Genomic DNA, 124,146 nt, shown 5'->3' with positions numbered 1-124,146 from the left:
TGAATTGATGCACATCATGAAATAGTGTTGGAGATATGATTGAAATAGTTGCTTGCTCGTTTTAAATTATTGTTGTTGGCTTGCTGCTGAGAAAAAGTATTTGAAATTGCTCTCTTGAAATGCTTGTTGTTAACATTCCAAGGGTGACATAAGATTTGCTACTAGAGAGATACAAAGATTTTATATCATTGAGCTTGGAAAGAGAAGTCGGAATTGGTATCTCTAATGGTTGCCACTGAGATTGAATGCAGTATGCAAATCAATTGGCATCCTTGGAATGTCAACTAAGCTCAAGTGATTTTGCCCAGCTTGAGGTTCTAAGAAGAATGCATTTGTGCACTTGTGTTGGAGATATGGCTGAAATTGTTCCATGTTCATATTAATAAGATTTTTGCATGTTCACGTTAGAAATATTGCTGCTGGGGTAAATTTATAAGATTAATGTTTGATAGGCATAATATATCCCAATGATGAAAGAGTATGTAATCTGTGAGAAACAATTGAAATATTTGTGCTTCCTCTTTTTTTGGAGTTGAAGAACAAGTTTTAGTTGTTTGTGCGGAACTCAAGCATTTCTGAGGGATTTCTTTGGAAATTATGTCATCTTCGTGTTTTTTTGCATATGTTGCCATCTTTATTTTGAGATATGTTTGACCCTGCCCCAAGAGTTAAATGCTTTCGAGCCGATTGTTACAAAGTAACAACTGTGTCAAGGCTGCCACAAGGGTATTTGACCCAAGAATTAGAGATAGAAATTTATTAAACCAATGAACTCAGAAAGAGTATTCAAAATTTCTGTTACTCAGAAAGTTATTACATGGGGGTATTTGACCCCTGCCATAATGTTACCATCGTAGTTCGAGATATGTTTGACCCTGCCCCAACATTTCAATGCTTTCGAGCTAATTTTTACAGAGTAACAACTGTGTCAAGGCTGCTACAAGGGTATTTGACCCAAGAATTATTAGAGGGAGAGAAACTTATTAAACCAATGAACTCAGACGAGTATTCAGAATTGCTATTTGAAAGTAGTTGCCACTGACATTGCAAGGATAGCATACAAATTTAGTATTTGAGACATACAGTGATCTTTTATTGGCATCCTTGGGAGGTCAATACTCAAGTGTTTTTGCTCAGCTTGAGGTTTTATCAAAGTGCATTGAGCCTGGAGTGTTGCAGAAACTGTTGAGATTATTGCCAGCTTGTGTGTGATATCCTGATGATGATAGATTTAGTAATCCTGGTGAGGGGTTTGGGTTAGTCTGGCCATAAAGCTCTCATGTTTTTTTTAAAGGCAAAGCTCTCATGTTTTAAGGTGAAATAGTTGGATATATGTTGATTAGTTTTGATATCCATTGATCTGCTATTTAGGCTGGAGTGTTGGCTCGGGAAGTCTCTTTTTGAGTATCATGTGGTGTTTTAAATCTAGTTACTTGGTTAAGATTCCTGGCTCTTAATAGTGTGTCGGTTATTAGATTTCATGTAGTTCACTTGTGAACTTTGAGTTGATGACTTCTTAGTCACACTAATGAACTGCTTATTGGTTATATGGTTTGTGTATTGCGTTGTTAGCCGTTCATCAAGCAGGAATTAGTGACTTTGTACTTCAAATTATATTCTGTTTTTCATCATGCATGTTTCTGGCCTTATTTTGTGATCAATTAGGGTTGCTATATCTTGTTATTTTCTCACTGTTATTTTAGAGTTCCTTAATCTATATTGTGAAGGCTACCTGTGAGCTTTGTTTCTTAGTTCTTAATACCTTCGGCTCTAGCTTTATCTTGCTGTGTAGAATTTTTGTAGTGTTATTGTATCGTATAAGTAGAATTCAGGGGCAAACAATTTGTGGCTGACTGGATGCTTTTGTTAGATAATCCTATGTTTTCAGCTTGGTAGATTGTGTAGGATTTTGCATTGATAGTGTTATTGTACAAGTAGAATTTTGAGACAAATGATGCAAATATGTTGTGGAGTTCAGGGGTAGACTATTTTTGTTGTCGATTGGGTAATCCAGTTAGGCTTTTGTTAGATATTCATGTGATTTCATCTTGGTTGATTGTGTAGGATGATTTTGGTAGTGTTTTGGTATTAGTGAGATTTAGACGGATGGTGGACTCCCTGGTTTATTGTTTGATGATTTAATATCAAAATTGAAAGCCTGTGTTCAGATAAGTGCTCATATGTCACAGGGGAAAGAATTATTACTCTGGTTTGGCATAACCATTTAGGCCATCCCCTGATCAAACCTTAAACAATCTTTTCTAAGACCTACAGTGGAGCTCCCTTGTCAGTTTTCTTTGCACATGCTGCTTGCGGCCTGTGGTTTTAACTTTTAGCAAGTGGTATTGCTACGAGTTATTGAGAATATTGGAGTGCAGACATTTGCAATGGCATATTGCTCAAATTGTATCATAGGTTAGAGGGTTGTGCCCTGCAGCTGCTTCAATTTTAGTGCTATTTGGTCAATCTGCTTGAAGTGTTGATTAGTACAGTAGGTCTAAATTTAAGATCTGTCTAAAGTTCTTGAGCAGAAGTTACTAGGCATTTGCAACGGGCATATTGCTTAAATAGTATCATTCTAGGTTAGAGGGTTGCCCCTTGCTGCGGCTTCAAATTTACTGCTATTTGTTTTATTTGCTTGAAGTGTTGTATTACAGTAGGTTTGAAATTAAGATGTGTATGATGTTCTTGAGCAGTAGCTAATAACCATTATAACTAGCTTCAGCCTGCACACTTTTATTCGCAAACCACTTCATTAGTTAACCTGTTGCTGCGGGTTGCTCTTTGCGCTTTATAGTAACAAACTATGTCACCATTGGCACATTTAGGTTGGTCGTTTTCTGTTCTTCTACCAAGTTTTGAGTGATATCAGTTGGTTAGTTGGATCAACTTGCACAAAGATATGAAACAGGTACACAGACAACCATTACATACACTACTGGTGTTTATTATACAATAGAAGTAATGCAACAGATGTGCATTGTATGTACAAAAATAGGCATTATATCATAAAGTCCCACAATACAAGGACCTCTGAAATCTGGAGTCTTTCCATTTTGACACCAGCAATGTGTATAAATTGCTGTGTTCAAAAAGATGATCAACAAAACTAATCATGTTTGGAGAAACATTGAAGTTGCTGGGTTACTGGGCAAGCTCTTTTGCCCTAGAGTCAAATGGACTTTGACTTGTAAGAGATCAAGTACGAGTACGTTGAAGAGGACCTCCAAAACTAAAGTTCCCTGCTCTTGAAGTACAATCCTGTGGACAAAAATGGACACACGTATATGAATGGTAATCGTACTTGATCCTCAACTTCAAATGGTGGCAAGTTCTTCAACTTGATCCTCCAGTCAAAATCTTGTGAAATCCTTTTTGCTCCAGTAGTTTATCTTGAGGTGGCAGCTATTCTTTAGTAAATGGAACCTCAAGGACTCTTCTGAACCATGCATCGAGGTGAGGTATCATCTCGGTATCAATTAGATTTACGTCTGCAATCTCCTCAACCCATTCAAGCGCATACTCCCATCCACCAAGCTGCTATGTCTACAAAGCCTATGTTTCCACCCCCCAAAGAATTGCTTTTCCCCAAGTCCACTTTCCAGAATCTTGAGATTCTCTAGACGAATGTTATAATAGTCCATAACGTAAAGTTGTGATGGTATTGCAATTTAGCTTGTGCTATTTTCTCGTCAGCAGAACTGGACGAGAAGCGTTCCTAAGCTCTTTCATAGGGTTAACCAAAAAAAAAAAGCTCTTTCATAGGGATCTTCCAACAGGATTGGATTTTTCTTCCAGGTCTATGCACAAGAACTGGTATTGTCAGGGAAGATCAAAGTCCCAAAATGCAGTCATCATAACTTATATTTCATCATCCATCTCAATTTCGTCCTTCTCCATCATCTTAAGGATGTGAGAAGCCGACCTTAATAGCAGAATTGTGCATTCTCAGCAATGATTTGTATAGTGGTAAACTTGCAAAACCCAAGTCATGAATAATTCTTATACACTAGTTTGCATCCTCAAACTTGCGAAATCATTAAAATGCAAGAAGCAAGATATTGATCGACAAAGCGTGATTTTTAATTAATAAGCAAACATACTTTGGGTCCTGGGCCCAGTGCGGGTGTCACGACCCCAAAATTTCGAGTATGAAACTCGAATTTCGAAGTCATAAAAAACACTAAAACAATCTCAATGAATCGAAATCATTAAAATGCCACAGCGGATCATTGCTGAGTTCAAAATACAACTCAGTCAAACCGATTATTACAAACTAAATTATAATTCGACATTATAACAAATGGAAATGTATAATCTTCACAAAATTTCACAAGAAAATCACACAAAATCCTCACCAAAAGCTGGAAATAAATAACTTCAAGTCCTCTGAGCGGTCCGTCAATTCCCGCTAATCCACACATTCGGAGTTATCCACTACACCATCGAATTGGTGCACCGGGATTGTAAACACAAACCCGGTAAGCTTTACAGCTCGTATGAGTAAAAACAACAATAAAACTCGCATATCAATATATACGGAAATCCACAAAAAACATCAAATATAAATGCACTCATGAGTCAATGGACAGCCCATCTAGTTGTCCAAAAATATGAAAATAAAAGTGCTCATGAGAAATTGGGCAACCCCTCTGTTTACCCAAATCCATTTATAATACTGGTACAAATGAACGTAGGTACACCTCCGCTACCCCTCAGCCGACATTGGGCAACCTCCTGCTACCTAACATCCAAAAATATGAGTACTCATGAGCCGATAACTCATATGTTACCTCACATGGAGCTCTAACTGTATCGTAAATTTCGCCCGGCTAAAGGCTAGGTTCCGACATACCAAACACGTCCGAAGACAAAACACGTACGAAGACATCAATCACGTCCGAAGACAAAACTCGTCCGAAGACAAAACACGTCCGCAGACAAAATCACGTCCGAAGACAATTCACGTCTGAAGACAAATCATGTCCGAAGATTCACGTCCGTAGACAAAATCACGTCCGAAGACAAATCAGGTCAGAAGACAATTCACGTCTGAAGACAATTCACGTCCGAAGACAAATCACGTCCTAAGACAATTCACATCCGAAGACAAATCACGTCCGAAGACAAAACGTTTTAACAAAACTCAATATTAAAACCACGTACAATAATCATCTCATTATATTGTACATATCGCATCAACATGCTCAATATATAAATCTCATTTCCAAAATGAACTCATTCGCAACAATCTCGACAGTATATAATATAGCAAACAGTATATATATACCTATTTACCATTTATACATATATACAATTCACTATATCATATACATGTCATATTCATTCTTAAATTCTAACAAAATCTTGAATCTCCACAAGGGTAGATTCGTATATGTGAGATTTTACTCACCTTAGAATTTCGAGCGTAATTTCACGATTCCGAAAGTATATCATTTTCTTGATTTAGCGATCACCTTTAAAAGATAAGAAAATAATTTAGAATTGTTGCGTAAACCTTAAATGCCGAAACAGTAATAATATGTTATTGTTCAGCAATTTCTGGTTTTATGAAATTACTATTCACGGAGTTACTATTCACGTATTTCTGTTCAAATACACATCAATTATGTATTTCTGTACGTATACATAGTGTTCACATACTTCTGTACGTATGAATACTATTCCAATGTAAATACTGTCTCAGTAAATAATAATTATTGAATTACCCTTCTAAAATTACTTTTTACATTTACTGAAAGTAATTTATAATTACCGAGTCTAAGGCCGGCGCGTAGCACGCCACCGCCACCCCAAAACCCCGCCACCCCTCCTTTCTTCCTCCTCCACTCTTACACGGCCCAAGGCCGCCTCCACACCGCCTCACGCACTCACACGCGCCGCCTAAGGCGGCGGTGATCCACCCTCCTTCTCTTCCTCCGATCTTCACAAAAATCAACTCAAATCAACAAATTTCAATCACACACAAACATCAATCACTTCAAATCTTACCTAGATCGTACAATGGAGTCGTTGGAACCTCGTCGGAGATGGATGGATCGTCGGCGATACTCGATCCCTCGAGGAGGGCTTGTCACGGCTCGAGTTGCGTCGTAATCGCTCACCTACGGGGTCAGAAGGGTGGAGAGGGGTGAGAGTCGAGTGCTTGCGTCGGCGGAGGCAACTCGCGCAAGCCTCGGATCGTAGCGCGGCTTCACGACGGCGAGGGGGGCTGCGTCGTGCTAGGGGTTTCGACCGGAGAGCCTTGCGATGCTTCTGGGCTGTGTTTTTGAAAGTTTTATTGCTATGTTTTGTTGTTTCAAAAAATTTATTGTTTTAAAAAATATAGCAATAAAACTTTCAAAAATAATAAAAGTTACAAATATCAGTACCTTTTACTCATAAATTGCCCTTCTTACTTGAACCTTCTTTAGTGCCTCCCTCCTCTCAATCTTTTTTCTTTTTTTAGCCCTAGAATGATACTTCCTCATTGGAGCCATATAACACAGTGCAAAATATAACAAAATTGTTGTCATAATCTAATAAAATCATAGAAAACAGATAATAATGTTCAATTTGTATCATGAGCATGACCTCGCCACCATGTTTTTCATTCCAAGAACTAGGAAGCCCATACAATATAAATTTCTTGACGGCCAGAAAGCACAATATGGTATACAAAAGAAGAGATGCAAGATGAATACATGGAAAGGCTACCATAACTAACGACTACACTCTGTAAACAAAGCAGCCAATTAAAACTAAGTTTCATCAAGCCAAGCACGCAATAATCTCCTGCAAATTCGTTTTCCTTACAATCTATTCAATCATTTAGAGTTCTAGACATTTCTACATCCTATATGAATCAAAGATTGGCGAATTCTTTTCCATTCACCAGAAGATTGTTTCGGAAAAAACCACATGAGCCAGAAATCCAAACACTGATGGAATCTATCAATCTAATATCTAAGTTCAGATCTGTATCGAAAAGCACACATACATCTTCAACTTTACCAAACACCACAGATTCTCAATCTTTCTTCCTACTTTCTCCAAACAAAAGCATATACAAAATTGAAAAGAATTGAAAGGGGAGACCAGTAACGTACCAGAGAGAGATTGGCCGAAGGGCCGGCGGTGCTGAGAATCTTCGAGGAGTCCCGGAGCTGTGACGACAATTTTTTTACAGAGGAGAGAATCAGAGAAAGAGAGAAAGAGAGAAAGTCAGAAAACTGAAAATGATAGAAGAACGTGACCTCCTTCTTTCATGACCCAGTTTTTTTTTTACTATGTGTATATGATTAATTTTGGGGGCCCAAAATTAGTATTTTAGTGGCTTTAGCCCAAGTCGGCCCTAAAGAGCACCCTTTAGCAGGTCAGAGTGTCAAACCTCGGGCTAGCAGAGGATCATCGGAACTTACAGTCAAGTAACTTTATGGGAAGCACAAATCGGTAAAAACCCTTAACTATGTAATATGTAATTCATAATCTTGTAATCCACTACAAACAAGTTATTCAACTATGAATCTGATATAAATCAAAATCTATTGTGTAGGCAATGTAGAAGCATGAAGACTCCAAAATTGCATCAGAGTTGTCAAGCTGTGATTAATCACTGACGAGATCATCAGGTACTAATATAGTAAGATAGATATAGCTCTGTACCACCGTACAAGTGTTTTTGATGTGGCTGAGAGGTTGGCATTTAGCTTGCATGGCATTTTCAAATAGTGTATAATTACTTATTCTAGACGTTCTGGGGCTTTCTTTGTCAATTTATCGCCTTTTAATATTATTTCAATTAATGTTTTAAAAATCTCACCTCAAAATTAGTTTGAGGCTTAAAAAGTTTAAGGCTACTTACATAACGCCTCTGTTTTTCAGTCTGGACACTGAGGCTTAAAAAACTTACGCATTTTACGCCTTATACTACGTTTTTCACGCATTTTACGCATTTTACTACGCCTTAGAAAATAATTTTTTAAGTATATTTTTATATTTATTTATATAATGTGTTTAATTTGATGAAAACTATCTAAAACGTTTGGATTATGAATTTCATTATATCTAAATGCAATAAATTGGTAAGTTCTTATGTATATTTGTTATTTTTGTATGTGTATAATATACACATTTAACTACTAAGTTTTTATAAGGCTCAAGACTCTCAAGAAAACGTCTTGGGGTACGTCTTCGTTTTTTAAAATATTGGTTTCAATGGAGAGCGACTACAGGATGTGAATTAAGTTGCAATTGCTAAAGAAGGCATCTATATTATCTTGTTAGTTCATCAGTTTGAAGAGCAATTTGTCATATAATGTAGGTTATGATTTCCTAGATTTTCCATGATTTAAGTAATTTACTTTAGATTATCCTTAATTCGTGTAAATAAATCTCCACACTCGATCAGGATAATTTGTGGCCTATTCTGTAATTTATTTCTCGGCAGATATCATCCAAAGTTATGCTTACCCCTCAAGTTGCAGTGGCTGATTTCCTAAAGACATGATGACTATCATGTACTCCTTACGGTATGCAATATGTGTATATATCTCTTATACACATACCTTATGTATCTGTATACAACAATCATACTCTTTATGATCAGGCCAGGCCGGGTGGAGAAAGGAATTGAAGTGCTGTCTAGTTTATTAGTTCTGAAGTAAGTGCTATGGCGATTTCTATGTCTTTGCATTTACTAAACGTAGATTTAATTGCATCTTGGATCTTAGTTGACTGATTTTGTGCCTACATTCTGGTATCCATATGACTGACCATTATAGGCCTATAAGAGTTATTCCTGGATGCATGCTCATTGGGAGGGCAGGATGTGCAACCGCCGTAATAACCCGATTTTTCGGGACAATTTATTAGATTATTTCTAAAGTTATAAAGTTGTGAAAATTACAAATCGTGTTTGTTCCGCTTTGTGACGTCGGAAATCGAAAATGGAAAGGTTATCAGAACGTTTATTTAGAAAAAACGTTACGTTCCGCGACGTGAGAATCGATTGTGAAAACTTCCTTCACGAAAGTTGTAGAGCCCGTCGATACGAGTTCATAGACGCGTCACGCGTTCGAATCAGACGTCGTACGTAAAAGTTATTAACGATGGAAGTACTTTCCGATTTTGGAAACGGGTATATATAGAAAATTATTTGAGTTTCTGGAAACCCTAATCCCGCCCCTCCCTCTATCATTTTCCCTCTTTCTCTCTCTTCTCTCTTGCCTCTCCCCGATTTCCCCTCCCTCTCTCTCTAGCATCACCGGCTATTTCGAATAGCCGACCGGCCCACTGTGGACCACACCGCACAGCCCAGAAGCACCGCAAGGCTCTCCGGTCCAAACCCCTAGCACGACACATCCCCCCTCGCCGTCGTGAAGCCGCGCTACGTTCCGAGGCTTGCCCGAGTTGCCTCCCTCCGCCGACGCAAGCACTCGACTCCCACCCCTCTCCACCCTTCTGACGCCGCAGGTGAGCGATTACGACGCGACTCGAGCCGTGACAAGCCCTCCTCGAGGGATCGAGTATCGCCGACGATCCATCCCTCTCCGACGAGGTTCCAACGACCCCATTGTACGATCTAGGTAAGATTTGAAGTGATTGATGTTTGTGTGTGATTGAAATTTGTTGGATTTGAGTTTATTTTTGTGGAGATTGGAGGAAGAGAAGGAGGGTGGATCACCGCCCGCGTGTGAGTGCGTGAGGCGGTGTGGAGGCGGCCTTGGGCCGTGTAAGAGTGGAGGAGGAAGAAAGGAGGGGTGGCGGGGTTTTGGGGTGACGGTGGCGTGCTACGCGCCGGCCTTAGACTCGGCGCATGGGTCCCACGCGCGGCCTGCCGGAAGTGGCGCGTGTACCCCACGCGCCGCCACGTACGGCGGCGCGTTAACAGTGATTTCAAACAGTAATTGTCAAAATTTATTTTTATGACGGTGAATGTAAAAAGGTGTTTTACATACGGTAAATATAAATTTATTTTACGTACTGTAAATGTAAAAAATAATTTCGAAAGGGTAATTCAGTAATTATTATTTACTGAGACAGTATTTACATTGGAATAGTATTCATATGTACATAAATATGTGAACAGTATGTATACGTACAAAAATACGTAATTGATGTGTATTTGAACAGAAATACGTGAATAGTAACTTCGTGAATAGTAATTTCATAAAACCAGAAATTGCTGAACAATAACATATTATTACTGTTTCGGCATTTAAGGTTTACGCAACGATTCTAAATTATTTTCTTATCTTTTCAAGGTGATCGCTAAATCAAGAAAAGGATATACTTTCGGAATCGTGGAATTACACTCGAAATTCTAAGGTGAGTAAAATCTCACATATACGAATCTACACTTGTGGAGATTCAAGATTTTGCTGGAATTTAATAATGAATATGACATGTATATGATATAGTGAATTGTATATATGTATAAATGGTAAATATGTATATATATACAGTTTGCTATATTATATACTGTCGAGATTGTTGCGAATGAGTTCATTTTGGAAATGAGATATATATTTTGAGCATGTTGATGCGATTTGTACAATATAATGATATGATTATTGTACGTGGTTTTAACATTGAGTTTTGTTAAAACGTTTTGTCTTTGGACGTGATTTGTCTTCGGACATGAATTGTCTTCAGACGTGAATTGTCTTCAGACGTGATTTGTCTTCTGACGTGATTTGTCTTCGGACGTGATTTTGTCTACGGACGTGAATTGTCTTCGGACGTGATTTGTCTTCGGACGTGATTTGTCTTCGGACGTGATTTTGTCTGCGGATGTGTTTTGTCTTCGGACGAGTTTTATCTTCGGACGTGATTGATGTCTTCGGACGTGTTTATGTCTTCGGACGTGTTTGGTATGTCGGAACCTAGCCTTTGGCCGGGCGAAAGTTACGATACAGTTAGAGCTCTAGTATGTCTGCCAGAGTACTTCATGTGAGGTAACATATGAGTTATCGGCTCATGAGTACTCATATTTTTGGATGTTGGGTAGCAGGAGGTTGCCCAATGTCGGCTGAGGGGTAGCGGAGGTGTACCTACGTTCATTTGTACCAGTATTATAAATGGATTTGGGTAAACAGAGGGGTTGCCCAATTTCTCATGAGCACTTTTATTTTCATATTTTTGGACAACTAGATGGGCTGTCCATTGACTCATGAGTGCATTTATATTTGATGTTTTTTGTGGATTTCCGTATATATTGATATGCGAGTTTTATTGTTGTTTTTACTCATACGAGCTGTAAAGCTTACCGGGTTTGTGTTTACAATCCCGGTGCACCAATTCGATGGTGTAGTGGATAACTCCGAATGTGTGGATTAGCGGGAATTGACGGACCGCTCAGAGGACTTGAAGTTATTTATTTCCAGCTTTTGGTGAGGATTTTGTGTGATGTTCTTGTGAAATTTTGTGAGGATTATACATTTCCATTTGTTATAATGTCGAATTATAATTTGGTTTGTAATAATCGGTTTGACTGAGTTGTATTTTGAACTCAGCAATGATCCGCTGTGGCATTTTAATGATTTCGATTCATTGAGATTGTTTTAGTGTTTTTCATGACTTCGAAATTCGAGTTTCATACTCGAAATTTTGGGGTCGTGACACCCGCACTGGGCCCAGGACCCAAAGTATGTTTGCTTATTAATTAAAAATCACGCTTTGTCGATCAATATCTTGCTTCTTGCATTTTAATGATTTCGCAAGTTTGAGGATGCAAACTAGTGTATAAGAATTATTCATGACTTGGGTTTTGCAAGTTTACCACTATACAAATCATTGCTGAGAATGCACAATTCTGCTATTAAGGTCGGCTTCTCACATCCTTAAGATGATGGAGAAGGACGAAATTGAGATGGATGATGAAATATAAGTTATGATGACTGCATTTTGGGACTTTGATCTTCCCTGACAATACCAGTTCTTGTGCATAGACCTGGAAGAAAAATCCAATCCTGTTGGAAGATCCCTATGAAAGAGCTTTTTTTTTTTGGTTAACCCTATGAAAGAGCTTAGGAACGCTTCTCGTCCAGTTCTGCTGACGAGAAAATAGCACAAGCTAAATTGCAATACCATCACAACTTTACGTTATGGACTATTATAACATTCGTCTAGAGAATCTCAAGATTCTGGAAAGTGGACTTGGGGAAAAGCAATTCTTTGGGGGGTGGAAACATAGGCTTTGTAGACATAGCAGCTTGGTGGATGGGAGTATGCGCTTGAATGGGTTGAGGAGATTGCAGACGTAAATCTAATTGATACCGAGATGATACCTCACCTCGATGCATGGTTCAGAAGAGTCCTTGAGGTTCCATTTACTAAAGAATAGCTGCCACCTCAAGATAAACTACTGGAGCAAAAAGGATTTCACAAGATTTTGACTGGAGGATCAAGTTGAAGAACTTGCCACCATTTGAAGTTGAGGATCAAGTACGATTACCATTCATATACGTGTGTCCATTTTTGTCCACAGGATTGTACTTCAAGAGCAGGGAACTTTAGTTTTGGAGGTCCTCTTCAACGTACTCGTACTTGATCTCTTACAAGTCAAAGTCCATTTGACTCTAGGGCAAAAGAGCTTGCCCAGTAACCCAGCAACTTCAATGTTTCTCCAAACATGATTAGTTTTGTTGATCATCTTTTTGAACACAGCAATTTATACACATTGCTGGTGTCAAAATGGAAAGACTCCAGATTTCAGAGGTCCTTGTATTGTGGGACTTTATGATATAATGCCTATTTTTGTACATACAATGCACATCTGTTGCATTACTTCTATTGTATAATAAACACCAGTAGTGTATGTAATGGTTGTCTGTGTACCTGTTTCATATCTTTGTGCAAGTTGATCCAACTAACCAACTGATATCACTCAAAACTTGGTAGAAGAACAGAAAACGACCAACCTAAATGTGCCAATGGTGACATAGTTTGTTACTATAAAGCGCAAAGAGCAACCCGCAGCAACAGGTTAACTAATGAAGTGGTTTGCGAATAAAAGTGTGCAGGCTGAAGCTAGTTATAATGGTTATTAGCTACTGCTCAAGAACATCATACACATCTTAATTTCAAACCTACTGTAATACAACACTTCAAGCAAATAAAACAAATAGCAGTAAATTTGAAGCCGCAGCAAGGGGCAACCCTCTAACCTAGAATGATACTATTTAAGCAATATGCCCGTTGCAAATGCCTAGTAACTTCTGCTCAAGAACTTTAGACAGATCTTAAATTTAGACCTACTGTACTAATCAACACTTCAAGCAGATTGACCAAATAGCACTAAAATTGAAGCAGCTGCAGGGCACAACCCTCTAACCTATGATACAATTTGAGCAATATGCCATTGCAAATGTCTGCACTCCAATATTCTCAATAACTCGTAGCAATACCACTTGCTAAAAGTTAAAACCACAGGCCGCAAGCAGCATGTGCAAAGAAAACTGACAAGGGAGCTCCACTGTAGGTCTTAGAAAAGATTGTTTAAGGTTTGATCAGGGGATGGCCTAAATGGTTATGCCAAACCAGAGTAATAATTCTTTCCCCTGTGACATATGAGCACTTATCTGAACACAGGCTTTCAATTTTGATATTAAATCATCAAACAATAAACCAGGGAGTCCACCATCCGTCTAAATCTCACTAATACCAAAACACTACCAAAATCATCCTACACAATCAACCAAGATGAAATCACATGAATATCTAACAAAAGCCTAACTGGATTACCCAATCGACAACAAAAATAGTCTACCCCTGAACTCCACAACATATTTGCATCATTTGTCTCAAAATTCTACTTGTACAATAACACTATCAATGCAAAATCCTACACAATCTACCAAGCTGAAAACATAGGATTATCTAACAAAAGCATCCAGTCAGCCACAAATTGTTTGCCCCTGAATTCTACTTATACGATACAATAACACTACAAAAATTCTACACAGCAAGATAAAGCTAGAGCCGAAGGTATTAAGAACTCAGAAACAAAGCTCACAGGTAGCCTTCACAATATAGATTAAGGAACTCTAAAATAACAGTGAGAAAATAACAAGATATAGCAACCCTAATTGATCACAAAATAAGGCCAGAAACATGCATGATGAAAAACAGAATATAATTTGAAGTACAAAGTCACTAATTCCTGCTTGATGAACGGCTAACAACGCAATACACAAACCATATAACCAATAAGCAGTTCATTAGTGTGACTAAGAAGTTATCAACTCAAAGTTCACAAGTGAACTACATGAAATCTAATAACCGACACACTATTAAGAGCCAGGAATCTTAACCAAGTAACCAGATTTAAAACACCACATGATACTCAAAAAGAGACTTCCCGAGCCAACACTCCAGCCTAAATAGCAGATCAATGGATATCAAAACTAATCAACATATATCCAACTATTTCACCTTAAAACATGAGAGCTTTGCCTTTAAAAAAAACATGAGAGCTTTATGGCCAGACTAACCCAAACCCCTCACCAGGATTACTAAATCTATCATCATCAGGATATCACACACAAGCTGGCAATAATCTCAACAGTTTCTGCAACACTCCAGGCTCAATGCACTTTGATAAAACCTCAAGCTGAGCAAAAACACTTGAGTATTGACCTCCCAAGGATGCCAATAAAAGATCACTGTATGTCTCAAATACTAAATTTGTATGCTATCCTTGCAATGTCAGTGGCAACTACTTTCAAATAGCAATTCTGAATACTCGTCTGAGTTCATTGGTTTAATAAGTTTCTCTCCCTCTAATAATTCTTGGGTCAAATACCCTTGTAGCAGCCTTGACACAGTTGTTACTCTGTAAAAATTAGCTCGAAAGCATTGAAATGTTGGGGCAGGGTCAAACATATCTCGAACTACGATGGTAACATTATGGCAGGGGTCAAATACCCCCATGTAATAACTTTCTGAGTAACAGAAATTTTGAATACTCTTTCTGAGTTCATTGGTTTAATAAATTTCTATCTCTAATTCTTGGGTCAAATACCCTTGTGGCAGCCTTGACACAGTTGTTACTTTGTAACAATCGGCTCGAAAGCATTTAACTCTTGGGGCAGGGTCAAACATATCTCAAAATAAAGATGGCAACATATGCAAAAAAACACGAAGATGACATAATTTCCAAAGAAATCCCTCAGAAATGCTTGAGTTCCGCACAAACAACTAAAACTTGTTCTTCAACTCCAAAAAAAGAGGAAGCACAAATATTTCAATTGTTTCTCACAGATTACATACTCTTTCATCATTGGGATATATTATGCCTATCAAACATTAATCTTATAAATTTACCCCAGCAGCAATATTTCTAACGTGAACATGCAAAAATCTTATTAATATGAACATGGAACAATTTCAGCCATATCTCCAACACAAGTGCACAAATGCATTCTTCTTAGAACCTCAAGCTGGGCAAAATCACTTGAGCTTAGTTGACATTCCAAGGATGCCAATTGATTTGCATACTGCATTCAATCTCAGTGGCAACCATTAGAGATACCAATTCCGACTTCTCTTTCCAAGCTCAATGATATAAAATCTTTGTATCTCTCTAGTAGCAAATCTTATGTCACCCTTGGAATGTTAACAACAAGCATTTCAAGAGAGCAATTTCAAATACTTTTTCTCAGCAGCAAGCCAACAACAATAATTTAAAACGAGCAAGCAACTATTTCAATCATATCTCCAACACTATTTCATGATGTGCATCAATTCATTCTTTCTTAAAACCTCAAGCTGGGCAAAATCACTTGAGTTTAGTTGACATTCCAAGGATGGCATAGATTTGTGTATACTGCATTCAATCTCAGGGGACCAACTCCGACTTATCTTTCCGAGCACAATGAATAAAATCTTTATTCTCTAACAAAAAAATCTATAATGTCTGCAACAACCTTTTACTGGGACAATACTCTTTCTGAGTTCTGTAATACCCTTATTCTTTTGGGTCAGATACCCTTAATTTAAGGGATCAAAAGGCAACCAGCCTTGACATAATTGTCACTGAATATCAGTTCCTTGGGTAACAGGGTCAAACATATCCGAAATCAAGATATCAACAATCAAAATCCCTCAGAAACTAATGCCCAATTTCGACACAAATAGAATGGAAATTGATACTTCAACCCCCAACAAAATTAGAAGGAGCACCAATTCCTTTCAATTGTGCCTCTCCGATTACTAAACCTTTCATCATTGGGATTATATATCATGCCAAAACCAACATCGACCACATAAACTTTCCATGTATCAAGCAAAGACAAATCAAAGCCAACAAGCAACAGAGTGAACCCTAAAAACCATTGAGTGAGGCAATTCTTACTTTTCCGCAATTGAAACTGCGACCTCCGATTTGGTTCGTCACCCAACGCGAATTCAAAGTTACCGATTCGAATTACCACATCTGAAATAGAATCAAGCAAAAAAAAAAAAAAGCAGCGTCAAAACCCTGGATTGCTTACTGGGTTGAATTGATAAAGAAAAACCAACGGAAATGGAAAGAGAAGAGAAAGGAGGAAGCTTCAGAGTCTTACCATGCGGTGGTGAACCAGAGCCAAATCGAGCTCCGGTATTCAATTGAGAATTTCAGGAGTTTGGGTCTCTCTCTCTCAAACTATCAAGTAAACTCAGAGAGAGGAAACCCAAATTTGAAATTCGAAATTGAATGAGAGAGAGAGAGAGAGAGAGCCAGATATATATTTTACATACAAAACCATGTCGGCATATAACGGGCTGTTTTCAAAAGTTGATGTAAATGGCTTTTTCTTTTTCCTTTTTTGAGTATTTCTAATAATTTAGGAAAAAAGAAATTTAGTCAACTTTGAATTAGTTGACAAAATCATTGAGTTTTAACAAATATTTGAGATCATAGATAATAATGTACCAAATTATTAGGGGAACGACAAAAATTTGATTTTGAATGGTGCTCGATTTGTGATTGTGAAGTTAATAGTAAGTTTTTTTTTCTACGCTCTTTTATGTTTAATACTTCAATAACATATGAAAATAAAAACCAACGAGTCTCTGAAAATTTATTGACCAACCCGATTGTACTCAGAATGGTGTTGCCATGTTGCGCTGTTATTGATGATTACTAGCTCCTTCAAATGTTCTTTCTGGTCAATGTTAACCAAGAACTTAACTTGCATTCTATTTTTAACTATTTCCCTAACACACATGATTACTATCTTCATGATACCGAAAAACAAAACAATCTTGTAATTGTTTAAGTTCCTTTTTCTTTTTCTTTTTCTTTTTTTGTGAAATGAATCATGTGATTTTCCTAATGTGAATGTATGGATATAATCTCATATGTTGAGCATTTATCATGTGCCATGTATTTATTTTCAGCCTGTAAATTCACGTCACTTCCAGTCTCTTAAAAGCTATTCCTCAACCGAGCAAACCTCTATATCAAGACACCATACATGTAACTGGTCAAGATAAACGGTAAACTAAAAATCATGGGGCTTAATTGTGCCCACTGATCTATATCAGGAGAAACTGTTTTCTGCTGAGAAGCCCGAATGCGTCCCAAGAATAAATGCCCCACATTTCTCATAGTCCCTTTCTCATATGATTTAAACCGAAATGTGCATAGTAAGTGGCCGGGGAAGAATGATAAATACTTTGCACAAGACAACAATAATACCTCATCAATCACATGTACGGTTTTCCAAATTCATACTTTGTGTCTACCAATATCAAACCCATACGCCAAAGCCACACGCTGCACCATTACAGAAATGATAAGATTATATTCAGATAAGAAGCTGATAGATCAATATATGTTTCAGCTACAATAGTTGCCTATAAGTGTGTATCATAAATCGGCCAATATTATGGAATCGACTTGATCGTATATGACTTGTAACAAAATTACACCATAAAGCCTAAAACGTTTAGTCCATGTGTCTAGAGATAAACGAAGCAATGTATTAAAGACAACAGTGCATGTAATTTTTAAGGTCCTATATCAAATCATATGTATTACTTATGAGGAAAAACAAACAGAAGAAAATTTATGGAAAAGACTATAGAAAGTTAGAAACTAATCAAAAGATGTGTTGTTCATGCTTCATCTTCTTCTCCTCATCTAGCCTTTATTCTATTCCATGTGTTTGCTAGATAGCAAGACTATGATTTCATTCAGATATTGATGTTTTTAAAGAGGTAGTCCCATTATGTTTTCCGGTAACTACATTTTCAGAAGCCTAACTTAAGATCTCAAGAAAAAGCAAATTACATGTCCATACTCGAACAAGCTCAATGCTTTCTGACTTACTTCATCATAATCAGCTTCACTTATCAGTCTGCGTTCAATAATCTGCAAAAAAAAAAATTTCCCCACATAGATTTTAGTAATTTGAATGAATGGAAGAGGACATACATAAAAGATGTCAAAGTGGATAGAAAATCCAAAACGTAATGCTAACTTTTCATCTCCAGCATGACCTTCTCTCCCCTTTTCACTTGGCTTAACATCTTCACTAACAAGCTTGTCAGCCTAATAGCCTAGCCTAACATGTGTCTCTCTTTTCCTTCCTCTCCCTTTTAAAGTGACAAAAGAATATCAAAAAAGAGACCAACCTCATCTGGAGTAACAGGAACGTCATGACCAGCAGCCTTAGTTGTTGGTGTGAGTATATTTGCAGGAAATTTTTGGCTTTTTACCAAGCCTGTAACATCAATACAATTTCAGACAAAACCTTTAGAAGTAGAAAGATCACAAGACAATAATGACAAAGCGCACCGTCTGGAAGTACATTGCCACAATAATTTCGGATGCCATTTCCATAGACCGTCCATGATGATGTATCAGTACTTCCGGTCACAAAACCTCGGACTACAAATTAGAAGCAAAATTGTTATAAGAACTGGAGAGTAATGAATGTGTGAAGACCGCAAATACCCTCATCTTCAAATAAGCCAAAATCTCTGACATGAATATCATAGGCTATGCGAGATGTGGATTCAATAACAATCAATATCCACTGAAAATTATGTAATAATTACTGTGGGATTTTCATGGCTATCTGTGTATCTTCATGATGTTTGCAGCCTAAACTAGAACTCTAATAATCTATTTACAGTTGTTTTCTGTCAAAACTAGCACTTGTATTCTTATCTGATCTTGTAATCTTTGCAATGCAGTAGGAATATAGCATGTTTAAGCTGTTTTAGTTTACAACAACAAAAAATTTAATATTACACGCCGCAAATAAGTACAAAACAAAAAAAAATTATAATGGAAGCCCCCAATTGCAAACTTTAATACCAAGTATGAAAGATACTTTCCTTTTTACAGAAATCAAAACCAGTCTGGTATTAAAATAGCAAGCAGAGGTGTTCCAGGAGATTATAATTGCTTTCAGGGATACCAACGATTCAACTACTTAATTTGTTAATACAGGACATGCATCAGAAATTCAGAATATCTATTGATAAAAGTATTTACATCTTGAAACAATGCAACGAGTATGGATCATCTTCTAACACATACTATTGTTTTTTACTAAAAGCTGGCTGTCAAGATAATAATAACATACCCCTAAACTCCACTGGAAAAACAGAACATTTCTTCGCAATTGTTACATTTGCATTTGGGACCGAAACAACTGCATTTGATGTTATATGTGGAGTTTTGTCAAACCACCATAAACTAGTTTCATTACAGACCTAAAAAGATAGAACAAAAGAAAGGCAAACATCGTTACAAATTAAATAACACCAATAGTAGTGAGCATATTAATAAAGCTATCTGATGACCGTCTTTGTTCTTTTCATAACAAATTAAACTAAATCAACTGAAGAGAACTCAAATCTATTCATTTCTTTGGAATTGTAACTGAGAACTGACCTGGCCTTTGAAGGGACTGGAAGAAAGAATTCTATGGAATGCACTCGGCCGATAAGTGGTGACCATAACAAGAGATTATACCCCACTGTCATAAACATCCCTAACCTGGAAAGCATAGAGTTTAGACTTTAGAGTCTTTCTCTAATTTTACTTAATTGCATTAAATGTTCTGATATTCAGAACAACCAAAGACTGCAGTGTGATCAAGGAAAGCAACATCTGAACCTGAATTGCTTCAAGTCTTTCTCTAAGTAAAGAGAATTACAAACCCAAAAGTGGAAACCTTAGCTCAAACTAGATAAAAATCATAAAATCCAAGTTGTACATTGAGCCTAATAAGCCACGAAACCCAAAGATAAAGCTTTTGAATTTCGATACATACCTTGCCTCTGGCTTTAATATGGAATTGAGCCCAGGAACTGTCAGATGGAGATTGGTTTCAGAGGGACAGTTGGACAAGGAAGTCCCAATGGCACCAAGCACCACTTGTTTGCGATGACAGTTGAGCAGAGCACCCAGGGGCGGCGGCGGTTGGGCCGCCACGGCTGAGACAGAGAAATTGGGAAGGTTTTGGGTTTGGGTTTTTGGGTTTTGAATTCAAGGAAGAGAAAGAGAATGAGTTGTTGGGAACTTGGGGGTGCCGAGGGTTTTGGGAGGGTTTAAGGTTTGGGCTGTAGTGATGACGAGCCATTTTGTTTTCGAGTTTCACTGTGGCGCCTAAACAACAAAAACTATCACTTGCGAGTTGCGACTCATTGAATATAGTATAGAATTATGGTAATTAGAATTTTTATTGTATTGTAGGAAAATATTTAACTGGTCTATACATTTTATTGATAATCTCTTCTATACAGTGTCAGAATTATAATAGAAATAAATGATAATTACAAAAATAATTAAGACTATATAATTACATATTAACCCGTTACGTCTGTTAATTGTAAATGTCATTAACTCGTTCCGTCATTTACTTTAACGAAACACAATAATAGTGTATTTCCTTCAACACTCCCCTTTGTGCCGAGTTGAAGATAAAATAGTGCATAAAGTGTTCTCTCATTAAAAACCTTGCCAAATAACAAAAAAATTCAGTGGGAGAAAATAAAACTTTGATCAAATGGGAAAATAGCACAATGCACCTATTACATTTGAGAATAATATATATGTACCAGACTTCCCTGATGTCTGCACCTCCCCCTGATGTTTACATTAAGAGTTTTTTTCACCAACAGTCTCTCAACTCTTGTGTACCTACCAATGTGATACATCAACTCTTAATCGTACCAATATGATACCCAGACTCTAGTATTGCTATCATTGAAGTACTTCCGTCAGTTTTTTTCAACTTCTCCGTCATCTTGGTGACGTGGCAAGTACGTGAGGCCCACAAAGAGGGTTAAAAGACAAAATTAACCCCATCTGAGAGAAGCAATGTTTTTCCCGCCCTTTACCTTGAGAAAGACACCCAACAATTCCAATTTTGGCGCCAATTTTCCCTCCCTACTCCTTAATTTGTGTCTCTTATCTAAACTAAAGAACTACCGCCAACCAGTCGACCACAATCTGATAAAACCTAGATCAATCTCATTATCTATTTTTACCCTAGCACTTGTTAAACTAACAAAATAAATATATAATTTTATATGGAACATCTCATTTCCACAATCTCATAAGAATATAGAAACACATAACTTAACGAAATTCAACTACATGTTTAAGTACCATTAGTTCTTACAAGCAAAAATCATGGCAGATCAACATAAAAGGTGGCAACTAATGGTACTTAACACATGTATTTGAATTTCGTTAAGTTATGTGTTTCTATATTCTTATGAGATTGTGGAAATGAGATGTTCCATATAAATTTCTATATTTATTATGTTAGTTTAACAAGTGCTAGGGTAAAAATAGAAAATGAGATTGATCTAGGTTTTATCAGATTGTGGTCGACTAGTTGGCGGTAGTTCTTTAGTTTAGATAAGAGACACAAATTAAGGAGTAGGAAGGGAAAATTGGCGCCAAAATTGGAATTGTTGGGTGTCTTTCTCAAGGTAAAGGGCGGGAAAAACATTGCTCCTCTCAGATGGGGTTAATTTTGTCTTTTAGCCCTCTTTGTGGGCCTCACGTACTTGCCACGTCACCAAGATGACGGAGAAGTTGAAAAAAACTGACGGAAGTACTTCAATGATAGCAATACTAGAGTCTGGGTATCACATTGGTACGATTAAGAGTTGAGGTATCACATTGGTAGGTACACCAGAGTTGAGGGATTGTTGGTGAAAAAAACTCTTACATTAATCATGGGAGTTTTGATAACTTTTGCATATTTACTTTTATGCATATCTGGCAACGCATGTATAGTATTCATTCTCATCATGTAATTTTCTCTTTTCTGTATAGACTAAATAACTCTAAATTTTTAGGTATTGTTGTTGCGTGGGCGCATAGCTATACAATGAATGAGAGGCCGAGTCTTGCATATTGTGTTAAATGCAATAATGCGTCTTTGAACTTATATAGGGAAGTCTCATTTCCCAACACTTATTTGTCATCATCTATTTAAACAAAAACGGATCTATCTTTAAAGATTTCGACTGATCATGAGAATTTATAGAAACCTCACTTTTAACCTTTAGAGTGTATGAAGCCGATTGATGGTTAATCATCAATATTACAGTCCTCGAGATCCATTTTGAGACTGTGTTTTCCCAAAGATCATTTTCATTCTCGAGTAAGGATTTGCAATATATAACGGCATCTTTTTAGTTCATTACAAATTTGCACAAATCCATATTGAATACGCAATTGCATAAATCATTCGATCCATATTCAAAATCAAGTATTTACTTCGTGAATGTTTCAATTCCTTTTGTAACTTAGCTTCGTGGTCTATAGCCATTTCTTGGTGAATGAAGTCTGTTCTAAGACTTTCATATATATATATATATATATATATATCTCTTATTTTTAATCCTCATAGAGATATCTTATTACCACATTCACAAGTTGTTTTTTTTTTCTGTTTTTCATAAACTATCAAATTGATAAGGTAGTGGAGTGCAATGACATCCATTACAAGAATATCTCATTGTGGTCCATTACAAAGAAATATCTCCTTGTAGTTGATTCCAATGCATTAGTGAGAGACCTTGTGCCATAAGGTAAGTCTAAACTCTTATTTCTCATACGCATCCTAATAAATATATATGATAGGGTTTATACTTGCGGTGCCGGCTTCACCTATCCAAATACCTATCTCTTTGTTAGTGAACCTTAGTTCATGCTAGATCGCTTATTTCCATTAGGCCAAAATCACTACGTTGGTTCTCAACGAAGTACGGTCCGATATCAAGACTCAATATCCTACATCCTCATGTGGTTTGTATTTGTAGAGATCTCTATATTTTCAAGGATTCGTTCTAACATCTTAGGCGTTCCCTAGTGATAACCAAAATCCAGAAACTCATGAGGCGGATTTGAGATTATATATGGATCTATGGATCCGATTGTGACAAACTCGTCTTCTTCATTCAATCGAGTATTTATCGAACCTAAGGTGGCTTCCCCCTCTTCCTTGGAGATCCACAACTTGTGACACCATTTATGCCACTTTATGACGTCATCGTGTGCCCAATTCTTCTTGGGTGGCGTCATGTCCTCTTCTTGGGACATTTAACCTTGCAAGCGTATTTGCAGTTAATATCTGTGATTTCGTCACTTTGTGCAATAGTAGGGATCAAGATGAGACACAGTGGGGACACACCACAACAATTCATGTCGTTCCCCTTAAACATTCTTTATTTTTATCTCCCCTTAAACGACGGGAAGATGTCTCATCAAAGTGACATTCTGCATATTTGGTGGAAAAAAAGATCGCCTGTCAAGGTTGCGATATGCCGGACTATCTGGATGCTCTTCTCCAATAAGAACACTTATTCACATTAATTAGCTTCACCATTATGCGATGTGGCATCGCAATTTGACACATAGGTTAATCTGGTTTGGCTCAAAGATTGTAGATCTGTGTCAATTTTTGCGAGCTCATGGACTGTAGATCGTACTGATAACGTGTTGTATGAAAATATAGAATTGGTCTACTCATTTCATTGATAATCCCTTTTATATAGGGGTCTAAATTACAATAGATATAAATGGTAATTACAATGATAATTAAGGCTTCGTAATTGTTGATTAACCTGTTACGCCCGTTGATTGTAAACGTTATTAACTCGTTCCGTCATTTACTTTAACGAATGCACACTAATGACGTTTTTCCTTCAATATATTGGATTTTATTTGTTGGGGAAGAGAAAAAGAAGCGATAAACTCAAGAAATTTACCATGATCGGATTAAAATGATATAAAAATGATAAATTTTGTTGTTGTCTTAGTTTTGCCTCATCACCATATAAGTATATATCATCACATAGTCAGATGGCCTCATAATGTTCAGAGATTTGGAACGGCGGTGGTGAATATATTTTCTATATAAGCTGGAGAGCAGATGATGAATATTGGTGTCATATCCTTTAATTTCTGTGATATTGTTTATCTAATAAATCTTCCAAGTTTAGGTAGACAAAATGAAAGGTAGGTCATGTATCGCCAAACCGTTATACGTACGTACACATCTATATAATATATATATATATAAGCAATGGAGGGATTTGTGCTCCTTTATCGCAACCATATGTGCGGTCGTCTTGGTTCAGCAACGGCAACCTCTACCTCCCTCTTAGAATGAGCAAAATTCAGGTGGCCTCATTGGCACTGGCATCAGTGTGGATCCCAGATCTCGCATACAACCTAATAGTTTGAGCGAATCTTTTCGTCGACCACCACTCCTCTCTGTTATTTCAGTCCGAGAGAATTCTCTTGACCGTGCTACATGTTGGGTTTGGCATGCAGCGGCTTGTTAGTGGCTTGATGGACTAGGGGTCGAAGGTTGTTCAGATTTGTGATGTGTACATCGTCGAGTGCACGGGTGTGGCGGCGATGGTGGCTTGGTGATCGGAGACGGCCCTGTTTCTCGAGATCAAAAGTTGCAACTAGTGGAAGGTGGAGGCAGTGGCCCCAAGCACACAGGTCTTAGGTGTGGACTCTCGGCTTAGGCTGCTGGGCTTGTTAGCTTGGTTGTAGGGCCTTCCATGAAATTTCCTCTCAAGTTTGGGCCTCGGGGAAACAAGTCTTCCTTCTTAGGTGTTGGCTAGACTGGGGCTTTATGGCCCGAAGGGAATTTTAATTTGAATCCAGAAGAGCATGTCTTCATCTGTCTTCATCTACTTGATTAGATATTTTAACAATTTTCTAAGTTGGCGAGTCATGCTTATGTTAAAGAGCCGAATATAAACTGTTTGAGAATGTGAATGTACTTTTGATTGTTAAGTACCTAGATGCAGTTAGGTATTTATTTGTTGAGGGAATAATTCTTTCTGTCGATCCTTAGGGGTCTTTTAGGCCTAGTTTGGTACGGCTTCACTTCTAAAAAAATCAACTTCTAGGTCGACTTTTAAAATTCATTGTGTTTGGTAATTTTATAAAAATCAGCTTTTTTGTTTTCAGAATTTATAGGTCATCACAGCAATTTTTAGAAGCAACCCGAAAGTTATTTTTAGAAGTTGTTTTTACTTAAAACTCAATAAATATTAATATTTTTATATAAATTCTCAAATAACACTCTTATCTATAATCATTCTCAATATATAAAAACAAAATCATGTCGTTTTTTGTCTTTAACCATATCTACAGTAGTTATTACCAAACAATTTATTTACCAACAACACTTATAAAAATAATATTTACCAAACACAAACCTGTTTTAATTCACATCTGATTTTTTTCACAGTACAATAGAAGCAATTTTTTTAAAGCTGCAGCACTACCAAATTAGTACTTGTTCCTTATATTGTTCGTTGAGCATTAATATATTATGACTTCTTAATTCAAAAAAAAAAGTATCGACAAACCGTTGAAAAATTACTATAACCTTGCCGTGAAAAATTGCAAGCGTGAATCATCAATCCAACATAACCGCTTCTTCCGCCTCCCTATTATATGCGACTCGATCGATCATAAGCCTTAAACCATAGTCAGTCCATATGATAGTTTCTGAGAAAAATTCACTGACAGTTCCTGAACTCTTATGACGTTGTTAGTATGACCCCTGACTTTTAAAAATTGATCAAAATAATCCCTAAACTCATGTTTTGCTATCAACTAAATTCATCCAACCAAATTTAATCACTGTTATGTTAATTTTATAACATCGATAATGCGTGAGCCCCCCCCCCCTCCCACACAAGGGGCAAATGATGTTTTAACCCTCAGTCTCGATCAAAATCAACTTCCCGCCAAATTTGGAGTTGACCAAACAAGTTTAGGATTGAAAAAATGAGAATCCGGTTATGAGAAATATTTAAGTGGAAATAAGTTTATACCTTTATTTTCAGTAAAATGTTTCATTTACCCATTTTTATAGGCCCCTGCATGATCCACGTTATGAAATAAACAGAACGGTAACGAAATTTAGTTGGATGGATCTAGTTGATAGCAAAACAAGAGTTGATGAATCATTTTGATCAATTTTAAAAATCAGAGATCAAACTGACCATATCACAAGAGTTCAGTGGTTGTTTGTGAGTTTTTCTCGATAGTTTCCTCATCATCAACATAAACCATAGCCAACATCGAAGACCTCCCCACAGAGATCCTCCTGCACGTGCCATGCAAAACCCTAACCCGCTCCAAATGCATCTCCAAGCATTGGCTCTCTCATCTCCGGTCCCAAGTTCTGCAATAAATCCTGTATATCTGCAGTGACGAGGAATACGGTAAGGATATCAATACTCGATACGTTGTTTATGCAATAAAATTGCGCGACTTGTTTGTCTTTCCCGATCTCTCTGGTAAGCCGATGACCTTATATCCTTCCAAATCTAAATTCAAGTTCGAAAGCGAAGTGCTACGACAAGTTGCTTTTGTAGGCGGCGATGACGAGTTAGCACTTCCCGCCAACATGGGAATTGGTTGTCTGGGGCTCTCGAATTGTACTGGCCGGCGGCTCGTTCTGTCCCTTTTTTTACATAAAGATAATAAAATCTCTGCTTTCCTACGCATTGGACACTACTGATCCATTGGCCAGGTTCGATTCATCTGTGCTTCCGGCAATGGAAGGAGATGAGGTGAATGATCCTTACGTGCAGGAGATCGATGGTAAACTATATGTTGTCTCTGTGGAAGAATTTGTGGTACTTGACCCTGTTGGAAAATGGTTGGAAAAACTATAAAAAACCAAATTTTAATTGATTAATTAAATTAAGTTAAACTTATAATTAATCAAAGATGAACATAGATTTGAGTTCTCCATAATGAGGGCTACAAGATCATATGTTTGTTTGTGTAATTTGGTTTGTAAATAAGAAATTGTCACTCAAAGATGGCTACTTAGAATGAGGGAAATGTATTTGTCCCACATTGGAAAAGAGAATTGTTGAAAAGACTTTATATAGAATCCATTGTGTATGGATTGTAAAGTGTGTAAGCCCCCTTATACCCTCTCGCGCACGCGCAGGGGGGGTGCAAATCCTAGGTCGCAAGGGAAACTCGCGTATGCCCGTGCGACCTGCGGACACGAATGCAACACCGAATTGAGGGTCGGAACGCGGATTCTTTTTGCATTTCCGAAAATTCGGTTCTGACTTTTCAAATTCTCTTGACTATTCAAATTCTTCTTTTGTAACAACTGAGTTATTGTGTGTTATGGAGAATTATAACAGAATTGAAATCAATGTTTGTAACATATGTAACTCATATATGTTATGATCTTTTGATTTCTATAACAGTCATCTTATTAATTGCTGATTGCAAATTCTCACAGTATAAATAGCCACCATCCTTTCATTGTAAAATCATCTCATTCGAAACACAATCCTCTCCCACTCTCAAAATTCTTAGTTTTTCTCTGGTGATAGAAAGAGGTACCTTTCGAGTTCATTGAAGGTTCTAGTTAGTAGTGCAACTTCCTAGAATCGTTTAGTTGTTATATCCTGGGAGACAAGTGCCAAACATCCTTGCACCGGTAGAGGAGGCGTAAACGTCTTAAGGACAGTGTGGTATTACACACGTCTCGACTAGTTCTTCCATCATTAATCGTTCGGTATTTTGGTCGAATTTCTTTTCGTGTTCTTCGTTTCTGATTTATAATTATTTATAATTCAATTTATTAAATTATATATGCAATATATCACTGTTGTTATAACAGACCCCGTACCAAGGTGTGGATTCCTCTTGTTCCTCTTCCAGTTCTCAAGGGGTATCCTTATTTGACTATCCAATGTTTCGTTTTGGGCACCAAGATCTTCGGCTTCTTCGCCACTCAAAGATGATATGAGGACTGATTGCCTTACGGTCTACAATGACGTGGCCGACCCTGGTCATCATGGATGGACTCTAATTGATCCATTGTTTCCTGCATGTGAATCCTGGGAAGCCTCTAGTTGTGGACTGTGAGGATGACTTCGAGAAGCTATTGTTTTCTTTTAATATGGATTGCATACTAGTGTACCACATTAAGCTGTCCCTTGAATATGTGCCTACTAGCTGTGAGTATGTAGCTGCCATACACTTGCCCAAGTTGCCTGTTTTCTCTAATAATAAGTTGGTTCTATCATCACACTGTGCTGCGGATCTTGGGGGTGGAATAGTTTGCTTCTCCTTCATGTATCTGAGGGACTCTCGTCACTCACCTCTTCTTGTCTGGACCTTCCAATATTCCTATTCTTCCAAATCTGGTCTCAGTCCTCCTGGCGTTTGTGGCAGTATTGTTAGTGATCCCAAGTCTTGTGTCTTGTCGCTCCATTGCTGGGTCATTCTCTGCCAAACTCCTGGGTTATCGCGTGTTCGAATACGACCTCACTGAGAAAAGTTCCTATCGAGACAATGACCACCTCCGTGATTGCTTTGTGCAGTAACTCCAATACTTGGTAAGCATTCCGGCCATATTTCATGTCTTTAACTACTAGTTTTGTTGTAAGTTATAATTAATCACACACATACTGGTTTCTGTGCTTGGTTTGTAAGTATGTAAAGGTGAATGTTGTCAATTTAGGAATTGTTTTTAGTTCATATTGTCCATGGTCTTATGCTTGGGTTAGTAATGGACACTGATTAAGCATAGCTACATCAACTGTACTATGGCGTGGCGTCCTGTTCATTATTTCATTTTACTTGTCTAATAGCTGTTTGGAAAGTTTGTTTTGTTAAAAACTTAAAATTGAGGGTTTTGACATGCCACATTAAGCTTGTTGATGGAACAAAGGCTGTCCGCGGTTTTTCTTGTTAGATTTATGGGCATATATAGAACAGGTTGTTGTGGGGTGTGCTTTCTTCTGTCGTTTATGAGGTTCTGATTGAATAAAACAAACTTGCTTTCTATTTTCAATTGAATCATATTAGATAAAAGAATGCATCTACTCAACTGCTCTGAATAAATCTGCAGCTCTTTACTTTGTTCAGACGATTACGATCAATAATGGCTGTTATTTCTTTGGAATACTGGGAATATGTACTAACGGATAATAACGTACAAATGGTACAATTAATATAAGAGTTCATTTTAATTATCTTCTAGCTGTTCTCATAGATAGTCATCTGCTCATTTGACATTAGTGTTTGCGTCCCTATTTTAAACTTGGTTTATGCTTGATAATTTGATTTATACTGGAGATGTCTAAAGACATGGAACTTGAGTGGAGTAGGAAGGCAGGGTGGTCACCCCCAAACTTGTGTTGTGTGAGTCTGTTTGGAACTATGGATACTGGTATATATATTCAGATATTGGTGGTTCTGCCTTATTTTGATTAGATATTAAAAAGCTCAGTAGGGGAAAGGTAATTCCATGTGTAAGTCTGAACCGGTTTCAACTGAAATTTGTGTTGCTAACAACGCAATCAGCCAATTCATATCTTGGAACTTAAGCATCTGTAGCACGGCCTGAGTGGTTCGATGTAAACTTAAATATTTCGAACTGACATTTCTCTTGATCGATCACAGCCCAATTGATACATTTTGAACTTAGCATCATATGTTGGTAACAGGGAAACTAAAGTTAGAGATAATTTTATAAATTTATATTTATGTTGCACCTTTTTATTGCAAACATATGATTAATTACATGCATTGATGCATATGATAACTCTGTAGACACATAAAATTTAATGAAATAAATCATATTTATTAAATGATTAAATTGACCAAGAGCCCGACAAAATTGTACACGTGGCCTAAAAGTCAACAAAGTTAGTGCGGATCCGAATAAAACTCGTGTCAACACATAAATGGATGATCGTAATTGAAGTTACGTGATTCTGACTTAAATCGGAAATTGAATGTCATTGACGATTCGAAATGGTAATCAGACATTTGATTAAATTAATAAATTCCTTAACGGCTATAATTAAATCAATTATTTTATGTTTAATTTAGTTATGAGAATAACTAATTTTAAATTAATCGGAAAATACATATTGATTTAATTATACAATTAAAGAAATTTATTATTTTAGTGTCATTAAAATATTCTATAAAATAGGAGTCTTGACACTATAAATACCCCTTCCAATATGAAGAGAAAAAACTTGAGAAGAAGAGAGAAAATCACTTGAGCAATATCACTCTCGAGAAATCCCGAAGTCTCTCAAGTCCACGAAGAATCATCAAGCTACCAAATCGCTCGTTCTTCATTAAGTCCAAATCCGAACTCAAGTCCACGAAGAACCGTCAAGCTACCAAATCGCTCGTTCTTCATCAAGTCCAAATCCGAACTCAAGTCCACGAAGAACCGTCAAGCTACCAAATCGCTCGTTCTTCATCAAGTCCAAATCCGAACTCAAGTCCACGAAGAACCGTCAAGCTACCAAATCACTCATTCTTCATCAAGTTCAAATCCGAACTCAAGTCCACGAAGAATCATCAAGCTACCAAATCGCTCGTTCTTCATCAAATCTAAATCCAAATCAAACTCAAATTCTCAAGATCAAGTGCATGTCACCCTTGAGCCAAGTTACATACAGAGATAGAATCAGAGGAGTTCAGAAAGATTGTAACCACGCGCTTGATTATCAATAAATTATATTTTATTTGTACATGTGTCTGCATTCTTACTTGTTTTCAGATTCTCGTTCTACAAACTCATGTCTTGTCACGACCCCAAAATTTCAAGTATGAAACTCAAATATCGAAGTCATGAAAACTCTAAAACAATCTCAATAAATCGAAATCATTTTAATGTTACAGCGGATCATTACTGAGTTCATAGAACAACTCAGCCAAAATGATTATTACAAACCAAATTTATAATTCAACATTATATCAAATGGAAATGTAAAAATCCTCACACAAATCCTCACATAAATCCACACAAATCCTCACCACAAGATAGGATAAAACCAACTTCGAGTCCTCAGAGTGGTCCGTCGATTTCTGCTAATCCACACCTGCGGAATTATCCCCTAAATCATCAAATAGGTGCACCGGGATTGTAAACACAAACTCGGTAAGCTTTGCAGCTCGTATGAGTAAAACAACAAATACATCTCGCATAAAAATATATACGAAAATCCACAAAATATTAATTATAAATGCACTCATGACTCATTAGACGACTCATCTGGTTGTCTAATAATGTGAAATATATATGCTAATAAGAAGTTGGGCAACCCCTCTGTTTACCCAAATGCATTTATAATGCGGGTACTCATGAGCGCTGGTACACTTCTGTTACCCCTCATGTAGTACGCCGCCGACATTGGACAACCACATGTTACCAAATATCAAAAATATATGGGTACTCATGAGCCGATAACCCTTCTGTTACCTCTTATGCAGTACCTCGGCAGACAGACTAGAGCTCTAACTGTATCGTAACTTTCGCCCGGCCAAGGCTAGGTTTCGACATGCCAATACGTCCGAAGACATAACACGTCCGAAGACATAAATGTTTTAACAAACTCGATGTTAAAATCACGTACCAACAATCATCTCATGATATTGTACAAATCGAATCAACATGCTCAATACATAAATCTCAACACCAAAATGAACTTATTCGCAATGAAATCACGACAGTATATAATATAGCAAACAATATATATGTACCTATTTACAATTTATACACATACACATTCCACTATATCGTATACATGTCATATTTCATTCTTTAAAATTCAGCATAAATCATGTATCTCCACAAGAGTAGATTCGTAAATGTGAGATTTTACTCACCTTATAATCCTGAGCGAAATTTCCACGATTCCAAATGTGAATCCTTTACTTGAAGTATCAATCACCTTGAAAAGATAAGAAGTGGATTTAGAATCGTTACGTAAAACCATAAATGCCGAAACAGTGATAATATTTAACAGTCCAGCAAATTTCTGGTTTTTACGAAATTATTGTTCACAAGTTACTATTCACGTATTACTGTACAAATATACATTAAATACATATTCATGTACGAGTACATACTATTTACGTATTTCTGTACGTCCAAGTACTATTCAATTGTACATACTGTCTCAGTAAATAATAATTACCGAATTACCCTTCTGAAATTACTTTTACAATTACTGTATGTAATTTATATTTACAATTACCGTACGTAAAAGAAATTTACATTGACGGTACATAAATTACTTTTTACATTCACCGTACGTAAAATAAATTTTTACAAATTTTCTGTTTCGAAAACACTATTCACGGGCCGCCGCACGTGCCGGCGCGTGGCACTCACGCGCCCTCACTGTGGCAGCGCGTGGGGCCCACGCGCCGACTCTAAGACCGCCGCCCTAAAACCTCTCATTTTTCCTTATTCTTCCTCCCCGGCCCAAAGCCGCCCAATGCACCCCTCACGTCCCTTCACGCGCCACCCTAAGCGGCGGTACCTCCCTCCTCTCCTCCTCCTCCTCCAGTCTTCCCCAAAATTCAACCACAAACAATCGCAATAATCACACAAAGTTAATCCTCACCTCGATCGGACCTTAGGACCGTCGGATCTTCGCCGGAGACACTTGATAGGCCGGCGGAGCTCGATTTCTCAGGGAGGCGTGTCGCGTCTCAAACATTCGCGTGTGGCATCGGAGGGCGGAGAGGGTGAGAACCGCGAGCTTGCGTCGGCGGAGGAGCTGCTCGGACAGCGGAGGGATCGCGCGAGCCTCGGGTTATGGCGCGGTGTCACGACGGCGAGGGGGATTGCGTCGAGTTCGGGGTTTGGAGCGGAGAGCCGTGCGATGCTTCTGGACTAAGCGGTGTGGCCCACGGTGGGCTGGTCGGCGAGATCGCCGGTGAAGTTTCTGAGGGAGGGAGGGAGGGAGAATCAGGGAGAGAGCGAGAGAGAAAAGAGAGAAAGGGGGAAAGGGAGGCGGGGTGAGGGGTTTCTGAAAATGGAAACCCTAATCCCTCAATTTTCCCTTTTATACTCTTTTCCAAATCGGAAACTAACTTCCGTCGTTAATAACTTTCACGTACGACGTCCGATTAGACTGTGTGACGTGTCCACGAACTCGTATCGACGAGCTCTACAACTTTCGCGAAGGAAGTTTTCACAAACGAGCGATGGAGCAAAAGTCGATTCTCACGTCGTTGACACGTAACATTTTTTTTTTCTAAATAGAAGTTCTGATAACGTTTCCGTTTTCGATTTCCGACGTCGCAAAGCGAAACAAACACGTTTAATGAATTTCACAAATTTTATAAATTTTAAAACAATCCAATAATTGTTCCGAAAAATCGAGTTATTACATGTCTGTTTTATCTTTGAATTTATAGTACAACCTAATCTGAAAGATGCTGGATTCATCTTGATCACCACATGTATTTTATGCAGGGCTTGTCTGAAAAAGTGATACACTATAGCAAGAAGTGTTTGCCCAAACTAGCTACCTAGATAATATCTCATTTGAATTAAGATATGAATGTCCACTTGCTAGCTATTTCCAGATTTGAGGGTGTATTCATTCAGGATCATGTTGGATTTTCTTGTATTTCAAAATTCCTTTGAAATTTGATTGTATTCAGTCACGATTTTGAAAACTCCTTACAAATCTGATGGTATTGAAATTGGCAATGAATTTGAAGGATTTTAAGAGATGATTGATTTTGTAGGATTCTAGGGTGGTTTGAATACATACAAAACCCCTTCTGAAATCTAACCTCCATATGTGAGATTTTGATGTATTCTTTTTCTCTCTCCTTTTGGCTCACCTTGTTCCACCACAATAACTCTATCCTCTTCAAGTCATCAATCATAGGGTACCAAAATGTGCTTCCTTCCACTACTATCCTCTCAAAAGACAAAATTTATGGTCAAAAGCTTGCTATTTATTTGTCTTGCTTATTAGTTCAACTGATGATGCATATATCAATTTTCTTTTAACTATCTTTCTATAGGGTTCTTTACTATTGATTTACCGATCGGGTCTTATTTAGTTTGTGGATATGGCTCCCAAGAATTTTGAGGACACTTACATTTCAAATGTACATGAGAAAATCGGTTGAAATCCAAACAAATCTAGTCAATATAATGCGACAGAATCTGTTGAAGTCTATATAGAATTATAATAAATATGTGAAATTGGCCAAAACTACAAGAATTCATGGAATATAAGAAATCAACCAGAATTAATTAAAAAATCTAGATTGAATACACCATCTTTAAATTAAAGTCACAAGTTTCATTTAGTATATATATGTTTTCCAGTATTGGTTTTCTTATCCTATTGGGGCAGTAACTTTTTAAAGCACTGAATAGAAGGAAGAGTGGATGTGACCCAAACTGAGCTGATACAAATTCAACCAAGTGAACATTGATCAGAAGACTACCAACAGCTAGTTATTATCATTATAAATTTAAAATCAGCGATAATGTCAAACTCAGTAATTTGTTTCCTTTCTGAAACATGTCAAAAACGATACAAATTTGACCAGATAATTATTCTCCTCGAAGCACCAAAGAAGGATATGCAATAGAAGGAAGACCGAATCGTGATTCGATGAAGATGAGAGCAGTTGAATTTTGTATCATATGTATGTTTCTAACTTTGTGACCAAGTAATTAAGGTCGATAATTATAATCGATCGTTTCGCGATCACATCATCACCTCTACGGCTCTACGTCGTTATGACGATATATATATATATATATATATATATATATAACCAATTATAAGAGCCTACATCATAACTTCAATAACATCCGCTCTAAATCTCCATAAACTCCATGATAATGTACAGCCTCATTCTTGCTCCAAAACATCATGTGTCTAACTTTCACCAACTTGTTATTGTGGATTTAGGAATGATAAATATAAATCCTTGAATTAGAATCAACCAAATCACGATCAGCATCTGAATACTATAATAAGAAGTTTATAACATAAATATTATTAATTTGTCTCTGTCTTGATTGACTGCTGAATATTATTATAGCTCCCTAGTTAACTGCTAATTATTTATTATATCATCATTTATATAGTATATGAAAAGTACCAAACTAAGAATCCCAGATGGAATATTGATGCTGCAGAACATTGTCATGATCATCAAAGAAACCCATAGACGACGACAAGTCCTCAAAAAACAAAGCCTCATCACTATCAGACATGTACACGTACTGCATCCACATCTTAGGCGAGTCCAATGGCGACTCATTTATCGCCTGAATTTGACTCGGCGACAATCCCACTGTCACCGGTGCCGCGCCACCACTCGAACCACCAGCCACTTCCGTCGAAACCGAACCCATTGGCAGTGTCTTTAACCTCATTGCCGCCTCTTGAGCCGCCAACTGCACGTCCGAGGGACTCGAACTCGCTGGCCTTGGAAGACTATCAACCATTTCAGGAAAGTTAAGCAACACCCCTGGTCCTCTGAGGTGTAATGCCGCCGCATCATAGGCCGCGGCTGCCATTTCTGGGGCCTCGTAGCTTCCTAGCCATATCCGGGTTTTCTTTCCCGGCTCCCGGATTTCGGACACCCATTTTCCCCATTTTCGCTTGCGTACGCCTCTGTACTTGGCTGCAGGCTCATGTGCTTCCTTCATATCTGCCGGAAGAGTTTGATTAGTTTGTTGGGTCATGTACGAGAAAGAAGAGAGGAGGTATATTCTGTGGGAAACGAGAGGGTTTCTGTAAGAATTCGTGAAGTGTGCGAGTGGGATTATATGTGATTCTTTCTGTGTGCATCGGTGATTATAAAAGCATTATTGTGGGAGGAAACTACAGTGAGCTTCTATGTAGTTACTCATATAAGTGGGAAGATGCTGGCAATTTGAACGTGTGCATACAATTATTTTGGAAAGACAAAATTCACATCTTGCCACGTGGTTATGTTATGTATCTATAGTGATTATCATTGTGCTACGTGCGGAGAAGCTACGGATGATAATTAGTCATCTTGCAAAGCTATTACAAGAAAATAGCTAGTAATTAAGAAAATGTAAGATCATGAACCATCCATTTGTTATCTTTATGGCTCGGTAATCATCAGACATTGGATACATTATTTACAATTATTCACATCTTGCCACTAAATCAAGTTGTCCTCTACATGTAATTTTAATTTTACCATCTTATCCTTGTGAAGCTTTATAAGACAATCAATTTTGTAATTAAAATTCAAGCAATATATGTAGGCATGTAGCCATTTACAATTTTGCATATACACAAGGGTCACAACTCACAAGTACACGGGGGCAGTACTCAAAGGCCAACAGTGGCCATGACACCCCCTCAAACTTTGATTTTATATGTATCTCATCCTTTAAAATGGGTTCAATTTTGTTCCACTTGTTTTAATTGCACGTAATGACACCCCTAGTATATAAATAAAAATAGAAAATTAAACAGAATATGTACAAGAATTGTAAAACTTTACCGCTAAATTTACATACAATAACAGATCTAACCTAAACTTTATAACAGTAAGAACGAAGCCATGGTAATCCGCGCGAGTCTATTATACTCCATGATTTCATTGATTTTGAATTCAAGGTGGGAATCGAAGAATAAATTAATATATTAGTTCCTATATATATATATATATATATCCATGTATATAAACATATAGGCACCCAGGGTACGTACACACGTGGATGCGTGATTACTTACAATATTTGTCATTTGGGGTCGACCTAGATAGGTCAACTGGTCAAACCGACTTCACTGTTTTAAGACAGTCAAAATAGTTTCCAAAAGTGAAACAGCTGTGTCAAGCTAGCTTTTTCCTTTTTGATGAAAAAGCCAGGCTTCCATTTTTGGTCACCAAACAACGTTGAAATTAACGTTTCCTTTGCCATTATTATATAATTGCTGAACCGCCCAGGGTACTAGGTCCCCCATGATCGTACGGTACTCTGCGTGTTGTAAATGTTAAGATACTCTCTCTCACTGACAGAGTTTTTTATCTGGTTTTTCACTCTTTTGGGTCGACATGTACTTACTAGTTACTGCTACGCAGTTTAACTCAAGAATACAAGAAGGAATAGTTCCCACTTCCCAGTGGGGTAAAATGGGAGTGGTGGAATCAGATCTATTTGTCGGGTGCTCGGTACATTACTAATACTAACTAATCTAGTAACTCTCAAGTTTGAAGTTTGAGACTTTTGAATGTTGAATTTTCTAGAGACACAATTACGTACATAGGATGTAAACTAGTCTAGATCGAATAGACAGAATTATGTAGAGTAAGTTGACATTAAGTTAAACTATTATATATTTCTATAAGTCGACAGATCATCTCGAACTTAATCAATCTACTCATTGGCATATTAATACATGACTCTTCACCACATCATTACGAAAAATGTTGGGTTTATATATTTTAAGTGCTTAATTGATTGTGATAATCAGTGAGCACCGCATCATTTATTAGTTAATTAATGGTCGTAATCTCACGAACTGAAAGATTTGAGTTGATGTTTTACGTTTTGCAAGAAAAACCCAAAGGTCATCACACGTCTAATTAGACAATAATCTGATCAGAATTCTACCTATCTACATATGTAGACTTATGGAATGCCTTTATGAATAAAGTTTAACATTTGGTCTTCATTAATCCTTACGGATAGATCGACGATTGCATGACTGCTGGGTGTAAGATCAGCCTCATTGACATTATTTGGTACTTAGAAATAGTTGAACTGGAAGCATATATGATTCGCCTATGCCACTTTGACATAGTCCGCATTATCATACAGGCCTCGTTGCGGCTTGTTTGGTTCGCAATATAGACAGATACACCATTGTTGTCACCATCCTTATCGGAGAACTGGAGAAGAAGACACGTACTGGTTAGCTTGAAGCAGTTCGAATTAGCAACAGAATTAAGGATTGCAACTTTGCAACTTTGCAACCATGTTCTGATATGAATAAAAACCTAGTAGCTCTATACTTGGTGTTTTTTGATTGTGGGGGCCATCACCTTGCTTTATCTTATCAAGTCAATTCCATGGAGATCTGGGATTCCATTCTTCGAATGTGGTGCATGCTGGTTCCTATCAGTAGTTACTTTGATGCCAGCAGAAATTCCGGATAATAATAATCTAGTGTAAGTGGGCTCTTGTTGCATGTTTGTATATAAATATGTTGTGCTTGTGATGCTTTAGTGTTCAATTAGTGGCGGCAGACTTATTAACTGACGAAGAATTAATATTCTTGAATTCAGAAAATATCAGCTTATGGATCAAATGAATTAGTTTCCAAGGACTTTAATCAGCTATGTTATGTTTACTTGAATTTGTGTAGGATAAGAACTGAATCTAATTGTAAAGTAACTAGTCAATAAGATTTTGACTTGCTATGATAAATAGACAACTTAACTGTATTAACTATTGTGAGTCTGATAACATACTATTAGAAGCATTTTGGGTTGGCCATAACAATTATGTCTGTGTTTGTGAAATATCATGTCTGCAGAGTTTGGAGTGGTGTTATGATTATTATGGTCGGAGCAGCTGGTGGGTTTCTGGATCAGCATACTGAAGGAAACAAGTATTGTCTCACTTTATGTAATAGTGACACAAAGAAACCCAAGTTCCCCATGCTCTTTCAATTGCAGGTGATTCACTTGTTTCCGCTTTCTGTTTGTAACTTGATGTTTGATGTGATGGGTCAGTCATTTCTTAATTGGAGGAAGAAATTCATGTGTGATTACTACATGAGATCATGAGCTTTGATGACTCATTAACTTACACAAGCCTAATTTGTTATTCATATAGCATAGGGATAGGGGTGCAGCTTAGTTTGAAAATGAAGAAACAAACATATAAACATAAGTGGGAATGTGACAGCAATATTTGAAGATGAAGGAAAGTGACAGTAATTTTCGAAGATGGCGGAAGTATGCATTAATAAACATGCAAACATTGAACCATGAAATGAGGAAGACATTTGACTTTGCTTTCAATTGCATGTTACTTGCATGAGTTGCATAACATGGTGCATGAAGCCATTTACCTATATAAAGGCATGAAGATTGTAGCAAATATATCACAACAAGGCAAAGATACAAACATTAGAGTGTTTGTGTAATAGTATGATCCTCAATTAGATAACTTGAGAGAAAGAGTGTCTCAATTAGTGAGAAAAAAATTCTTCTTGAGAGAGAGATGTGTGTTATCACTTTAGTTAGTCTAGAGTGGGTTGTTTCTTGTAATCTCATTATTTAGTATAGTGGAAGAAAATACTACTGAAGCCCCGATGAGGTAGGCGTATTTCCGAACCTCGTTAAATATCGTGTCTTCTGTTTTGTTGTTATTTCCGCTAATCACACTAGTGTTTGTGTAGTAGTGTGATCCTCACTTAGATAGCTTAAGAAAAAGAGTGTCTCAATTAATGAGAAGGAAATTCCTCTTGAGAGAGAGATGTGTGTTACCACTTTAGTTAGTTTAGAGTGAGTTGTTTCTTGTAATCCCATTATTTAGTATAGTGGAAGAAAGTATGCCCCGAGGAGGTAGGCTTATTTTTTGAACCTCGTTAAATATCGTGTCTTCTGTTTTGTTGCTATTTTCGCTAATCACACTAGGGGTGGGAAAAGTCAGATAATGGGATAATCATTTATCCATCGGCCTTGTATTAGGCAGCCACTACTTTCCCAACAAGTGGTATCAGAGCCCGTGCTCATCGTTTGTGGCATCTGGTGGTGATCAAGATGGCAGAATCGTCGTTATCATCGGCAACAATGGTTAAGTTGACATCGTCAAATTACTCCATTTAGAAGCCCAGAATAGAGGATATCCTTTATAGCAAGGATATGTACGAGCCTCTTCAAAATGATGGAGAGAAGCCAGTAGGCATGACCGATGTGGAATGGAGCATTCTGAACAGAAAAGTTGTTGCAGGAATTCGTTAATGGATTGATGAAAGTGTTTTTCATCATGTGACGCAAGAAACTAATGCCTACTCAATGTGGGCAAAACTTGAGTCCATGTATGAGCGAAAGACTGCACAAAACAAAGGCTCGTTCATTCGGCGGTTGGTGAACACGAAGTACAGTGATGGTCGTAGTGTTTCGGAACACTTACGCAAATTCCAAAGCATAGTGAATCAATTGACGAATATGAAGATGGCGCTTAATGATGAGTTGCAAGTTCCCCATGCTCTTTCAATTACATGTAGTTCACTTGTTTCAGCTTTCTGTTTGTAACTTGATGTTTGATGCGACTCCACAAATCTAAAGATTTCTTTTTCTGTCTATTTTTCTTTCGGATATTTGTGAATTAGGCCCTTTTGGTTGGATTATCTTTCGTGATGGTGTCAATTTCAACCTCTCACAGAACACAGAACCAAGAACTGCATGTCTGGCACCAGATTAACGCCTGCCGCAGAGTTTTAGTCGATCTTTAAATTGAATCCAGTACCAGAAAGTCGACGTCGAAACCCACAAAAACATTAGCAATAACATTCATACGAAGACCGATGGACTAAGGGAGGAGAGTACGTACATACGGACGTACCGATGAACCAACCCAACCCTCTCTAGATTCTAGGCATTGTATCCAAGAATGTCCTGCTACATTATTTAGGGTAGATATACCCATGCACCTCTGAACCTCCTGCCTCCTTAAATTATTTTAGCCTCGCTATAAGCCTCCATTCATCATAATTAAGGGAGTGACGATTATGCCTTGTTATAAGTTATAACACACTAATAGTTGCAAAGATATATATAAGATCGTTCGAGGACGTGTGTGCCTCTTTTTATTTATAGATATATATATATATATATATATATATATATATTTACTTATATAGTGTATTTTATAGTACAATAACATCTTGTATATATGCTGTTGGGTCAATTTGTAAAGAGGTAACTTGACAATCTAATTTCCTCTTTTGACTCATTTTGAGTTCAAGGACTTGGTCCAAAGCTTCAAAAATGCTTTGTAGTGTTTTCTCCAAAATTATCCGCAATATAATTAGCATGTTACAATGACTTGGTCCTTGTGATATGTAATATCCTGCAAAATTTTAGGACGTTGTCTTAGGTTAATACTATAATAATCTTCCTCATTATTTATGGAAAATTAAAGTGATATATATGCTTTAAAAAGTGGGTTAGCTTAAACCGACACATGAGAAAGATAAGAATGGACGAAGATAAGAAGAAAGAGAAAAAAGAAGAATGAGAGGACGAGGAGGAAGTGGTGGAAAGGGGTAGATATAGATCAATTAAGGCAATCTCCAACCCATGGGCTATTGTGCCACAATTTGAGAATTGTGGCACACTTCATCTCTAACCGATGTGGTAGTGTGCTAGAAATAGCCCGAAAGGGCTACAATAAGCTCTTTTAGGTTATTTTTGGCACACCTTTGTGACATACTAGCCCTCGTGAGTCCCGCCTTAAAAACTATTTTTATTGTTATTTTAGTGAATAATTTCATAAATACATAACAACATTATTTATTGAATATATATATATATATTTCATTATTTGAAAAAGAAAACTGTATTTTTATTTGTTGAAATAATATACTGCAACATTAAACTCATGATCAAACATGTATTGCATTTTCAGTGTAATAACTCCTTAAATATACAACAACACTACCGTTAATAAACTAATAATTTTTAATGAACCAACAAACAATAATCACTTATTATAACTAATAATTTTAACTAAATTACAAATAAAAGCGACAAATAGTAATCATTTAGATTAGAATGAATAATTTCCAACTTTACTTTCGAAAATAAGTATAATTAAAAATACATGCAAATGATTATTATTCTGATGTATCGACTTATACGCCGAATAATCATGAGAACTAGTATTTTTTAACCATTAAATATCATTTATGAAACTTCGATTAGTTAAGTTTTCATGTTATTAAATTTATCATTTATAAAATTAAAGTTGTAATTAAGAGATAAAATATAAATTAAAATATACATTACACATAAAAAAATATTAAATGGCTACATTGTAGCACTTTTGGGTTAAAGACGGTTGATGCAAATCTATGAATAATACTGATTTAGTGTGCCACAATGTAGCCCATAGTCTACAAATAGCCCTATGGGTTAGAAATGGCCTAAGAGTTCTGATTTTTTCCACCCCTGGAGCGCATCCTCGACTCTACTCCTAGTTTTCTCTTTTACATATCATTCATGTTACTAAGCTCAACAAATGTTTTCTTTGATATATTTGTATCTGAATGATTCATCAATACCAGAAAAAGTAACTTAGACGACAACAATGAAAAATGTTCGTTATCTAAGAAAAGGTAAGACGACAAAACATGTTTTGTCGCCTAAGTAGAATAACTCATCATTTTAGTGAAACTTAGACGACGATAACTCGTTTTGTCATCTGAGTTGGTGACTAAGCCGACAAATTAATTTTTTTTTGTTGAAACACAACACTTAGATGACGCACTTAGGATTCGTCATCTTAGTTGTACTTAGGTGACGAGTCGGTCTTTTTGGATAATGAATTTGTTTGTCGTCTAAGTAAAAGTACGACTTGATAATATCACATAAAACTTTTATTTTATCACATGTCAGCAATACCATTTTATGTGGAAAATATTGTGTTAATAACATCACCCATTTTTAAATTTGAAAGAAATAAGTAATTATGATTGACATTGATGAATTTTAATTCATTCCTTCAACATTCATGGATAATCTTAACCTGCATCGAACATTAAGGACAATCAAGACTAAAATATAAGATTCCATTCCAAGGTTCACCATAGAGGCTCTATTTTAGAAATATATATATATATATATATATATATATATATATATATATATACCTTACTTAGATTTAGCATACAAAAATCTTAATTATGGACATATATATTTATATGAGTACGTACAGTAAATGGTAAAGAATTGAATTCACCCCATTTTATTATAATTATATATGTTGTGTATATATATATATATATTTTCATTATGGTATATTCATAGTATGATTCGTTTCATTAAAGTAGAATAAAATAAAAAGAAGTCACATAAGTAAAATACCCATCCAATTAAAGAACATGGCGTGGATCACTACGCACACCGTCAGATGTGCCTAAATCTAATAATTCATATTCATCCCACATCACCAAATCACTTTATTAACTCGTCTCCTCCTCCTTCATCTTTATGTGCCTCTCTTTTGAATCTTCTCCCTTCAGATCTCAACTCATCTTTTATGCCTTCCCCTTTCTATGCAACTCTCTTCTTCCTTCAGATCTTAAATCGTATCATGATTTTCTTCCTCTTTCTCTCCGACTCTCTCTCTAACTCTCTCTCCTTTCAGAACCCAAAACCCGACCAAAGTACTAATCTGAATTCCATGAGAAGAAGCTTCTGCCACCGCCATAGTCAACACACTTCCACCACCATTCCTCATCGTTGTTGTTGTTGTATTCTCCAGAGAATCGAGATCTGAAACTATGCAGCTTTCGATTCGGAGGACTTCCGATTTGGTTTGGTCTAGTTAATCTTTATACTCAAGGTTTCGCTCAATTTGGTTGTCGATAGCTATGGTATTTTTTGGTGAGCTCCATGAATTTGGTTGTGGTAGATTTGGAGTTCTTAGTTAAAAAAAAAGACGGAGGAGGCATTTAATGGCCGGTATTTGGCAGTGGTGGTTTGGACGGCGTGACACTATGGTGTCAAAATGGAGAACCACCATACCGTGGTGTGGTTGTTTGGGATCAGATTGAGAAAAAAATAAAAAGAACATTATTGATATTAAACCAATAAGAATGAAAACGGAATAAATGAAAATGGAATAAAAATGAAAATTATGTAATAATGAATTAAATTTATTCATTAATTTTAATTATTTTATTTTATTGTTGCTCTATATACACATAAGTGACGAAATATATTGTCGTCTAAATGGCTAACTTTTGTCTTGTAAGTTTCCAAGTGACGAACACATTTTCGTCGCCTAATTTGTACTAAGGTGACAAAAATGTAAATTTCGTCGTCTATGTACTTGGGTCACATCACTTAGTTGACGGAACTTAGATGACGAACATTTCGTCGTCTAATGTCTTAAGATGACGAAAATAAGATCTTCAATGACGAAATGCCGTTGTCGTCTAAGTCATTTATTCTGGTAGTGCATTAGTCGGGGTTGGGATGTACTTTTGATTATCATGTGTCCATGCAATTGTTGATGGGGTGACTCGCAAAGGTTTTGTTTTTCAATTACCCGTGTATAATAGAGACCCAGGTATCAACCTATATTTTTGAGTTAAATTTTGTAATTGTTCTTCCTTAATTTGGGTTGGGGTATTACATGATATGTGTCAGCATGGACTTCATACGGCTTTCATGATGAACTTAATACATATGAAAGGGCTTGCAAGGCGGCATGTGGCGTGGGAGCTAGAAGCATGAGTCACAAAAGATGAGATGCACAATGTTGTGAATGGTTGCTAAGGTTTAATCTAGCGCTGGCATGGGAGGATAGAAAGATGGAATTTGAGGTGTAGGGTTGAGCGTAAGGCTGTCTAGAGCTTGAAAACAGTTTTGGGTTGGAATACTTGGCTTGTTGCTTGAAGTTTGCTTGTGGGATCTGGGATGTTTTGCTTGAAGTTGGATTATGAAGTTGTGTTTTGCTGCTAGGAGGAAATTGTTCCTAGATTACAGCAACCATAAGCCTCAATTTATAGGCTAGAGAATGGATGGCTAAGAAACATGTTCATGGGTTGAAGCCAATGGACTTTGAAAGAATAGTAAAGTGGTGAAGCTAAATACCCTGAACAATACATTACCCAAATGAATTAAAAGATGTCTTGTACTGTTACGATGGGGAGTGAAATTAGAGAAGCAAACTCCTAGGGAATAACTGTTGTGATGGGTTGAAATGATAAAGTAGATGTCATAATAGGTGATCTCACTGAAAAGAGTCACAATGGCTTTTAGTAACTTGTACAACAATACTAAGAACAAATAAAAGAAGGGCCGGATGAGATTATGTGTTTAGCCTATAAACCAAGAATTGCCGCAAGAGATCGGAAAAGCTAACAACTTTGGGTAAGGCATGTTATTGTGTTCAAGCTTATGGATATAGTTTATCTCATCTTTGCATGCCATGTATTTTGATTCCGATAAATGGTATTTTTCGGTCAAGATTTAGGTTATTGAGCTCGACTTTTGGTCCCAAGTCCAAAACCGTCAATAATCAAAAATCCCTAAATGGGCCTCATGTACTTCCGCACCTTCCACACCAACCCGATTTTGTAATCCCTAAGAGTGTGAGTGTGGCTTGGGTCCACAACATGACATGCCGATTTGAGAAAATATGTAATATTTTGTCTTTCAGGATATAGTTTTTGCATGTGTATATTATTATTGTGTTTGGAGTATGCATAAAGCATATTCTTGATTTTGGCGGTATCAAACATGCACGGATGCATCACTCCACCGCCAAACGGACATGAATGTTGATGTTTTTACAAAATTAAAGGGTACGGATTAGGACAACTAACTAAGAACTTTAAAGTTGCAGTTTCAATAATGAAGTAAATTTGTCGACCAAATCTCTTATTAACATTCCATTGACATTTGTCCTTTTTTTCTAACTATGGTTTTTCTATGGTGTTTATCTAATCATAGTTGATCAAGTAAAAATAAAAAGTTTTACCATTAAAAATATAATAAATTACAAAATTAAAAATAAAATTATTTACGGAAGTGGAAAAAAGAAGCTTTTTTTTCGGTTTCTTTCATTATTACAAGCGCTATTTCAATTTATATATTAATTCATGTATAAATACCAATTAATTGTATGATATTTTGATGTTCGTAAGTTGCTGCAGTAGTCACGTAGTGTTCTACATTGGCATCGTACGTAGCCATGTAGATATTGAGCTCAAAAACAGAGAAATGTCGAAAAATAATTGTGGAGTTGTAATAATGCCCATACAATTCAATAAAATTTATTTTCAAATGCCCATTCATAGCAATTAAGATACATCAATATTCATGTTTCAGTGTTTCACTGTCGTGTTGAAAAAACTTTAGTGTTGTTTCAGGATGAAATATTTTTGTATTATTGAATGATATGGGGGCCTATATATAGGCATTACAAAACCATAATCCCGTAGGATTCGGAGTCCTAATCTATTACGGAGATGTTAATCTATCTCCTAACAGGAAACCTATTATGCTAAGACACACACAAGGGTAGAATAGTAATTCTCCCTGAACACTCCCCCTTGTGTCGCATGCCTAGGTTGCATGGTGCACACATCGTTGCCTCGGTAAAAACCTTGTCAAGCAAGATAAAAACCTCTTGGGTAAAAACAAAAGCTTGATCCAAGGGAAAAAGAGCACAACGCACCGTCTACATTTGATAGCATCATGTGAGGTAGACTTCCCCTGAAGTCTGCGAAACAACTCCCCCTGATTAGTGTCATAATCATGGAGTACAAAGAACAACGTATACAACATTCATTACATGCTTCTCAAACGTAGTCTTGGGCTAATGATTAACCATTAATCTAGCCACACATCCTTAGATCATTCATGATATACTTAGTCAAACTTAGATCTTAGGAAACAAGATTGCATAACAACTCAAAACAAGAGTTTGCAATGAAAATCAGATTCTCGGGTAGAATGACATTCACTTACTTAAACGGCCATAACTTCTTCGTCAAAATAGGTATCAGCGAACCGTAAAATGTTCCGGAAAGTAGAAACCTTTGGCTTTCCAATGACATAAAGTTCACAACCTAATCCGATCGGAGCAGTTGACAGTGATCTGTCGAAGTTGACTGACTTGAAAATTTCCGGACACAACTGTCCTACTTTGCCAAAACGGCCATAACTCACTCAATATGATAGCTATGAACAAATGGTTAGTGTCCCTGGAAAGTAGACACATAGACCTTTCCAACGGTACTAATTTTGTCATATTTCATTGATCGAGCTGTCCTATAGTCCTCGTTGAAATTGTCCTACGAAACTGGACAGATTCTTATTTGTCACATTCAATTTGTCTTTCGCAAAAAGAATGGGGGAATTGACCAATGAAGGACTGATTTTGGTCCGAGACGGAATCATACGCATCCTCTACGCTTTCAGTGTCGACTGCTACACCAAGGCGTACGTTGATGCTGCTGGCGGCGTTGGGGTGGATAGGATTTGTGTTGGTTCACTAAGTGTAGAACTAAACCCATGTCAAGGGAGCAATGCATGTCGAATGACAATGCATGGGCGCATAGTTAATCACATCATAACGAAAGCAATAGTGTCCCAACAATACTTACATATATGAATCTATAGCTCATTGAATCTCTTCATCATCTTTACTTAGACGGAATAGAGAATCAAGAATTAGCTTTCATATGAACACATATGGGTATGAGTTCTTGCAACTGATTGTACTACGTTCTCTTGAACGTCGCAATCTGATTACATAAGCTCTCCGTAGTCTGGAGGCATTTAATATCCCTCGGTGCCATCGCCGGCTTCCTTCCCACTGTCAGGGATGGTGCCAACGGTGCTAGGACCAGGTCATATGAACTTCTACCATATTCTGAGAGTTCCAACCTTACCGGCACATCACAGCATTTATGTGCGATCTCGTCACTTTCGCAATATCGGTAAAGTCATTGAGCATCAAATCTTTGACTTTCTCGAGGTAGATAATGCGTTGCACATTTACTCACTTTGAGTAGTGCGGGATCTTAATGAGACATAGTGCCACACCACGTCAATTCCTGGCGTTAAAACCGGAATGAGAGCATTCCATATCTCCCCCTAACAACGGGAAGTTGGTCTCATCAAAGTGACCGTCTGCTAATATCGCAGGATAGAGATCAACGGTTGTAGATTGAAAATAGCAGACAAGTGTTGGTGATTCATAAATCATAACCAACCAGAATACTTAATCGTTTCAAGTAGACCCATTGAGATAACTACAATAGAGGGACATAAACAACTTTAACCAAATAGGCGTTTATTGAAAAGAACGTTGGGATCGTATCCAGTAACCATCTGGTACGCACTAAACACTTGGCAAGTTGTGGGTCTGAAACGAATAAGTGTCGCTGCATGCAATATCATTACATATCCCCATGCAAAAATCGGCAGGTTAGTACCTATAACCAAGTCCGAGCTCTGCTAGATCGTACAGTGAATGAACATGAGGAATAATATATGCAACGACGATCCCAGTAGATATGAAAAATGAAATCATCAAAGTCGTGGAGGTGAACTCTCCAACGGTATCCAATCGAATAGATTTGAGAGGATAGGAAGGGTGGTGAGACCTTAGTATGATGATCATAGCTAAAAACTTAGCAAATGCAACATTCCTTGTGGAAAGCAATGCGACGTGTGACCAACGCGTCGATGCTCTTAACTTATACCATAAAAATACCGAAAAATATCCGCAATCGGTTAGATAGGGTCCACTAATGTCACCTTAAATACTTTGTAAGAATAGAATGTTCTCGGTTGGAGCCTTAGAAAATAAGGACTTCCTTAAAATCTAGTAAAAGAACAAGCTTTGCAAAAAGAGCGATGGGCATCAGAGATTGCCATCGAGGCATTAGAAAACACTGGAGGCATCACAAGCTCGGAAGGATGGGATGCCGCCACCGATGGCCTAAATGCCATTGAGCCGTCGAGAGGGGCAGGCTTGGCCTCACCGTGCATGGCACGAATAGGCACAGCCTCACCATATGGAGCACGGGTGAGGTGGTCCTCCAATTGCTTCGTGAACATGAAAATTAGATGATCATGTGAATTGCAAAAAACTCGAATCATCATATCTTGTTCAAAATGACCAAAAAATGATCATGTCAAAACCGGGAAGACAACAAAACTGAACCCATGATTCAAAGAATCTTGAGTTACATAAAGTTACTGTTGCAAGCAAGTAAAGCTATGTCTGCAGGCTAACAAAGCTACTGTCTAAGCTTGAAAAAGCTACTGTCAATGAAATCTGACATATTTATTCATCTCCATTCTGAACACAAATATCAAGATGAAAATGTATCATTGGCATGTATGGCCTTTAAAACTTAGCAAGGCACGAAGATATAGAACACAATCTCCGCACGAGATCCGTAAAACAACTACCTGCGCCGTAGGACAGTGTGAGTGGTTATGCAATTAGCAAGACACTCGATTTCACGGCGGGACATTCTCAAAATGAAGATTAAGAGAGTCAACGACGCGGTGAACTTCTCTACATAATACGCCGTAAGATATTGTAAGAGATGGGATTGAAACAAATGACAATCCCATCGAATGTATCACATGGCAATAGAATTACATTCTTCAACTTAAGAGTTGGAAAAACATGCTATTAGAGCAGTTGAATACCAAACAATTAAGGTGGAAAACCTTCCATTTGGTGCGGGTGGTCACCAATAATAATAAATCGTTTGAGCTATGAAATGACTTGGAGAAAACCGGAAAACCATGTCAAAATAACTCAAAACCGGGTGAGATTTAGGTGCCACAAACTTTAGGTCCGACAGGGAACACCGTCAGGAACCGGATGGCGGTGCCGGAAACGCCGGAAAATGGCCGGAAGGCAACGAATACGCCGGAAAACGTTCCGGAAACGCCGGAATAGTAACCGGGAAAAACGACGTTAATTTTGACGTTTCGAGGTCCGTTTTCCAAATTTTAAGATCCAAAATCACAATGTAGTGATATTGGGGTCCCATCTAACCCAAAAGTGGCCAATTTAAAAACCACGTAAGTTGCAAACATTGACCATGCATGCTAAGCCAAGGCAAATAAAATTCTCACGAGTCCATCTTGTAAACAAAAAATACGAGAAATTTTATAGAATATGCCAATATTTAATACAACACAAACAAGCTTCCAATTCCAATAGATGACTTAAGCTAAAATCAAGCAAGAAACATGGCAATGCCAACGTCATACTTGAAAAATAGTAAGCAGAAGACATAGTCAAAATAGATTGACTAATCAAAAATCCGTAGCAACAAAATCTTGCATATCGGATCGGGCGGAGCCTTAGCCTGAGGCTAAAATATGTGCTTACTTGAGAATGGAAGAATGTTACGTTTTCATCTCCAAAATTCCCTCAAGAAATAGATACATGTGCCAAAAATGGCGTGCATTTCTTGGATGTAGAATATGCATCAAGGTCAACTCTGATAATAAAAAGTCATAGACGTTCATTAAATCACTTGAAGTGTGTCCCATAAAATTCATTATTTTTAGGATCTTTTGTCAGCAAATAGTGATGCATCAGAGTAATGAATCAACTCAAATAAATGAGTACGTAGACCTTGGAATTATCATTTATAGACATGAGTTTAAGAAAACTCAAACATTCAAATAACAGTCGCGATGACGACGCATCCATGAGAAACGAGGGTTGTATTGGTTTCGAATAATCAAAAATATTCAAGTATGTAACCGGAATTAGAAGGGTTGTGATGTATATGGTCACAAAATAATCGATGCATATCGGTGATTCTCATGGTCGCACCCAAAACAGCGGTGTACTCAGACAACCACACGAAATCGATTTCTACCCTTTAAATAATAACGTGACTCCCCCAAGACCGTCACACGAAAACATCGACCAAAAGGGAAACCCATCCCTCTATAGTCTCATCGGCGTTATAAGAAAGGCCGGAATTAAGACAAGAAGAAGGCTAATAGCGCCCGATATAATATATCTATACGTTCAAAAGCGGGAACGTTTATGAAAAAATTTACCTTTGAAGTTTTGTAGTATACGGGAGTAGCTTCTCTTGAGTGAAGTCCTTGCTTGTGAATTTCTCGTTTCTTACGTGAATATGCGGGAGGAGCAATTTTGAATGCTTTGATGAGGGGACTTGCGGGGACTTGTGGGGTAAAAAGATGTTTTTGCGGAGCGAATACGGAGAGGACCCTGCGGGGCTGCGTGCAGGGGCTGTCGGGCTGGCTGGGGCTGCGTGCAGGGCTGCGTGCGGGGCTGTGTGCATGCGTGCAGGGGCTACGTTGCGGGGGCTGCAGGGGCAGCAATGCGTGGGCTGCATGGCAGGGCTACGGGCGTGCGTGCAGGGGCAGCGTGTGGGGCTGCAGGGGTCACAAGCAGGGGCTGCATGGGCTGCGTGCAGGGGCTGCGCGCGGAGCTTTAGGCGCTATAATGGTAGGAGCAGGAGGTGCGCCGGCGAGGAGATGCCGGTGGCCGGCGGAGGAGAAGAGAAAAAAAAATCTAGGGCTCTAAAAGTTCAGGATTTTAGGGCAAAGTGTTGTTAACATGTTTCAATGATATGGGGGCCTATATATAGGCATTACAAAACCAATTAATTGTATGATATTTTGATGTTCGTAAGTTGCTGCAGTAGTCACGTAATGTTCTACATTGGCATCGTACGTAGCCATGTAGATATTGAGCTCAAAAACAGAGAAATGTTGAAAAATAATTGTTGAGTTGTAATAATGCCCATACAATTCAATAAAATTTATTTTCAAATGCCCATTCATAGCAATTAAGATACATCAATATTCATGTTTCAGTGTTTCACTGTCGTGTTGAAAAAACTTTAGTGTTGTTTCAGGATGAAATATTTTTGTATTATTGAATGATATGGGGGCCTATATATAGGCATTACAAAACCACAATCCCGTAGGATTCGGAGTCCTTATCTATTACGGAGATGTTAATCTATCTCCTAACAGGAAACCTATTAGGCTAAGACACACACAATGGTAGAATAGTAATTCTCCCGGAACAAGTGTTTCTTGTTTTTCGGGATTTTATATATATTTATAGGGGAGGTGCAGGTATATTAGTCAGACCCTAGCCTATTATCATTATAAGCAAAGATTCTATGAATTTTGTTTTCTGATTGTTGACAAAGTTATTTAAAAACAGAATAAATTACACGTACATACAGTAGAAATTTCTAACATACCCAAATCGATTAGAATAAATTAGAAGGTATAGATGCATTATGTATACAACGTACATCATTTTGTAGGAAAATGGAGACAAATAGAGAGATATAAACAACGTATACAAATGTAGTGAATGAGGAATCAATCTCAATTTTATTGATAGATTTGTGCCCTTATATAAGGGAGTTTACAATGGTCATAGAGTCCTATACAACTTTTAATTCTATCTAATGTAATTTCCTGACAAAGTTTCATGTGACTAATTCAAAGTTGTTAAATGAGTTATATTTGATTAAGCACATTAGATAATATTATCCTTAAACACTCCCCTTCGTGCAGTCCAAACATGGTGCTTTTCTAGTTGCCTCATCAAAAACCTTGCCGAGTAATAAAAACCTTATGAGACAAAAATAATCTAAGGAGAAGGGAAAAAGAGTACATCACACCTTTCAAATTTGAAAGTGACATGTATATGCTAAACTATCGTTAGTGTATATGACTCCCCCTGATTCTTACAATCATGGAAAGTACTCTTATAACTTAAGTATATATACCTTTCACATGCTTTTCAAATGTAGCATGAGGCAAAGATTTAATAAATAAACCTGCCTCAAATTTCCTCATGTCAAAGTTAATCAGTAAAATCTTAAGAAAAACTTGTTACTAATAAAAGAATTAGGGGTGAAAAATACTTAGTATACCTACAAGATATCGTAGAGTTTCCCATGGTTAAAACATAACTAATTTAGGAATGACTTTCATGTGGATCAGATAAATTAGTGAAGCCTACCAAAATATTACAATGAGTTTTGATTTAAAAAAATGACAACACTATAAGGGTTCAATATCATTATGTCTCAATACTTAATTTGTAGAGATCTCTATATTCTTAGGAATATGTTCTAATATGTGAGGCGTCCCTCAATGATAAGCATAATCCATAAATATCATAAATTCATAATGAGATGAATTTGAGTATCAATGATCGATTGAGGTGGCAACACCATTCTGAATTTCGTATAGTGGTGCATATCCTCTTGAGTACACTTCAATTATTGTAGGCATGCTTACAACATGTATATTGATCTCTTCGCTTTATCAATATAAAAAAAAACACAGAAGACATCAAATTTTACATTCTGAAGATTGAGTAGTATCTAAGCACTTCACTGTCATATTTTGTAATTTGAGGATCAAGATGAGACATATTTAGTGGGGACAGACTAGGATATTTCATCTTATTGTTGAACATTTTTTGTTCTTATGTCCGCCTAACGATGGAAAAATTGTTTGCCAAGTATTTTATATAACAGACTACATATATCGATGGAGACTTATGTCCAACATAAATACATAATCATCCATAAGGTTTCATCACATATTGCGGTGTGGCGGTGCAACATTTAACATATTAAATATGTCCGCAAGCTAATTGAATCAATTTATCAAATTCTTTTGGATTCATTGTTAGAGCATAGTGAAAACACTTGTTGTTCTTAAGATAGGATGGTCTCGATAATTACTTGTTTGCATCCGAGCTATGAGGTAATGCAACCTTATGCTCATTATCACTTTATGAAATCTGTTGGTACTTCAAACATAAGTGTACACATAATTATTATACACTTTGTCAATACACTACTACAATAACTCAATCACACAACACATATCAGAAAATAAAATGAAGTTTGCCGCTTGTCTCATGACTAGATTCTTTTTATACAACTAAACTTATCACTATGTGTTGTGTTATCAATGACTTTTCATTTTCAAATTTCATCACACAACACATTTGATGTTTGTGTGTTGTATAAAAATCCCCATCAAACTTTCGCAAAATGCAAAACTGTAGAGACAACAAAATCAAACTACTAGTTGCATAACTGGTACTTTTACAACACACAATATATGTTTTGTTGTTTCAGGGTAACTCATTTTATGTAACATGTTCCAATATGTTCTGGAGGAATGTCAATTGAACTTACTAAAAAGTTTGCACAACAAAAAATAAATATTGTCTTGTAAGAATAATCATTTATACAACTAATACAATTTTTTATGTTGTGTGCTTAGGTTTCAAAACTTTTAGGGATGCCAAGTGCATTGATTGTACAACAGAAAATGAATTTTGTCTTGTATGAATAATCATTTATACAATTTTTGTATTGCGTGCTTATGTTTCAAAACTTTGAACATTTTCTAAGGGATGTCAAGTACATTTGATTGTACAACAGATTATGAATATTGTATTGTAGGAATAATCATTTATACAACTAAAACAACTTTTGTGTTGTGTGCTTAATTACAAAACTTTCAACATGTTCAAATGGATGCCAAGTGCATTTGCTTATACAACAGAAATAAATATTGTCTTGTATGAATAACATTTATACAACTAATACTTTTTTCCCTGTTGTGAGATTATGGTTCGATATGAGCTGGCGAATACCACTTGCAATGGTTGAATGACACTACAACAGATATAGTTTTTTAGTTGTAGGATTTTAGTTTAATGTTTAGAGTTTAGGGTTTAGTTTTTAGAGTTTAGGGACTAGGGTTTAAGGTTTCAAATAAAATTTAATTATATATTTTGATAAAAAAATAATATTTTCATATTATAATAAATAATTTTAAAATAAAAATAATTTTAAATTAATTGAATACAAGTCAATATTATGCCACGTAGGCCATGTTTAACTATTAAATAATATTCAAATAACGAAAATTCTTCGAAAATCATAGAAAATAGCTTAAGTGTTCGAAAATGTCGTCAAAAAAAGTTACGCCCACACGGTAGTACGCTCTACGCACCCGTGTAAAAATTTCCATAGATTTATTTTCGCATAACGCAGCTACCCTTAGGGATGTATAAATATATCTATGATAAGTAGTTTATAACTTTATATATAAGAGTTGACCGGATCGATCAAGAACTAATCGTTGTCGAAAATAAATGAAATTTGTACCTTAACTATATTTAACTATGACGATCACATCCTACGGTCGATTTTTGAAAATATGGTCTACTCGATATAGTTGATTTAGAATACACACGTTCATATATAACGTAGTAAGAATGTTATACCACATTAGTACATACGTCGGGCTTCAAATGATCAATAATCACAAATTGATGAAATTCGATCAATCATTAGATAGTATATGTATGTCATCAACAAAATACTTGTATGGTACCAAATCGACAAGTTTTCGGCAATGTTTAGATCTTGATTCACAAGATTAACCTTAAACACAACCGATGTATACTTATTACACGAAAATTGTTTTTAACTACCCATCTTCGATTTTCTCGATCTTCAAAGAAATTGGACCGTACGTAAGATGTGATCACTATAATAAAATATACCTTTACATATTACATGATTCGCTCACCTATTTACGACAAGATGCGCAATTCACCTTAAACGTATAGTATAAAAAAATATTCACACAACAAAAAAAATACTTGTTTTGTTGTGTGATGGGATGTTAGAATCACTTTTACTCAAGGCCTATCTAGGCGGGAATATTAACGCTTCACTTTAGCATTTCAAAGTTCATTTTGACATGTTAATATATGAATTCATACAACAATAGAGTATAAAACTCTTATGTGAATGAGAAGTCAAACATGTCAATTCCCCTTGGAGGGAAATAATTTGCCCCTAAACTTAAGACACATTGGGGAAAAGTCCTTATATCTCCTTTAGCTGTGTCTCTTCTCTCTTTTTTTCTTCTTTTTTTTCCTCTTTTTTCTTTTCTTTTCTTCTTCTTCGACACTTAGACAGAACATAGAGCGTAGCTCCTGTCAGCGCGACCTCACCAGAACGCAGCTCCGCCATCCCTAGCCTTCTGGCCGGCGCACCACCACCAATATATCTCCCTCTCTTTCCTCTATTGAACCCAGCATGTCCATCCAACACAGATCATGAAAATTGGTGAGATCGAAGGAAGAACCCAACGAACCCAAAATCTGTAATTCCGATCGATTATTCGATCTCTAGCGACGTCCCGACCTGCATTTGGTTAATCCTTGTTTCCCTCTTGATTCTCTACATCCCATAACCCTTAAATTTTCATTTTTGATCCGATTCTAACAAATCCCTCTTTCTGGGTTTGAGTTCATCGATGGACATCACTGTGTTCTTTTCTGGCGACGTTTACGACTACTCATGGTAAGTCAAGCCTCTGTACTTTGATTTCTCATTCCAAATCACTATATACTTCCAATATTCTGATTTGGAACTAATTTGGGTTTAATCCCAATTTTCTGCAAATCTCTTTCTTTCTGGATGCCACCATGTTTTCTAGCAAAGTCAGAGCTTCCTATGCTCGACTCCAACCTTTACAGGTGAGATGGTCATCTCTCGACATTTTTAATTACTCTATTATCTCAGTTTCATGAATTTGAGCTGAATTGGATTTGAGAAATTAGGGTTTCAAATTTTTCCAGCAGTTTGATGATTGTGTTAGATTGTCTACATTAGTTTTTTTGTTGCCATTGAATTGTTTGTCGAATGCTATAATGAATTTTCAAATTTTTGGAATCTTTGGGGTTTTTGCAAGGTGAGAATAGACCCAATGCCTAGTATGTGTGTGATGATTGTGGGAAAACTAGTAAAATATGATGTGGGCTTGTGATGGTTTCTTTCTTTTTTTTTAGTTTTTATTTTTCATCTTCTGAATTTTTTATATTACATAAAGTTTACTACTCTAGGCAATTCTGATTGAAGAGAGACATTTTTAGGTCATAGCTAACCCATAAAGTTTTGGTCATATTAATTGAGTACTCATAGAATGGTGATGGTGTTAAATTAGTGTGATTAATTTGAGAACCTTTTTAACAGCATAAAGTAAGGAACATAGCTTTAGGTTGAAAATTCAAATATTTAGGTTAGTTTTTCAATTTACCTTCTCTAGTGTGTCCATATTATAAAGAAATCAATATTGGGAAAATAATAGAGTTGCCCATATCACTATGATGTAGGAAATAGACCAGTAGAGAAAGGATGTTTGCGCTCGTTGCAACAGGTGTTGCTGCTGAAATTTCTTCAGGTAACCAAAATTTCTTTTCACGAGTTGTTTCCACTTATTTCATTGATTGTTTTTTGTTTCATTGTTTCTTTCTAGTCAAACTACACAGAATATGCAGGGAGTTAAATGTGCAACTAATCTTTGCTCACTCTTATGGCCTCACTGGGCTTGTCCGGATCAGTTTGAAGGTAAGATATTTCTATAATATTTTAAAAAGATAATGGGCAATGTGAAGGATGAGATGATAAATTGCATTAATGGACATATTCATGATCGATTATTTCACAATATGTTTAATTTTGTTGAAGATAAACTACTTACATAATGCAGTGATAGTCATAATTCGTAAGTCTCTCTTTCTTAATCTGAATAGTGGTATCACTGATGTGATATGGTTCTCCTGGAATAGTAATATACTATGTTTGAGTCCAAGCATGAAGATTTCATTTCTGGATAACCTTTGGTTGAATAATCCATGGCTTAAGCTAAGAGGGTACGAAGTTTTATTTTTCATATTCTTATCTAAGACATTTTCAATGTCGGACGAATTTTTTAGATTTTGATAAATTGCATCTTGTCGTCCTTAATTGATTTCTGAATTATTGTTGTTCTTAATAGAGATCTTTGATAGCCGTATTTATTAAAAGTAAAACAACACCTTATCTTTACAGTAGTTATAAGCAGTACATTTGTCTTTCTTAGAGTTTGTTTTGGTCCTTCTAAACTTCTTGGTTTACATTTTAATTTGATGTGCATACTTTCCTTCTAAAATTTATGAATTCTATTTAGTAAACATTGATTTTGATAAAGATTAACCTCAACATCCATAGTTACCAGTTTTTTAAAGGAGTTGTGGCCAAGTAAATTGTAGGCTATAGTTCTGTGTATGATCTCTTGAAACATGAGTGAGTTGGTTAAGTACTAATTACACTAGTTTTATGCATGTAAAATAGTTGGTGATTATATCTTGTCATATGCGTAGAAAACATTGGGTGCTCACTTTTGTCTTTGAAATGCTTTGTCCAAGTTTTTCTATCCAAGTGAATTCATGCTTACACTATCTTGAATTACTTTTCAGTGGGAGCACAGGGGCCAACATGCTTACACCAAAGCTGATATCGATGAGATTAGGGAGTTGGCTGATCATATCCTCACCAAGTGCATATAGGAGCATTATGTGATCCGTTTTTTGCAAGAGGCAAATGGTAGAACTATTTCATTCAATAGTTAGGAATCTGGACAACATTGCTCTTAGCTATATGAATGATTCCTCTATTTATATTTCAAGTACATTATCTAAGTATGGATGTTGAAGTTATTTTAAATAGCTGCTGTGACATTTGGAATCATGTTTCAAATACATTATCTATCTAAGTAAGGATGTTGGAGTACCTAAATGTTGTTGTGACATTTGTGATCTTTTGTTGTGAAGTTTATGATTATCTGCAGCTATTACATTTGTTTTTGCCATGATGATACCATATGAACAATGAAAATGAATTGATTCACACAACTAGTTCATGTTGTTTTAAACTTGATTGGTTGTATGATGTAAATTCAAACAACTACTTAAAGTATGTTTAAACTTGATTGGTTGTGTTATGTAAACTCACACAACTAGTTGAAGTAGGTTCAAACTTTGGTTAGTTGTGTAATGAAATGATCACACAACTAGTTGAAGTCAATCCAAATTAATTGGTTGTGTAATGAAATCCCTCAACTAAATAAAAATGGTTCAGACTAAGATTGGTTGTGCAATGCCAAGTAAATTATAAACAATATTTGTTGTATGAATGGTAAAAATCACATAAACTAATTAGTTGTCTGATAAGGAGCACACAACAAATATTGTGATTTCTATTTGTTATCTGAAAACCACTTGCCGAGGGTCCTGTTAAGGGTGTTGTCAAGGGTGTTGTTGAGAGTGTTGTCAAGGGTGCTGCCGAGCAGCTGCCGAAGATTCTGCCGAGAGTTACACAACTAAAGTTAATCTCTTGTTTGAATGTTTCAATCAAACAACACCGCCATACACAACAGTTTTCTCCTACTTCACACAACTGTGATGCACTCTTGTATGATGAGATTATTGTAGTAGTGATAATTTTACCAACATTTACATCATTGTTTTGTCGAACCAAATAAAGGTCAGTTCGAAAACATAGGCACAAATGCATTCACATAATATCCTTGGAAAAAATAAAATGCTCTAATCCAAAGTTGTAATATTCATATGATTCTCGCCAGATTTGAGGGCTGCAATTTTTAGATTAGAGTCATTGCCATATATTCTTTGAAATCTATGAGATGCTCCTCATGCTTTATCATATCTTTAAATACTCTATTTTGTGCACCTAATTTGACACTTGCCTTGCGATCTCATGTTAATGAGATGGTTCTTAATGTTAGTCACCCATTGGTGATTTTTAATACTATTGGAGTCCAATTTAGTCAATTCTTTTTTTTTGCATGTCTAACATCATGAGAAACATGCATGAAGAAGAATAATTTCTCAATTCCAAAGACTGTTACGACAAATAATATTTCCCATAAATTTGGATTAGACCTAAACTAAATTATATAAAGGTCGTTTGAAATTATTTCTTCGTAGTCATATTGTGTACTTGCTCGTGAAAGTTCTTTATCATAGCAAGTATATTTCTTCAATGCTTGATCATGAAGTTACTTTATCATTGTTAATGCATGCGGAATCCATCCAATGACACTGAAAATGTCCTTCTGGAAATGATTTTGACTGTAAAATGCAATGTCAAGTAAGAACCATGTGCTTGTAGTTCCAACCAAGTGGAGTCGTGGCGGCTCATGAATTCCTTAGAGAACAAACAATTGCACTAACTATCATAACAATTCTCCGTAGGTAGTCTGCTTGGGGGACAGTTGAACCAATTGGACTCGAATACCAATGCCACAATCAATCATTGCAAATATGCCTCCTGCTAAAATGTCGAGACCCTGCATGGCAAAGACTTCGTAAGCATGAGAGTCATGACATACACCTTCTTTCGCCCCATTTTAATTTGTCACCGAGCAAGCAAAATGAAAAGACTTGGCCTGACAAGGTGCCACAAAATGCAACACCATTGACAGCAGCATACACATTCGGAGCGACGATCCAGGCTTGGCATTTTGTTTTTGCACAGTCAATTGCATTAAGATGCTTCAATTGTTGCTTGGCCATCTCTACCGTTCTCTGCTCCTGGATATGAAATCTCAACCTTAATCGAGAGATATGAGGAAAGATATGTGAGAAGAGATCATTGTATGAGGGTTTACTTTGTCTTATCAAACTCAACGCTAAAACTTCGTGTTGATAACGTGTTGTAGGAAATAGAGAAAATTATAGAGATATAAACAATGTATACAAGTGTAGTGAATGATGAATCATTTCAATTTTATTAATAGATTTGTGCTCTTATATAAAGGAGTTTACAGTGGTCATAGAGTTCTATACAACTTTTAATTTTATCTAATGTACTTTTGAGACCAAGTCTCATAGTGACTAATTCAAAGTTAGTATGTGAATTATGTTTGGATAAATACATCATATAATGTTATCTGATCCTTAAACACATCATACCAAAGTTGGTAGAATTATTTTCATTATATGTTTACATTCACTTTCCATTGTATTTTGGTGTCAAAAGTTAAAACTATAAGGAAGTTCAAATTAATCCAGAAGCCTCACAACAACGTACCACATGCCAATAGGCTCAAGAACTCTATAAGCTTTGCCGATCTTTCTCGATCATTTTATCATTTGTCAATCGATCTCTCCGGTGTCATGGCCACATGAGAAACATGTACTCACCCAAATTCCTACTCAACTTAATTGTTTCATCGTCGTTCACTACGTACCTCGATCAGGTTCGTAATAGTTGTGTCAATTGCAAGCATACATGATATAACTTGTCAAAATACAGCAGAAAATACATAAATAGATAGAGGTATTGTATAAATTGAATTCCATTACACATGAATCACACCACACTCTTCAACAGCTAACTGATTGAAAAAATCAGTAGCCATGTATATATGTGATCGAGTTTGTGGCTCTTACGCGAATCAAATCAATTACACGCACTACAACAAACGCTTGTGGAATCCAAATCACCAAATGTTATAAAACGGACCCGCCAAAAGTATCTCTTAATATTCTGAACACAAATGTCCTACTCTGAACAAATAGAGCCCCTATAGTGCAGCAGTGCTATACCACTAGATGGCGTTCCTTTGTCTGTGTATATATATTAGTTTCCAAAGAATGATATCATTGTAGAAGCTTAATCTTGTTCCTAATCTTAATAGAAATTTTTTATTCTACGGAATAGTCTGATGAATATTGTGACCATAGATTGTCAAGTTCGATCAGATCAAACGAGATTCACAGTATAAAAAAGCACCGATTGACAGAAACATATATAGGTCAAACTTGGTCACACCTAGTTATAAAATTCAAAGTACGTAACTGTCTGATATGATGTTTTTTTTTTTTGAAAAAACCCGATATGATGATAAAATATAGTACGTGATTATGTCATTTGTGTTATATATGCAAAGGCCTTACCTAAGGATCCCACAGAGAATCTTGTAGCGTATTACCCCATTGGTTAATGTTAATCCCCTCATCGTCGTAGTCATTAGAGAACATCATGGATTCCTCAAACATGTGAGTTTCAGACATTTGCATCCACATCTTGGGCGAGTCCAAGGGCGACTCATTAATCGCCTGAATTTGACTCGGCGACAGCCTCACCGTCACCGGAGCTACCCCGTTCGAGCTAGAGCTCCCAATCTCACAATGATCTGTTGCCATCCCCGAGTTTTCAGTGTCACCATCGTTGCTCCTCAGCTTTAGGGCCGCTTCATGAGCAGCCATGCGTATGTCGTCAGGGCTCGAGCTAGAAGGGTGTGGCAGGTAGTTGACAAGTTCGGGGAAGTTGAGCCTGGCCTCACGTCCTCGAAAATGAAATGCGGCCACGTCGTATGCTGCGGCAGCCATCTCAGGTGTCTCAAAGCTCCCTAACCAAATTCGGGTTTTCTTCCCGGGCTCGCGAATCTCGGACACCCATTTGCCCCATTTCCGCTTGCGGACGCCTCTGTAGGCAGAAGTTGCAGCACCGTACACAGTGCTGGTGGTGGAATTGGGGTCTCCCATGCAACACAGACTCGAGCTAGTTGAAATGTTTGGTAAAGTTGGTGTTGTTTGATATATCGAAGCAGATGATTCGATGGAAGATAAGGTAATCCAGATCAGGTATTTATAGAGGTGAGAATCTGTGGGGGTAATATGACTGAACCTGGGAGAAGAAGAGAGGAAGCGAGCTTCCACGTAGTTGCATAATTCTGTATGTGCATGCTTTTAAATTATATAACTATCTTCTCATTGTTTTGGAAGATCACACTAATTTTATAAAAAATAACTAATTAAAATTAAAATCTGGGCGAATGAAAGTTCATGCAATGATGAATCAGAACATTGACAAATTAGTGATGGATTATTATAAAATCTGGGTGAGGGAATGATGATGCAGAGAACCGAAGAAAGATTAATGGATCAAGAGAGGGACTCTTTAGGGTTCCTGTAGAACGCGGTTTGAAACCAGGTGGCATGAAAATTGGACCCACCGATCGTGTTCTAAAACAGAGCTTAAAATTTTGTGTGTAGGTTTGGTAAGAGATAAAAAGATATACATAGATGTGATGTAATGCTAAGACACTGAGAGGTACTGAAATTGGTTTAATATGATATATATATATATATATATATACTTGAAAACTATATAGATCGATGATAAACAAAGAAGAAAGACAAGGAACAAAACATACCCAAGTTCAAAAGCAGCTTGACCGATCGATATGCAGTATCTCTTGAAACTACTTAATTTTGACGACATCAGACATCATAATAGTTTCTAAATGATCGAGCTATTCAAAAAGAGAATTTTCATTGTTTTAATTGGCTGGTCTAAGCTGGGATCATCTACAGTACTTTAATGTATACCATGTCCTTATACTATAAAATTACAATTTATCTAAACTTAATTTAAAACATTAACAACAAAATTAATGACAGATATTCCGATCAATCTAGCCTGACGTGAGATGATCCCTAGATTGGTATCTGCCTTGAAGTACCTGAATGAGAAAGCAATAACCAACCGATCAGGTGGCCAAAATTTGACTGTGCATACAGTCATACCATTGATCTATATATTTAAATTGATTGGCCATACTCATGGCCGGCCCTTGGGGTAGCGCATTGGGCCATGGTAAAAATGTTTTTTACTTATTTATTAGTAATTAAATTTAATATATTTTAAAAAGTAAAATCATCTTCTTAGGCATTTATAATTTTATTATTTTAAAAAAAATCTCGCTATTTTCATTCTTTCATTATCTTTTAAATTCTCAATTTTCTTATTCATCATCAAGAAAACTCACTGCATGAATTAAGGAGTTTGATTTCAAAGAAATTTATTAAGGGCCTTTTTTTTTTTGCGGCACGGGCCTCAAATCATACTCAAAGAATTAAAAATCAAATAATCATTAGATACTAATTGATACCATACCCTACTAAGTAACATTGGAAAATTGTAAAATGTTGTTTTTTCGTATACACACACGTGTTCATATATTTATACGCGGAACACAATGAAATCTACATCATCCTACATATGTTTAAGCTGGCTAATTAATCAGGAAACTATATACAGTATCATGGTGGTATTTTCATACACCTTCATGTAACATTTGTTCCTGCTGATCAATGTAAAAAGTGAAAAACTATTAGTCAAATCATATATTTTAACTTCCTGATGATTTTTTTTTTTTTTTTGCATTGAGAGAGCTCGTCTTCCAGTTCTAGCTAGACTTCTAGTGAGTTCAATCATGTGGTATCGAATTCCCCTATGAGTAATAATGATTCTCAAAGTTAAAAAAACGATACATAATTTGATAGATTTTAACCATAATCAAGCTGGAATACTATAAGTATATTTGAGGAAGAAGTGGATACACGTACGATGCATGGTCATGTTGTGTGGCTCGATACATACCACAATAGGAAATGAGTTCATGAGTTACATAAATCAGGATGGAGTATAAGAAACGTACGGGTTGGATTATTGCTGGAATACTAATACCGACACGTTTTGGAATAAAATCGGGTTAGTAAACATGAACAATAGTTGAGTCTCCACAACACAATACGTACTACGTACGTACATACATAACGTACATACCAAGGCTGTAGTTGAGGAGTAGAGTGTAGTGGAAAGATATAGGTTTAAGCCCGAGCATTATTTGACTTGAGAGATTTCCCTCTTTTAATTTTCTGGTTTTGGTTAAGGTTTTCACCTATTGGCTGATTTGCAACTTTGTAGAGAGAGCGGGTCCAGTTAGCTAGTGACCCAGCTAGCTATTGTGGTGTTAGTGATCGACGCTCAGAAGCACTTCAAAAATGCACAAATAGGAAGTGTAAGTTTTATTGGGTAACAACTCGATGGCATATTGGCGTATATAATCACTTTCAGGAACGGTTTCTTTAGTGTAATTAAAACAGCTGGATCTTGCTAAGCTGCAATTATCGATTGAAAGCTAAGGTGGTGCTACGTATGCTTCAATTCAAACCCAACTCAATTGTTCTTCTTCACAATTGACACAACCACATATATCCAACTTCTAATATCAAGGGTGTCATCGAGTAGTGCTTTGTTTTCCTTAGCTACCTGCAAAGATACAGTCTCAGCGTTCGTTTGAACCCTAAGAACAAAGGACTTCATCCATCTTCTTTTATTTCTTTTACCACTCACTTTCTTAATTTGATATTCATGTAAAACTCACTATGAGTTTCGATAGTGCAATGACTGAATGACATGTAAAACTCACCATGAGCCATGCCAGATTAAAATCGAATTATGTGATTTGGGTACTTTCAATTCGAGATTTACTTTAGAGAAAATTAATTTGTTCTTCTAGCTAGAATTTTGGATTTTACTTAATCTTCTAGTTATAAATAAGATATCCTTGCTTGTGGTGGTTATATTAATAATGTTTAGTTTGATGAGACTTCTGACATAGTACAAAATGTACTTTACGAGAATATGTGTGGTATTACGGGGCTTTGACTCTATGTCCTCTCTGGTTGCATAATGTTCTTATTATTAATAACAATTGCGACACCTAATTTCCATCAAGTGATCTACCTTTAAAAAATATATTGTCTTAATTCATCCTCGAGAAAACAATTTTTTTCATTTCGCTTTTAAATTTTAGGAGAATTTTACTTGGGTAGAAAGGTGGAGTGCATCAAAACGTTAAGTTCTTTTACCGTTGGGTCCTTACATCATCTTCACTCTCTTTACTTGATACCGTGCTCGTATAGTTCCCCGACCCCATCAAGAGACTGCTACCAACCTTGTAACATATTCTACCCCATTTTCAGTAAGCAATGTGCAAATGCATAATTTTGGCCAAAGCTTCAGATCATCATCTCCAGTGGCGGAACCAAGATTTGATCTTAGGAGGTTATTTAATACCGAATCATCGATCACAAGTTCAAAAATAAAAAGACACTAATATCATACTAATTTAACATTATTATTCAATAGCTTCAAAAGAATCCAAAAATCAATTTAAGATAAAACATAAATGTTTCATATCTTATAAATAAAATCGAATTCGAAACTCAAAAGATATGAATAAAATGCAACATAGAGTTGAACTCATGAACCCCTTTTTATTAGCATAACACATTTGCCAATTGAACAAACACAATTTACTGGTTATATCAATCACTCATAAATTAATAATAAAATTTGACATTAAGAATGAGTCGGGCTACGAGCCGGCCGTATAATATACCATATGGACATGGTTTTGAGTCGGCCCAAGACTTGAAAAAGGTCCCGGTACCCTACTTATTCTAAAACGGGCCGAGTAAAGCCCGTCCATTAGTGTGGGTCGGGCCGGCCCGCAACTCAATTTTTTTGGATTATGTTTGGGTATATCTGTCGGGCTTAAATTACAGACCTAATCTAAATTGATTGGTATTATTTTAAAGTATATATTTGATGATATAGTCACGTGAGAATAAATGAGATTTGACTCATTTATAACTTCTAAGATAGTTGATGTAATATTAATTAAGAAATACTTTATATATTTACTCTACTTTATAAATAACCTATACAAGATATAGGATTGGGAAAAGTTGGAGTGTGTCCAGGACCGGGAGGGCCTAAATGTTGCTCCGCCCCTGCTCATTTCACTCAAGTATATATGATGAGTACCTAACAACTCGATCGATCGAACTCAACCGCAGTAACGCACTAGTAAGTTAACCGACACGGATTATCAATCGTAACCAGTGCCATTACAAACTACAATTAATAATCTAGAGTTCTAAATATGCTTTAGGTTTCAACATCACTCAATCTCTTAAAATGGATCTATTACATGATCATAATTTTCATTCACTGAATGAAGAGCAAGAACCTTTGTCTTGGCTCCCACACCGACAACTTTGGCCCAAAGCTTCAAATGAGTGTGTACAAACTTTAATTAGTTGGTGTATACTAAACAAGATTAAGCATTACTATATATTTTCTGGGTTCACAAGCTGCATCCGTCCTGTTTGATTGGAAAAGGGGAAGGGATCGAATAGACCAATATTGCCATGGGTTTAAAAAGTCTGAATTATATTAAGAATGATGAAATTAAAGTGATTGAGAATTTAAGATGCATGGACATGGATAATGCTGAGAGGAAAACAGCTGCAACACACAAAGTTTAGCATATATAAACTACATTGCTTTGTTTTTGACTCAAATTCAATGACTTCAGCGGCAAATGATGGATTAGTAGGTGTTTATTTGTTTATCATTGAAGATTTGGAATGTATAAAATTGTTGGATTTTGTGGGGCTTAATGGATTGAAATGGCGGTGGTCGTGTCGGATGCTACTGGTCTTTTGACTGTTGCAAACCCCGCGAATAAAACTGATGGATACATCAGCTTTGCACCGGAAACATCTAATGAGAACCACATTTTCAAGTCATATATGTCCAAATATTGTGTTCATACTTGATACATAAAAATGAGTATGTTGACCAAAACGGGTAGTGATGAGATCAAAGTCATTGCTGCGATCAGTTTCTATAAAAACTTATTGAGTAATGACAGGTAGCCCATAATTTCAGAAACCATCTAGAATTCATATTTTATGTGGCTCTTGACGTGGCAAAACAAGTTTTGATAATTAATTATTTTTTATTAATTGATTTAATTATAGTCTTTCTTAATTATGAAAATATTTTTTTTACTTTTTAATTAATATTTTAAGAGATATTTTATTCATACTTCTTAAATTGGTACATACACCTCTTTAGTGAGTGAACCTTCAATTTACTTTTACAATATAGTGAAATGCTATTTAAACCTCCCCATTTTTTTTTCAAAATGCCCATAGTCCAATTAAATCAATAAAATGTTATTCATACCTCCAATATTGTTGATTGGACCTCCTTTAATTTTGAACATTTGACAATGATATTTTTTATTTAATAACTTTTGTCGAGATTCAAAGTCTGTTTGTTTAAATTACAGTACATCATCAAATATATTTATCTCCAAGTTCTTTGATCTCAACATTAATCATGGAAAATGCGGTAGAACAAAAAATAAACTCATTGTAATTAGAAGCTAAAAACCACAAAAATTTTCAACCGAATGCACGAGTATTATATTTCAAAAAATCAATTAGTCACTGCCTACAAATTATATAACATTTTAGAATGACATAAAATATTACTTAATCATCAATTGTGAATGATTTTGGATATATAGTTTTTGGACAAATTTCATTACAAAATCTTCAATTTCTTCCATGTTGTATCGCACATATGTATGTTGGGAATACAAATTTCTCGTCCTTAAGACTTATGTTGTGAAACCAATGACTCATTTTATTTAATTTATATTTGAACTCTTATGTCTGTTTTGGTCATTTTATATGCGTTGACTTTTTTCATTGTTGATTTGAAAAAAGGAGGAGGTGTATGTATCACTTTAGAATGTATGAATAGAAACTCTCATCTTTTAAATCCATTTTTTTTCTTTATCTATCCAATGAAGATAGAAAAGAATTGCTCCTAGCCAATAGCTCAATAAGGAAGCATTCTCACATTCGTGTTCTCTTCTATATTTGTATAGAAATGGTCTTCAATTGATCGATCATCACGTCTTGTATTTGAAGTTGTTTCCTCACAAGAACCTCCTCATACAGTTAATCTGGTTAGATTATTTTTTTTGCCATCGTAAATTCGTAATTATAGAGTTCCAATTAAGAAGGTGGATCTTGATTTGTGTATAGGATGATTATATATGGTTTTCTTCTTTGATCCTGCTACTTTTCTATAATTTTGTTTTTCTCTACAATTGATCTTTTGCGCAATAAGTTTTCTGCTAAAGTTGTGTAAATTTTCACCTTCCGGTCCCTCTTTAGAACTTGGCGACTCCTCTTCAATCCCTTGTATTATTCACATTCCTTGTTACAAATAATTTTTTTTTCTGGGTCTAAATAACCAGGATTCAGAGATGAAGGATATGATCAATTAAAGAGAAAGGTGAAAGGGTTGAGGAGAGATTGACGTGAGAGGAGGAAAGAATTTTTTTTTTAACTCTGATTAGATTAGGTAAAAGAAAAAATTTGGGTTTTAAAAAAATCATAATTAAGAAAAATAGAATTAATAAAGGAATAAGAAAATTGTGATTTGATGACATAGCTTTGTCATGTCAGGTGCCACATAAGGTGGGTTCTAGTTGGTCTCCCAAATTGTGGGTTATTTAGCATTACTAAAACTTATTATAGGAGATTTCTTTTCTAAGTTAAACTCAAATATAATTTTTTTTCAATCTATACCCAAATTAATTATTGTAACCTTGTTGCTCGGCTTTATTTCTATAATTAACATTTAGAATCATATTTGCACATCATAAATTGTTATTTGTACCTCCATTGTTGTTTGAATGCATGAACGCGGTGGGATAGCAATCGATTGTCGTGAGAACAAAGTACAGAACCCTAGCCACTCTAGTCTTCTCCCTAAGAGTGATCGTCGTCCTCCTCTGATCTTTTTTTCTCTCGTCTGGTGGTAGCCATCACCGACATGATTTTTGCCTTTGCTGGGGATGGTTTGCTGCCGGACGGGTTGCCTTTGCCCTTCCGTTTGTTTTGGTGAGGCTCATGTTAGATTTCGGGTTTCGATCTACCTAGTTTCCTCCTCGGTGATGTGGTTCATATGCTTTGCGGTGATCGGTTTTATGGCGGGAGGCGTGGCGGTGTTGCTGTGTCTTGGAGTCTCTTGACAATATGTGCGTGATTCAACCATTGGGCTAGATTTTTCGGGTGTATCTAAGTCTCCTCTATGTGGTAGCCTACTAGTGGTGGTGGATGGTGGTTAGTGGTGTTTTCGCAGGGTGTCGGGTCGCTGATCCGAGGGGCTACTGGTTTGGTTTGGTCCGAATTTGGCTGTGGGCTCTCTCTTGCATTGAGCTTTATGGGTTTTGTTGCTTTGTTATGTCAGATTCATTCTTATTTTAATTTGAAAATTAAAATTATCTTTTTAATTTTGTTTATTTAGTTTTAGTTTAATTTCTTGTAGTGTGTCGTTTTTCTTTTGACTTGTATTAGGTCTTTTGGCTTCCCATATTTGATCATGACTACAGAAGCCGTCGTGCTTCATTGCTAAAATAGGGTGCTTACTACATGTCTCCTTGGTTTTTTTGGGGTTCTTTTATGTCTTCCGTGATGTAATTGTGGCTCAAGCCATAAATACTTGTCTACCAAAATGTGATAGCGGTTAGATATGTAGAGTATTTGGCTTCCTCAGCTCTTATTCAATGAAATTATTTCCATCCTCAAAGAGAAAAAAAAAAAACGCATGAACGCTGGCTTGAGTCATCGAAACATTGTAGCACCTTGTCCTAGGGATTGGAAATGGCCTTAACTCCCTATTAAACGCACCTGGGTTTGTTTGCACTTAGAGCAGAAGATGTCTGCGTTGTCATCAGTCTACATCTTAAAATCTCATATGTTTTTGTATGCACCACGTGCAGCTCCGGGATGTTATTTTAGCCGTCTATTTGCTTTAATCACCGTGCATCTATACTAAGTCGTTAATTTTAACCATTCAAAGTGAGTAGTATATACACATCACGCAACGGAAACTCTCACATAAATTCTAGTCATTTCCTTTTACAATGTTGGTCGCATCTCCGGTCTACATTTTGCTACACACAGTTATACACCCGTTAACCTGAACACGTGTGATGTACTAAGATGAGTTCGAACTAGAGGTGAAAAATGGGCCGGGCCGGGCCGATCCATTTTAAGCGGGCTAAAATCGTGCCCGTGTCGTGCTCGGGTTGACCTATTTATTTATCATATCAGGCTCGGACCGGCCCATTTATTTAAATATTAAGCCCGGTCGGGCCCACGCCCCAAGCCCATGTTGGGTCTGTGCCGGGCTAAGAAGAGGGCCGACCCGGCCTATTAGCAATATATGACACAATTAAAATAAAAAATATTATGTATTTAGAATATTTTTTTATATAACTATTTAGAATAGTAAAATAAATAAAATACTACAACATATTTCATAATCTTATTTCTAAAACATTACGTATGTCAAAACAATGACTTTTTTCACTATTTTGATAATATTTGTGAAATATTATAGTTAAAATAATGAAATAATCAAGAGATTTTAATTTAGAAAGTTTAATATTCAAGTCTAAAAATAATAATTGTTTAAATATTTATATAAATAATATAAAATTATGTGTTTAACCGGCCGGCCTAAGAATTTATCGTGCCTAGACCGTGCCGGGCTAAAAACGGACTCAGACTGTGCCGGGCCTATGTACCAAAATATCTTGGCCCGGTCCGACTCATTACAATAACGGGCTTGGACCGAGACCAATTTTTAACAGGCCGGGCTTGGGCTTTTGGGCCCATTTGCCACTTTTAGTTCGAACGAACAAAATAAACCCCATCCATACGACACTCGTTACCGTCCACGATGCTGACGATGATAAAGCCCGCCGTATTCTCATCACCTCTCCTCAACCTCACCAAATCTCCACCCTCTCAATTCCCCACTTCCACCGCCGCAGCTGCCGCGACACCATCCACATGGAACTCGCAGCCCCTTCAGTTTCGGGTGTCCTCGTCACCCAATTCGACGGCCGAGGTTGCACCGTCATCCCCGCCGAATATCGAGGGCGAAGAACTGGAATCTGGAGCGGACATTGTGCGGAAGTTCTACGACGGAATCAACCGCCAGGATTTGGCTTCAGTTGAGGAGCTTATTGCTGAGAAATGCGTGTACGAGGACCTTGTGTTTCCTCGGCCTTTCGTTGGTCGTAAGGTAAACCTTATCTCTTATCTGACCCTTAATTACTATGTGCCTTCAGTACTTGTAGTTCAGTCAGTAGAATTATGTGTGATTAGAGTCCGTTGGCCCCCGCGGTAAGATTGAAAATTTCTTTTAATTATTGTGTAATTATGTGTGATTATAGTCAAAATGTTATAATTATAGTATAATTGTGTATAGTTATGACATAATTGTATATAATTATGGTAAAATTGTTTTATATATATGGTATAATAACTATAATTATGCATTAACTAACATTTAATTCAAAATTTAATATATATTGGCCTCTTCGGATACTTGTTTCAAGATCCGCCACTTAATCTCAAAGCTGATAGAAACTACTCAACAACATTGTACAAAGAAAGTTTGGAAATGATCGAGTGTTGTTGAAATATTTGTTGGTTGATGTGCTGTAGATGTTTCTTGTTTTCCAAGGTACTCATAGGCCTCAAATTGGCCACCAAATCCCTAGTTCTAGGTCCAGTTTACTAGTATAACTGCCATAGAGTTTAAATGGCTGTATGCTGAATAACAGAATTAGTGGTCTTCTGGCATAAACATTTTCGTGCAGGATCCCGACTCAAGGACCAAGTGACATGTCGCTTTAGGTGTTTAGTAACAACTAATTTGAAGCCAAAATAAAGTCCCTAGTTTCTGCATTCCAGTGTTTCCAGTATATAGATGGATTCATCAACATTGAGTTGAACATTCTCACATAGAGTTAAAACCCCAAGATATATACAGCTGGACTTTAAGATTCCTAATTCCCTTTGGCCTCATTGCCTCCATCCATTATGATGTGGCCTCTATTGATTTTTAGGAAGACATAAACTATTTGCACATAGAGGCCTAAAATGCCAATTCCATAGGTACCAACACAAAAGAGAGCAATATGAATTCCATCAGCATCTATAGAATAGGCCTGAAGATTAGTCGAAAGCCAGACTTCACAGTCCAAGTTACGAATAAGAGTTGCCATATTCCCCCCTTGGGCTATCCTTCATATAAATGGTTTCATTTTAGGGGAAACCGTGAGTTTCAAATACAGTTCCAAGGAAAATAAGGCCATTCTTCACCTGTAAAGAAAGAGTCTTAGCATAACTTACCCTGGATTCACTGTTACATGGTTTGACCCATGTTTGCTCAGGTTCTTGAAGGATAACCTAGTGGAGTGCAAAATGATTTTTCTGCACAATGTCAGCATGCAACTTCATGAAAGCCCATCACTTATTTCTGGAAAATCTGCTACTTGCAGTCAAAGGAAACACCATCACGTAGATCCACCTAAGGCAGCTGAACCAAAGAAATTATTGAAACTAGCTTACAAGCCATTCTGAATCTTTTAAGTCATAATCTGTTTTAGAGTGTAGCACACATTCACAATGCTGTAATTCCTTTCGGAGTTATTAGACACACCCCTCTAGGCTTCATATTATTGCTGTGAATAGATTCAATTGAAAAATTCTAGTAGCAAAGACTAAAGTTATCATGATGAAGCCTACAGCTACAGCTCAGTTTGACTAAAAAATGTTTGGTTTATATTAGCTCAGGCCAACAGCTTTGATAGCCAAATGCCTTAGATTTAGGTTTACATACAATTTTTTTGACAAAGATGTTTTTTGTCCTCCTATCAATTCTGTAAATTCCCCCAGAAATGTCTAGAGGACGCGTGCTTAGTGGTTTGCATTGATTGCACTGGACAGATGTAGTGACTGATTGGATTAAGGTCAGTCTACTAGCCACAGAGGGACCTTACTTTTCCTGGAGCCGCAAGAGTATTACTTAACACACCTGTTAACAATCCTAACTAATTGAAATGTAGCATAAGAAAAGAGGATCAGATCATTGGCAAAAACTGGTGAGAGCTACCAGGACAGCTTGAGACAGTTCAATTAGTTTCCTCAACCTTCCTTGTAATTCCATTGTAATAATATAGGATGCTTAGATATATGGTGATTGAAGATCACTTTGCCTTATACCTCTCTAAGGGGTAAACGCCACAATTAGCTCTCTTTAATGTGAACTTGATCGGTGAGTTTGGATGTGTTGGACAAAGCTGGGGTAGAGTAATGTTTTTCATCTAAATATCTTGCGACACGTTGAATAGGTTTCCTGGTCACTAATCCCTTCATGTCCTGGTTGCTGGTCTGGTGCAATTTTATAGGCACAAACCCTCATTTTGCATTGTCTGCCAGGTGTTTTCTTGATCGTTAGTGTAAAAGTTTGGGTTTAAACCTGTCTTTGTCAATTTAGCTTCTCAAACAGGACATGGGATGGTAGATAACACTTTAAACATTTTTTGCTGTGCCTTCTTCTCATGGAAATTTTTTGGCTTCAATTGATGTGCAGGATATACTCCAGTTTTTTAGAAAGTTTAATGATTCAGTCGGCAAAGACCTCCAGTTTGTTATTGATGATATCTCCACGAAGGATTCTACAGCAGTTGGGGCCACATGGCATTTAGGCATGTGGATGGAAGTTACATTACTTTGTACATCTAGGATCTGTTGGATAGTTCTTAACTGGAGTAATTAATATTTTCAGAATGGAATGAGAAGCCTTTCCCCTTTAGCAAAGGATGTAGCTTTTATCGGTTGGAGGTCATAAATGGCAAGAGACAAATAATGTAAGTTTTTTTTTTAATAACTTGCATATATCCACTATATGTTCCACCACCTCACATGGATGCACACCGTACATGCGTTCAAGGCAATCAACCCCGCCAAGAATGCCTTTAACTGTATCTGTCTCCAAGAGCGCTGGGTTTGTATAAAAGCTTCTACTGATAGAGTGATAGGTATTCTAAGCCTAAGGTTCATGATGCAAAATCCATATCGGATTCGCATCCACACACTTCCAATCTTCGTTGAATTCTGGAACTAGGGGTTTAATTTCAAATTTTGTGTCCATGATGCTTTTGTTACTTTCCAAGTCATTCTTCAGTTATCTGCACTTTGTTATGAATCAAGTCTTTGGATAGAGTTATGTTGTGAAACTAAGTTTGTATTTGAATAACAGCTATGGTCGAGATAGTGTTGAACCTGCGATCAAGCCCGGGGACTCTGTGCTGGTAAGTTGGTCTCAGCATACACACTTTAGACACTGTTATCATCAATTTTTTAACACTGACATAAGGTGACTCCAAAAATAAAAAGAAGATATAGCCATAACAAGTTATATTTGAACACTTGCTCACCATTTGATAATAGAAAGATTAGTGAAAAACACAGCAGATATAGCCACAAGTATATGATTATATATCTTTCATTCACTTGTATGCGTGTTCCCTCTTAACATCATACTACTCTATCATGATAATGGCCGGCATTGCATAAATGTTCAACAATTAGCATGGTCGTCCAATTTTCTCAAACTTCATTACATCTCTATTCAGTCTCCTTTGCAGCCTAATTGGGCACAAACATCATAGTATCAGACATGAATTTGAATTTGTTCAATTGAAATTCCACATATTACTCTTTCACTTCTCTTAAATTTGTATGTGATGTACAGGTAGCCATCAGAGGCGTGGCTTGGCTTCTTCGACAATTCCCTCAGCTGGTCGACCGTTTTTAAGTAGTTGTATAGGGTGCAGTTACTCATTTACACTGAAATTGTGAACTTGTATAAAAGAAGTAAATTGTGTATATGCTTTACAGTGATATTGTACATGTATTTTCTCACCTTTACATACGATATATCAATATAAACAAGGTTTCTAACATTTGGGTTTCCTTCAATGCCAAAAAAATATGCTCATGAGATATGAACTAAATGATCATTATTAGTGATTCACACTGCTAATTAGTTGCGTCACTTCGCATGAGAGTAGATACATGGAAACACTAATATGAAAGCAAAAACCAAAAACCCGGCGGGTGCTGTGGTTAACTAACAGAGATCCACATGGCGCGACCTCATTGGTTGAAGGCGCGCCCACCACTTTCTTAAATTCATCCCAAAATTTCAAAAAGCTTTCTTCATTTCTCTTTCGGTGTCTCCGCCTCGCTTCACATTTCATCGCCCTCGAAACGCCGTCGTTCTCCCCAATGGCGGCGATTTCGAATCTCACCGGATGCGGTCACGCCGCGAGCGGCAGCGCCGTCAACTTCGGAGAGAGGCGGCGGTTCTTCAAGCTCGGTTCGCATACCGGACTCAATTCTCGGATCTCTTTCTACAATAAGGTACATTTACTCTCTACCTTCCCCATTTCAATTCTCGATTCCACCTCCAATTCATGTAGTTTGACTCTCATTTTTGTTACCGTGAGAAAATTACTTAGTGATTAAATTGTCTGTAACAAAAATGCTGGCGAATTGGTGCTGGCTTGTAGTTGATAGGGTTTGTGGACTTATCGATTTCGTCGTAGCGAATATGTGGTGGTGTTAAGTCCTGATTTCTGGCTTGAATTGCTTTATTATTGAAAACGATGATTGAGTTTTGTATGTGAAAGTGGATCATGCTTTTAATAATTTTGGAACATTGATTTGGAATTTCTATGTTACTGAAGTTTGCAGGCTTGAATTTCGTGTGTAAAGAGACCGGTTGGTAATACTGGATATGAGTTGTTATGTCTGTTATTCGGACATTTAGTTACTCTTAAACTTAGATTATAAAGGTGGTTTGGAATTGTTGTTGGATAACTAACTGATTCTCCATTCTGAACATTGCACTCGGTCTGTAGACTAATCGTGAATTCGGGGCCTTGAGACTAGTATGATTTTTAGATAGTTGGCTTTCAACATTGTCTTTGTTTTCTAATCAAGATGTTTTTTTTTATATCATTGCTAAGGTTATATGTCAGGGTAGTTAAGTAATCAACTTCATTACAATTCTGATTCCGGTCTCTACACTCTGTTAAAAGTTAACTAGGAATTAATTAGATAACACGTAGACACAGGAATGGCATACTCTTTCTCGCCCTGAGTCCTTTTTAATTCAGATTTAGTAAATGCTCTTAGTTTTGCACTAAGTGGACACTAGTTTGTGAACTATGATCACTCATACTTTTAGTGCATATTACCTTTTTTTGATGAAATTTGTTTCCTAAACAAAAATTTTTTTGTAGTCATTCAAAGACTTCGATAGGTTTGGGGCTATATTTTGATCTAATGTTCACAATCTTCCTCCTTTTCTCTCTCTCAGTTAGCTGTTGGCCACTTGCGCAAGGCTGACAAAAAATTTGTTATTCGTATGGCATTAGTCAATGACAGAATTGTACAGAGTGGAAGTTTGGCCAATGCTTCTGAAATTCTGGTAAATAAAGGTTCTTTTTGCAAAACTTTACTTGAAAGATAAACCATGAATTAGTCCTTTTGGGAATGGACATTATGTTAAGCTGAACCTTCAGATTCTTAGAAGCTCAATTAACTTTAACCAAATTAATGCTTTTTTATATTTTGGCAGGCATTTGATCTTGTTCAAGGGGCACTGGTAAGTTTTCTGCATTTTGTAATCTTTGACAAGATGTTCGTCGATTTTATCATTGTATACTGTGATTCTTCGAATGGTTGAATTGTTATGATGTTGTGTTCTTTTTTATTTTATTTTTTCCTAATTCAGCTGGCATTATCCTACTGAGTTGTCCAGCTTTCAGGTAAAATGGAGTTCTGATACGGATAAGTCATTGCCCGAGCCACCAACGGCTGTTTTCCTGCATGGAATTCTTGGTAGCAGGAAAAATTGGGGTATGTGAGTGCTAGTCTTCTTTAAATATTAATGATTTATTTTCAGTTTGATTTTGCATTTTTTTTTATTTTTTAGCTTGGAAGTAAATAAGGGGAGTGGTAGTGCTCGTTCGCTTATCCTTCAATCGCAATTGGAAGTGGACAAATTGGGTTGTTCTTTTTATTTAATTTTTATCAGATCCTCACTTTGTCATATAGTGAACTTTTCTCTCTCATCTGATAAAAGAAAAACAAATGACACAGGAACAAATCAAGGGCCTCAATTGATTCCTTAAAAAAAAAGGACCTCAATTGATATTCTTTACTCAAACCTTCCTATCAGATCTTCTGTTTTCTTCATGCTGATAAGCTCTAGGTTTAAACTACATGCATCTCAGACATTGAACGAATAATATAAAAACCAAAGTTGATAACAGTTATTTAGCAGAAATATTGTTTCAAGTTTATTAGTTGTAACGTGTGAGAATCATAGCAACACTTCCACTTGCATCTGGAAGACTGGAACCATAAGATTTTTGACAATATGAGCTGCTTTCCTAGGATTTTTAATATTTATTTATTTATTTATTGTTGAATGAAAAACATACGATGAGGAGATTTTGTTTTCTAGCCTCTTATTCTGTCCATTTCCTCATCTATATGTCGGGTTTCAAGTTCAGTCAGTAGAATATCACCAGAGGATCTGTTTTGCATGTTTTCTGTTGATTGTAGACTTTGGAGTATCTCTGAAATCTGAGCATCCGCCTGTTCCAATTGTAGAGTTCTTTTCATGAAAACCCTTGTTTTTTGTACAATTTAGAGGGGGACTTGCTGGAACTGTCACCGAATGAAGTTCTTGCAGAAAATGTACTCTCTGAATTGATCACAAAAATGGTCCTTTGCAAAAGGACGTACAACTCTTGTTCACGAAATAAGTAGCATTATTAATTGTTGTTTAATAACGAATTTGAGAGAAGGCTGCTTGCTTTAGAGTTTCACAGGCCCAAAGTGTTACTTATTGTATTTTAAAAGGATAGTTTTATGATCGATTTCCTTTCGGTATTATCTTTGTAATACCCATTATAGAAGCACTCCATGGTACCATTCTTTAGTATCACAGAAGCTATCGAATCTTTACTTTCCCTGATAATTGGTTTTATTATCGTTCCAAGTTAACAAAGTCCTTTTTGTAGTCTGATGCACTTACAGGTGCTTTCTCATGCATTTGTTTTCGATTAGTCTGAATATGTGTGATTTTCAATGAGATTCGTTGTACAGAAGTAGTCCATTAGTCATTTGTAATGTCTAATGCAGGAACATTCACTAGGAGATTGGCCCAGGAATTTCCAACGTGGCAGGTATCATCCTCTGCGTTTTTATCACTTATTATCACTGGAGCATGTTGTTATCTGGTAAAGCTAAAAAAAAGTTCTAAATTTGTATAGGATCTCCTTTGACAATAGTCCTTCTCTCAGTTTTCTGTCTATTTTTGTTCGGTACTTTGAATTATTATATAATCTAAGTGTTGCTAATGGTGAATCTATCCCACAGTTAAATTTCCATTTCATCCCTAAGCATAGTTTTGTTTCTTCTATTAGTAAAGCATGTCCTTGGTGAATCTATATAGATTGAATGTAACATTATAGTACTTGGCATTGGTGAGAATCTGAACTTGTTTTGCTTATGTATGGTGGTACAGTTCCTATTGGTGGACCTGCGTTGTCATGGTGATTCAGCCTCAATTAAGAAAACAGGCCCCAACACTGTTTCTTCCACTGCTCTTGATGTCTTAAAACTAGTATGTACTTCTGAGTTCTATCCTTTTTTTCCTCTCGTTCTTTAGAAGAAAACAAAATTAAAGGGATAGCTTATAAGGAATCAGCTAGAACAATTTCACAGGCAATAATTTCAACATGGCTTGACAATGTTCATTGTATCTGCAGCGTTTGAACTCTCCATTTTTGCGTTTATGTACCTGTCTAAAAGTTTTCCTGTCATGCGAAGATGTTATATGTTAATATTGTTTCTTCTTCCTGCAAGGTTCGTCAGCTCAGAATAACACCTCGGGTTTTAGTTGGTCACAGTTTTGGGGGGAAAGGTATATGCGGTTTTAATATGGCACAGACTTCATACTGAATGTTCTATTTCAAATGGATCTGATGCTCACTATGCTTTCCAATTGTTATAGTTGTCTTGAGCATGGTGGAGCAAGCTGCAAAGCCTCTTGCACGGCCAGTCAGAGTAAGTACTGTATATTAGTTTTATTCACGAATTTGTCTGTTTGGGGACATAATCCCTTTTCAAAAGTTGATGTTATCTTTTAATTATCTGCTTCTCCTTAGGTTTGGGTCCTAGATGCTACTCCTGGAAAGGTTCGTCCTGGTGGTGATGGGGAGGACCATCCAGCAGAACTAATATCTGTCCTAAAGACTCTACCCAAAGAGGTGATTTGAGATTCAATTGTGATCCCCTTCTCTTTCTTTACAGTTTGATTCCTTTTATTATCTATGAATTTTGGTTAGTAATTTACTAATTTTTCTCAAAGCCTTTTTTAAGTTGTCAATTCTCAAATTACGGCTAGCAATCAAGATGTCCACTTGAAACAATTACATCCAACAGGGGCAGATCAGCATCACCCTGAAAAACCAAAAGAAAAAACAAAAATAACAGAAACACCAATTTAGTAATCGATGCCTCCCAGTCTCATGATTATCAAAATAGGGATGACAGACACTGCCTATATCAGCATCACTCTTGCAATATCTGCACCAGATGCGCTGAAGATGACCAAACCACTGCTTATACCGCAAGTTGTCCACCTTCACCTCCTGAAAGTTTAAAGATCTCTCATCACTGTCCAAGTGAACCAAATAACCAGCTGGACGTTGCAATAAACTAAAAAGGAAAGTATATAACTGGGTAATGAAAAGTTCTTATCTTCTTTTTTTTGGAATTCGGACCATAAAAGGTTAAGGAGCTGCGATTCGGGGACTTTTCATTGTAAAGAGATTTTTCTGATGTGTTTAGTATAAAACTATATCTATTTAAAACCATGCCATCCTTTTTTCTTCTCTATCTCTGTCTTTTTTTTTTGTATGATTTTAATCTGTATAATCTTGTTTGAAGATAGGTATCCTCAAAGCGGGATGTTGTGCAAAATCTAGTTCAAAAAGGATTCTCTAAAGATGTGGCACAGGTATAGTTCACTTTGTGAAATGTGCCTCAATTTTTCAATCTGAAGTTTGGGCTCTGATACTTGTATGCTTGGATCAGTTTGTTTATATGCGACGTGAATAGTTAAATCACTGATCTGTTATGCGGATACTATGTTACACACCCTCCCAATGTAGTGCCTATTATCATTATTCGTCTTTCATGTTCAATTTCTTGGCTTCAATTGGGAGGATAATATATAACATTTAGTGCAATCCTGTAACTGTACTCTTCAAATATCAATGTCATAGAGCAGAGTATGGACTTAAAAGTTAGAACTAGTAATTAAACAAGGAAGTGAAACCAAAACGTATTATTACTTCTATTTTTATTTTTTTATTTTGGCTTCTACCGAATTTCTAATCTTTATCTTGAGGTAAACTTAATGATATGTTGTTTTATATGCAGTGGGTGGTTACTAATCTGCGACCTAGTGGTCCACTTGGTTCAACTCCATCCACCTTCTCTTGGACATTTGATCTCAATGGAATTTCTGAAATGTACCAATCTTATGAAGATACAAATTTATGGTACTGTCCAGTTCCTTGGTACCTACTGGCTAATTATCGCTTGATATACAGAAACACCTCCTACTTATAATAGTCTGAAAGTTGGTATACTGTTATGCATCTTTGTGTTCATGGTTAGTTGAAAGTGAATTCAGTTTTTATTCTGCATGTCAAACAGACTACATACGTTAAAAAGTAATGTCATTTTCATATAGGATTTCTGAAAATATTGAAATAAAAAGAAAATTTTCTCCTGAAATCATGCATGTTTCGTCTTTATAATCATTATCAATGTTTAAATTTGCAACTGGATTTATTCAATTCGGACCATTATAGGAAAATCGTAGAAGATGTGCCCCGAGGTGTCCATGTGAACTTCTTGAAAGCAGAAAGGAGCTTGCACAGATGGGCTCTAGAAGATCTCCAGAGGATTCATGCTGCTGAGGAGCTTGCTGTTGAGGAGGCAGGTGGAGTTGGAATGCATGTCCTTGAGGATGCAGGACACTGGGTATGTTTCTACATTCTGTTTGTGTGTGTGTGTGTGTGTGTGTGATAAAGAGAGACTGCACCATACAACATTCCATTGTTAGAATACTCCTGATATTCAGGCATAAGTACATGCAGACATAAAACATATACATGTCATGCATTAATCTTTGATAACTCATTATGGAAAACAAATATATTCTTTTAGTGACTGGATGAACTATCTTTTTTATTTTTGAAAAAGCCCCAGTAGCTGTTGATGATAAGAAATTAAGAAGTTTCTGATGACTTATAAGTTGACAAAGAATGAGATGCTAGAGAAAATAAAAACAATTTCTGCTGTTAGTGAATGAACCCTGTGATTCCTGATGTTCTTAACACTTTCCTCCTGAGTACATTTTAAAGTTTCTTATTTGATTTATATTGGTAAAAGAAGGGCTACATATGTGGAGAAGTATGTTTAATTGGCCTTTTTTCTTTTCTTTTGACACAATTTCCTCTCAGTCAATGTATTAAAGGAAGGGCTACATATGTGACTGCACTCAGATACTACTACACAGCCTAAATTCATTCTGCACTAACATGATTGGTGTGACATCTATGGTGCATTATCTGCAATATCTTGCTCGGCTGCTCATTTTGTAACAATTTCAGGTGCATGCGGATAATCCAGATGGGCTATTTAGGATTCTTACATCTTCTTTTCAGTGACTCATAACTTCAGACGCGGTCACACCTTCAGTTCAGAGATAATAGCAGCTGTAGAGGTGTGAAAAGAGTATACAAACAGGTGTTTCTGCGTTACATAATTATATACATCTATGTACCTTAATGGTTTTGTATCTTTTGTATATTTGGCTGTCAATTTTTGTCGCAGTTGTCTAAAGTTTCACAGGTCTGTGTATATCAGGACTACTAGCTTAAAGGATTCAAGCGTCCGTTACATATTGAGCAAATCCGTCATTTTTGGCTGTATAATATCTTCTTTTTGTTGAGAAATGTGATCTTCAATGATGATAGTAAAATGTATAGAGAAAATTGGCGGCAAGGTGAAGCCTTTTTTTTTTTGGCATAAATGCCAATTTGCACCCCAAACTTGGCTGAAATTGTCAATTTACACCCTAAACTTGCATTTGAGTCAATTTACCTCTTAAACTTGGTAAAAATTGCCGATTTACACTCCGAACTTGCATTTGAATCAATTTACCTCCTAAACTTTGTAAAAATTGTCAATTTGCACCCTATCCGTTAAATTTAATGTTTTCAATCCAATTTTAAGTCACATGTCATGCATTTAAGGGGTAGTATTGTCATTATATATTTATTCATATTGAATAATGAAATAAATTAATAAAATTACTTAAGAGGAACACTTGCTACAATGTTTGTTTTTTCGAAACATGTTATTGATTTATATATTTATTATTTTATGTGATATGGTATGTTAAAAGATATTAGAAAAAATATAAATAAATAAATACATTGAAAATTAAAAATAAATGTGTGTTCCGAGAGAATTACTATTCTTAGCCTTATTAGGTTTCATGTTAAAGATAGATTCGCATCTCTGTAATAGATTAGGACTCCGAATCATATGAGATTGTGGTTATGTAATGCATATATATTGGCATCATTATCAATCAATAAACGGTTACGTTCTGTTATATTACGTCGTTATTATTCTCGTTTTGTTCATCCTCCAACAATGTGTACATATAAAAATATATTTATACACAACACACTATATTTGAATGGGTGGGTATATTGAATATATAATTCAAAGTAGGGTTAAGTAGGTAGAAAAAAAGATGTAAATAAATAATTTGATTAACAAAATAATCCTCATTTTAAAGAATATTTTTATTTTTTTAAGAAAAATATAAATAGAAAATGACAACATTACCCCTCATGTGCATGACATGTGACACAAAATTGGATAGAAACAGTTAAATTTAACGGATGAGGTGCAAATCGGTAATTTTTACCAAATTTAGGAGGTAAATTGACTCAAATACAAGTTCAGGGTGTAAATCAGCAATTTTTACCAAGTTTAGGAGGTAAATTGACTCAAATGCAAGTTCGGGGTGCAAATTGACAATGTCAGCCAAGTTTAGGATGTAAATCGGCATTTATGTCTTTTTTTTTTTTTTGACACCAAAGGTGAAGCCTTCTTCTCCAACATCATCTAGACGACGTTACAGTTACCTTTCAGTTATTTTCGAAATCCAACGGAAAAAGCCTGTCTTGAAAAGTCCCGCATTTAGCAAGTGCCTAAGTGGGATAGTTAGCATGTCCTAGATTTGCAGCACTTGCACCTCAGTCTTCGAAATTCCAATGCCATTCCTAGAAATTGAATTAAACCTATGAAACTCGCGTTTCACAGTCGTTGCTTCTGGAACTATTGCCATTACACTTCCATTGAAAGGTCAAGGTAATTGTGTTTTCATATATCTACCAACAGTGGAAGAACATTCCTTCACATCCCAGCACCTTAGGAATACCATACAGAATGCAAACGTTTTTAAAGAATATTTCCAGGCGCCCAAGTTTGCCAGAGCAAGTGCAACTCTTTCCGGAGATCGCACATTTAGCACAGATTGATGTCTCTTGCAAAACATGTGTTCATGTGACATTTTAAAAATTCGGCAGTATTAATAATATTACATTCGCCGAGCCAATGTCAGAATACCTACTCAACATTTAGCATAAACTTAATGGATTGAAATTCCAGTCATGTAAAGCAATTTGAATACTGAACAAAACTATGTCGGAAGAACATAGGCACATAGCCTTCTTTTCACCATAGGCTATGGGAGAGAGCATGTCTGCTCTACTTAGAAACTTCAACTCAGCATCTACAAGTGAGGATACTCTTTAATAATTATATCACAAGGATAATCATGGTTTCTGGAGAGCATTTTTATGGACGTTGATCAGTTATGCCTCTTCCATGAATATGGGACTTGCATTTTCACTTAAAACCTCAACCGTCTTTTCACTTTTCATGGGTTTACAGCGAGAGCGAGGTTTCTAGCCATACCATTATGACAGTGCTTCCCATTAAAGTCATGAAAATCTGTCCTGCACTTTTCAGCGTGTTTAAAGATTATGGTATCAGAAACTCTGAGACATTTCTTTCACCAGGTACCTATTAAATGATATTGGTATCAGAAACATATTTCAACCGAAGTCAATAACAAGAAAATATAAATCCACAAATATAATGGGTAAAACTGAGGGAGACCAAACACCTGAGATATATGATATTGCACTATTTTTTTTATTCAACTGTATGATAGTGACATAGTATAAAATGAACAGTATATGTGATTGGGTATCAATCTTCTAATTTTTCAGCCCCGCCCTTAGCAGTGAACATGCTATGATTTGAAGCTACCTGTCACACTAATTTTTCCATTTGTAACAGGCTGGGTATAGATGCTAAACTAAAGCTTGAAGGAGGAAATTGCCTAAAGAAAGAGAGGTGCATGTGTTTGTCTCTCTCTGTGTCATAACTATGCAAGCCACATATATTCTGTAACTCTTCTCTCTACCAATTTTTGTCCCTCTGTTGTAGAACCATATCATCTACCAGAAACATTCCAACTAAAACAACCTAAGCGTAAAGGAGGCTTGGTACTGAGGTAGTTCTGTTCTTTCAGAGTTATGATGGAGCCTCACTTAGCTAAAATATTTTGGGCAGGAGAGGAAAACGTGAACCTTAAAAGCACTACAAAATTTGGGGAAAAAAAAACTATCTACAGCATCTGACTACATCAATTCCAGTCATAAATTTCTTTTCTTAAAATCATAGTAAGAACAGCAATGGGCCGTTCCTTTAGGAATTAATAAATAACAAAGAACATTTCAGATTGAACAAAAGAACGACATACGCAGTGTAGCACATAGTGGGGTACTACGGAGTCTCCTCAAGCAGCACATGACTTAAGTTGCGGATAAGACTTGTTCACTTTCATCAATAACTCATTGCAGGTAATGCTTATTCCTTTTGATGTCTCCCTGGAAAAGGTTGGGAGAACCTCCATCACATCAACATCGTCAGAGATTTGACAGAGGCACGCCAAGATGATAGAAGTTATTTCTTTGTCAAGAATAACACCCTTGTCTGCCATCTGATGAAGCAAATTAACAATATCTTCAGTTTTACTCATTGAACTGTAGCCCTTTAATAAAGAATCAAATACAAAGAGATCAGGTTCAACACCACAAGCAATCATCTTCTCAACACACGTTCTAGCCTCATCCAAGAGCCCAAGTTTTGAAAGCCGGTTTACTAATGTAGACTTGTAGAGAAGGTAATTTTGTTGGGAGTTAAACCCAATTTGAACATGTCCTCTAGCAATTCTGTAGCAGATTTAACATCTCCAACTTTTAGAATTCCGTCAATTATGGTATTAAATGAGACAACACTAGGCAAATTATTTGCAGCTATCATTTCTTGAAACAACATCCTAGCTTGCTTCACGCTACTCTCCTTGCACAATGATGATATCAAAACGTTGTAGTCATTTACAGTAGGACTAATCCCAGAAGCTCTCATTTTACTAAAAAGGCCTTTTGCAACCCTGATCATTTGGTTTTTGCAAAATCCATTGATCATGACACCATAAGTGACTGAATCAGGAATAATCCCCAAGTCCACTGCATGTCTCCAGAACTCTATGGCCTTGTCAACTAATCCTTCATGTAGGCATCTATCTATCAATGTATTAAAAGTACATAAGCTACCAGAAATGCCACTTTCAATCATTGTATGATAAATCTCCACAGCCTTATCAAAATTACCTTCCTTGAAGAGTCCCAAAATGACCATATTATATGTGATAACATCTGGCTCAACAAAGTTCTCATCATTTGTTATCTTAACGAAAGTTCCATCGCCTTGTCGACCTTCCCATCACAGAATAGTCCATTAGTAATGACTTGAAAGTAATTACATCAGGCTTTACACCCTTCCCTATCATCATTTCTAAGATCTTTAAAGCATCATCCACCAACCCCTCCTTGCATAGTCCATCAATCATAACGTTGTATGTTACATTATTAGGCTCTTTACCCTTCATTAGCATTCAACTGAATATCCCCATGGCTTTTGTAGCCATTCCATTTTTGAAAAGCCCATCAAGGATACCTGTGTAAGTAACCGTATCAGGGGAAACTCCACATTGTGTCATATCATCTTACCATTAAAGTGACTTCTTTCCACTTCCCTGTCTTTGAAAGAAAATTAATCAAACAACTATATGTAAACACATTAGGAGAAATACCCTTCTTTAACATCTCATCCATAGTTGTTTTCCTCTATCAAAACTCCCTTTAGCACAAAAACCACATATTAGGGCACTATATACGAAAACATCCATTTCCAAACCCTTTTGCCTCATCTCCTCCAAGAAACCCATGGCCTCGTCCATTCTACCCTGTTTACAAAATCCATTAATCAATGTGCTGTATGTTACCACATCCGGTTCAGAATCTGACATCTCCATATCAACAAACAATTCCACTGCTTCTTTCAACTTCTTCACTTTGCAAAGTCCATCTGTAAGAATGTTATAACTACGAACACCAGGTGTTACAAAATGTCTTCCCATTACACTAAGCAACTCCACCGCCTTGTCAACTTCACCATCAGAACAAAAACCCTTTAATGCAAGATTCATAACAAGCTTATTTAAGTGAAATCCACGCTTTAAAACCATTCCGAAAACCCCAACTGCGAATTCAGGCTTACGGATATTGACGAATATGAAACTAGACAACTCAATGAAACAAAGCTTGTGAAAATACCAACCTCGGCCATCTTAGTATAAACTGAGAATGCTAATTCATAATTTTTCGACCTGGAGAGAGTGTCTACCAGGAAGTTGCCGGCTGCAGCTGAACCCGAAGGATAGGAGATCAGACTGTACGGCATGATTAAAAATCGAAATGGCGTCTGAAATTTTAGGATCGGGGTCCTTCTAAAAAGCTCTCAATTGGGATTCTACATTAGAGAGAGAGGCAATAGATGACAGTGAAGAGAAGCACTTCAAGTAAATGTTGGAATTAATTCCCTCCTCATGTTAGACATTTAATTAAATGAGAGTTACACCCCAAGATGGTCTCTGCCTTGGAGAAAAGAAAAAGAAAAAGGACGTTTCAGTTTTTCTAGAGAAAAGGAGTGCAGCTGCAATTAATCAGTGTTGGAGTATCTGTAATCTTCCCAAGAAGACTAGAAGGGTCTGAGAGATCTTTGTATCTATTTCTACATATGCTTGGCTGTAGAGAGAGGAGAGTATTATCATTGAAAAAGAGAGAGACCAAAATCTTTTCTTCTTGTGAGTGTGCATCCAAGAGTGTTTCTCTTGAGAGTTTATCCTCTAGTGTTCTAGAGAGAGATTGGTGGCTGTAATCCCATTTTTCATAGTGGAAGTTATTCGGAGTTTGACCCGTGGTTTTTTCCCTTCACATTGGAGGGTTTCCACGTTAAATTTGGTGTGTCTATTGCCTTTATATTTCTGTTGTGTTCAACTGTATTTGATTTCCAGAATTTGTTGTTTTAATCTTGTTGCACAATCTCTGATTTATCCCAACAAAGTGGTATCAGAGCCACTAGGTGGCGGGCAATCATGGATGTTAATACAAGCAGGATGGTAAGCTTGAATGGCAGAAATTATATGATTTGGAAAGCAAAGATGGAGGACATACTCTATTGCAAGGATCTGTTTTCTCCAATTGAAGGTGATAGGCCAGAGACTATGAATGAAGAGGATTGGAAAAAACTAAACAGGAAAACCATCGGAGTCATTCGGCAATGGCTCGATGACAATGTTTTTCACCATGTTTCGAAGGAGACTACAACACTTGCATTGTGGAGGAAGCTTGAAAGCTTATACGAAAGAAAGACTGCAGCCAATAAAGCATTCCTGATCAGAAAACTTGTGAATCTGAAATTCAAGGAAGACACCTCAATCAATGAGCACTTGAATGAGATGCAGAGCATTGTCAATCAGCTATCCTCAATGAATATGGTTCTTGATGATGAATTGCAGGCACTTCTTCTTCTCAGTTCACTCCCAGACAGTTGGGAAACATTGGTGGTTTCAGTTAGCAACTCTGCTCCTGAAGGTGTTGTTTCATTAAGTCAAGTGACCAGTAATTTGCTGAATGAAGAGGTGAGAAGAAAATCTACAGATTCTTCGTATTCTGAAGCTGTGATTGTAGAAAGAAGGGGAAGAGCTAAGAGTCGGAGGCCACACCATCATCCTCATGCTCATGGGAGATCAAGAAGCAAATCCAAGCCAAGGAAAGATGTCACATGTTTCCATTGTCATGAGAAGGGCCATTACAGAAGAGAATGCAGAAATTTTAAAAGAGAAAAGAGAAAGGAAGAGAAGGAAGGTGATGCAGCCACAACTGCCTTATCATCGGATGGTGATATCATAATATTATCTCAATCTCTAGAATGCGAAGAATTACTGTCTGAATGTGAAAAAGCATGTCTCAGTCTCTCAAGTGACGGAGTTACATGGGTTGTTGATAGTGGAGCTTCCTTTCATGCTACGCCCCATAAGGAGTTCTTCACAAACTATAGAACCGGTGATCTTGGTTATGTGAGAATGGGAAATAGAGGCATCTCAAAGATAATGGGAATTGGTGATGCGGTTTTGCAATCAAATGTAGGTTGCAAACTTGTTCTCAAGGACGTAAGACATGTACCTGATCTCCGCTTGAATTTAATCTCAGTTGGGAAGTTGGATGATGATGGTTTTATGAATCTCTTCGGCTGTGGAAAGTGGAAACTAAGCAAAGGCTCCATGGTGATAGCAAGGGGCATCAAATTTTACACACTCTACAAAATGCAAGCTCAATTATTCAAGGGGGAGCTGAATAATGTAGAGAATGAAAATTCCACAGAATTATGGCATAAACGACTCGGTCATATGAGTGAGAAAGGTATGCAAATTCTTGCCAAGAAGGAGCTGCTTCCAGGAATCAAAGGTACTCATTTAAACAAATGTTCCCATTGTTTAGTAGGCAAGCAACACAGAGTTTCCTTTCATAAATCTCACAATAGGAAACAAAATATTTTGGATTTGGTTTATTCTGATGTTTGTGGTCCTTTGAAAGTTAAAACCTTAGGTGGTGCATCTTATTTTGTTACTTTCATAGATGATCACTCTAGAAAAGTTTGGGCATATGCTGTGAAGAAAAAGGACCAAGTGTTGCCGGTGTTCAAAAATTTTCATGCAATGGTAGAAAGGGAGACTGGAAGGCAATTAAAGTGCATTCGTACAGATAATGGCGGTGAGTACTGTGGTCCATTCGATGAATATTGTAAAAGCCATGGCATTCGACATGAGCAATCAGTCCCAAGAACTCCACAACACAATGGCGTTGCAGAAAGGATGAACCGCACCATTGTGGAAAGAATTCGATGCATGTTGTCCCACTCTAAGCTGTCAAGAAGGTTTTGGGGCGAAGCAATGAGAACAGCATGTTACTTGATCAATTTGTCACCTTCTGCTCCTTTAAATGGTGATATTCCAGAACATATTTGGTCTTCAAAGAATGTTTCTTGTGATCACTTGAGGACATTTGGCTGTAGAGCTTTTGTGCATGTCCCTAAGGAAGAGAGATCGAAGCTTGATGACAAGACCAAGCAATGTGTATTTTTGGGGTATGCAGATGAAAAGTTTGGTTATCGATTGTGGGATCCTCTTAAGAAAAAGGTGGTTCGCAGTCGAGATGTAGTGTTCTTTGAAGATCAAACAATTAAAGACTTTGAGAATGGTGAGAATATGGAGGGAGCAGAGACGGAGACGTATACTGATAATCTCATTGATCTTGATCATATCACTCCTCGTGTGGTTGAAAATGTAGGTGAGGAAGTTGAGCAAGAAAGTGGAGAAATTCCTAATGAAGATCAGAATATTGAAGATCAAAATAACCAAGAGGAGCAGCCACCTATGGTTGAACAACCTATTGTTGAACAAGCTGTTGAAGTGAGAAGAAGCACAAGAACACATAAACCGTCTACCAAGTACCCGGCCAATGAATATGTTCTTCTGTTAGATGAAGGTGAACCTGAGTGCTTCCAAGATGTTGAGAATGTTGTCGACAAAGACAAATGGTTGAAAGCTATGCAAGAGGAGATGGATTCTTTACAAAAGAATCATACATATGATCTAGTGGAAAGGCCTAAAGAAAGGCGAGTGCTTAAAAACAAGTGGATTTTCAAGTTAAAGACATCTGAAAGTTCACAACCAAGGTACAAAGCGAGGCTAGTTGTTAAAGGTTTCGCTCAAAAGAAAGGTGTAGATTTTGATGAGATATTTTCTCCAGTGGTGAAAATGAATTCCATTCGGGTTGTGTTGGGATTAGCAGCAAGTATGAACTTGGAGATAGAACAATTGGACGTCAAAACAGCCTTTCTTCATGGTGACTTGGAAGAGGACATTTTTATGGAACAACCAGAAGGCTTCGAAGTTGAAGGCAAAGAACATATGGTCTGCAAGCTGAAAAAAAGTCTCTACGGGCTAAAACAGGCACCTCGCCAATGGTATAAAAAATTCGAGTCGTTCATGATGGATAATGGATTCAAAAGGACCATCTCTGATCATTGTGTGTTTATACGAAAATCTTCAGCTGATGACTTTATCATTTTGTTACTTTATGTTGATGACATGTTGGTTGTAGGTCCAAACTCAAGGAAAATTGAGGAGCTGAAGAAGAGATTGAATGAGTCCTTTGATATGAAGGATTTAGGGCCAGCAATGAAAATTCTTGGCATGCAGATCACTCGGGACAGAGAGAATGGCAAGCTTTGGCTATCTCAAGAGAGTTATATCGAGAAAGTGCTTCAGAGATTTAACATGGACAAAGCAAGATCTGTAAGTGTTCCTCTTGCTGCTCATTTCAAGTTAAGCAAGGAACAAAGTCCCTCTAATGCAATAGAGAGGGAAGAGATGCAAAAAGTTCCATATGCTTCCGCTGTAGGATGTCTAATGCATGCAATGGTTTGTACTAGGCCTGATATTGGTTATGCAGTAGGTGTGGTTAGCCGATTCCTTGCAAATCTGGGTAAAGAACATTGGAGTGCTGTTAAATGGATTTTAAAGTATCTAAGAGGTACATCCAAGCTGTGTTTATATTTTGGGAATGAAAATCCTATTCTTCAAGGCTTTACTGATGCGGATTTGGCTGGAGAAATAGACACAATGAGGTCCACATCTGGATATTTATTCACTTTTGCAGGGGGAGCTGTTTCTTGGTAGTCAAAATTGCAGAAGTGTGTGGCTCTATCTACCACCGAATCAGAATATATTGCCATAGTTGAGTGCTGCAAGGAAATGCTATGGTTAAAAAGATATTTTCAAGAGCTTGGATTGCACCAAAGTAAGTTTGTTATCTACTGTGATAATCAAAGTGCCATTCACCTCAGCAAGAATCCTAGCTTTCATTCGAAGTCCAAACATATAAATATGAGGTACCATTGGATCCGAGAGAAGTTTGAAGCAAAGCTGCTGATGATTGAAAAAGTTCATACAAGTAAGAACAAGGCTGATATGTTAACAAAATCTCTTACAAAAGGCAAGCATGAGAGCTGCACATTCTTAGCAGGTCTGCGTTCTTAAGCATGAGTCAGAAATTAAGGGGGAGATTGTTGGAATTAATTCCCTCCTCATGTTAGACATTTAATTAAATGAGAGTTACACCCCAAGATGGTCTCTGCCTTGGAGAAAAGAAAAAGAAAAAGGACGTTTCAGTTTTTCTAGAGAAAGGAGTGCAGCTGCAATTAATCGGTGTTGGAGTATCTGTAATCTTCCCAAGAAGACTAGAAGGGTCTGAGAGATCTTTGTATCTATTTCTACAGATGCTTGGCTGTAGAGAGAGGAGAGTATTATCATTGAAAAAGAGAGAGACCAAAATCCTTTCTTCTTGTGAGTGTGCATCCAAGAGTGTTTCTCTTGAGAGTTTATCCTCTAGTGTTCTAGAGAGAGATTGGTGGCTGTAATCCCATTTTTCATAGTGGAAGTTATTCGGAGTTTGACCCGTGGTTTTTTCCCTTCACATTGGAGGGTTTCCACGTTAAATTTGGTGTGTCTATTGCCTTTATATTTCTGCTGTGTTCAACTGTATTTGATTTCCAGAATTTGTTGTTTTAATCTTGTTGCACAATCTCTGATTTATCCCAACAGTAAACATATACATTGAATGTCATTGTAAGTTTAATCAAGGTTCAAGCTTTACTATTAACACACAGAGAGAGAGAGAGAGAGAGAGAGAGAGAGAGCTCTTACCCGTGCCTTTGAAACCTGTAATGACCACATGCCACTGCATTTTGAAACATCCCAAATGTCAGTAGCAAAGTCAAAGATTATACACACAACTAAATTCTTAAAGGACTTGGGAACATTTAGAAACTCAGGTTGTAGACCAACCAATCTCAGCTATGGACTTTAAACCAGTTAAAACAAAACCAAGTTCCAGAGCCATAGGTAGCATCTAAATTACCCAATACTCAGTTGAGTAGGTACCACAATCTCAATGAAGCCTATTCATCAATCAATACAACAAAAGAGAGCATGAATTTGAACCAAGCATAATAATACAGAAATTCAAAGTCTCTCACCGTAAAAGGCAAATGCTAAACAACCCTGATTCTCCTCTTTACTCTTTATTCTACTTTCAGGAGACGACTCTCTCTCTCTCTCTCTCTCTCTCTCTCTCTCTCTCTCTCTCTCTCGTTTTCCGCGAACCCAAAAAACCCGGCAAACAACCGATATTCACTTTCGCTCAGCCCTCTGTTTGGCCTGGTTCTTTGTAACTTCAGTTCTGACTATGGAGTTGGACACATTTGTGTTCGAGTTGTTTATACGCACAAAATAAAAGGAAAACAAAAGGAATATATCCCCTAAAATGTCAGACTCGGTATAAAAAATGTAACATGTTTAAGAGAACTTATGATAATGACCATTTTTAAGGTTTCAATAAGAAAAACCAGTAGTGGCTTAGTGGTCGGGTGTCAGGTAGGTGACTCCCAACTGGACTTTCATTGTTTACAAAGTTCACAGAGTGGTTAGACACTATTTTGTAATGTATAATTGGAGCATTTCACATGCGTTCAGAGATTAAGTTATAAGTCTTGAAACCTTAAGGTTACCCTAACTCGATCAAAAAAATATATATATATATATAAGGATGGCAGTCTTCCCTTGAGATTTCACAAAGATCTGACTAGAACGGATGGGATCAATATTGATCCAGTAACACTGCATTTGAGGAAGACGTACACCTGAGCCCTTTTTGAGGTTTTTCTTTCGAATGACAACACCATTGAGTTTGAGTTGAGCAACACCATCGACAAATTGAAGGAGGAAAGACCCTAGGCTCCAAAGCCAAGACTTAGCCCCCCTTGTGTGTATTTGTATTTATATTTATATTTTTGCCAGTGTCATGCTTACATGCAAAACTTCCAGGCAGACAAAACGTTTGAGGAACTGGGTTTGGAATCGTTTACAGAGCGGAAATCACCCTACAAAACTATTTAGAAATGAAGAAGGTGAAAAACATATGCACAACAATGGAGCATTTGAGAAAAATACTGAAAAAAATAGAGGGCATCAAACCAAAATGAGCTTGTATCACATTGGACAATCATTTTGTTACTGTATGAAACTCACGCATTACCTGTTGCAGATCGTTTCAATATTTGGAATGAGTACCTTTCAGTAAAAACAGCAACTTTCCAGAAAACTTGCATAATCAAAAGATAAGTGACTTCAATAGTAAATATGTGGGAGTCAATACAGCACAAGATACCAGAAAGAGTTTCTAAAAGAGAGTAGTATCTGTCAGTTATATCTACAGTTCATAATTAAAGTCTGTCATTTTACAGGTCGTATGACATGATAATATTCACCCTTCTATGCTACTACACCACACTGCATTTCATTTTCATTCACATATGCATGTAAGAGGATCAGGAATCACTTACGAGTTACAAACAATGACAACATACAATATATGTGGGATGCACGAACAGCAGAGTGCTGATCAAAACAGTTTAGTCTATGTGAGCAAGTCATCTGACTTTGTATCAGTTGCATATATATGACGCCCATCAGAAGTCAGGTTTATGTCTCTGTGACCAACTCATCTGATTTCCGGCAGATTGCATGAGTTCATGGAGTTCCTTCACATGACCGGTCATCTTGTTGAATGAGTAAGCTTTAATCATGGTTCTATATGTGATCTTATCAGGAGAACATCCTTTTTCTTCCATTATATCAAGCACCCCCTTCATTTCTGTGAAGCATCCCAGTCTCCCATAAGCATCAACAAGACAATTGAAAAACACGGCATCCAGCTTCACGTCTGAATTTTCCACAAAACGTAAAACACTACTAATTTTTTCAGGTTTACCTGCTATCCCATAGGCCCTCACGAGTGAGCAAAGTGTGACACAGCTTGGCTTGATCCGCTCTGACTGCATTAGCCTAAACAGATACTCCATTTGTGTTAGATCCCCAGCTCTCCCAAATGCATCTATCACCACATTGTAGGTAACAATTGTCCATGAGTAATGGTATTTTTGCATGTATTCCATTACAGCACTCATTTTCTTGTAATCCTCAGATTTCCCATAGGAATCGAGGAGAATGTTGAAAGTCATGATGTTTGGTTGGATTCCTGCACTATGAAATCTCTCAAAACATTTCTCCATTGTTTCTATTTGCCCACTGCTGCCAAAGGCTCTCACTACGGAATTCATGGTCCAGACATCAGGCTCACAGTCCTGTTGGCTAAGCATTGCCACAAGTGTCAACTCCATCTCTGCAAATCTTTAAGGAAACAAACAGACATTAAGAATGAGTAAACCCCTTCAAAGCAGAATTACACTTATCTATCATAATGAAAAGAATGCAAGAGACTTTATTTCTTTAGATGGAGGAAAATAAGGGATATTTATACAAGTACAATCCAAAATATAAAATAAGAGAAAAAATTCGTGGAACAGAACTGAAACATTGTTATTGTGTTTCATTGATAAATAATATAATTATGATAAGGATGGAAGACATCTAGGAGAAATAGTAATGGAAAGGTGGAAGCCAGCTTCCATATGTTTATCAATTTCAATTTTTAAACTAGTGAAACTACACATAGGATCACTTCAACTTTTGTCCAAAATCCTATTCAAACCTGTTTGGGAATCGTAAAGACAATGCACAACTATATATGAAGAGAAAAATGGAAATTTTTTAGCACACTAGCACAGATATAGATTCTTACAAAGGTGATGCACAGCAAGTAAAAATAGCATTCGAAATTTTGGAAAGGAAGGATATGAGGGCAATACTTTTTAAATTTCCCATAAGCATCAATCAGGGTATTGTATGTGATGGTGTTGGGTCTAATGTGCTGAATTTCCATATCTGAAAGCAAAGCCTGCACTTTGTCGTATGCAAAAACCTGCAGGCAAGATTTTATGAGGATAGAATAAGTATGGACATCAGGCTGGCAGTCAGGAGTATTCTTCATCTCCTCAAGGAGAGAAAATGCTTTGTTGAAGAGACCACTCCTTCCATAGGCAGATATAAGAGCAGTATAAGATTCACGGCTGACTTCACAGCCTTCGTCAATCATAGCATGAAAAAGCTCCTCGGCTTTTTCTGGCTGCTTACATTTTCCTAACATGACAATCAGTTTATTGTAAACACCAGCATTGGGACGGTACCACAACTGCTCTTGTAGTAGTTGAAAAACCTGAAAACCAAACATAACATTCCTCAATAAACAACTCCTTGATGAATAAATAACATAACCCAAGATCATCTTCTTAAATCTTAACATACAGTTTCATCATGCAAATTCATCTAACGAAATTCAACCACACTATTAGTGGAACTATCATCAAGCTGATTTCAAGGGGTTTCATAAGCCAAGATTTTGATACTATTGCATTTACACTTATCACATCCATTCCAACATCAACTCAATAATCATGCCAGATTCGACCAAGTGGATAGAACTCAAACTAACTAAAACATAAACAAAAGCACAACCCAGATAGAAATTCCAAACACCCAATTCTCTGAAAGTGAATAAGAACATAAAGGAGTGACCTTAAGAGCAGACTCCCAGCGCAGAGCAGTGATTCTCTCATGGAGGGCTTCGAGGACAGTCCTGGGGAGCAGTCTCCTGGAGCCTTTCTTCTTCTCGATGTGGGACTTGGTAGCTTCTCTACGCAAAACGACAGAGATAGCTTTCCTTGAAGCTATCTTGTTGTTGGTCTCCTCCTTTCTGTCCTTGGCCTCCTTCTCTTTTAGCCTCTGGAGCTCAACTGCTTTTCTCTCTGTCACTACTGCGAGTTTAGTCTTGGTATTTGCACTAGTGGGTTCGGGTTGGGGCGTCGTTTGTGCTCGTAAAGTTCCCGGTTTGGTGGCCGGAGCCGCCGGGCCTCGATTAAATGCCGGTGGAAGTGGTTGGGTTGAGCTCAAGAATGAGGCCATGAATTTGAGACAGTCTAGTTCGCTCAGAGCCGAGACTCTACCAAAATATAGTATTTCGTGCTTCAAAATTCACTTTAAAATTTTCCGGAATAGCCTCGTAACACGCTCTCACACCCAGGTTAATTGCTTTTTTTATTTTTTAAGATCAAATTATAAAATTTTATAATTTTCTTTCATAAGTTATAAAAAAAATTACTACTTATTTTTCAATTATAAAAAAATATTTTAATTAAATAGAAATTAGAAAATAGCTACCAAACTTACAATAAAATTAATTTTTCAGACTATTTTACCATTTCTTATTTATTATCTTCATTTTCTTTCTTAGTCTAATTTCAGCTATAACTTTACCGTTCGATTATAGATTTGAGCGTGGTTGGTACCGTTAGAAAGATCTGTCTCCTCTCTTTCATGTGATACCATAACCACTCTGAAACTGACTACCATACAAGGCACAGAAACCCCCGCAAGGGGTTGTCGCCTTCCATAGTGGTGCTCCAAGTTATTCCGGCGAAATCGGAACTCAACGCTTCCTAATTCTAGTCATTTTCTTCATTTTGAGCATACTCATACCAATCTCTTTCGAATTTTAACATCACTTCACATATTTAGACATTTCTCTCAACATGTCACACCCGCTGCCATACCAAATGTCACACTACATGTCACATCTCATGTCACACTACTTTTTACACCCGATGTCACAATTTCTGTCACACTACTTATCACACTCGTTGTCACATTATATGTCACAACCCCTGTCAGACTACCTATCACACTATTTATTTTGAATGTTAACATCATTTTGTATATTTATACATTTTCTCTCGACATGTCACACCCGCTGTCACACCTCATGTCACACTACCTATCATATTAACTGTCACACTCATTTTCATACTGTTTTATGTGACTATGTTGTGATAATAAGAATAAGAATAAGAAGATGAGAATGACTAGAAATAACTAACCAACTAACATTTGTTTATTGTTATGTGATCTTAAACTTCTCAAATCAACAAATATGATCTAAACACTCAAGTTGTCGTACAGAACACCACCAATCACACTACATGTCTGCCTATCACACTATCTATCACACTAGTTATATGTTTGTCACACTAACTATCACACTATCTGTCATATTGTCTATCAGACTACCAATCACATTGTATATCACACTACATGTCACAACAACAAGTTAGTGTGACTGGTAGTGTGGCTAGTAGTGTGACGAGTAGTGTGACATGTTAATTACACTTGTAGCTGCACTTGTAATTAGTTTTATGTATATATTTGATCCACATATTCTTGTTCCCTTCCTAGATCACCACCACATGATCTCAGTTTCCAACATGACGAAGCAGATACAAATATGAAATCGTCAAAATTTTTATCAGAAAACAACAACTACATCACAAAACTACTCGTCGCCATTGCTGAAGTGAAAAGGTCAACATTCGAAACCCAGTACACATAAAAAAACCAAGCCAAATACAACTACATCACAAAACTACTATTTTGAAATCAGACCAGAAATGGGAGAACATATATTGGTGAGGAAGTTAGAGGAGGATTAGTCATAGATGAACTCATCGGAGATGTGCCACTAGCATGCCATATCAGAGACTATACCAGAACGGAAGTGCAGAGCCACTCACACCCACCACAATGTCATCAAAACCCAATTCGAGATCAAATCTGGATCTAAAGTACCCATTCGATGAAGTACGTGAGGTTTTGAGATCGAGAAGTTTCTCTGTCATAGCTTCGTTTCTCGAAATTCAATTTCTCAAGTATCATACTTTCAGACGACCAATCATATTTTCCCACAATGGCATCGTGTAAATTTTGCGGAATGTGGGGTCAACGATTTAAGAGATTTAGGAAACTAATTTTTTTATATAATTTTCAAAACTTACTTAAATTTTTATAAATACATGTATCAAATATGACTTTTTATATGAAGTCCTTTTTCAAACGGTAAAATTTTTTACCATCCAAGATTACAAACCAAGTAAGATCAGTAGTAGAGATAAAATCCTGACATATCCTACCTAAAAGCCAACAATTACAATGGACAAGAACTTAGAGGATTCAATGGTAACCTAATCTTTTCCATAAGCACTCAATACTTCCTCACATCAATCTAAAGAAGAAAATCGATTCATCAATCACTATATACCAAAACCACCAGCATGTATACATGCAGAGACAACCATCTAGGTGGGGAACTAGGATTTGACGTTAGGGGGTTCAGAATACAATCGGTAAATAACAACATTAATAAGGAAATATAATCTCAACAACATAAAACAAAATTTGAAAAAAAGAAAATCATAAGTAATTGTAATTAGGGAAAGTTTTTTTCACTTAATTAATATTGCATAAGTTTCTTTCATAGCTTAAAAACATGATTACACATGATCATAATTGTTGAATGCATATAGAGTTTGAAAAGCTGGCAGGGGTCCGAACCCCCAATAGGTAGATGTAGGTTCATCTCTCATCACATTGAAACTACGAATTAACCGAAATTAAGATAATTCTTAGAAGCGACACTTGAACCGTGACATATATATCCCATGACACGACCAAACTTCAATGATGAATTTTATAATATAGGCACAACGCCTAGATGCTAACATCTTTATTAATTAAATCAATTCCCCATATGGAACTGCCTAATAAAAAGATATCAAAATTACTCTTTATTAAAATTAAAACTCTAAAATTATAAAATATATTAGACAATGATTAGAATAGTAAATAAAAAAATTGGATGTACCGTACCACTAATCACAACTCTTCGATGTGTAATTTTTGTCCACTATCTCTAATCATAACTTCTCAATTTTTTTATATGTTATATTTTCTGAAAAATAAATAATTGCCACAATCTCTGTTCAAAACTCTTTTATTTTTTTATATGTTCAACATGTATTTCGAGAAATAAATAAACACGCGCTAGAGCGCAAGTAGAACTGTTAGTTCCTGTATTACAAAGAAAATTAACCTAAAATAAAAGGCTAGAAGATAAGGATCGGACAACGGTGTGTTAGTTTGAACCGTTGTGTTTCACAAGTACATCCGAAACACAAAACAGGTAGTTGTGATTGGCCTTATAAATGCCCGAACGCAAAGAACTCTATTATTTGCTCTAAGTCAAAGCTCTCATTTTCCTTTCGACAAGAAGAGCTCCATTTTCTCTAGACCTGATTCATGTCGACTATTCAATAAATATTCTTATCAAACTATGTGATCATTTTGAAAATGCGATGATCAAAGAGACTCGTTCCAACAAGTTTCATATTCAATGCCATTCCCACTGTATCTAACTATATGAATTTGGTGCGAAAGTTAAGGAATGAAGACAACCAGAGGATTTGCCCACCATATATATTAACGTCAACCTAAAATATTATGGGGGAATAGTTTGAACCAGTCTTGTTTACACGGTCAGTAGCTGACCGTGAATTTCATATTTAACTACTATTGGATGTAAATCCAAAGATAAGGAGATTTTTTTTTAAAATTAAGTTATTTTGTTTTCAACCCTTAGATTTACATCTAATAGTAGTTGAACATGAATCTTACGGTCAGCTACTGACCGTGTGAACGAGACTGTAGTTCGAACACCGAGTTAGTATTGCACCGAATCATGAACGGGGTTCTCATACTTTTATTTTACGATAGTTCTACAAAAAACTTATTGAATATTGGAAAATTTCTAATATATGGTTAGATTTTGACTTTTTGATCCATCTCGATCTACTTGAAAAGAGCTGAATTGAATTTTCACTGCGAGTTCTAGATTTATCTATCAGGATGTCTCATCCATCTCAAATATTATCTGAAATCTAATAGCACATATGGTACTAAAAACTCCATCTCGATACACTAATTTTACGTATCCATATTCTACTCACTTTAACCCCCCTTAATGTAAGGGTTCACCCTGTATAGATCCTCACGGTACACAAGTAACAAAATTCTGCAACTCGTATATACCACCGACTTCAAATAAATAAATAAGATAATAATTTAGAATCGTGACATCTGATATTTCCTGACATACCAGAATGTGGTCTCCTCGTCCCTACTAGATCCCTAAAGAATATAATAAATTAATAATTAACGACTCATTCATTCCTCCGTGTTATGTACTTCGTGCTATCTGGGTCACAATTTAAGACTCATGACCTCATTCGCTGCCTCACCATCCAAATCCCTCCACCTTGATCCGACGTGGGATTCTCCTCACCTCTCAAATCCAGACGTTGGATTTCAAAATCACCCCAAAATTCTCACTTGCGCCTTTCTTTAGTCAACTTTCACCACCACGTTTCTTTCTGTAGAAAATTTCCACCGGATTTTCAATTACCCTAAACACCGTCCGTGCAATTTGATTTTACTTTGACCATTGAAAATTTTGACCTTATCCCCCAACTGTGCACGACCCCATCTCCACCTGCAACTCCACCACTCCTCTGACTTTCTTCTTCTTCAACCTATATAACCCTCTTCTTCTATTCCTTTTCTCTCCACCAAAACGAAACCCACACCATCGATCTACCGTTTGAAGTCCAAAGAAGGCAATAATTAACAGAAATGAGTTACAGTTCAGAAGACACCAGCAGTCCGACAGCCGCGAATGGCCGGAAGTTGAAGGGAGTGCGTCAGAGAAAATGGGGCAAGTGGGTGTCGGAGATTCGCGTCCCCGGCACGCAGGATCGTCTCTGGCTTGGTTCTTTTTCCACTGCCGAGGCGGCCGGGGTGGCTCGCGACGTCGCTTATTATTACTTACGTAAGCCTTCCACTCTTGAGGGGCTCAACTTTCCTACAATCTTGCCCTGTTCCGTTAACCAAGCGGCAGACATGTCGCCCAGGACGGTACAGAAGGCGGCTTCGGATGCGGGTATGGCCGTCGATGCTCGGCTGATCAATGCTAACAGTCACAGTAAGCGCTCGTTGCCGCAGAATTCGAACTGGAGACAGGCCAACGGAAGTGAGCCACGTTGGGAGGATGGCGGTGAGAGTTCAGCCGCCACCGGTGGCGAGGAGCTGAGCATTTCCATTGAGGACTATCTTTAGCCAGCTGATAGTTGAAAATGTCGGACTATTTTTTCCGGGTTGACGGTCTTTCGACGACTGTCAACGCTGGCTGTCTTTTCCGGCGGTGGGAAATGACGACCGGGGTTGCGTCATATGTATTAGCAATTTTAGCATTACGTGTTGTGTATGTGTAAAGTAGGGGTCACTCGAACTGTAGGTGAGTTCTGTACCCCAGAAATGGAAACATAACTGATAATGATCGATTCGAAATAGAAAGCTTGTTTTGATTTTAAGTTGAGCTTTGACTTCCGAAGGCAAAACGAACTTGTGATTTGCTAAGAACCTAGATCCATCAGGTCAGCTATATATGACCACTTATAGTTGTTGGTTGTTTATTTCAAGTTTTCAACTCGATCCTTAGGGTACGTCACACGTGAGATATGTAATATTAGTCATGAAACGGAGGATAGCTCTCCAAGTCTCGGATACTATAAGAGTATATTTGAAGACCACGTTTTCGTTACTGTTTAATCTTAATTCGGATCTTCCTGAACAATAAAACGTTTTGACCAGTTTCTATCGAATGTTCCTATCTAAGAAGACAATGATTGACTAGTCATGATCCATATGTATGTAGATTTCCAATTATGAAGAAAAAAAAATCATGACCTATATGACTATATGTGAAGTTGTATGACTTGTATCATATGTAGGCGGAGACAGTATTTTATTTGATAGTTGAAATGAAATGGACGTACACAACATCTGACCATAGAGAATTAGGTTTTCTCCAAACTCTACCTTTCTCTTTTCTATCATGTGTTTATTCGAATATTAGTGTGTGCTTGAGAGATTTAGTTTTTTTTTTTGGAAATAGGCTATTGTCTGTCCTCTCGCCGTATTCATTAATGAAACCGCAGAATATAAGGAGGCGACATTGAGCCTAAACCCCATACTATAAAAATATTCCAAAATAATATCAGACATCACTACATAACTTATACATTATAACAAACGCCTTTTTGCAAGGTGTGCACCATTAACACAACCATTTGCTTTTCAAATTTAATGACATAACGGAAAGACTAAACCATAAATTATCATGTCTATCAACTTTCCTACTACGTTGTCATTGGAAAAAACCAATGACACTTAATTTTATCCTACCACTAGGACGCTGCAACCATTTGATAAAGTAAGGAACTTGCCGCCTCAATAGAACAAACATAGCCCACTTTTTAACCCAAATCTGGCCCAATAGATGAGCCCAATCCCAAGTCAAGGTCACCCGAAGAAACAAGGAGACAATGTGCTGCCAATGTAGCCCAACCCGACTTCACCGCCGCCACAGCGCGTGTAGAAATCGCCAGATTCGAATATAAGTGTTTGCTTGATTGGTACCGGCCGGCCAGCGCTTTTTGTATGCACTAAATCCCAGCAAAGAACAAAAAGAAGTATTTGTAATGAAGACCTAGCTAAAGCTAATCCTTTGCATGAAGAACAGATTATGGAGCATGACTAGTGTTATTTAGCAGCAGATGAGACCTAAGATCAGATGTGCTTTCAGATTCTCATCGAATATTATTAAAGCTGAAACTTAAGATCTTATTACACAAACAGAATCCAATTACTTCCTTCTTTCAACTCTTCATCAAAATGCGCATTGTACGCCACTACCTATACATCACAACATAACAAAGCTGAGTACTCAGAGAGATTGGTGCTTACAAACATTACTACTTCCCCAAAGGCTAATCCAATTTATTATTCCAGTTTGTGCTGGTGGCCGGGTGAACCGAAAGTTGGACTAGCAAGATGTCTCCTTGGTGAAGATCCTTCCAACAATGGCCTTCCATTTCTACCTTCGATTGCAATAGACCTCCCATAACTTCCATCAGATGAAACAGGTCTTCCATAACTACCATCAGATGAAACAGGTCTCCCATAACTACCATCAGATGAAACAGGTCTCCCATAACTACCATCAGATGAAACAGGTCTCCCATAACTACCATCAGATGAAACAGGTCTCCCCGTGCCCACAAGTGAAGTTCTCCTCGTACCATGAGTAGGAAGAATCATGCGGAATGTCGAATTCAGTATATTTGGTGCAAACACCCTGTAAAGCAGGAATATGTCATACCAGCTTGGGTACTTCACATATGCATCTCCTCGGCAAGCCCCTGCTACAATTAACCTTGCAAAATCCTCCACCGGCCCACCACTCACATTTACCTAGTGTGAGAGTTGGTCCAGTTAGCAATGAAATCATGTATGCATTGCAGGTTCAAGACAATGATCAAAGATATCAAATAAGTCAAACAGGAAGGTACCTCTCTTTCCTCCTTCCATTGCATTTCAGCACCCTCATCTACCATGAACTTGCCCCTCGACATTTCACTAACGATCCATCCATGAGTTGCAATTGTTATCCCCACTTCGTCTCTTACTTCTAATCTCAGTGTCTCATAAAAGTTGACTAGAGCTGCCCTTGCCGCCTATTGATAATTCAAATTTGACACGTACAATAAAAGGATTAATAGTTAAGAGTGGTAACCATCCCATGTATTCTTTGTAATTGTAGTTTGATAATAAATGCAATAACTAAGACATATAATATGTTGGCATCCATTTATAAAAATGTAACATTCAAACTATTTCCAGCAAGTACTTCAAAACATATACGTACTTACAGCATATAAACTCATTCGCGGCAAAGGTAACCAGCTCTCAACTGAAGCATTCACGACGACTTTTCCATGGGTTTGACGCAGATAAGGAAGAGCAACATATGTAGGATAAACATTTCCCCAAAAATTTATGTCCTGAGAACAAAGATATTCAAAACCATAGAATTTAACTGCTAGAGAAAATGAGTAAAGAGAGTTTCAAATTGTATTAAAGTCATATAACACGATTCTGGAGCTCTGCAATTTCAAATCTTACCAACAGCTGGGGAAACACAGAGGTGTCTGCAACTTCCTCAAAGCTGAAAGTGTGTCCTAAGCTTACTGTGTTCACGAGATGATCCACTGCAAAATGGGAGATTTTCATTGGGAGAAAAACCAGTATGGTGATAACTTGAGAACTAACACTAGTTGACTACATCGACGATTTGAGCAAACATTTAGGCCATCATACACAGGACTAAAGCACAAACTGCATCTCATGAAGGTGGACTAGTGCTTTTAATTAACATAGCATCAGTTACCCATCTAACACTTCAGTTTGTTAAAGAAACGTAATGATTAGAAGAAGCGGTACTCGAAAGTACTTTCTGTTTTAGCACAGTGTATATGTAGGAATCAACCTAGCCAATGAGCTAAACAACTATGTGCTTGCTTGGTGAGTCCCTTTGTTTGCTTAGCTTAATGGAAACAACCTAATCAAAAATAAAGTAAAGAAAAGAACACAAAGGTCATTAGACTGATCGACGAACTATTGCATCATGATAATTATAGTATGTGGAGTCCAAAATCATCACATATAAACATAAAACTTCTTGCTACCCTTTCTAACGTAGGACTTCTTTTATTTACAGTTGAAAGGAAGAGACATGAGAAAACCAACGTAATTATGTTATAAGATACTCAAGCTAATAAATTCTTGATTTAAGCCGCCTCAATATCATATGGTACTGCTGAAACTAGCTATGACAGTGCTGGTGCTGCAGTTGTAGCAACATGTACTGCTTTAGGAATTCTTTATCCAAGTGTCCACCTCTTTATATAGCTTAATTCTATCCACAAAAGCATTAAAAATCAGAATTATGTCCTTGGACGGCTTGGACATACATATTTATTCAAGATAATAGTCAAATTATATACTACTATAGTACGTACTAGTACACGATAAAAGTGGGGAACATCCACTATTTTAGGGCTCTCCAATAACTGATTTTTCCTTTGAAAAATTCCATCTTAAATTCTTAATTACGTACTCAGTGAAGGCATCGATACATTTTTCTGTGTGTGAAACAGTGACGTGCATATAGTCTAGTAACTAAACTAGAGATTGAAGAAGAGATCGATGAGTTACATTTTAATTGGTTGTCATGTATAATACATTTGTGAACTCAATTGATCATCATATATTGACATACCATGAATGATAAAATTGTTTCTATCAAGGACACTTGTCATGGTATAGTAAACTTATTTTAAAGACATATAAATAAAATTTGCTAAACTAAGACTCCACAAGAACAATTCGAAGGATACATACCTCGGCCGTAAATGTTTATGGTTTCATTAATGAATCTCCTACAGTCCTCCTCCTTGACAACATCCGCAGCAATAATCAAAACATGCCTGGCACCCAAGAACCTTGCATTCTCAGCAATCACTCGCAGCCTGGTGTCTCTTCTTGCCACTAATACAAGCTGCGCCCTCCTCTTTGCATATTCATATGCAATTTGCTGGAAACTCAAGCTTATACCGTATCATTTACATACACTACAATTAAACTACCCCTAGCAATGTGATGATCTATGAGTACAAAGAGTTGACAGCTAGCAATGTAATATCTATTATTTCAACTTATCATGACAAAGACCTCTGTTGGAAGTGGTCACAAAATTGATTCCGCTCTCCAAAATTCTAAGAAACATAATAAAGTCTATCCTATCTAAATTAGTCAAAGGTATTATACAAGATTCGGTGTGCTTAATCATGCCACTTTTTTCTTGAACCCTCTGGTCCAGCCAAGATCTATTGGGATCAAGAGAATTTGAATCAACTGGTTTGTATAAGAATAGGTCAGCAGTCAGCTTAAAATATCATTGATTCTAGGCCAATCTCAATTATTGTTTTCTAGTCGAATTTCTCTAATTACTTCTTGATTCTCTAGTCAACTCATGTTATTCAGTTAAATTTCTCTAAATTTCTATTGGGGGGCGGGGGCATATACCGATCAAAATTATAATATGTACTCTCGAGTTTAGGGGGCCTTATTTATAGACTGCTCTTGCTCTTCAATTAAGATGCAGAAGTCTTCGCATATCTATACTTAATATCTAATTGATGGCATAGCTTTACATAATGTCAAAATGCAGGATGATCTTGAAAATGGTTACCTCCCCTATGCCAGAAGAAGCTCCAGTAATTATAACAACTTTGTCCTCCATATTTTCACCATTGAACTGGTTGTAAAGCCACTCGCAAGCACTAATGAAACACAATGCAGGCCAAGAGAAAGCCAGCAACACCATACTCGCCGGTGGCACCACGAGATTCAGAATCGAGTTAAACAAATCCATCGGGTAATTGAGTCCTCAAATCCCAATGAACTGTTCCAACAAGATGAAGTTGTATATGAAACTGAGAGATAGAAGTAGAAGCAGTATATGGTTTCTTGGGTTCAACTCGGGTGACTAATAATGATGATCCAAATGAGAGATTGAGATGGAAGCTGGAGATAAGATCGATTCGAGCTTGACATGTAGTGGCAAATGGTGAGATGAACAGCATTATCACTACATGCATGAGAGTTTGTAAGAAACACGTGTTGGTGTGGAGGCTCATGTTTTGACGAATGGAACCAGTCTTGGAGTCTCTTGCATGGATCGCAGTAGTATCCCTGCACTTCTATTTTGTGAAATTTTGCATCATGGTCGTGACACCTGTTATGAAAATTTTCTCTTAGTTTGGTCTCACGTACTGTCTCAAGTTTGTCACCAAGGTTTCCGATAGGTGCGGTTTCCACCCACCGGATTTCGAGAAATTTTTATTTCGGTTAGGGTTTAGGGTAAGAATTTCTCCCGGATTTCGGGCATGGCCGGTTTTCAGATCTCAGGGGGAGGAATTAATCCTTGTACCCGGAATATTGCTGAGCTGGTGTCATCCCACCAATAAGAAAATGACACGCGGCTTTTTTTCCCCACAAAACTTGATTCAGGTAACCATATAGAGATAACGGTGTTAAAGCATAAACATCACTTTTTGGATTCATATGAACATGAACATGAACATGAACATAAACTCAGATCCTTTCAGAAAAAAAAATCATCAACCCCAATTAATTCACCTCGTCTCTTCTCACTAGAAAATTGCCCGCGCGTTGCAGCGGATTTTACTCTTTTGCAATAAAGTTAATGTAATAGACCAACTATAAACGGCAAATTGTATCAAACTACAGAAAACTTAATGATAGGAAGTTTTATTGTTACTAAAAGCCTGTGTCGACCAAGTATGCTGAAGTTTGAGATGATATCAATATGGATGAGTATGTGTAAAAGCTGATGTTTTAAGCCATCAGAGAGGGAATAAATGTTGTACAAAGTTCTATTAGAGATCAATTGTGCCTGTAGCAGCAGTCCATTCATCTTCTACCTTGCTTCCAGTTTTTCTTCTATTCAAACGGTCAAAGTGAAAGCCACAAAACACATATATTGTCAAATGTTCTACATTTCTACTATGAGATGCATAATGTTTAGGGTTGTATTCTTATGCACTGACATGTAATGATTGCACATTTGCACTCAGTCGAGCATTTATGACACATGAACTTTCATACTGAACTTGTTATATTTAATATCTAAAGAGAATTATATTGTCAAGGACTGGAACAATTCACTTCTCTTCAGAGCTGCAAAAATGGAAAGAGTCAAATAACTACATAAGCAAATTGGCCAATCATAATTTCAATAAGAGAAATGACATGATATATATAAATACAAACCTATAGAGGAAAAGAAAACAAAGAAAAAGCAGTGTCAAAATGAAGAACAGTAGCAAAAGTTTATAAACACTTTTGAGCATTAAACAAAATAGAAGCAAGTCAATGATAAACAAATTTAACATTACAGTATAGTATAAATTTGAGACTAATATTTACACCAACAAAAACCATGCAGTTCAACTCCTTAAAAACAAAATACATTTGTCCCACACATTTTCATGCTAATCCTCTTCATGCTCTGTTGGTATACTCAAATGCACCAATGAAGGAAAATAATATGCAGTAACACAAAATTCAATATAAACTTAATGCATAGTTGCATACTAATACATATTGTGATTCTATATGTGAACAAAATACTAAGTTAGAAGAGATACGAAGAACTGAAATAAATAGAAAAACATGCGAAAAATGTGGCATAAGTTATCTCAAGGCTGAGATCATCTTTTTTTTTTTAAAAGTGACATGCTATGAAAAGATACATGATTATTTTATAACTGCCACAAAATCACCTGTATGAGTTCCGATGAGGAGAAAAGAAAAGAACAAACCTGATGTATCTTCCCTTTAATCACTGGTCTATGCCCAATTCAATATGATAAGTTGTCTAAACCTGGAAATCAGATAACATGTCTTAAGATAAAACACAATGTAAGCCTGTATTAGTAAATAATTATCATATGGAACTTATATGAGACATGTGTACTTACAGTTGTCTACTTGTCTTCCACCAATAAAATTCAACGATTAAAGAAGAAAGCACTCCAAATTGTCAGACTTAATTAACAATCCATTTGCAACTCAAACTCGTTAACCTTTTTAGACACTATTTGTTGAGAATCACTTACCACTTTAGCCCTTTTTGACTGAGATTCTGCTTCAAACTCTTTTCTGTCATTGCCTGGAGAAATCAATTTCTTTAAATTAGCTATACAAATAAATAAAATTTCAATCAATATCTAATTTTTTTTTTAAAAAACTCTTGCTTCTTGATAGCTGAATTATCTTAAACCAAGAATCCAACACTTCTAACTTAATTTGTAAGAGCAATTGCACCCTAAAATTCAAGCTCAAACTCTCACAGATCTTTGATCAAAACACAACAAATGAAAACATGCAACTACAGTCGACAAACTCAGAAAAGGAAACAGTAATGGAGTAAAAATATCTTTTTGAGAGGGTCACCATATAATCAATAACATGATTCCCCAAAATTACATTTAGTAATGACTAATGAGCTCCTAGAATACACGATTATTTCCTCTCAAGCTATAGGAAAACAAACTACATATGTAGGCTCGTAAGAAACTTTGGCCATTAACAATTAAATTTTCAGCATGTTTCACTGTACTTATTGTATTAGCAAGAAAATATAATATTCCTAATTCCTACTTGTCCTCTCTAAATTCTTTCTTTATCCAAAACAATGTTTCCTTAATTATCATCAACCTAACAACAATAAACCTATATCTAGTTTAAGGAGTAATTCATAAGTTTAAAGGTGGATAAAGCGAAAAATTAGCATGCTGCATAGAAATTCAGAAATCGGAAACCAATAGCTTAATATATTTTGCAGCCTCATACAATGATCTAATCTAACATCTCATATCAGCAGTGCGTATAGAACCCCGGATTAAAGGTCCCATATATATCCTGACATTAGTACTCTTTTCTGAATTACAACTATAATGATTGGTTTTTCAAAGTGATTGGTCATAGAAATGCCAAAGTTTACCATTCATTCCTTGCAGCCTTAATTATAATGTACCTGCAGACTCCAGAGTAATTGAGTAAAGCTGAACTAACGATTAAAATTAGTCAAATCCACAAAAATCTAGAATCAGTTAAGGATATGGTACTTGAACCAATATCAAATTGAAAGCTAAAGTTCATATGTAGGTGGTTCTGTAGTGGTCCTAAACCTATGCAAGTATCAAGTTGTATGTGTTTCTTAGCCTAATTGAGTGCCCTGGAAAATAAGATTAAGAATTCAATTAAATTCAATTTATTGAGAATCCAGTTGAAAAGAAGAGCACCAGAACAAATTTCCTATCTCCCAACCTCAAACAAAAACACCAAACTCTAATTCTAAACAGACATAACACAAAACCAAAGAAAAAACAATCAGATGATCCAAGGAAACCCATTCTTCCAACTAAATGATCCAAGCAAAACCATCAAACAAACAACAGAAACCAAAAAAGTACAAAAGGGAAAAAGCCAACTGAACCCTAAGAGTTGAAACTTACATGTGCAAAATTTTGTTGTAGCCATAAAACGATTCTCACTTTTCTATTCTGAAGCTTCCACCAAGTGGTCCTCAACATTTCTGGATAATCAATTTTACCAAGATTGTGTAGCATCAAGGTCATGCATTCTTTCCCTGCACCATTATAAGCCAGTGAAAGATTGGTGAGATTGTTTTCAAAAATTAAAATTAGAAAGAAGTTTCCAACGAACTGTGCAAAATTGCAATTTAGTTCTCACATCTTCCCTTCCAAAATGAAAATATGAATGACTCAACCCAAAAAAATTCCAATGTTCACAACATGCTTAAGCACAAACCAAGAGAAAAGTACAAATTTCTAGGAACTAAAGTTGTGTCATGAAACCCACTGAACTATTATTAATTGGAGATCATTTACAAAACATGTTAACTACAGTGATCATATCAAACCCCTGTCACTCTGTGGTTCAGGCTACATTGAGTCATTGATAGTTCATTTAGTTTCCATTTGTTACCATCTACAACAAAGTGAGTCATCATCAGGAAAACATGGTACTCATTGTTTGGAACAGACAGAAAGCTTGTAAAACTAAAGAGGGTTGTAGGAGGCTTTATATTAGGTTTTCATTTTAGACATGACCCACACACTCAACAGCAAGTAAAACAAAATATGATGATCAACTTAACTCCCTGCACCAAAAATATTCAAACCTGAGTTAGGCCTAAATCAAAGAAATGAAAAGTCACTGGAAATTAGAGACCAACAACCAAGCATAATGCTGCTGAGTCCGCAAGTTCAGAAGCTAAATGAAGAGCAAATAACAAAGATTACCCCTATATCTCTCATTCAAATACTTTCTCTCTTTTAAAGTTTCAGCTCTATTAATCAGGTACGATCATGAAGGGTTTTCTCCAATGTAAATACTCCTTCTAAAGTCGAAATGATTTTCTGAACACTAATGTAATGCAAATTTGTTAATCTAAGCAAAGAATAGATGCAACAGGAAACCAACTACTCTCTAATGCTATCATACATGTCAATATTCAAAAGGAAACTTCTTAGAAGAAAGCCACCACAATTCTCACCTCAGAATGGCTCATCTGATACCGAGCAACAGAAAATCGATCGCTTTGCCTCGGATTTCCCTTACATTCCGAAACTACCCTCCCTCCCACTCTGGCCCCTTGTATCACCACCACCGCCCATCCTCGGGCCATGTCGCGACACCAACCTTCCACACCTGTGCGATGCGCCACCAGGGGTAGTTTCGGAACTCTGCACCGCCAAGCGTCCTCCTCTCTCATTAGAGCTGGAATCAAATAGCTCAATCGCCAATTCATCAAGGCTAATCTCCCGGAAGCCGGAGCCTCTATCGTGTTCACAAACTCCCGTCAGGGAGTCGGATTAACTCCAACTACTCCTTCCCCGCCGGCGCGAGAAGCAGCCGGTACCGGTGATGGCGGTTACCTGAAGCCGACTCTTCCGTCGGAGCCGTTGAGCTCCCGATCGGCGTCTTCTTGGCCGTCAATTTGAAAGCCGAGGTCGCCATTTAAAATTGAAATGAACAAATAAAATAAAATATAGAGAGATTATGAATCTGAACGGTCGAAGGGAGTTGAAAAAAGAGTGAGAGAGGTTTTAAGGACAAGATTTTCTATATCGAAAATTGCTATAGAAAATTAGATGGTTGGGGAAGCTTCAGAAGAAGTGATGAACATCGAGAGGAGGAAAACAATTATCACGTGTTTATGACCATCGATATTTATACCAAGGCAAATAGCAAGACCGTAAATAAATCAAAGATGAGGGCTAGCAGCAAACCGGACTGTATTGCAACTGTAGCGATACTGTTGCTACACTGTTGAAATTGCAACCGCCGTATAATATATAGGAAATGAGGGAAATATATAATAGTTAGATCTATCATCTTTATACACCAATAGAACAGATTTATGGATAATATAGTCGTCCACTCACTGCTCATCTTGGTAACCAAGCCGATCCAAGTTTCTAGGTTCATTTTACAAAGATTTGGAAAGAGAGAGAAATTACTCAGTTAGATATGAGTTTCCTCTCTCCTCTACCAGCAACTTCCGAGCACCACGATGACTCACCTCCATCACGACTTATTTGCTTCCGACGAGCTTGTTCTTGCTTCCACCAACTCAATTGGGTATCCGGAATTTTCTTTGCACACTCAAATCTTCTTCCTCACAAAGACCCATGATTGTAACAACATAATCAATTAGCAAACTCTTCTTTTTTTCAGGATTTTGCTAACACAACAAACTTAAAGATTAATAATTAACTTTGCTCAAAATCCAGAAAAACCATTGAAAATTTTAATAAAATGACATGCCCATGATTTTCGCAAAAACAATTAAAGTTTTCTTTAATAGAATGTAAATTTATGCTAAATTTATGACAGATCGATGAAGAAGATTCAATAAATTAAACAAATGAGAATTGTGAGATACGACTATGAAGACTGGATGAACCAACATTTGCAGAATTAGTGTGAAGAATTAAACGGAGTGACAGAGTTACAATCCACCAGCACTGATTTAAAATGTTGCAAACATGTCATATTTTCATTGGTGGGGGACACTAGCTCAGTAATGTTCCGGGTACATAGAGCGAAAATAATAATATTAATTTGGTCACTGTTTTTTATTTTCTTATTTAAAAATTATGAAAATTCATTCAAGTCATTCAATTATGCTCGTTAAAAACCGTACTCAATCAATTGTTGTTGTGGAATTTTTTTTCTTACGGGGCAGTTTCTCATATCAGGAAATGTGCAAATACTTAGGACCGTACTAATGAAGAAAGAATATAGCACAAACTAAATCAAGGTGTAGAATCATACAGCTACAAAGTAAGAACCCTCCAACTCCTAAAGTCCAACTGATAATGTATGTAGCACCTGAATTATGTCATCCTAAGAGCCGCCACATCAAAACCTATATATGGTTCAATCATGCAGAAAAAACTAAAAAATAAAAAACAAAGACGGTATAAACCTAGACCTAAAGTTAAAGTATTGAGCTCGATTATCACTATCAAGTGTAACGACCCTAAAATTTCAAGCTTAAAAACTCAAAAATTTCAAAGTCGTTAGAACACTAAAACAATCTCAATTTAAATCGAAATCATTTAACGTGCACAGCGGATCATCACTGAGTTCTCAATACAACTCAGAAACCAATTATTACAAACCAAACATATAATTCAACATTATATCAATTGGAAATGTATAATCCTCACAAGATAGTCACACCAAATCCTCATGCAAGCTGGAGATAAATAACTTCAAGTCCTCTGAGCGGTCCGTCAATTCCCGCTAATCCACACCTACGGAGTTATCCACTACACCATCGAATTGGTGCACCGGGATTGTAAACACAAACCCGGTAAGCTTTACAGCTCGTATGAGTAAAATGAAAATATATAACTCGCATATCAATATATACGAAAATCCACAAATCAAACAAATATAAATGCACTCATGAGTCAGTGGACGGCCCATCTGGTTGTCCCAAAGAAAAAGAAGCGCTCATGAGAAATTAAGTAACCCTTCTGGTTACCCAAATGCATTTATAATACGGGTACCAAGAACGCTGGTACACATCTGTTACCCCTCTCGTAATACACCGCTGATATTGGATAGCCACCCGCTACCCAACATCCAAAATAAACTGAGTACCCATGAGCAGATAACCACCCGTTACCTCACATGCAGTACTAAGGCAGACAGACTAGAGCTCTAACTGTATCGTAATTTTCGCCCGGCCAAAAGCTAGGTTCCGACTTGCCAAACACGTACAATAATCTCACATCATATTGTACCAAATCACGTCCGAAGACAAATCAACATTTTAACAATCTCAATGTTAAAATCACGTACAATAATCTCACATCATATTGTACTAAAAATCAAGTCCGAAGACAAATCAATATTTTAACAATCTCCATGTTAAAATCACGTACAATAATCTCACATCATATTGTACCAAAAATCAAGTCCGAAGACAAATCAACATTTTAACAATCTCCATGTTAACATCACGTACAATAATCTCACATCATATCGTACCAAAAATCAAGTCCGAAGACAAATCAACATTTTAACAATCTCCATGTTAAAATCACGTACAATAATCTCACATCATATTGTACAAATCAAAATCACATGCTTGATATATAAATCTCGTCATCAAAATGACATAAATCACGATAAAATCATAACAGTATATTATATAGCAAACTATATATATATGTACATATTTACCATTTATACAATATATATATAATTCATTATATCATATACATGTCATATTTCATAAACACGTCCGAAGACAAAAACTCGTCCGAAGACAAAACTCATTCGAAAACAAAACTCGTCCGAAGACAAAACGTTTTAACAAACACCATGTTAAAACCACGTACAATAATCACACCTCATATTGTACAAATTAAATCACATGCTCAATATTTAATTCTCGTCATTCGAAATAACTAATTCCAATGAATTCATAATAGTATATAATATATACGTAATCCACTATATAGTATACGTGTCGTAATTCAATATTAAAAACTCTTGCGAAAATCTTGGAATCACCGCAAGGGTAGATTCGTAAATAAGTGAGATTTTACTCACCTTATTGACTTGAGCGTAATCCCACAACTTTCCGAAGATAATTCATTTCCTTGATTTAACGATCACCTTGAAAAGATAAGAAAAGAATTTAGAATCGTTTCGTAAACCTTTAAATGCCGAAACAGTAATAATCGGTTACTGTTCAGCAATTTTCGGTTTTACGAAGTTACTGTTCAGTGTTACTATTCACGGTCACTGTACAATTATGAAATTAACACGTATTTCTGTACGTATAATTACTATATACGTATTTCTGTACGTATAAATATTATATACGTATTTATGTACGTATACGTACTGTTTAAATGTAAATACAATCTCAGTAAATAAAATTTACTAAATTACCCTTTTACAAATTACTTTTTACATTTACTGAAAGTAATTTATAATTACATTTACCGTAGGTAAAAATTTAATTACATTTACCGTACGTAAATAAAATTTACATTTACATTTAAGTAAATTACCAAAATACCCTTCTCGGAATCAGTGTTCACGCGCCGCCGCCCGTGGCGGCGCGTGGGGTGCACGCGCCACCTCCGGCAGGCCGCGCGTGGCGCTCACGCGCCACTCACTGTGGCAGCGCGTGGGGCCCACGCGCCGACACCAAAACCGGCGCGTAGCACGCCACCGCCACGCCCAAACTCTCCCTCCTCCTTCCCTCTTCCTCCCCACGGCATCGCACCGTGCCTAGCCATCTCCACACGTCCACACGCGCCGGCTAAGGCGGCGGTGTTTCCAAATCTCCTCATCCTCCGATTTCCTTCCAAACTTCCTCAAATCAAACCCAAATCAACTACACACATCACAACATCAATTTAAATGCGTTCCTTACCCATACGGTGCCCTAAAATGGCCGAAGAACCCAAGGTATTCGGCGGAGTCGAGATCGAGTGATCTACGATTTGGGCGTCGCGATTCGTGCTCTGGTCCCCGTGTTGATGGCTCTGATGGTGTGAGCGGTGGGAGGGATGAGCGTTGGAGGTTCTGCATCGCCGGGAGTGGAGCAAGTGGCGGTGAGAATCACAGGAGGTCCAGTTGTGGCGCTGGAACTGACGACGGCGAGGGAGGGTGTCTTAACTTCGGGGTTTGCAGAGGGAGTCCGTGCGATGCGATTGGGAAGGGCGGTGAGACTCACGGCGCTCGGAGAGGAGAGATCGGCGCCGAAGGAAGTGAGGGCTCGGGGAAGAAAATCGCGAGGGGTGAGGGAGAGAGAAAGGGAGGCGCGGGTGAGAAAGAAGAAGTGGGTTTCCGAAAATGGAAAACCCTACTTCACAAATTTTCCTTTTATACTATTTTCCAAATCGGAAACTAACTTCCGTCATTAATAACTTTTACCTCTGACATCCGATTCGAACGTGTCACATACTCACGAACTCGTATCGACGAGCTCTACAACTTTCGTGAAGAAAGTCTTTGCAACTGAGCGACGGAATAAAAGTTGATATATTAGTTCGGAAACGTAACGTTTATTCAATTTAAACGTTTTGAGAACGTTTCCGTTCTTGTTTCGTAATGTCACAACAACCAAATTTCGTTTAAAATGAGTTCCACGACTTTATAAAAATTAAATCGAATCAAAAGTAGTTCCGAAAAATCGGGTTATTACATCAAGCGCCTTAGAATTATGTAAAATGTGATAGGCGCAAAAGCACCTACAAAGATACCATATTATCAAATCAATTATATCAATGTAATAAATTACAAATAAGGGTTATTACCCGCAGAGGATTGGTGAATCTAACACTTAAAAACACAAACACACGCGTAAACTAAAAATCTAGCAGACTCGATCTAGGAGCATAAACCTAATTAGTTATCTAATCTAGACTCAACCACAAATTACGAAATTAAAAATAGACACTAACTAGACACAGTGGCGGACTACCACACAAATTTTGAGGGTGTAAACCGTGTAATATCCCGGAAATTTATAATTATTTACTAATTATTGTTCGGAGATATTTAAATTGGTGGTGATCCGATTATATAGTACGAGGGAGAAAACAAAAGTGTTCGATCGATTTATACACGGAAACGTTACAGTGACATGTCAAGAGTTGACTTTTTATCCGTTAGGAATCTCAGAAAACTTCATTCATGGAAGTTGTAGAATTCGTCAATACGAATTCGTGGACACGCGGTACGCTTAAATCAGAGTTCGTATGAAGAAGTTACGAATCAAAAGGTATTTGGACATTTTTGGAAAATAGTATAAATATGGGAATTAAAGAGAAAAAATGGGAGAGAAATCAGAAATTCGGATCGGTACTGTTCACCCATGAAAATCCCAGATTTTTTCTCTCCCCAAGCGACCGCCTTTAGGCCGCCGGATCTCCGTCGTCCGTGTAATAACCCGATTTTTCGGAATGGTTTTTAGATTGATTTTAAATTTATAATGTTTGTGAAATACGTTTAACGTGTTTGTGTCGCCTTGCGACGTCGGAAATCGAAAACGGAAACGTTATCGGAACGTTTATTTAGAAAAACGTTACGTTTTCCGCGACGCGAATATCGACTTTTATTCCATCGCTCGGTTGTGAAAACGTCATTCACGAAAGTTGTAGAGCTCATCGATACGAGTTCGTGGACATGTCACGCGTTCGAATCGGACGTCGTACGTGAAAGTTATTAACGACGGAAGTTAGTTTCCGATTTCGGAGAGGGGTATAAAAGGGAATTGTTTTGAAGAAGGGTTTCTCTCTCCTCTCACCTGCACCTTCTTTCTCTCTCTCTCCCCGAAATCGCCCTCTCGCCCCTCAGAAAAACTCATCGTCGATCCACCACCCTCCGGCTGTTCGTGACTCGCACCGCCTAGCCCAGAGGCATCACTCGACCCTCCGCAGTCGACCCCGAGCTCGCGACGCTCTGTCTCGCTGCCGAGAGCCTCCCCTCTCTCCCCGAGCCTCCCTCTGCGTCACACCGCGATCTCCGCCTCCAAGCCGCCGTGTCCCTCACCGCCGTTCCGTGGAGCATCGCGCAACCCTTCTCTGCAACCCTCTAGCTCGCCGTGCCTCGCCTCGCCGCCGAAGGGCTGCATCGACGAGTGGAGTTCCTGCAAGAAGCTTGCCGGCGATTCAACCACTTCATGCGCACCTCGAGCTCTAATCTAGGTAATGATGCATTCAATACATGGTTATGATGTTTGTGGAGGATTTTTGGGTTGATTTGATGAAGATTGGAGATAGGAGGGCTCAATGAGAATACCGCCGTCTAGAGGCGGCGCGTGTGGGTGCGTGTGTTAGCTTAGGGGTGGTCTGAAGCTGTAGGAGGGTGGAGGAGGAGTAGAGAAGGTTTTAGGGTGCGGCGGCGCGTGAACAGTGCTTTTCAAATAGAAATTTTGTAAAAATTTATTTTTACGACGGTGAATGTAAAAGTAATTTACGTACAGTAAAAGTAAATTTTATTTACATTCGGTAAATGTAAATGTAAATTACATTCAGTAAATAAAAAAATAATTTTGGAAGGGTAATTTGGTCATTATTATTTACTGAAACAGTATTTATGAATGAATAGTATGCATACGTACATGAATACGTAAACAGTACGTGTACAGAAATACGTAATGAGATGTATTTGTACAGTAATACATAAATAGTAAATACGTGAATAGTAATTCAGTGAACAGTAATTTCGTAAAACCAGAAATTGCTGAACAGTAACATATTATTATTGTTTTGGCATTTAATGGTTTACGTAACGATTCTAAATTCTTTTCTTATCCTTTCAAGGTGATCGATAATTTAAGGAAATGAACTACTGACGGAATTGTGGAATTACGCTCGAGTTTATAAGGTGAGTAAAATTTCACTTATTTACAAATCTACCCTTGCGGAGATTCAAGATTATGCAAAATATTAAAGAATGAAATATGACATGTATATGATATAGTGGAATATATATATATATATTTGTATAAATGGTAAATTGGTACATATATATAGTTTGTTATATTATATACTGTCAGGATTTCGTTGTGAATATGATCACGTTGGTGATGAGAATTATATATTGAGCATGTTGATGCGATTTGTAAAAAATAATGAGATGATTATTGTACTTGGTTTTAACATTGAGATTTGTTAAAACGTTTTTGTCTTCGGACGATCTTCAGACGAGTTTTATGTCTTCGGACGGTCTTCGGACGTGTTTTGTCTTCGAACGGTCTTCAGACGTGTTTTGTCTTCGGACGGTCTTCAGACGTGTTTTTCTCTTCAGACATGTTTTGTCTTCGGACGTGTTGGCATGTCGGAACCTAGTCTTTGGCCGGGCGAAAGTTACGATACAGTTAGAGCTCTAGTCTGTCTGCCGGAGTACTGCATGTGAGGTAACAGATGGGTTATCGGCTCATGAATACTCATATTTTTGGATGTTGGGTAGCAGGAGGTTGCCCAATGTCGGCGGTGTACTACGTGAGGGGTAACATAGGTGTTCCAGCGTTCATTAGTACCCGTATTATAAATGCATTTGGGTAAACAGAGGGGTTGCCCAATTTCTCATGAGCACTTTCATTTTCATATTTCGGACAACCAGATGGGCCGTCAATTGACTCATGAGTGCATTTATATTTGATGTTTTTTGTGGATTTCCGTATATATTGATATGCGAGTTTTATTGTTGTTTTTACTCATACGAGCTGTAAAGCTTACCGGATTTGTGTTTACAATCCCGGTGCACCAATTCGATGGTGTAGTGGATTAGCGGGAATTGACGGACCGCTCATAGGACTTGAAGTTATTTATTTCCAGCTTGTGGTGAGGATTTTGTGTGACCTTCTTGTGAGGTTTTTGTGAGGATTATACATTTCCATTTGTTATAATGTCGAATTATAATTTGGTTTGTAATAATCGGTTTGACTGAGTTGTATTTTTAACTCAGAGATGATCCGCTGTGGCATTTAAAATGATTTCGATTCATTGAGATTTTTTTAGTGTTTTTCATGACTTCGAAATTTGAGTTTCATGTTCGAAATTTTGGGGTTGTGACAGTCCGGCCACCATACATCGGCGCACTGGTCACGTTTGAAAGGTTGATGCGTTCCCTGTTGATTGGTGGCAGCGCCACCCGCCATATCGCCGCCATTTGGTTCCCCCGAAACTGCATATTTCGCTGAACTTCACATCGCCGGATCTCCCTCCTCCGGCCACCAATCGGTGAGATTCTTGTCCCATTTTTAAGGTTTCCTTCCATACTACAAACCCTCCAAAATATTTAACCCAAATCCTTGTGTGCTAGGAGAATCGAAGAAAAGAAATTTTAGGTTTTAAATTGGGGCTTTTCGATTTTTGTTAAATTGAAGTGTTTAGACTCAGAATTAGACTTTGTGGTCAACTATAAAGTTGTTAAGAATGTCATTTAGATTGTGGTGGTGAAATTTGGTGTTCATTGGTGGTGGTCGAAAAAGGTGGCGGCGCATGAACAATGTTCTGTAAACAGTGAAAACGAACATGGTTCATGAACATTGTTTTATGAACAGTAAAACACAAACAATGTTGGGTGAACAGTGTTTTATGAACAATATTTAGCTGTAATGAAATCGTCACCTGATATTTTACGTATCGCTTTCTAAGCATTTTATCATGCTATTAGGTGACCGATGAAATGAGTGAGAGAATCGTTTTCGGTATCGTGGAAGTTGCACGCAGGAAATAAGGTGAGTAAACCTCACATTGATCATCATGATCGAAATAATGTTATGATTATTGAATTTAGTTTGAGTTGTTAATATAGTCATTGCATCACTAGCTTATAAAAATTGTTTTAAAAATATGTTTTGGTTTAAATTACGTGAACTTGATCATCTACGATTCATGGGTAAGTGAAACGCTATTTTTAATAAATTATTTTAAAAGGTTTTAGTGATTATGGACTATGGTGAATGTGAGTAAATCTCACTGTGACAAGTCTACCCTTGGCGGTGGCTTATATGTTGAATTATTTAAAAAGAGTGAACTGTGACATCTATATAATATAGTGGGTTGTGTATGTGTATACAAATGATAAATACGATACATATATATGGGTTGCTATATTATATAATGTTACGGTTTTTATTTGCAAATGAGAGTATATTGTGGCGACTATATTTATATTATTGTGCAAGAGTCGTTTGCTTGTAGTACAATAAACATGTGTTGATTGTTATATTGTACGTGGTTGTATCATTGAGTCTTGTTAAAACATTTTCTGGTCTTCGGACGTTGTTGGTAGTAATTCGAACCAAGCCTTGGCTGAGTGTCGGTTACGATTCAGTTAGAGCTCTAGTCTGTCTGCCGGTGTACTGCATGAGGGGTAACAGATGGGTTGCTTGGGTTTCATGAGTATCCATGTTTTTGAGTGATATTAGGTAACAGATGGGCTGCTCAGTGTCTGTCGGTGTACTGCATGAGGGGTAACAGATGGGTACCTGGGTCTCATGAGTACCCATATTTTAAATGATTTTGGGTAACCAGATGGGTTGCCCAGTGCATGTCGGTGTACTGCATGAGGGGTAACAGATGGATCACCTGGGTCTCATGAGTACCCATGTTTTTGTTGATATTGGGTAATAAATGGGTTGCCCAGTATCTGTCGGCGTACTATATGAGGGGTAACAGATGAGTACCTGGGTATTATGAGTACCCGTATTTTAAATGTAATTTGGGTAAACATATCGGTTGCCCAATGTTTCATGAGTTCACATATTTTCATATATTATTAGACGACCAGATGTGCCGTCAGTGTCATATGAGTACAATTATCTTTAAATGTCATCAGTAATTTCTTTGTATGCGATGTGTATTATACTGTTGTTTACTCATACGAACTACAAAGCTTACCGGGTTTGTGTTTACAATCCCCGTGCACCTATTCGATGGTGTATGAAATAATTCTGCAGGTGTGGATTAGCACAATGGGAAGGCTTACTCTGCAGATTCTTGAAGTTTATTTCTTCTATTTGTGGTGAGGATTGAGAGAATTTTACATTGCATTTTGTTATAATATTTGAATTATAACTGATTATGTATTAATCAGGTCGACTGAGTCGTACTATGAATTCAGTTTTGATACATTGTTACTATAAGATGATTTTAATATATTTGAAATTGTTTTAGAGTTTTCATGGCTTCGAATTCGAATTTTTATCATTCGAAATTTCGGGGATGTGACAGAGAGTATTCAGAATTGGTTTGATTGGTAAACAAAAATAAATAAGACAAAAGTACTGCTAAAAACTGAATATTAAAAAGTAAATATGGATGTAAATATGAGAAAAACAATAGCTAGGAACTTCTCTCCATATGCTTCAATCACCCCAAAATAATGTCAATAATTATAGATGAATGCACTCACAGTTAAGCCAATATCGTTAGGTCATTAATCGTATTATGTTATCTTACTTGTCATGTTAAGCGAAATGTCGGTATCGACTTAGCTATATTCTCAATTAATTGATCTGTGGAATGTCGGTATCTAGACCAAAATAATTAAAATCATGAAGTTCTAAGAACGTTTGAGTAACAACAAAGAATCTAAGGTCAATATCGGTAGCCTTAGATTACTAAGGAATCACTTCACACAAATACCTGCAAAGAACTTGTTATCTCTCACAGAATATGCAACAATATGTCGGTCATATACATATTCAAGATAATAAAACCCTAAAACATGCATCAAAATATCGACCAAATGAGATATGCAATAGAATTATCAATGAACAATCAGTGAAGAAATTCTTATCTAAAATTATATAAATTAAATTGGAGTTTGAAATTGAAGACATATCTAGAGTTTTGATTACCCCTAACTATCAAGGAATTTTGTTACACATAATCTTGAATAAAAGCATCAAAGAATACATGAAAGATGAATTAATGGAGAATAGACTGAACTTCCTTTTTCTTGTAGAGGCTTGATGAGATTTTAGCACATTGAGGAGATGTGAGTTGTAGCTTGAGGAGATTGAAGGTGACTTCGCTTCGGCTCTCCATGTCCGTCTTCTCCCATTTCTCTTCTCTTATTCTCTCTATTTTTTCTTTCCCTCTCCCTCTCTCTCTCTTGGTTGGTTGTGGAAAAATGGTGTATGGAGGTTTTTATAGAGGAGAATGGTGGTGGAAAAAGTAGAGAAAAGTGAGAGATAATGGTGTAGTGAGTGAGGTGGTTGGTTATGGATTAAGTGGGTGATAAATGAGGAAGTAGGTGATCATGGAGGAAGTAAATGATCATGGAATAAGTGAGTGATAAAGAAGGAAGTGGGTGATTATGAAAGGAAGTGAATGATCATGTAGGAAGTGAATGATCATGGAAGAAGTGGGTGATGACTAGGTAATGATGGACATAGAGGTGATGATTACACCCAAAATCAAATCA

At 36.9% G+C, this 124,146-nt stretch overlaps 8 protein-coding genes, 1 long non-coding RNA gene and 1 pseudogene across 11 annotated transcripts; 3 read left to right on the top strand and 7 right to left on the bottom strand.

The window, feature by feature from the left end:
• Positions 1–17,499: 17,499 nt before the first annotated feature.
• On the bottom strand, positions 17,500–20,508 carry LOC126794781 (phosphoribosylaminoimidazole-succinocarboxamide synthase, chloroplastic-like). 2 transcript variants are annotated; one of them, XM_050521559.1, is made up of 6 exons: positions 19,895–20,020; positions 19,584–19,713; positions 18,788–18,880; positions 18,625–18,713; positions 18,320–18,361; positions 17,500–17,764 (listed from the first exon to the last, which is right to left on the bottom strand). In XM_050521559.1, the coding sequence occupies exons 1-6, from the start codon at positions 19,958–19,960 to the stop codon at positions 17,717–17,719; spliced, it is 468 nt and encodes a 155-aa protein (XP_050377516.1). In that variant the 5' UTR covers positions 19,961–20,020; the 3' UTR covers positions 17,500–17,716. The 2 variants fall into 2 exon arrangements, with proteins under 2 accessions (XP_050377516.1, XP_050377515.1); XM_050521558.1 differs by lacking the exon at positions 17,500–17,764 and adding an exon at positions 20,277–20,508 and having other exon boundaries at positions 18,034–18,361; positions 19,895–19,999.
• Positions 20,509–35,375: 14,867 nt separating this feature from the next.
• LOC126794924 (ethylene-responsive transcription factor ERF022-like) lies at positions 35,376–36,069 on the bottom strand. Its single transcript, XM_050521721.1, has one exon. The coding sequence runs from the start codon at positions 36,021–36,023 to the stop codon at positions 35,439–35,441; it is 585 nt and encodes a 194-aa protein (XP_050377678.1). The 5' UTR covers positions 36,024–36,069; the 3' UTR covers positions 35,376–35,438.
• A 25,636-nt stretch (positions 36,070–61,705) lies between these two features.
• Positions 61,706–62,648, bottom strand: LOC126794861 (ethylene-responsive transcription factor ERF021). The gene has a single exon (XM_050521654.1). The coding sequence runs from the start codon at positions 62,493–62,495 to the stop codon at positions 61,905–61,907; it is 591 nt and encodes a 196-aa protein (XP_050377611.1). The 5' UTR covers positions 62,496–62,648; the 3' UTR covers positions 61,706–61,904.
• An 8,773-nt stretch (positions 62,649–71,421) lies between these two features.
• On the top strand, positions 71,422–75,509 carry LOC126795787 (uncharacterized). The gene is made up of 5 exons (XM_050522543.1): positions 71,422–71,769; positions 74,128–74,242; positions 74,323–74,404; positions 74,797–74,848; positions 75,292–75,509. The coding sequence occupies exons 1-5, from the start codon at positions 71,422–71,424 to the stop codon at positions 75,352–75,354; spliced, it is 660 nt and encodes a 219-aa protein (XP_050378500.1). The 3' UTR covers positions 75,355–75,509.
• Positions 75,510–75,757: 248 nt separating this feature from the next.
• On the top strand, positions 75,758–82,700 carry LOC126793828 (uncharacterized). Its single transcript, XM_050520457.1, has 13 exons — positions 75,758–75,962; positions 76,924–77,034; positions 77,185–77,211; positions 77,375–77,465; positions 78,759–78,802; positions 79,144–79,242; positions 79,485–79,542; positions 79,633–79,685; positions 79,787–79,888; positions 80,575–80,640; positions 81,066–81,187; positions 81,503–81,674; positions 82,307–82,700. Exons 1-13 carry the CDS (start codon positions 75,828–75,830, stop codon positions 82,361–82,363), a joined length of 1,137 nt encoding a protein of 378 aa, XP_050376414.1. The 5' UTR covers positions 75,758–75,827; the 3' UTR covers positions 82,364–82,700.
• Positions 82,701–83,939: 1,239 nt separating this feature from the next.
• On the bottom strand, positions 83,940–88,286 carry LOC126795786 (pentatricopeptide repeat-containing protein At4g28010-like; annotated as a pseudogene).
• Positions 88,287–94,439: 6,153 nt separating this feature from the next.
• LOC126796042 (pentatricopeptide repeat-containing protein At5g48730, chloroplastic) lies at positions 94,440–97,196 on the bottom strand. Of its 2 annotated transcripts, XM_050522808.1 has the most exons (4): positions 96,787–97,196; positions 96,021–96,427; positions 95,084–95,502; positions 94,440–94,966 (listed from the first exon to the last, which is right to left on the bottom strand). In XM_050522808.1, the coding sequence occupies exons 1-4, from the start codon at positions 97,171–97,173 to the stop codon at positions 94,782–94,784; spliced, it is 1,398 nt and encodes a 465-aa protein (XP_050378765.1). In that variant the 5' UTR covers positions 97,174–97,196; the 3' UTR covers positions 94,440–94,781. The 2 variants fall into 2 exon arrangements, with proteins under 2 accessions (XP_050378765.1, XP_050378764.1); XM_050522807.1 differs by having other exon boundaries at positions 94,440–95,502.
• A 4,541-nt stretch (positions 97,197–101,737) lies between these two features.
• LOC126796064 (ethylene-responsive transcription factor ERF020) lies at positions 101,738–102,768 on the top strand. The gene has a single exon (XM_050522828.1). It carries the CDS (start codon positions 101,785–101,787, stop codon positions 102,265–102,267), a length of 483 nt encoding a protein of 160 aa, XP_050378785.1. The 5' UTR covers positions 101,738–101,784; the 3' UTR covers positions 102,268–102,768.
• A 1,118-nt stretch (positions 102,769–103,886) lies between these two features.
• LOC126796044 (11-beta-hydroxysteroid dehydrogenase B) lies at positions 103,887–107,750 on the bottom strand. The gene is made up of 8 exons (XM_050522810.1): positions 107,540–107,750; positions 107,303–107,490; positions 106,453–106,645; positions 105,175–105,260; positions 104,922–105,053; positions 104,562–104,726; positions 104,241–104,463; positions 103,887–104,090 (listed from the first exon to the last, which is right to left on the bottom strand). Exons 1-8 carry the CDS (start codon positions 107,748–107,750, stop codon positions 103,993–103,995), a joined length of 1,296 nt encoding a protein of 431 aa, XP_050378767.1. The 3' UTR covers positions 103,887–103,992.
• A 1,022-nt stretch (positions 107,751–108,772) lies between these two features.
• Positions 108,773–109,684, bottom strand: LOC126796070 (uncharacterized). Its single transcript, XR_007672283.1, has 3 exons — positions 109,617–109,684; positions 109,458–109,519; positions 108,773–108,813 (listed from the first exon to the last, which is right to left on the bottom strand). It is a non-coding gene; the product is annotated as an uncharacterized LOC126796070 (long non-coding RNA).
• Between the last annotated feature and the right edge of the window lie 14,462 nt (positions 109,685–124,146).

The sequence above is a fragment of the Argentina anserina genome, chromosome 5, assembly GCF_933775445.1.
Source record: "Argentina anserina chromosome 5, drPotAnse1.1, whole genome shotgun sequence".
In the NCBI taxonomy this organism is placed as follows: Eukaryota; Viridiplantae; Streptophyta; class Magnoliopsida; order Rosales; family Rosaceae; genus Argentina; species Argentina anserina.
The sequence above is the reverse complement of the archived record's forward strand: the minus strand, read 5'-3'. Positions and strand labels throughout refer to the sequence as shown.

Excerpts from the sequence above, each read along its gene's own strand:
- LOC126796042 (XM_050522807.1), bottom strand. The coding sequence starts at position 97,173 with ATGGCCTCATTCTTGAGCTCAACCCAACCACTTCCACCGGCATTTAAT. Across the intron at positions 96,428-96,786 it reads GCTGGGAGTCTGCTCTTAAG|GTTTTTCAACTACTACAAGA; the intron begins GTCACTCCTTTA and ends TTTGGTTTTCAG. Across the intron at positions 95,503-96,020 it reads GCTTATGGGAAATTTAAAAA|ATTTGCAGAGATGGAGTTGA; the intron begins GTATTGCCCTCA and ends GTTTCCTTAAAG.
- LOC126795787 (XM_050522543.1), top strand. The coding sequence starts at position 71,422 with ATGCTGACGATGATAAAGCCCGCCGTATTCTCATCACCTCTCCTCAAC. Across the intron at positions 71,770-74,127 it reads GGCCTTTCGTTGGTCGTAAG|GATATACTCCAGTTTTTTAG; the intron begins GTAAACCTTATC and ends ATTGATGTGCAG. Across the intron at positions 74,405-74,796 it reads AATGGCAAGAGACAAATAAT|CTATGGTCGAGATAGTGTTG; the intron begins GTAAGTTTTTTT and ends TTTGAATAACAG.
- LOC126794924 (XM_050521721.1), bottom strand. The coding sequence starts at position 36,023 with ATGACCCAACAAACTAATCAAACTCTTCCGGCAGATATGAAGGAAGCA.
- LOC126794781 (XM_050521558.1), bottom strand. The coding sequence starts at position 19,960 with ATGGTCACCACTTATCGGCCGAGTGCATTCCATAGAATTCTTTCTTCC. Across the intron at positions 19,714-19,894 it reads CCAGTCCCTTCAAAGGCCAG|GTCTGTAATGAAACTAGTTT; the intron begins GTCAGTTCTCAG and ends CTATCTTTTTAG. Across the intron at positions 18,362-18,624 it reads TTCCTGTTACTCCAGATGAG|ATTATTGAACGCAGACTGAT; the intron begins GTTGGTCTCTTT and ends TTTTTTTTGCAG.
- LOC126796044 (XM_050522810.1), bottom strand. The coding sequence starts at position 107,750 with ATGAGCCTCCACACCAACACGTGTTTCTTACAAACTCTCATGCATGTA. Across the intron at positions 105,261-106,452 it reads CATAAACATTTACGGCCGAG|TGGATCATCTCGTGAACACA; the intron begins GTATGTATCCTT and ends CCCATTTTGCAG. Across the intron at positions 104,727-104,921 it reads CGCGAATGAGTTTATATGCT|GCGGCAAGGGCAGCTCTAGT; the intron begins GTAAGTACGTAT and ends AATTATCAATAG.
- LOC126794861 (XM_050521654.1), bottom strand. The coding sequence starts at position 62,495 with ATGGGAGACCCCAATTCCACCACCAGCACTGTGTACGGTGCTGCAACT.
- LOC126793828 (XM_050520457.1), top strand. The coding sequence starts at position 75,828 with ATGGCGGCGATTTCGAATCTCACCGGATGCGGTCACGCCGCGAGCGGC. Across the intron at positions 78,803-79,143 it reads AGGAATTTCCAACGTGGCAG|TTCCTATTGGTGGACCTGCG; the intron begins GTATCATCCTCT and ends ATGGTGGTACAG. Across the intron at positions 79,889-80,574 it reads TAAAGACTCTACCCAAAGAG|GTATCCTCAAAGCGGGATGT; the intron begins GTGATTTGAGAT and ends GTTTGAAGATAG.
- LOC126796064 (XM_050522828.1), top strand. The coding sequence starts at position 101,785 with ATGAGTTACAGTTCAGAAGACACCAGCAGTCCGACAGCCGCGAATGGC.